At 46.3% G+C, this 120,209-nt stretch overlaps 11 protein-coding genes, 1 long non-coding RNA gene and 1 pseudogene across 17 annotated transcripts; 6 read left to right on the top strand and 7 right to left on the bottom strand.

Moving 5' to 3' along the window:
* Window positions 1-15,140: 15,140 nt before the first annotated feature.
* LOC112877505 (ice-structuring protein 4-like) lies at window positions 15,141-15,608 on the bottom strand. Its single transcript, XM_025941823.1, has one exon. It carries the CDS (start codon window positions 15,606-15,608, stop codon window positions 15,141-15,143), a length of 468 nt encoding a protein of 155 aa, XP_025797608.1.
* A 5,148-nt stretch (window positions 15,609-20,756) lies between these two features.
* Window positions 20,757-24,361, top strand: LOC112878080 (GPN-loop GTPase 3). Of its 2 annotated transcripts, XM_025942480.1 has the most exons (9): window positions 20,758-21,063; window positions 21,456-21,564; window positions 21,675-21,756; window positions 22,067-22,152; window positions 22,450-22,553; window positions 22,663-22,793; window positions 22,903-22,996; window positions 23,619-23,674; window positions 24,031-24,361. In XM_025942480.1, the coding sequence occupies exons 1-9, from the start codon at window positions 21,019-21,021 to the stop codon at window positions 24,128-24,130; spliced, it is 807 nt and encodes a 268-aa protein (XP_025798265.1). In that variant the 5' UTR covers window positions 20,758-21,018; the 3' UTR covers window positions 24,131-24,361. The 2 variants fall into 2 exon arrangements, with proteins under 2 accessions (XP_025798266.1, XP_025798265.1); XM_025942481.1 differs by lacking the exons at window positions 23,619-23,674; window positions 24,031-24,361 and adding an exon at window positions 23,698-23,989 and having other exon boundaries at window positions 20,757-21,063.
* Window positions 24,362-25,649: 1,288 nt separating this feature from the next.
* On the bottom strand, window positions 25,650-31,863 carry LOC112873807 (probable phosphoribosylformylglycinamidine synthase, chloroplastic/mitochondrial). The gene is made up of 4 exons (XM_025936867.1): window positions 31,647-31,863; window positions 30,560-30,666; window positions 26,291-30,486; window positions 25,650-25,973 (listed from the first exon to the last, which is right to left on the bottom strand). Exons 2-3 carry the CDS (start codon window positions 30,623-30,625, stop codon window positions 26,296-26,298), a joined length of 4,257 nt encoding a protein of 1,418 aa, XP_025792652.1. The 5' UTR covers window positions 30,626-30,666; window positions 31,647-31,863; the 3' UTR covers window positions 25,650-25,973; window positions 26,291-26,295.
* A 1,886-nt stretch (window positions 31,864-33,749) lies between these two features.
* On the top strand, window positions 33,750-39,921 carry LOC112877959 (protein POLLEN DEFECTIVE IN GUIDANCE 1). Its single transcript, XM_025942332.1, has 11 exons — window positions 33,750-34,511; window positions 34,922-35,073; window positions 35,875-35,978; window positions 36,910-36,998; window positions 37,086-37,159; window positions 37,241-37,391; window positions 37,621-37,788; window positions 38,251-38,348; window positions 38,444-38,566; window positions 39,174-39,242; window positions 39,332-39,921. The coding sequence occupies exons 1-11, from the start codon at window positions 33,938-33,940 to the stop codon at window positions 39,530-39,532; spliced, it is 1,803 nt and encodes a 600-aa protein (XP_025798117.1). The 5' UTR covers window positions 33,750-33,937; the 3' UTR covers window positions 39,533-39,921.
* Window positions 39,922-42,154: 2,233 nt separating this feature from the next.
* LOC112874635 lies at window positions 42,155-43,273 on the top strand (annotated as a pseudogene).
* Window positions 43,274-43,372: 99 nt separating this feature from the next.
* LOC112874634 (vacuolar sorting protein 39) lies at window positions 43,373-55,032 on the bottom strand. Of its 2 annotated transcripts, none has more exons than XM_025938073.1 (13): window positions 54,436-55,032; window positions 53,240-53,451; window positions 52,510-52,641; window positions 52,279-52,422; window positions 51,167-51,279; window positions 49,785-50,205; window positions 48,677-49,006; window positions 47,597-47,818; window positions 47,178-47,420; window positions 46,653-47,078; window positions 45,973-46,071; window positions 44,533-44,749; window positions 43,373-43,936 (listed from the first exon to the last, which is right to left on the bottom strand). In XM_025938073.1, exons 1-12 carry the CDS (start codon window positions 54,881-54,883, stop codon window positions 44,549-44,551), a joined length of 2,991 nt encoding a protein of 996 aa, XP_025793858.1. In that variant the 5' UTR covers window positions 54,884-55,032; the 3' UTR covers window positions 43,373-43,936; window positions 44,533-44,548. The 2 variants fall into 2 exon arrangements, with proteins under 2 accessions (XP_025793858.1, XP_025793859.1); XM_025938074.1 differs by having other exon boundaries at window positions 43,373-43,953; window positions 54,436-54,883.
* Window positions 55,033-55,778: 746 nt separating this feature from the next.
* Window positions 55,779-65,143, bottom strand: LOC112875748 (PHD finger protein MALE MEIOCYTE DEATH 1-like). Of its 4 annotated transcripts, none has more exons than XM_025939715.1 (8): window positions 64,719-65,140; window positions 63,942-64,033; window positions 63,186-63,264; window positions 62,467-62,553; window positions 61,645-61,707; window positions 58,675-61,556; window positions 57,847-58,093; window positions 55,779-57,642 (listed from the first exon to the last, which is right to left on the bottom strand). In XM_025939715.1, the coding sequence occupies exons 6-8, from the start codon at window positions 59,411-59,413 to the stop codon at window positions 56,214-56,216; spliced, it is 2,415 nt and encodes an 804-aa protein (XP_025795500.1). In that variant the 5' UTR covers window positions 59,414-61,556; window positions 61,645-61,707; window positions 62,467-62,553; window positions 63,186-63,264; window positions 63,942-64,033; window positions 64,719-65,140; the 3' UTR covers window positions 55,779-56,213. The 4 variants fall into 4 exon arrangements, with proteins under 4 accessions (XP_025795500.1, XP_025795501.1, XP_025795497.1 ...); XM_025939716.1 differs by having other exon boundaries at window positions 64,726-65,140; XM_025939712.1 differs by having other exon boundaries at window positions 64,629-65,139.
* Window positions 65,144-75,510: 10,367 nt separating this feature from the next.
* Window positions 75,511-77,208, bottom strand: LOC112875750 (dnaJ homolog subfamily B member 3-like). The gene is made up of 5 exons (XM_025939718.1): window positions 76,892-77,208; window positions 76,674-76,776; window positions 76,472-76,551; window positions 76,322-76,378; window positions 75,511-76,196 (listed from the first exon to the last, which is right to left on the bottom strand). Exons 1-5 carry the CDS (start codon window positions 77,012-77,014, stop codon window positions 75,981-75,983), a joined length of 579 nt encoding a protein of 192 aa, XP_025795503.1. The 5' UTR covers window positions 77,015-77,208; the 3' UTR covers window positions 75,511-75,980.
* Window positions 77,209-82,211: 5,003 nt separating this feature from the next.
* Window positions 82,212-83,523, top strand: LOC112875749. The gene has a single exon (XM_025939717.1). It carries the CDS (start codon window positions 82,251-82,253, stop codon window positions 83,235-83,237), a length of 987 nt encoding a protein of 328 aa, XP_025795502.1. The 5' UTR covers window positions 82,212-82,250; the 3' UTR covers window positions 83,238-83,523.
* A 1,142-nt stretch (window positions 83,524-84,665) lies between these two features.
* On the top strand, window positions 84,666-85,722 carry LOC112875753. The gene is made up of 2 exons (XR_003225213.1): window positions 84,666-84,878; window positions 85,267-85,722. It is a non-coding gene; the product is annotated as an uncharacterized LOC112875753 (long non-coding RNA).
* Window positions 85,723-86,889: 1,167 nt separating this feature from the next.
* LOC112875752 lies at window positions 86,890-87,612 on the top strand. Its single transcript, XM_025939720.1, has one exon. It carries the CDS (start codon window positions 87,008-87,010, stop codon window positions 87,380-87,382), a length of 375 nt encoding a protein of 124 aa, XP_025795505.1. The 5' UTR covers window positions 86,890-87,007; the 3' UTR covers window positions 87,383-87,612.
* Window positions 87,613-87,792: 180 nt separating this feature from the next.
* LOC112875751 lies at window positions 87,793-89,156 on the bottom strand. Its single transcript, XM_025939719.1, has 5 exons — window positions 89,102-89,156; window positions 88,625-88,760; window positions 88,437-88,518; window positions 88,171-88,287; window positions 87,793-88,058 (listed from the first exon to the last, which is right to left on the bottom strand). Exons 1-5 carry the CDS (start codon window positions 89,139-89,141, stop codon window positions 88,008-88,010), a joined length of 426 nt encoding a protein of 141 aa, XP_025795504.1. The 5' UTR covers window positions 89,142-89,156; the 3' UTR covers window positions 87,793-88,007.
* Window positions 89,157-115,931: 26,775 nt separating this feature from the next.
* On the bottom strand, window positions 115,932-119,962 carry LOC112874661 (receptor protein kinase TMK1-like). The gene is made up of 2 exons (XM_025938117.1): window positions 117,555-119,962; window positions 115,932-116,767 (listed from the first exon to the last, which is right to left on the bottom strand). The coding sequence occupies exons 1-2, from the start codon at window positions 119,923-119,925 to the stop codon at window positions 116,238-116,240; spliced, it is 2,901 nt and encodes a 966-aa protein (XP_025793902.1). The 5' UTR covers window positions 119,926-119,962; the 3' UTR covers window positions 115,932-116,237.
* Between the last annotated feature and the right edge of the window lie 247 nt (window positions 119,963-120,209).

Here is a 120,209-nt window from a genome sequence, read left to right as displayed (position 1 = left end):
TGTGGAGCGGCGACAACGGTTTTGTGTGGGGGATGTGGAGACCCCCTTCCTTCATGGAGAAGCTCCTTAGTGGAGACGGCATCGAGGTGACAGTGAACTTGGCGAGAGTCTTGGTGGCTAAGCTTTGATGGCGAGTCAAGAAGAGTTTCGGAAGAGAATCAGTGACCGGGAAAAAATACTTTTAGTGAGTGCTTCAACAACGTGGACTATGGGTGGCCTTGTACCTACCGATACCACGGGATAAATCTTTACGTCGAGAGTTCGCTTCCCCTCGTCCCTTTCCTTTAAGCTTCCACATTTATTATTGCAATCTTGTGTGCTTTTACATTTATAAAGTAGTATCTTGATAGGATTGGTTATAGGTTGCAAAACTCTTTCGGATGAGATTTTGACACTAAAAGAACCCTAGTTGTACATCTAGATAGCATGTTCTAGTTTATATTTTGTGCAAACTAGTTGAGCCATAGGTTAAGGATTTAAGAAAGGTCTAATTTACCCTCTTCCTCTCTTATGCTACGAACACCGATTCTTTAAGAGGTATTGTTAACGTACTGAAAAAATAGAGAAATAATTAAAGAATACAATCATTATCTACTTTTCTTTCTTTTTGCTTCATATATTAAAAAGGAATTTAGAAAGGAAAATTTTCTTCATGTCACGAAGAATCCTATCTCTCGCATAGAAATAACTAGAATAAAAAAAAAAGGAATGATAAAACATATGAAAATACACTATTGATTTCTATCGATAAGCCTGCTAAAGCTCTAAACCATAGAGTATTAATTAATAAAGAAGTGTTAAAATAAGTCACCATATTTATTGAGAGAGTCTAAAAATTCTAGAAAAGAGAAGGATTTGCACCGTTGGATTTTATGAAGATACCGTCTAAACTAACTCAATAATCTATAATATAAAAGTTGAAACAATTGAAATTCTTTTTCACCAAGATTAGACCTACCATACACCTCACAAAGATCCCACTTGCCAGCCTAAAGGTTTGACGAAAGGAGGTGGAGTCCCACGAAATTGATAGAAGGAAAATATTTCCACCGAAATCCTAAATCTTTTTAGACCAAGCACTTTGTCTACCCACCTCTGTACCCGCATATTACTTTCCTTCCGCAACATCAGTATGCGCATGGAACACTGTGCGGTATTGATTAGCATGGAACACTTTCCGCATATGTTTCCTTCGATATCCCTCTCCTTCCATATGCTTCTCCTTCCAGCCAAGAGACCATATGCTTTCCATTCCATTTGTGACCCTGCTAATTCCCTCTCTGTCAGCGTTTCCTTCCATATGCATTGCCATGAGAGATCCTCCACCTCTAGTGCCAAGCACAACAGGGTGAAAATGAAATCATCCATGACACCCGCCCTGGGCTCAAATGCTAGCTTCTTAAGCTTATGGGCTATGATGACGACTCCCTGGAGCCACGCCGTGGCCGACAGAACTAGCTCCTCGAGCAAGGGCAGGTTGATCGTGATGGAGTCAAGGTGCAGATCGGAGATGGAAAGGCTGTGCAGGGCGGAGCAGCGGTGGAGCAGGCCGGCTAGGACGGCGTCGTAGCAACGAAGCGACAGCCTCTCAAGGTCCGGCATGTCCCCTACCTGGGGGCTGATCAGATAGACGCCTTGCACATCATGCGTCATCGACCTGGTGCCGTCAAGGCGGAGCAGCATCACAGGACGGGCGTGATAACTTTGAAGGCGACAGGGTGGTGAGGTTCTCCGGCTGCAGCCTCGCGGCAACGTCGAACATCGAAGGGATCTGGGCGAGCGAGAACCTGCGGTATCTGGGGGCGTGGACGTCGAGGAGCCACCACCAGGCTCGAGGGTCGAGCTCGAACGCAGTGATGAGCTGCGCGAGTGTGGCGTGGAGCGATCCGGTGGTTACCTCGCGGAGGATGAGCTCGGGGAGGAGGGTCCAGAGACCGAGCCCCCGGTGCGACAGCAGGCTCGTCCCGGCGGTGGTGATTTCCATATGCAATATTTTTTATGGGTATAAATTAAATAGTATAAATTCTTTCTATACTAAATAATATCCCTCAATCAATCAAGATATCCTTATGCACTTATTGTTGACTGGATCAAATAAAATAAAATATTTATTATTATGAAACCATAAAATATTTATTATTATGAAACCAGAAGATCTCTTTCCCATCTTACTAACACGCAAATCTCTCCCTATGTAAAATTGCTTGGTGCAATGGAATTTTGTTATTTAGTTATGATAGTTTTTAAGTAGCTGTTCGATGTAATCCAATTATTTTTAAGTAACTTGATTTTAAACATGTGTCCGTGGCACGTGCATCTCTACTAGTCCATAGCAAATACGGTTACTAAATAGTGAATTTCATAATGAAAAAAATAAAAAATAGGACATGACTAAAAAGTCCATGCCGAATACGATTAGTAAATAGATAAATTTGAAACTAAAAAATAAGAAAATTAAGCACATACAAGCTACAATCAACATGATCAAGGTAGCATGCAAGAGTCGATGATGGATAAGAAAATGATCAAAACTAAAGATTAAGTCTGCATTTTTCTATCTGATGAGGTCGTCTACCACTAGGAAAGCGCAACAACAAAAATGCAAATATATAGGAGTCTATGATTTTCGTTTTGAGCTTTTCAATAACCTTATATTGGATAAGGAAGAGTAGGCTATCGGTATAAGAAGCATATTCATGGAGTGTGGATATCGAAGACCCATGACATGGCAATGTAACTGAGATGATCACAATCATGGAACTGTGAAAATTCTAGGTTGAGCGAAGCAACACGTTATAAGACGATCGGTGGTGGAAGTAATATCCAATATTTGTGCGCAAGGCATTAGGGAGATCTTATGATCATCGGTTGCGACACAAGTGCATCCGTGCACACATTAATAAATATGGCAGAGACGAAGCAGATAGGTTTGTACCGGCCATCTGTGTTGCGTGATTTGAAGTAGCAACGGTGATGACATATGGAGATATCAGCGGCTCTAAGAAGAATCTTGATTTAGAAACAACATGAGCTATTATGATAACCAAGAAGAGAACATCAGATGCAATTTCAAAATAATAGATGATGAGATAATGCGTAATTTAGAGAGCGTGACGAGGACCATAGAATTCAGGAACAACTACGATCAAAAGAAAGAAAAATAAAAAGAAAAAAAGAACTTTAGATAAGATAAGAACTAAATGGGATGGATCCGCAACTCATTTATGTTTTGATTACAACTAAAAATTAAATTATAATTATTAGTTCTGGTGGCATACATTGAACTACTCACCTAGATATTTCTACTAAAAATATAAGAATAATTTATAATGTTAAAAAGGACTCGCATACAAAAATGTACAGTGCCAACCAAAAATCTGAAAACAATTACATTCCTGTTAATAATGTACAAATCTTTATATTGCTTCTAAATACTAAAAAAGATGTTTCTATAAATCTTTTCTCCTTAACTCTTTATAGTCCAAAAAGATATACTTAGAATATGACGATGAAAAATTATACAAGATAGCTTGGTCTGTTACAATGATATGACTAATAAACAACTATTTGCATCCATTTATTTTAAAATAAACCATCAAAATATTAGAAAAAAGCTAGCTATCCGCGCTATAAGCGCAGGTCACCTCACTGGTATATCAAGGGGAGCGGACGACGCAACCGATCACATCAACGAGGGCATCGTACGGGCGATCACATCCACACCGAGGACCGATAGAGGCGAGCTCGTACATGTCCGGCGGTGAGGCGGCGGCAGCACCGTGTTGCGGCGTCATGGACGGCGAGGGCAAGGTGGACGCTAAGGCAGTGCGTAGAGCAGCTTTCAAGAAGTTGACGGAGACGGAACGGAGGGAGCTCCACGTCCGGAACATGGCTATCGCGCAGTTTCTGATAGACAGCAACGCGCGGAGGCGAGGAGGATGGTGGAGGAGGACCCAAACAGCATCCTCAGGCCGGAGGACGACCCTAGCAGGAAACCGGAGTGGAGGGCGGCGTTGGCCCGGATCCTCGACGCCCACCCTCTTCCGGAATCGATGCTGCGGGCTGGGGTTCAGGACACAATGCGCAAATACATTTTTCCTAATAAGCAGTTTGGATCCTCTTCGCCATCACCACAATCTTAGGTGGTGTTCTTTTTCTTTCTGACAAAAAAATACATATGGTTTCATTTGACCTCACGAGATTTTGGCAGGTTTTGTAAACTTATTTTTTATGAATTAAGTTTGGTTAGTATGATACGAGAATAAGTCATTATCAGTTACAATACTACTCGACTACCATTCGGCCTTTGCTATAAATAGTCCCAATCTCCACTTCTTAGTCCAAAGTCCAAATTATTCTGCACAATGCAATGGATTTGATCTTTTTTTTTTATTTACATGTACACGTAGTACATCGTCATAATCCTTCGAGCTCTTTGATCTATTTTCATATGCCCTGCCTTGTTGATCTCCTTCGGTGGTTAAGGGCGTCGCACATGTACTTTTTGCAGCCATTGCTGGCCGTTTTGAAGCAGGAATCCCCACGTGCGCAGTTCTGAGATAGCATGCCGCAACGTCGCCTTTTGGCTTTTCGTCTGAAAAAAGAGGGAGATGTCGCTTCTTTAAGCGCAGCCAGCCAAAACAAAAGCCTGGTGGTGGTTCAGGCCGTGATCCGGATCGATCTTCTTCTCTTCTATCTGAAGATGATAAACATTTGGCCGCTAGCTCCTCGTGCCGGATAAAATTACCATGCCGCAAGCGCGTTTCTCATGGAGTTCCCGTGAGCGGAAACCTTACCAACCGACCAATACGGCAAAATACCCCAAGCACGCGCATCCCTCGGCCGAACTAAAAGCGCCGGTCGGACGCTACAGACGAACCTCTGTACGTCGGTCTGTTCCTCTTCTGTGCAGAGAGGAGGACCTCAGGTTTGTTTCTGATCTGCTCTGAACAAAATTCATCGCTCGATCATGCCTCGTGCCGCACGCTGATCACACTGCGCGACGCGTTTCTTTTTTTTTTTTGCGATTTTTTGCATTGGCACACAAGGCACGTACGTCACGCGCCGCGTGCCTCGGCCACCGTCCGTACCGACATGTAGTAGACAGACGACACAGGGAAGAGGGAAGTACGTACTAGTACCAGAGAGTTGGAAACTGTCCAGTGCCTGTCCCGTGTGCCGACGTGCCGTTCTGATCCTGAACCTGGCCTGAAGCGTGAGTCCTTGGCCGATGAGCACGCACGCACGCACGGGGAAGTCGAAGTCTGAAGGGTGAGTCGCTATGCCTACTAGCACATCGATCGACTTGTTGTTCCGTACCAAGGCACCGCCCACGAGCTGCCCGTGTCCCGTCCAGTTGACTTCAGTTCGTCTGTACTCACAGCTATGCTGCGTCGAACTTTCCTTGGCGTTGCTCTCTTTTCACGACTTTGCATGCATGCATGCATGCAGCGCTGCCGGCTCCTCCCTGGGGCTATATAACGCCGGCCCATGCAGAGCCTTTGATCATTCGTGAGAGCTGCTAGCCCAGCTAGAGTTTGGCAGCCGATCGAGACTACACGCACGCACAACACACAGGTACGCACACCGCAAACGAAGAAGATGGCGGCACGACGCCTGTGCGCAGTGCTGCCGTTGATCCTCGCCATCTCCTTCCTCCTCTTCGGAGCTTCCGACTGCTCAAGACCATTATCCCCGGAGCAACGACAGCCGCGAGTTCCTCCCACGGCCACGGCTCCTCCTCCTGCTGCTGCTCACCGTGACGAGGAGCCGCCTTATTACCGCCCCGTCGCCGCCGAGACTGGGACGCAACCCGTGACCGTGGAGACGAAGCAAGACGGGGCACCGTCGGTGGCGACGGCATACCCGCGCGACAAGGAGGAGCATGGTGGCGGCGGCGTCGGGTCCGGGCACGGGATCAGGAGCGCGCTGCTGGGGCCGCTGCCGCCGGTGCTGCGGCGATCTAAGTTGGCGCGGCGGTTCCTGGCAGGGGTGGTGGAGGGCGCGGACTCGGCTGCCAGGGCGTCCTGCCGCTCCAGCGACGTACACATCAGCTGCACGCCGCCGTCGGAGCACTGATTATATTCTGCTTGGTGGACGATGTGGATGCATGCGTGTACTGCATGCCGCAACCTGTTTCCCTTGTCCAGTTTCATTCGTTCATTGATGATCCTCAAACCCTTCGCTATCAACATGTTGGGCAGTGATGCCGACCGATTCAAAAAAAAATTGATGATCCTCAAAGTTGACCCGATCTCGTTACTGGCTGTGCAATTATGCTGTTTAATTTATCTGTTCATATACCAGTAGATGTATGTAAGGCAGCAGTATCACATCAGAAACTAATATAATACAATAAGAAAGACGACGAAAATCAAATAGTGGATGGTTAAGTTCTGTGTGCAGCCTGAAAACTTCAGTGCTGAAGATCGTTTCAAAGGCATCACATGCATGCCACGAGTCGAACCGCACCGTCAAACACGCAGCAAGTAAAATGGCATGGCTTGCAAGTACCGAAGTAGTACGACACGTCCCAGATCTCAACCAACCAAACATCCCTGCAGGGTCAAACGTACCCCACAATCACCGGCGCACAAAAGTGCACAATGCAAGTGGATCGTGGACAATAGTTGGCGTTTACTCGGCGTGAGAGTCAAAGATTCTCTGATTCTGAACTTTTTTGCGTAATTATTTCCATGCCTGCACTGCGTGCTTGACCATGCATTTGGAAGGACGCAGATGTGCACGTGTGCAGATCTTAGATGTCGGATTGTCGGTGCCTTTTTTCCCCTTAAGAAAACAGTGACAATTAATTATTTTTTAGGACCCAAGAAAAAATCTACGATATTGCACAGTGATAATCGTATCTTTCATTTTTTTTCCCATTTCACTTGAAGTGAAATGATAAATTTTTAGAAGTGAGATATAGTACACAGATCGAGTTGGAAATGTTTGAGGCTAGCTGGCCATCTCGCAAGTAGCGCATTCTTCTTGCAGTTTCGCGCTTGAAAAAGCCTCACGAACCGAGCAGTACGGCCAGTTTGTTCCTGCATCTGTTCCGAACGAAAGTACGAAACCTCTCGCATCGCAAGTTAATTCCATCGCAGGCAGCGCTGCGCGCGCATCACAGACGGCATTTCGCCATCACCGCCGACTATAGCTAGAGTTCAGTGGCTAGACATGCGCAACCAGGAACTCCACGCACGCACTTTCCTAGAATCGCTCGCCGCATGATACCCGCGTACGGCGGCGTCGTCGATCGTATAGCACCTCGTGGTTCCTAACGACGACTTCGCGTCATGGAGCTTGCCCACCGACTACTACCGTCTAGTGTCTCGCGCGCCTGGCAAGAACACGCACGCGTACCCGCAGGTTTCGATGCAGGGTAGCTAGACTTCTTGGTCAAGTTTTACGGCCATGCGGTACAGCTAGCGCATCACCTTAGCTTGTATATAGATAGGCTCGCTCGTGGCTGCCGCCTTGCTTGGCGACGAAGGCTCCTGCTAGCCATATCGGTATCACCGTTCGTCCGCGCATCGCCGGCACAATCAACTCGATCGCGAGCTCCATCGCACGCACGCACGCACGGCGGCACGATGACGACGAGCCCCGCGGTGTGCGCCGTGCTCCCGCTGCTCCTCGCCGCCTGCTTCCTCTTCCCGGCGGCAGACGGCTCGAGGCCATCGATATCTTCTCCTCATCCGGAGGAGCTGCGGGAACCCGCAGTTGCTTATTACGCTGACCTGCGCGACGACGAGCCGCACCAGCACCAGGGCGTCGGCGAGACCGGGACCACCCGACCCGCCGGCGTGGAGGTGGAGGGCGCCGCCGAGGGGAGGGCGGCCGCCGGCGAAGATGATGATGGTGGCGCGGCGCCGTCGGCGACGGCATCCGCGCGCGGCGGGGACCAAGGTGGCGGCGCCGGGTCCAGGCACTGGAGCGCGTGGTCGCCGACGTCGCCGGTGCCGCTGCGTTTCAGGATTGGCTAGGCGGGTCCTGGCAGGGGCGCCGGGTGAGCGCGCGGCGGACTCGGTGGCCCGGCCGTCGTGCCGCTCCAGCAACGTGCACGTCGGCTGTCCCCCGGCGTTGCACAACTGATTATATTCTCCGGACTGGACGTGGAAGCATCGGAAACATCGGCTGCCACTAGCTCCATGATTCTGTTCCAAGATGTTTCTGTTCTAAGAGTTCAACTTAGGGGGGCTTATTTCTCCTTCTTCCTCCTCCCTCTTCTTTTCTTCTTCTTCCTCTTCTCCATCCATGGCTGAAAAATACTGTGATGGGGAGCCCCCTGCCCCCACCCTGGATCCGCCCGTGCTTCTGTAGCTGGTGTTCAATTTTTTTGTTGTAGCCAAATCTTTCTGTCCATGGGTAGGATAGCCATGCATGATCCATTACATATATATGTTGAGGTGCCATCGCACCACAAAACTGTAGTATACGCAGAAGATGGGGCGGACGTCAACTCATCATACCATCACATCACGCGCAGCAGCACGTGTCCGTTCGCCGGAAGCGAGCCGCTGGCCGCGCCGGCGCCGGGCCGCCATGGCGCCATATGCGTCTCGACCGGCCGCGACAGGCCGACAGCTTCGAATAAAATAATTGCTCAGCCCATGCCATGCGCACACGCAGACGGCAGAACCCTTTCTCCGGGTGGTATCTTCTCAGAACCAGCGTCGATTCTTTAGGGCAGTCAAACAGGCACTGTGCTTCGTGGTAATTTGGTGTCGCGGCACCTTTCTTTTCTGCGTGGAATTGGCAGGCGATGCACGGTACGCGTCCGTCCGTACATCGATCACCGGCCGACACAAGGCACGCGTGAAATTACCAGCGAGCGTAGAGCACTACACTAGCTAGAGCCTACAGACTAGAGAGACAGTCGCCAGCATGTCTGGTTTTATAAGAATGGCGATGTCTGATGAGAGTCTCAACTGAAATTATTGTTATGATATTCCATCGCGGTCGCCAGCGACCACTCGATCATGGCCTTCTTGTGTCAGCGTTAATTACCATTTCCGGCATCAGCCTTCAGCCAGTCTTGAGCCAGCCGCCACACCGATCGGTCGATTTCTTCCGTCCGCAGGCACCGTCTCGATCGATTTTGTGCTGGATTTTCAGCTCGAGCACATTTCCACGACGTCGTAGTTACTCCGAACTTGCCATCGAATTGCTCTCTCAACATCCCCCCATGAACGCAGCCACCTCTTCGTTCTATAAATTCTGCCCACATAGTGCCATCGGTTTCAGCATCATCCTCGCTCGACAGTTCGATCAGCTGATCAGCTCGAGTTGGCAGCTCGATCAAACTTCAGCACGCGCAGATAAAGAGCACACGACGCAAGGCAAGAATGGCGCGATCTTTGCACCGACGACTGCTTCCGCTGCTCCTCGCCGCCTGCTTCCTCCTCCGTCTCCAGGTGTTCGACTGCTCAGCAGCAGCAGCGGCATCATCTCCGGCGGACGAGCCGCGGGAACCAGCTGGTGGCGCTCACGGCGCCGCCCCGCACCACCAGGTGCCGGTCGATGCCGAGGCACGCGCCGTCCGGGCCAGCATGGAGCTGGCGGACTACGGGAGGACCGGCGATAGCGCGACAACGTCGGCGGCCATACCTGGGCTTGCCGAGGGCGTCGTCGCTCTCGCACCGCGGCCGCCGCGGGAGACGAGCGGCGGGCGAGCGCTGGTGCGAGCGGGTCTGAGGCCCGCGGTGCTGCTGCGCTCGAAGCTGGCGCGGCGGCTTCTGGTGGCAGCGGCAGGCGTGGACGCCGCCGCGGGCACGGACGGAGCCGGCCCGTCGTGCCACTCGAACAACGTGCACATTAACTGCCCCCCGGCGTCGAAGCCCTAATAACGACCCCGACCGGGCTTGGCTGTGAACATTTATTTTGTATGTTAATTACTTTTATTCTTGCACCCAAATAAGTAGCTGTTGACGGAAAAAAAGGTAATCGGCTTCCTGACCTCCACGAGGATCCGGAGATTTGCTTTCCTCCGGCGCATGCTTCAATTAGCTTCACGTAGGCGTGAGGCGTGCCGGTCAATTTGACATGAGATAAAGCAACGCCAAATTCTGAAACGTATCAGCTGGTGTTCCGAATCATTCGTGTATTGGCTAGAGATCCGATATGAATCCAAAAGCAATCGGCTAGGGTCAGCCGATTTAACTGTAGAAGCAATATTAATTTTACTTAATAATGCCTCGAAAACAACATCTAATCTGATTGACTATGCTTGGCGTAATAGATCGAAATAACAAAACTGCAGTAAAAGCCGAAGAAATAAACAAGTTATAAGAGCTGAATTAAAAGCCGAAGAAGTAAAAGCCGAAATGACCATTATAAGAGCTGAATTAAACAAGATTAAACAAATTAATCTCACGAAAAAAAGCTAATATCAATAACTGTCGAGAAAGAAGTGATGCGCCATCAACCAGGAACCTAATTTACTCAGTACAACGTGGAACTTACTAGCAAGCCGGAGATCGAAGCGATGCAGTCCTGCCCACCCGAAGAACTCGTTGAAAAAAAAGAAAAGGCTACGAAATTAGGGTTTGGTGAAGTCGCCGATACTACTATGAAAAAGATTTTTAGAGGCGCGTAAAAAATATTTCTAGGGACGGGTGCGGTACCCACTCCTACTTCTCGCAGCTAAAATTGTGATTTTTAGGAGCGGTAACGCACCCGCCCCTTAAAATGATTTCTAGACCGTGATCCGCCTTTGGAAATCTATTTGTAGGGGCGGGTCAGCATGACCCATCCCTGCAAATCGTTGATTTCCAGAAAAATAAAAAAAATAAAAAAAGAAAAAAAATATTGCAGCCAACCAGCTTCTGTACTATTGAGATATAATTTTTTGATGAAATATACATACTTGCATCACCCGGGGTTCGAACCACATACCTCAAGCCTTGCGCGTACCTTTCTCTCCACCACACTACACAGTCATTTGTGATTCTATGGGGTATGTTATTCTTTTATATTAATTCTAAAATTGATTTGTAGTGGTGGGTGACGCCATCACCCGCCCCTATAAATCGTTTCTAGGGGTGGGCGACACCACCACCCGCCTCTAAAAATATTTTTTAATTTTATTCCAAAAATTCATTTAAATCTTTACATATAGCAAAATAAATAAAAAAGTGAAACCTCTACACTTTATTATGAACTATAGATAAAAAATATGTCAAGTATGTTTCAGTGTATATAAAGGTTAAGATTATTGAGACCTCAAAATATGACTTGAGTTGTATGAGATACTATGTAGTCATAGTTATATGTAGGTTCATAATAATTTTTTGGATAATTAAATGAACTTAAATGAAAAGTTATCAACTATAAATATTCTCTGCAATTTTGATATAAAGTTTAACTTCATCCGAGATCATATGAAAAGTTATGAATTTTTTTGCGTGGAACCATTTTTAAAGGCGTGGAGCCATGACCCGACCCTAGAAATACCATTTTTAAGGACGGGTGATGTCATGACCCGCCTCTAAAAATGATGCTCATTTGCAGAGACGGGTGATTGCGTAACCCGCCCCTAAAAATAATTTTCTATAGGCAGATCGGATGCTACGGTACCATCGCTCCATTTATAGGAGCGGTTACCTTTTGACCCACCCCTAGAAAAAACGAGCATTGCTGTAAATTATTTCTGTAGTAGTGCGACAAAAAATAATTATTGTCTTGATTGGATGTGTTTGATTACGAGCCCATAGGCTAATATTTATAACCTAAGCCAACAAATTTTAATCGATCACGATATGACGTTACTTAACTTAAAAAACAATATTTCAAGATAAAACAATTCACGCATAACTCGGACTCTTTATAATATCTTACTGACGTAAAACATCGGGCCAAATTCATTTCAACATCAGCTGGCTTCCATCGGCTACCTCTCTTATCTCATTATAGGCCAAACTCGTGCTAAAAAACAGTGTCAACATTAGCCATTAGCCCTAGGCTATCAACCGGATGGACACGAGGTGTGTCCGTTAACCATTGGGGATTATTGCTTGGATAACATGTACGTACGCAAGATAACTTGATGATGACCGAACAATACATGCATAGATACATGTGTAAGTGTGTAACGACTGTGAAGAAGCTTAGAATTATTTCAATACTTTCCTGTGTTCAACTTCTTCAACAGCCCGCTCCCAGCACCAAGCAAACTCGTCAGCAAGAACACAAAGCGTCAGTTAGTCCGTTCTTCCATATTATTCCAATCTATAGGCGCCATGGTCAGAATATGCCAGCGGATTTAAGGATGCGTCCTGTTAAGAGCACGCTCTCTCGATCGCTCAGCGCGGTGTCTGATGCCGCTTTCCTTAAAATGAGGACAGCGTAGCCATCTCTTTGGACAAAGAAATCGAACTCGGCCAGGCTTTCTCACGAGGGTGACGATATCGCAATTTTTTAACTTGAAATTGTAGGAGATCGAGCTGCGTGTCTTTATATTAAACGTATTATACAAAGCGCAGTGCAGAAGTACATGCATGTCACCAACTTGCCTTATTTCTAAACACAGGGTGTGTTCGTTTCCTGGGGTCTAAAATTTAGAGGGGTCACATCAAAGAGAATCTTATCATTTAGAAGTATTAAATAAAGTCTAATTATAAAACTAATTGCAGAACCCTAGGGCTAATTCGCGAGACGAATCTAATAAGGTATATTAGTCCATGATTAGCGGATGATTACTGTAGCATCACTGTGGCAAATTATGGATTAATTAGGCTCATTAAATTTGTCTCGCGAATTATCATCCATCTGTGCAAAAAAAATTTATAATTAGACTTTATTTAATACTCCCTCTGGTGTACAAAAGATTGTCGTTTTGGATAGGATTTGGCATACCAAGGAGTGATTAATTACGAATCTAATTTCTAGTTGTGCCCTTATTAAATAAGGTCCGATGTGCTTTGTAACTAGATCTCTTTCCTATCCCAACCGGTTAATGGTGCTGCTCCCTATGCGTGCGTCCTAAGTTCGAATCCTGGTGGCCGCAGGCCTCAATTTTTTTTGCGGGCGCGCAATGTTTTCTCTGCGTGGCGTTCGGCGCTCTTTTTTTTGGCTGGGGCGTTTGCATGCGCGCGTATTTTTTTTACATGGCGCTCGTTTTTTGCTGGGGCGTTTGCATGAGCGCGTATGTTCTCTGCATGGCGCTCGTTTTGCTGGGGCGCGCGACCATAATGCTGCTTGACTGCTCGCATGCTCATCTATTTAAGCTGTGGTGCCAGTGAGTCCGACAACAAACAAAGGTTCCTTCACCTCCTAAACAAAGCAATGGATTTACAGGATGAAAATCACTTGTTCGACTTGAATATGGAGCCACCTGTTGAAGAGTGCTTAGGTATGTGATTTGTTGCTTCCTCTTCACTTTCTATTCCTTTTTTTTTAAGTTTGTTGCATGATGTGGTTATATAAGTGTAACGTTGTTGCTTCTTGTACACTTTCTAATGCTTTTTTATATACATGTTGCATGACGTGTCAATCTACAATAGGCTTTGACTTGAACCAAGAAGCAATGATTTTAGAAGAAGATGTCGTAATCGACTTGACTTTGGAAGAACCGGCTGCACGTAAGTATAATTTCTTGAATCGGCCACATATACTAGTACGTTCATTTTCTTGAACCGGCCACTGATACAACTAATATTTTCATGATTTTGTTGAAGGTGTGAAGCGGAAAGATTCTTCTGAAGAAGTTAAAAATCAAGTGTACCACCAATTGTTGGCAAGAAGTAGAAATGGAGTGCTACCAAAGAATGCTACAAGAGAAGTTGCTGCAAATTTTAATCTACATATTAGAACTGTCCAGCGTACGTTGCTGGGATCTAGGTAAAACCTCACTTGATCAAGGCACTCCGGTTAGTTTTTCTAGTAGAAAGAGAGGTAGATGTGGCTGTAAGCCAACTCCAATAAACTATCAACAGCTGCGCAATGTTCCTCTTAAGGATAGAACCACCCTAGAAGATACAAGTAAAGTACTTGGCATTTGCAAGAAAACACTTTTGAAGCACGTGAAAGAAGGAAACGTTAAGAGGCACACAAGTAGTATTAAACCACATCTAACTGATGAAAACAAGAAGGCTAGGCTACAATGGTGTGTGGACATGCTTGAACATGAGAGCTTGCATGATAATCCAAGATTTAAGAGTCTTTTAGACCATGTTTTCATTGATGAGAAGTGGTTCTTTATTACTCATAAATCTGAGAGGTATTATTTGCTTCCCGATGAAGATGAACCTTATCGTACTTGTAAGAGTAAGAATAACATCCCTAAGCTCATGTTCTTGTGTGCCACCTCTCGTCCAAGATTTGAGAATGGAGTTTGCACTTTTGATGGGAAGATTGGGTGTTTTCCTTTGGTTACATTTGAACGTGCTAAAAGGAGTAGTGTTAATCGACCAGCTGGAACAATGGAAGTAAAACCGATCACTTCAATTAAGAGAGATGTGATTAGAGAGTTCATGATTGAGAAAGTGTTGCCGGCTATTAGAGCTAAGTGGCCACATGATGATCTCAACAAACCAATCTACATCCAACAAGACAACGCACCTTCACATATTGAAGTTGATGATCCGCTATTTTGTGAAGCTGCACAACAAGATGGTTTTGACATTCGTCTCAAGTGTCAACCGGCCAATTCTCCGGATTTCAATATATTAGACTTGGTTTTTTTTGGTGCCATACAATCAATTCAGTACAAAAAAATAGCAAAAACATTGCAGGACCTCATTCCAGTTGTGCAAGAGGTTTGTAGTTTTATCTATCAATTCAATAATTTTGTCTATCAATTCGGTGTACTAACAATGTTCTAATATTGCAGGCATTCCATGAGTATTCTCCACGCATGGCAAATAGAATGTATCTCACACTTCAACAAGTTTGGAAAGAAACGATAAAGTTTATGGATCCAACAAGTACAAACTTCCTCACATGAAGAAGGGCACACTGGAAAGACAAGGGACACTACCATTACAAGTTCATTGTGAAGAATCATTGGTTCATGAAGCCATGGAAAAGCTTGCTGCATGGAACATTTAGGCATACCAGTAGTTGGTTCACTGAATGTACTCACCGAACATTTAGGCATGGAGTAAGATTTTGATTTAAGGAGTTCACCATCCAAATGATTAGTTCATTGCATCTTCGTTCTTGGTCTCCCCCTCCGGTTCTTCCTTCTTCGCAGCATCTCCGGTGTCCATCTTCTCCTCTTCCTTCACTCTTTCTTCAACCTTGGCCGGACCAACCACTTCGTCTTCATCGTCGGACGGCGTACGCAACCTCGCACCCCTTTGACGTGAAGGCCGGATGTAGGGGTGCTGCCGGACTTGCCGCACGCGCTGGGATGCTGATCCGCGAGCAGCCGCTGCACGGGCCGCAGCAGTTGCCACACGGGCCGCAGCAGCCTCCGCACGCGCCGCCGCAGCAGCCGCCGGTGCCTCACGCGATGCCGCAGCGGCTGCCGCATGCATCCCTGCAACAGCTGCACACGCCTCACTCGCCGCTGCACGCGACGCCGCAAGTGCAGCATGCCTCGCCGGATTACGCCTGCACCACGTCGGGTCGGACTCATTGCTGGAAGCTGGAGATTGATCCATGCGCGCGTCGATGGGAGGCGGTACGGTGTCTCGTGGAGTCGGGGAACGGGGGCAGCGACTCGGGGCCATGCAAACGCTTCGTCTCACGCGCGCATGCAATAGGCGCTGGCCAAGCAAACGCTTCGTCTCACACGCGCATGCGATAGGCGCTGGCCATGCAAATGCTTCGTCTCACGCACCGGATGCCGATAGCAGGGGCAAACACGGCAAAAAAAGAACGCCGACGCCAGGACGACATTCTTTGGTTCACTCGTGAAAAACGGCAGAACGATGTCCTTTTGTACACCGGAGGGAGTACTTCTAAATGACAAGATTCTCTTTAATGTGATGGGTCTAAAATTTAGAGAGCAGTAAACGAACAGGACCACGAGCTAAGAGATCGGAACTGGAATCAAGGTGATGTAGACTGATCTTCTTTTCGTCGTCACCTTCTCACGAGTGGAGACAAAGAAGTTCAGTAGATGGAAGACGAAACGACTGGAACAAAGAGAATGCATGGATCGTGACTGCTGCACGCCAATGCCCAACAACCTACCCGCTTTGTAAGAGCGTGTACGTATAACGGTAGGACAACAAATCGTCTATCAGTTTTTACTGTGTCTATAAACTATAAAGATGGCAGTTTAGACAATCCAAACAATCGTGTGTACGTTTACTAAATTATATTTCACGATGACTCTATACTAATTAATGATGAAATATAGACGGCACAGACAACTGTTTGTTGTTGCCTGTAAAACTAACAATGTAATTTGTGCCGGCATCTCTTGGATTTAATTGACACGGAAGTCATCGAGGAGGCACGATGCTGGGTAGTGGCAGGAATGGTCGATCTCCCGTTGCTCATCCCCAATGGCTAGTTTTTTGTTGACTCTAGTTGTAGGTCGTTTTTTTTCTCAGTTCTGTAATTTTTCCTTTTTGAGTTCTTGGTTTGAGGCCGGGTGCATATCTTGTAAAGCTTCTGCTTCTTCTTAATGAAATGCTTGCCTAGGCAAGTTCTTGAAAAAAAAAATCTTTCATTCTTTTCCTGACTCGGAAGTCAAAACCCTTCTCCAACTCTAATTGTTAAAGAGAACTCCGTACTTTCTGGTGGGCGGCGCACACTTTTGGTGGCCACGCGGTTGGCTGGTTTGACCGTCACATATGCAGCGTATCACGAGACACTAACGAAGTATCGCTTCCTTTAAGAGCAGTGTAATAAACATGCCATGCGGGCTACTGTGGCCGAGGCATAGTTTCTGCGGATGTAGGGTGCCTTCGTTGGTCACACTCACACAGCTTGTTGTGGCAAGTGCGCATCTTCCGATCCAGTTCTTACAAACGAAAGGTTCACCGACCCGCACCGACTACGCTACGCGTAGCGTAGTATCAGGTGTCACACCCCTCCCCTGGTGGCTCCGTCAAACCGCGCGCGCGGCTGCGGAAATGCCTCTGCAAATTCGCTCGCCGCAGCTCGTTTTGGGGCAGCTCTGATCTCAATGCGCCGTGCGTGCTCCGCCAGTCCGCCGTGCTCGCTCGCACTGGGCATGCCTGCTGCCTCTTTCCCCACTGGCAACTTGCAAAGGTGGCAACTGGCAAGCGATCGAAGATGTGCTGCCATCAGCCGCGCTTGCAGTTACAAGGAAGCGGAGGAGGCTGCATCCCGGTTTTGTCCGGATCCTGAAAGCGTGTGCAGGAAGTCTGAACAAGCAATCGCACATGCTTGGACCATCCATTCACCTGCAGCTGCAGGTTTTCATCCTTAGCATTTCCGACATTATTTTCGAACTCTCATCCATGCCTAGCTATGTCTTCCATTCTTCCTCTGCACGAAGCACCGTGTGTGATTATATATGTAGCTCTGGAACTTACCCCGACGTTGCGCTCTTAGCCTTCGACGCACGGCTCTCCCGGGCCGCGCCCAAGTATAAAATCCACTCCCATGCAGGTCCATCGAGACCATCGTTCTCATGCGCGGGCATTAAGATCGATCGAGCTCAGTGAACTCGAGTTTGTGGGCAAGCACAAACACACACGCACGTCCACAACATGAAGCCAGCATGCCCCGTGGTCGTGGCGTCGCCGTTGCTCTTCCTCCTGGCCGCCTGCTGCTGCGGCCTTCTTTTCCAGGCCGCCGAGTGCGGAAGACCGCCATCCTCTCCGAGGGAGCCGTGGAAATCTCCCGCCGCCGTTCGCCGCGACGGCGCCGAGGAGGCGCCGCCGCACCAGCGCGCCGCCGGGACCCGAGGAACAACGACCCGCCGGGCCGTGGAGGTGGTCGGCGCCGACGTCGGGGTCGGGAGGCAGACCGGCGGTGGCGCGGCCCGCGCGACGCCGTCATCGTCGGGAGCCACGCCTGCGCGGGGCAAGCCGGGGCCGCGGCGGAGGATGAGCGGAGAGCTGAGGCCGCCGGCGCTCAAGTTGGCGCGGCGGATTCTGGCTGCAGCGGCGGTGGAGGCGGGGCCCGGCGCCGGCACGGACGGAGCCGCGGCGTCGTGCCACTCGTACAGCGAGCACACACGCCCCTGCCCGCCATCGAAGCGCTAGTACAGGAACCAGGGCACCAGGCTAGGTGGGAACTGGGAACAGTTCCAGCTCGAGTCGTTCCATCTCTATGGACACTCACACTGGTGACCCTTTAGTGCAAATATTTTCATGTACCAAAGTAACCGTACAGCTATTAGGCCGGACATTTTCGGGTGTCCAGCACCATTGGCGGCACGTGTTAGCTTATCCATTGCAACTGTAAAAGTACATTTTTACACAAGATACACAAAAGGCAATCACTTCATACGCGTTCAGTACTGTACTGTCTACAAAAAGATGGCAAAAATTCATCCATGCTGCTGGTGCGGGTTGCACGGCCCGAAAATTGGGTTAGATTAAGGGGCTTGAAAACCCCAATCCCGAAACCCTTGAAAACACTCGAATACTAGAGCGTGACGTGGCTTTTTTCTGTGGAAAAAAAAATACTAGCATGTGCATGCACCATGTCTCTTCATTCTTCAGGAACGAGACGCGCCGCGCAGATTGGGCCGGCACACGAGCACAGCGGAGCCAGCGCCCAGCGACACGTCCCGACCAGAAGTCCACAACCGACGAATTTTTTTTAAAAAAGGGATAAAAAAAAACTAAAATTCGAAAAAGGGGTGGCCGTTGGGAAAATTTAGAGAAATGGGTGCCTCCCGCCCGCTGAACGGGCGGGACGCGTGGGGCCCGGGACATCCCGCCCGCCCAGAGGGCGGGATGTCACCCGAGGGCCTCTTCGCAAATAATTTCTTCGCGAAGAGGTCCCTAGGAGGGCATCCCGCCCAACCAAAGGGCGGGATGTTGTGCTGATGGGCATCCCGCCCTTTGGTCGGGCGGGAGGTCCCAGCGAGTGCTCAGTCACAAGTCACAAGAGCACGACGACGCATGCTCTGCGTGCATGCATGCAGGGACTGGCTGGGTGGCCGGCTCTCGCTTCTTGCCCTCCACATCCCGAGCACGAAAGCATTCTGGATGAGCCCCTCGTGTCCTTCTCTTTCTCTCTCTCCTTTTTAAGACTTTTTTCTACAAGCCACTACAAAAGTTAGGCAATCTGTTATGCATCAACAGAAAAATTGCTATGCTTTAAGAGCTATCGGTTCATTTTTTTCGTTTCCCCTAGCCCCAACCTGCCCCAAAAATACCATTTTATCCAGCAAAAATCAGAAAAAAGAGAAAGAGAGGAGAGGAAGAGAGAAGAGGAAGCGGCGAAGCCCTGTCCACACGTCGATTTTGAGGTATATTCTCGTTCTAGCCATATAAGTACTTGAAAATAACTATAATTTAGGAAATATTTGTTAAAGTAGTTATGTTTTGAATAGTTTTAGTATTTTCATTTGTTTTTAGTATAATTTATAATCTGAATAGTTTAGAATCTGTAAAATATAATCTGAGAGTCGCTGAAATTTAGGATCGTCGTTCGTCGTTCGTTGCATCAAGAAGTGGGAGACGTCGCCGATCGAGTGCTAGTACGTCATCAGGCATCATTTAGTTGTAATTTTATTTAAACGTTGTTTGCTCATATGTAATATTTGCTGCGTTGAGATTCTATCAGACCTAGATACGTATTTGTAATATTTGCCGTATTGACTGAAGACACAATATTTGGATTCATGTATTTGTAATATTTGTAATGTTCATTATCATATTATTTTATTTTAAATGGCTTCATGTATTGTACTATCGTAATATTTAGATTCTACGTTGCAAACGTTATCGTTTAACTATCTTCGTACGAGTTTTAGATACCGTAATCTTCTTTGGAAAATTGAATTAAAATTTTATGTGCATACATAAGAGTATGGCGAATGAATCTTATATTTGAAAAAATTCTGAATTTCAAATAGTTTCTGAAACAAATAATCTAAGAAAAAATATAACAAAAATGGACTAGGAGCATAAGATTATAGGTTTTAGAACTTTATAGGTTTTAGAACTTTGACTATATATTAGATATTAAATAATATCACATTAGAGAATAACAATAGATTTTAATTAGAAAAGGGTTATAATTAGGTTTAGTTAACATTTCAAATTTGAAAAATTCAAGACAAAAGAAGTTAAATTTACATCAAATTTGAGTTTGAAACTTTGCACAAAGGTACCTAGAGTTTATAGAATAGTCATACCAAACTTCATAAACAACAAAGCATGAAATCCTAAAGTTATGCATAAACTTTCCTTAATCTTAGTTTTAAAATAGGAGTAAAAGTATTTTGTTTCAAACTAAACTCCATTAACAAAAGTTATAGAGTTTGAAATCTACTTTCTAACAAAACTAGTTTTGCTATTTTTGGATTTTTCTGTGAATTGTTACGAATTTTGGAAGCCAGAAAACACATACACATGAAATAACAATGCACCAGGAGGCATCCCGCCCAGTGGCCGGGCGGGAGGCCTCCTTCAGGGACCACTTCGCGAATGAAAAAAGTTTTGTTATTCGCGAAGAGGTCCCTGGAAATTTTTTTTGAGCATCCCGCCCTATGGTTGGGCGGGATGCTCCTTTCCGCCCTCCCAGCGGGCGGGAGGCACCCATTTCCCTAAATTTCTCCAACTGGCACCCCTTTTTCGAATTTTGTTTTTTTTTATCCCCTTTTTTAAAAAAAACTCAACCGACGCAGCGAGCCAACCAAAAGGCCCGCAGAGAGCGGCCGCGGGAGCGCACCAGGCCAGTTGAGTGAGCGAGCGAGCCGCGAGAGCCCGAGACATCGATGGCCCTGTCCACCCTAATCAGCGCCCTCCTCGCCGTCGCCGTCTGGTGCGCCGCCTACCTCGCCGCCGCCATCTCCTCCGCCTTCTAACCCGCCGCCCCTCGCCCCGCTCCCCGCTACTATTCCGCACCCTCGCCTCCTGCTCCCTAAACCCTACTTTAAACCCCCCTCCGCTCCGCCGCACTCGCGCCGCCATGGGGTACGCGCAGCTCGTCATCGGCCCAGCCGGGAGCGGCAAGGTGAGGGTCCCCCGACTCCCCGCCCGCTTCCTTTTCGCGATTAGTTCTCTTGAGGGGTTGCCGTGGTCGCGAGATGGCTTGTTTAATCGCCCGCGCTGGTTGGGGTTCGGTGCGAATCAGTTCGTCGCTCCGGTCGATTAGGGCTCTGATGATGGTGCTGCGTTTTTAGCTCCGTTTAGCTTTGACCCGGTATAGTTAGGTCCGCTCTAGTGGGGTTCCGTTTCTTAAATGAGGCGATTTCCTCTGCTCTATTTCGATGGTTGGTTCGTTTTAGTGATTCGAGGGATGAGGTAGCATTTTATTTTGCCAGCTGCATGCGTGTTGCGCTATGGTTGCGGTTGGTACACAGACGCTGAAATGGCTTGTTCTAATCAGCTGTTGATACTGTGCAGTCAACTTATTGCTCCAGTTTGTACGACCATTGCCAGACCGTGGGCAGGTCAATTCATATAGTCAATCTGGATCCAGCTGCAGAGCATTTCAACTATCCGGTAGATATGGGTAAAGTTTCTGTTTCTGGTGATAAAGTACAACTCCTGTGCATCTTATTTGCCTTTATTAGTGATTGCTCTTAATTGCCTTTATTTCCCCCCTCTCTTGCATTTTTGCAGATATCAGAGAGCTGATTTCGTTGGATGATGTTATGGAGGATTTTGGAATGGGACCAAATGGTGGCCTTATCTACTGCATGGAGTATCCTATTGTTTAACTAATTTTAGCGTGTCCCATACTCCCATGACTATCTTGAAACTGCTGGTTCAGTACATGTTGGTTTCAAAGTCATTCCCTTGCTTAGCTGTCCAAACAGAAGAACAACAAATTTTGGTTATGCAATCACTGGATGCTCCTTGCCATGAGTGCTGTGGGGTGGAATCACTCAAGAATTAAATTACCTAAGTTTTGATAGTGTAATTCTTGAAGGATATTGGATGTTCCTTATGTGCATGGTTTGTTTGAATAGGATGTTATGCTGTCAGTTGCTGTTTCCTTAACAACGATTCAGGCATCTTGAAGACAGTTTGGATGATTGGTTGGATGAACAGCTAGAGAACTATTTGGATGATGACTATCTTGTGTTTGATTGCCCTGGTATGTTCTCAGTTCATCTTTGTATGCTGTAACTATTTCCTAATAGTTGCACACTTTCTTCTCATGTACTATTCTTACCACTTGCATGAGTAACAAAAACAAGCAATTATCTATCTCTTCATAGCTATTATACTTGACTACTTGTGCATTAAGCGTGTGTGCAAAATACCATATTGAGTGACCTCTAGTGTGTTTAGCAATGCGAATGTGTACTTTACATTTTTCTTGAAATGAGATAATTATACAGTTAACATCACACAATATCAGTTAACAAGTTTCCACCTCTCATTTTCCCAGGCCAGATCGAACTATTCACTCATGTTCCAGTTCTGCGCAACTTTGTCGAACATCTGAAACGGAAAAATTTCAATGTTTGCGCTGTGTACCTTCTTGATTCACAGGTTCAGATCACTAATATAATTTTATTTGTGACATGAATAGAAATTTTATTGGCAGAGAAGATACCGAACTAAAATCCAAGCCTGACTTTGATTGTTTTTCTTGGTCTAGTTTGTCAGTGATGTAACAAAATACATCAGTGGTTGCATGGCTTCTCTTTCTGCTATGATTCAGCTTGAACTTCCTCATATCAACATCCTTTCAAAGATGGATCTGGTCTCCAACAAAAAAGATGTTGAAGAGTATGTTTCATTCTTTTCCTCGTTTACATAGTTGCAAATTCTTTTCCTCGTTTACATAGTTGCAAAGATTTGAACTGCCTTTTCTGAATTAGTATTTCAATATTTCTAGGTATCTAGACCCGAACGCACAGGTTCTTTTGTCACAGTTGAATCGACAGATGGCACCCCGGTTTGGCAAGTTGAACAAGTCTTTGGCTGAACTGGTATGCCTGCCATGAGCATCATACTTTATGAAAACATTTATTTTTGAAATATTATTATTCAACACCAATATTTGGCTGTGGTGACTGGAGGTCTGCTGGGGATGTATCAGAAAAATCAGATTCTGGGGGATTTCCACATATGTGGTCTCTTTCAATATTATTTTTTACTGGTGTTGATTTTTTCATCTCTAGCCTACCCCAACTTACTTGGACTAAAAAAGGTTTTGTTCTTGTTGCTTGTTTAATCTAGTGATTGTACCGTTTTCAAGGGGTTTATCTTTCATTAAGTCCATCTTCTCTACAGTGGAAACTTCGTTTTTATCTTAGAAGTTGCATTGCTTTAGCCAGGAAGTAGTTCAGTTTCTTGGTAGCCAAAGTCTCAGAAACATTGATATAAAGTTGTAGAGGCAGACATATTTTTTCATCTTAGCAAGCACTTTTAATCATTTTGTATGCTATTGACCTGTGGTTCTTTATTTTTGTGTATATGTCATGTGAACTAATCTGAGTTGCCGCTTGTCTCACTCATCAGTTTCATGTTTAATCTTTTATTGTTTGATTTTTCTAGTGCCCTCTTTCAGTGTTCTCAGCCTGCACTATTAATCTCAGTTCCATCATGTAGGTTGATGATTATAGCATGGTTAATTTCATACCACTTGACTTGAGAAAGGAGAGCAGGTAACACTGTTTCTTTCCCTTAGGTTGATGATTACAGCATAGCTAATTTCATACTACATTTATTTGGAAGACAATATTTTCATCTTTGCATCCTCAAAATTTCTGGTGCTGAAAGCACACACACATGACACCACTTCTGTGAAAGCCATGTTGAAATCCAAATCCAAATCATACCATGGGAATAAAATACTCCAAAACTGTCTGTTTGGAATGAAACTTATTGCTGTTTCATTTTCTTGTTGCCGACTCTGAGATTTCTTGTGCATTTCATGGCATGGGTGAACATACAAAACACCATTCTTTTTTTTACTATTTTATTGTATTTCCATACCCCCTAACTGCTCTTGTTTTTGCAGCATACAATATGTGCTATCATCCATCGACTCTTGCATCCAGTACGGGGAGGATGCTGACGTGAAGGTTAGGGACTTCGATCTTCCCGAGGACGACGACTAGGTATTTGATGCTTTAGGAACTGCAAACTACTAGTTGGTGGTGTCTTCTGTCTTGTGGTGAACCCTTGCATTGGGTTATTGAGTAGGCGTTCAAGTGGTGTCTACTTGATCTCTGTAGATGAAACAATGCAAACTCCTGTACGTTATGTATACCTGCTTGTGTGGCAGACAACTAGTTGCTGCTTGCAAGAAAATCCTATTCCAGAGTTGTTGGAACACCAGAAGTGAACTACCTTTGTGCCATTGATGGCGGTTTTCTTGACGATGTGCCTTCCTTGCAATGCTGAAGCGCAGGGCACTTTCATGCTACCGTCTCATGTAGGAAGCTACTGAAACCAGGCAGAAATCGTACAACCTTGGAACGTGTTAGGTACTAATTAACTTCATACGTGATCGTCAGTTATAAAGTGCGCTACATAAGACCTTGCACTGCATAAGCATAAATAAATCCACATAGCATGATGTACATTTTATGTTTTATCCAATGAGCGGTAGAAAGCTCGTGATCAAGTCTCAAAGATGAGACGAACAACTGGTCTCAACCTTGGCGGCCCGATCCCAGCAGGGAATCCATTCACTCTCAACCTGGTGGATCAGTTTCAGCCCCCAGGCAGGCTGGCTGGTCTAAGGCCATTGCCTGTAGGGTAGGAGTTTCAGGTGTTTCATTCTAATTAAATAAGCTATCACCTCAGCTAACATGACGAATGGTGAAGTATTCATGATGAGAGAGACGGATCAGTTTCATTAAAATGAAGCTCGTGCTCACTCTCCCATTGAGAGGCCTCATGTAGAGCTCCTCAACTCTCATTTATCACTTAATACAAATTTAAATGATATGCTAGCTACTCCTGGGATTGGATTGGCACCCAAATCCAATTCCACGGTATCCAATTGAAGTCCAACTAAAGGTACGGTCCTATCCAATCCGATCCCAGTAATTAGTCTGACATCCAGATCCAGTCCAATCCAACTCCCTGTAAATCCAAATCCATCGAATACAATCCAATTTTCAAGCAGACGTAGTCCACCCCTTCAACGGCGGCAAGCTCCATGCATCTCCCGCCGTCTCGTGCATCCTGCTCTCTAGCTAGCCTCGCTCTACGGCTACCATCCTAGCACCACGACCGCACGGCCATGACACGGTGCTCATGGCGCGAGGCCACGAACGTTCGAGATGGTCAGCGCCGAGGTGGAGGTGGGCGGGGACACGCCTGCTGTGCCTGCGGCCGATGTCCATGGCCGCTGCACAAAATTCCACCGCTAGGCAGTCAAGCAAGCACTAATACCGCCGTGGTGGTTGCTTGCATGTCTACAGTAAGTCCAATAGGAATTGGATTATCCTACTTTCTTTGTCCAACAAAATCCAACAATATTGGATCTAAAGTATATGGATGTCCATATCCAACTATATCCAAATCCAGTTGAATCCATGTGTAAAATCCAATTGGATCTTGGACTTTTCCAAATCCAATCCCAGGAGTAGGCAGGACGAGAAAACAAGTATGCTTGATAATCCAAAGTGCAAAAAAGACGGATGGCATGATGCCTAAATCCACTTATTACAATTATTGTAATCATTAGCGACCGCCAGCAATACATGGTTAAGTTGGCCCTGACCGACCAGGAAGTCATATACATTCTTCAACATTTCAAATTTGAGCTTTTCAACATTTGATTATTGGTCAGTCAAATACATTATTTCGCCAAACGAGGTCCTCAGATGGCATGAGACAGCCATACCATCCACACAGCCAGTAACCCAGAACCCACGCCAAATCCCTGCAGCCGGGCCTGCTCGTCTGCGCTCCAAAATCCAGCCCAACTTGTAAGCGTAATCTGGCAAGCTGCACCAAAAAGCAAAAAATCAGAGGATCAATACAAGGAAGCGAGCTTATAGTCCAACAGCTGGAACAAAATAGTAGATTATAAACAAGAACTGAAGTGCGATAGATTTTATTCAATAGTGCACAAAGTTAGCAGGGATAAGTTAAAATTAAAACTAATATTTCGACTAAGACTCTGGGAGCTAACATGAATGAATTGCCCTAATAGAAGAGTTGGCACCATAAGGCTTCTGCAAAAATTCTCGTTTACCAACAGTTGAAAATGTATTCACAGTACGACAAATAGAAGTAAGAAGCAGCAGATTAGATTGACCCACCTGCACTACGAACACCATTCCCGAGCATTCTGGAACATCCGCAGCCAAGGGCTGGGGCCACTCTTCTGAACCTGCCATTCTTTTGGATACCATGGATATTGCCACATCATGAAGCAACGCTCTGGGTGCGGCATCATGGCGAGGTGCCTTCCATCAGGGGAGCAAAGGGCTGCAATGCCTAGTGGAGAACCATTGGGATTGAAGGGATAGGTCTCAGTTATATTGTTAGCATCATCGCAGTATCGCACAGGAGCCAGATTAGACTTCACAACAGTAGCTAGAACATTTTCATCTGGGAAGAAAGCTCTTCCCTCGCCATGAGCACTCCAAACACCCAAGGCAGAACCTTCCATCCCTTTGAACATGATTGCAGGAGAATTCCCAATGGACACACTGGTAAACCGACATTCAAAACGACCAGACTCGTTGTGAATAAACCTTGGCTGGGACATATCTCCACCTAAGCCAAGAGGACCTCCAATATCTGATCCCGGCACCCAGCCAAGAAGAGCCATAAGCTGGCAACCATTGCATACTCCAAGGCTGAAAGTGTCTGGCCTATGGTAGAAATCCTGGAATTGCTGAACGAGGGGTTGGTTAAACCTGATTGATGCAGCCCAGCCTTTTGCTGAGTCCAGTACATCTGCATAGCTGAATCCACCAACAAATGCAATTCCACGGAACTCCGTTAGAGAGGATTTCCCAGCCAAGAGGTCTGACATTGTGATATCCCATGGTTCAAATCCAGCAGCATGGAATGCAGCAGCCATTTCCCTGTCACCATTGCTCCCTTCTTCACGAATGATAGCGACCTTTGGTTTCGAGGATGCAATCAAAAGATTCTCATCTGTGAATCTGGGAGTGAAAGACAGAGACCATGATGGCGACGTTCTGCTTTTCAGTCCTTCTTTCTCAAGTTTGACACAAGAGTTCAGGCATTGTAACTCCTCAAGCTGGAAGCTCGTTTCCTCCCAGAGATCCCTGAGATCTGAAGTTTTTTCCTTGAGATGCAGATTGCCATCAACAAAAACTTCTATTTCCGGTGAGCTAGTAACTTCTCCAATTACATTAGCGGAAATGCCTGCTGCTTCAAGCTTTTGCTTCACGACATTGAGATATTCTGAATGCACTTCAATAACGAGGCCAAGCTCCTCTGCAAAAAGTCCTTCAAGAAGGCTCCTATCTTCCAAGTCTATGTCCAGCTTTAAACCACAATTACCAGCAAATGCCATCTCAAGCACACTTACAATAAGGCCACCATCACTTATGTCATGGCCTGCTGAAATAAGACGTTGAGTGATCAGTTCCTGAATGGCCTCGAATACTTTCTTCAAGTACAGAACATCATCAATGTCTGGGCAGTCATTTCCGATTTGATCAAATGCTTGTGCAAGAGCAGAACCACCAAGACGGCGATTTCCTTTAGCGAGGTCAATATGCAGAAGAATTCCATCATTACCGAGCTTCAAATCAGGGGTTACTGTCAATGTTATATCAGGACATGTGACATAAGTACTAATAACCAGATTTCCAGGAGCTTTGACAACCTCACCATCACATTGAGCTGCCATGGAAAGACTATCCTTTCCCCCATCTATTGCAATACCAAGTTCAATCATGCAGTCAGCCAGTGCAACAGCTGCATCATACATATCTGCACCTTCACCGTCAAGCTTTGCAGCATACATCCAATTCCCGCTTGCTTTGACATCAGCAAGCGATGTAACCTTTGCCCAAACAAGATTAGTCAAGGCCTCCCCAACAGCAAGTCTAGCCATGGCCTTAGGATTAAGCAAACCCTTTATTGGTTGTTCTCCAATGCTGCAAGCACCACCTGTGAGGTCTGTGTATGTCTGTGCAATAACAGCCACATCAGCAAGCGGGATTTGAAGAGGCCCGACTGTCTGCTGTTGTGCAACAAGACCTGTCACACACCTATCAACTTTTGTGGTTAAGAAACGCTTCGAACAGACGGATGGGAGCCTTAATACTCGCTTCAGAGCATCCAGCAGTGTTACCTCTGGTGCAATGTCTAAAGGCTCTGTGACTTGAGAAACACGCTTGAACTCGAAGGTCTTCTGAGGCATATCTCCTAGAACTTTTTCAAGCTCAAGTTCTTCAACAGGGGTTGGAGGAGGGAGGCCATTCAACTTGGCATGCTTCACAGCAGCACTATCAATCAACACAATTTTTCCGCAGCCATCAATTTTCCCAATGACAGCCATTGAAACCCTTTCCCTCTGACAAAGCGACTCTAGAAGGCTTCTGCTCTCAGGTTTCACAAGTAGTGCATCCTGCTCCTGGTACTCAGCACCCCATATCTCCAAGACCGACAATGTGTGATCACCAACAACGATTGAGCGGATATCAATTTCAGCACCCTTAGGATATATTATTTCCTTCACAACATTACAATTTCCTCCTGCGCCCTGATCATGAATGCTGATGATGGGATTGTTCTCTCCCATTTCTGCACATGCCCTGACCACACGATACAATTTCTGTGCCATCTCAGCATCTCCACGCTGAACTGCATTGAAATCAAGCTCGGCATCGTTCTGGCCACTAACCATACTTGAGGCAGCACCACCACCCATACCAATTCTGTATGCTGGACCACCAATCTTTACAACTAGCATGCCAATTTCTGGATCACCCTTTGATATGTGTGCATGGTCAATTTGCCCAATAGCTCCACTGAACATTATCGGCTTCAACCACTCACGCCGCTCGCCATTTAGCAACCTCATCCCAAATGTTCTGGTATATCCCTGAATTAAAGGCTCACCAAACTTGTTCCCGTAGTCAGACGCCCCATCACTAGCATCAACAAGAATTTGCAATGGAGGGGCTAGGCTCACAGGGTAAGAAAATGAAGGGTCCTCCCAGGGTGCATATGAACTTTCAATTCGAAGATTGCCAACACAGTAACCAGCAGTGGAAGCAACAACAAATGAACCCTTTCCAGTGGCATGTGTGTCCCTTATACGGCCACCTGCACCTGTCTCGGCTCCAGGGTATGGTGCAACAGCACATGGAAAATTATGGGTTTCTGCTGTGAATAAAATATCAAGGTCCCGCATTATGATGGATAATGGTGAGGTGGAACCCGGAATTGTTGGGCGCAGCTGATTTACTGGGAATCCTTTTATTGCACTTGAATTATCCTTGAACCCAATGACAGAGTTATTGGGGTTGGCCTTCAGGGGTCTCTTCACTAACTGGAACAAAGTGTTTGGCATGGTTTCTCCATCTATTAAAAGCTTCCCATTAAAAAACCAATGCCTGCTGTGTTCACTATTGGATTGTGCAATATCAAATAGTTCCACAGTAGTTGGGTTGCGTTTGATATCATCTCTGAAGAGGTGTGTATAGTAGTCAATATCTTGTTTATCAAAAGCAAGCCCCATCCTCATATTTATTTCTTCCAATGCTTCTTTTCCCTTTTCAATGACTGGAACAACACGGACAGGTTCAGGAACTACATCTGATTGAAATGATGCGAGCTTGTTGGGATAAACGCACTCTGTCATTCTATCATGAACCAATGCAGAGAATTCTTTGAGCTGACTTTCATCAAGTGGGTCACTGCCAGGCTCAAGGCGCAAAAGATATCTTCTTGATCTCTCCAGTCGAGTCACCTCTACTAATGAGAGAGATTTACAGATTGACACAGCATTGGTTGAGAATGCAGTCGAAAATGTCATCCGGGGACCAACCTCAACAATGACAGCACAAGAACTTCTAGACACTTCCTCCTCCAGAAAGCTTCTAGTTTGCAACTTCTCCGGTTCATAAGTTTCTGCTAAGAGCCAGTGAAGCGTTGAAAGCTTCTCAGGAGTAAGTGGATTGTCCAATTGAATGTTGAAGCACTGTTCAGTCATTATATCAACAATATTAGCAGAAACCTTGGCCTTCACTTTCTTAAGCAGCTCCATGGTTTCACTTTCTTGAAGAAATGGTATACGGTACAAGTGAATTATTCCACCGTTCAATGACGAATCAGATTTCTCAACTAATGGACTGTCAAACCCCTTGGATACCACAGCGCCAGGAGATGAGGACATTCGGATATTACGAATCGTAAGTCTTTGTGCACATGGCCAACAAAGATGCTGTTGATGAAAGCAGTGTTGACTCATTCGCAGCCTTCTTGATCCAAGACTTCTAGCACCAATTATACCATATCGTTTTCCCTATGCAGAGAACGAGCATAAGAACAAGCTAATTGCAGCCAAAAAAAGTTGTGCTATTTCATAGATTGCATACCATATTTCCAGGAAAGCCTTCGGTGCGTAACAGATTGCTTGCCGTCATTTGGCCAGGTGATGCCATCTCCAACCCAAGGATTTTTAATTAAGAAATGAACAGGAGACCTGCACCATATTGGTTTGGAATCAGTGTTCTGTTGAGTCTACAGTAAAATTAAAGAATTCGTGCAAAGAAATAAATGCAGAGAGTTGAACATGGTGAAGCAAAGAAGATAAAATAATCATGATAGAAGAACATTTCTTTTTGACCCTCAGTCAATTTTATTTGTGATCTCAAGATTATGGTGCCATTATTTCAAATGTAAGGAAGGAAGTGCTACACTGCTACTAACAAACTTATGCAAAAGTGCAAAACAGTTCCCCAGTGAAGTAAGATGTAGAAACTTTATAAAAGAAAAAAAATCCTTCTATAAGTTCACTGTTTTAGTGCGCTTTACAGGTAAGTTCAAACTTTAAAGACTAGGGCGACGCCCTTCTCCTGAAAATGTAAACATCAAAACACACAGGAAGTGCTACAAAGTTGATTGCTCCTGTAAAATGGCAACAAAACTCTACCTACTAAAATCAAAAGAAACATTACTCATTTGATGCTACCGGACAGGGTTGCTGTTAGCAAACAGAGCTGCTAAGCCCGGAATAATAACATGCAAGCTGACAACCGATAGTTGTTCCTAGTTTTACTGCATATATTATTGGTAGTTCGCGGAACAATTGCACACAAGTGTCCCCGAGTGCTGGCCTCACGACAGCGACGCCGACGCATAGTTAAAAAATATCTCAGTTCCAACCATCAGGGTGTCGGAACCACTGGACACTAACCTCGATACAAATTCTCACCCTCCAAGCTATTTTGATCAACAGCTGAACCTCGAAAAGAAAACTGCGAAACAGACTCGCCGCCAGTCTGCTAGCTAGCAGTACTCACTCAACCCGTCAACCGCGCAGCAGAGAGCAGACAAACCGGAAACAATGCAACGAACTTGACGGATGGGAGAAGGGAGCATGGGGTTTGGATTCCGTGGCTCTCGGTGCAAAACGAACTCCCAGCAACAGCAGCCCATCGAGGCAAAGATAGGTTTCCTTACCAACGAACGGCGCAGGAACCAAACCGCCAGTCCAGCCGGGCGGAGGACGACGATGGCGGCCACGAGGAGAGAACTCCTTGGAGGCGGGCGGCGCGCTCCGCGCCCTGCAACGGGCGGAGGCCGGGATCGTTCGCCGGCGGCGCCGAGGCGTCCGGGACAAACTCGCGGGGAAGACGGCACGAGCAGCCGCGGCAGCCGCCGCGAGCGCGAGCGAGAGAGAAAGGGTGGAGGAGAGGGGGGGTGTGGCAGGGCAGAAGATGCTCACATTGTTGGGCCAACCCGCGCGCGCCACTGAGCCCACGACAACAAATTCGGCCTCGGCGCCGGGGGTTCGGCGGCCTGGTTTGGCCCAGTTTGGTGACGGTACGGATGGTTCGCCGGCGCCGCCGGCGGAGGATTTTCCTGGGACGTACCGTGATCCGTGAATAAATATTCTCGCCAAGTATCCCCCAGACAGACACGCATGCAACAGGGTAAAACTTTTACCGGATCATTTTTTTTCTTTTTTTAGGATAGGATGAGAAGGGGATTCGCGTTCGCCGGTCCACAGCGAAGGCAAGAAGCTAGGCCGTCTGGCCGTGTTCCGCCAGAGCTGCCCACCGAGCTCGCTTCGGCTAGGCACACGAAAAGACTCGGCAAGTGCCGGCGGCGCGTACGGTCTCACTCGGGTAAGCAACCGTGGAAACGCCCCTGGGATCACCACCACCAGCTCCACCCCTGGCAAACATCGTGCAGACTTCGCGCGGACATCGGGGAAAATTGCCGCACATTTCCAAGCACATGCGGCCACGTTCGCCGCCTATAAACGCACGCAGCACCGCGCGTACGTGCCAGGGAGGCCTGTTCATCAAGCGGCAAAGAGAACGGCAGCCGTGCTGCGTCTCGGCGATCTCGACCAATCGAGAGCAACAAGTCGCAGCTTCCTGGCCATGGGCGCCGGCGCGAGGACGTCGAGCTGGACGCTCGCGCGCGCGCTGCTGCTGCTGCTGGTGCTGACCTCGGCCACCGCGGGCGCGCACGGGGCGAGGACGGGGCCGCGGGGCGGTTGGGCGCGCGGGCACCGCGTTCGCGGTGGCCTGGCGGCGGCGAGGAGGTCGCTGCTGTCCAAGCCGGGGCCTTCGTGCTGCACCCACGACCCCAACACGCGGGGCAGCTCGTGCTGCCCGCAGCCGTTCCCGTAGCACTCAGGCCTAATGCCAAGCCGTTTCAATTTGCCTCCCGTGCTGCGTTGCAAATTGTCCGCCTCTCTGATGCCTGATCGATCCATGTGTAGACAGTGGACCTACAGCATGTATTGCATTCGGTTCTCGTTGTTTCATTCCCTCATTCAGTACGTGTCCCTGGCAGGAATAGCCATAGGCTTGCAGAAAGTATACACACGCAGAAAGCATACAGTTGTCGTGCAATCTACCTTTAAGATTTTTTTTTGAGAAAAAAAGATGAGTTCATGTTCATCTTTGTTCCTTATACATCACATCACATTTTACGGTCACCATATAAATCTGAACTGCGTACACGTCACAGTCGCATACGCATGGAGTGAAATGGCACGGGAACATGGCATTGCCAAATGTTCAGTTCTCGAAAGTGCCCCATGAACCAGTAAAGAAGTTCATCCCTTTTCCCAGAATGTGCCACGACCCCAGGAGCTGACCCCAGCTTCACTATCCCAGCGATGTGTCATCGACATCTCACAGAAGGTGCCAACAGTGTCATCTTCGCCCATCTCACTTTATTATTCTGCGCCGTAGGGAAAATCAAAGGTGGCCGGCGAGGAGCCCTCGCGCGTGCAAGTGCAGCGCAAGCGCGGAACGGCCGGCGTTGGATCACTACTAGATACCCGAGAGAAGCCTCAGGCGAACTTCGCCGAGGATCCCCGGAAAATGGCGCCCTATTTCCCGACGTCGCGCGCTCGGGTATGTACGCGTGTCCTTGGGCTTGTCCATCACGAAGCCGAGGAACTTCGCTTTCCAAATATGCTACAATCCCACGTTCATTCTCGTGCCAACTGCCAACGTGCCATCACCATCTCACAGTCAGTCACAAACAATGCCAAAGAAATCCAGAAATTAAGCCATTATTATTACAAAATAAAACAGGAATACTAAGAAGCACATAATAAACGCGACCGGGAAAAGGAAGAGAATTCTCCTCTGCGCCCGTTACTCCTCTCCCCCGCCTCCGCTCCTCGCCGCCGCGCGGCGCGGCGACGTCCTCGGCTAGGGTTCGCGGGGGCCCTCGCACCGCCTCCTCGTCGCGCGCGGCCCACGCCACCACCGCCGCAGCCTCCTATGTCGCTCCGATCCAGCGGCCGCCAGCTCTCCTTCGAGCTCCTCGCGGGCGACCTCACCGCCGACGACGCGGACGACACCTCCCCGCGCTCCCTGCCCGACACCACGTCCGACGGCCAGCGACGCCGCAGGCGCCGGTCCAAGCGCAAGCGCGGGTTCCGGAGCCCCCCGATCGAGGAGGCGGCCTCGGAGGGGGAGCAGCCGCGCGGGGAGGGCAAAGGCGACGCGGCCGCGCCGTTCAGGGTCCCGGATCTGAGGTCGTCGGCGGAGACGGTGTGCGAGAGCTCGGAGGCCGAGAGGTCCGCAGCGAGCTGCGTCACGTATGTGGGCGTGGAGCTGAGGCAGAGGAGCATATCTGGGAGCGCGAGGGTGGTTGCGGCGTCCGCGGAGGATGGGACCAGCAGCTGCGGCAGCAGCACGCGGGAGAGCGCCGCCGCGGCTGCTGTGGCCGTGGCGGATGTGGCGGCCGCGGCGTGGCGGCCTGAGGCGAATGGGGGCGTGAAGAAGAAGCTGGAGAAGGAGGAGTCGCTGGACTGGGAGAAGTACATGAAGGAGAACAGCACCATCCTCGGAGGTACAGATCCTGCTTCTCACTTAAAGTGATGTTCCTTTCACCAGTCCTGATTTTAGAGAACACATTGTAAGGAAATTCTCGATATGATTTTGCTCCATTTTCTGTCATATGAACAATGTAGGATGGTCTGTTTATGAATTTTGTATTGGGCTGTAAAGATGGCACAGCCTGGGATACTAGTTGTTTTGTTTTGTTTTGCTTTGCTCAAGGTCTGTTCTTGATGGGTTTTGTATATCTGACTAAATTTTGGAGATCTTGACCATAGAACAGAATAACGGATTTCGTGGAGCAATTTTCATTGCTGCGCTGTTCTTTATTTAGTTATAGTGGGTTATTGCATATTGATTAACAAATCCTAGATATGCATATTTAGGCCTGCTTTTAACCATTCCACTATTGGCCTATTGCAGAAGTCGAGCGCCTTGACAATTCACCATTGAGATACTTCCTTGGGGAACTGTATGGTGGCAATTCACTTAGAAGCACAATTGCAGTGGGTAATGAGAAAAAGCGACAGCGGGTGTACAACACTATGTTTCATGTCCCATGGAGATGTGAGCGGGTATGTATCTACACTTCTAACGGCGAATGTTGGAGTTTTCTAGATTATTTACCTTGCTTGGCTAGGCATTGCTGAAAATGAATTTGATATGCAAGAGTTATTGGCATTTCTGAAACCATTAACTCACCGTGTGTTTTTGACTGAACGATTATGAATGAATTCCTGTCCTGGTTATGGTATTCATAGGCAGAAATGGATATTGTTTCTGCCTTTCTGGGTAGTCACATGGACAAATGATAATCACATACGATCAATCAAACTCAAGATGTTTTCATGGATAATTATATTTCAAAGATCATGCAATATTTAGTTCTCAAGGAAGTTCGGAATGTATTATATCAAACATATAGTTGGTGTCAAGTTGCCAAAGTTAATAAAAGTACATGTTAATTGAAGAAATTTGGTAATGAGGCATTGACTTTGGACATAGATAGAAGTACAAGACTTTGGGCAATATAAGTAAATACTATATTTTTTACAAGGGTTGTTATATTCGTGTGAATCATGACGTTGATGGATAATTTAAGTCTGTAATTAGGTTGTTTAATTCTAAACAGAAATATATATTTGACAAAAGTTACAAAAAAAACTAGCTGGCATAAAATCTAGACAATCCCTTTTTTTTCATTTTATGTAAAGATAACTTATCAGAAGTGTCATGTCTCAATCCTCACATATTCAGCTGTTGGGTTGACATTGCTGTATCATCTATATCTAGATGTGTACTTAATATGTTTCAGGAGTTATTGCGCATTTGTTTGTGTGATCAGAGAGATGTTTGATTATGATAAAATGCTGCAGCTAATTGTCGCAGGATTCTTCGTCTGCTTGGATTCATTTTTGTCGTTGCTCACAATTATGCCTGCACGAATTGTTGTTACCATCTGGCGGTTGCTGAAAACCAGGTGGGTTTGCAGTTCTACTGTAAATTAGATGAAGTAATTGTAGTATTCTGATTATTTATTTCCTGAAAGAAATTTGGACTAAACTGACATTTAGAATGATATTGGCATTAGGATAGCATTCTGTGTTATATGATTGAAGATGCTGATTGTGCGTTACGTTGTCTTATATAATGTTCGCATAAAGTTACTATTAAGAATTTTAGCTACAATTTTTGTTGTCAATAATTGCACCTACTGGTATTAGGCATCGGTTCTGTGTCTGGTTGGAAAGCTTCTGCTTAAGCTAGCTATCAAAGTTCAAATCCACAATCTCACTCGTAGCTTTTCTTAGAAACTTATTTCTGTTGGATGTTTAACTCAACAAGGGGGGCCTTACTATATCTTGGATTTACAAGGATGATTTATTTTTGTACTATATTAATTTTTTAGAGAAGTTACATGTATTTTCGAGTTGACATAATCTCAGTTGAAAGGCAAAAGTATTTGTCTGAAAGAAATTGAGCTCCTTGTAAAGGACATGATTTAATTTGAGAGGAATATGCATGTTGTAATTACATAAATAGCCACCTGTTTCAAAGCAATACTCTGGCATATAATTTGTTTGCCTCTTTTCCAGTCAAGAGGCTAGTTCATGCTTTGTATAACCCATTGCCAATGTTAGCTTACTGGGTAGATTGCCTTTGATATGGATATTCTGAGCATTTATTATAGCTATCTTCACCAGTGCAAGGAACCACTCAAATTATGTACTATTTTTCGTCATCCTGTTCTGAACTTCTGAAGTTCTGATACTCTACACGTCTCTAGCCTTAGGTAGCTTCTCTACCATTGACTTGTGTTTACCAGTTTTTTCTTTAGAGCTTTTATACAAGCCACACTTTCCTGCAACATGTTGGATCATGTAATTATTTATCCAGTGTATTTTTGACAGGAAGTTTCTGCGGCCAAATGCTGCTGATTTATCAGATTATGGATGTTTTATAGTTCTAGCCCTAGGAGTTGCATCTTTGCAAATGATAGGTTGGTTTCTTATATTTGTTTTTTTTTCCTTGAACGTTTGGATAACCTACAAATAATCCACCCACAAATGATTCTTGTTTCTGTCAGATATTAGCTTAATTTACCATGTCATTCGTGGTCAGGGCACGATCAAGCTTTATGTGGTGTACAATGTACTAGAGGTGAGTAAATTGTTTATCCAAAGTATACATCTGTCATTGTTCATTAATAGTTGGTGTAGTTGACATGTGTTTTTGTTTTAGATCTTTGACAAACTGTGTCAATCATTCGGTGAGGATGTCCTGCAAGTTCTGTTCAACTCAGCTCAGGGGTTGTCAACATGCTCTACAGATAATGTGACATTTGAATTGATGCAGTTCCTTTTGGATGAGGCAATAGCCGTTGTTGCATTTGATATCCTTTTCTGCAAATTGCATCAGTTAATTTCTTGGTACTCACCATAGGTTAAGTTATTTGAATTCTAGCTTGTCAGTAGCTAATTTCCCTTCAATTTCACTCGAATAATTACAGTAATATGATTTTAAATGATATCAATATGCTCTAATTACATTGTAGATTTACTCTACTGCTGCGGTTTGATGTTAGGGAACATCTAGTTTTGAATTCCTTAACAAGTTAATACTTGTTCATTCATTTGTCTTGTTAGCTCAGGCTATCACCCTTTCAGCCTGTATTATTGCCCACAACAATGCATTATTGGCTCTACTGGTATCAAACAATTTTGCCGAGATCAAAAGCAATGTATTTAAGCGCGTTAGCAAAGAGAATCTTCATAATTTGGTATATTATGGTGAGTGTGCTTATGATTTTATCTACTCTATCATTCCAAACAATTTGCATTTGTACTCATTATGCTTCAGTCTTTGACTGCCCATCTACTTGCTGTTTTCACGACTTCGACCCCTTAGCCATGTCAAACGATGCTGAGTTGAACTTCATAATTAGTTTATCTGCATAGGCTTCTTTAGACATAACTGAACCACCTACAAATAACTTTGTGTCATTTATACCAATGTAAGGGTCAAAACAATTTATGCTACACAGAATCTAAAACAATTTATGCTACATAGAATCTAAGGACTAAGCTTCAAGCAGTAGTTTGAATTAAAATATTTTTCTCTACATTCAATTATCGTGCTGCTCTAATTTAGCAAGCTTCGTTTTCAATTTTCCGATCTTTACAAGCTTTTATTCTTGATAATTAATTCTCATGAAAATGATTCTTATTTTCTTGTAACATTGTAAATTGCAGACATCATCGAGAGATTTCACATCACAGCCTTTCTGCTATTCGTACTTGCTCAAAATATCTTGGAAGCAGAGGGTCCATGGTTTGATAGCTTCCTTATTGTAAGTTCGGTATTCTTCCATGATTATTATCTCTAATCCTACGTTTTTTTCAAAAGCGAACATTCTTTCAAGAATTTTGTTTGTTGTCACTGCAGAATGCGTCTTTGGTATTTTTGTGTGAAGTACTTATCGATGCTATCAAACATTCTTTCCTTGCAAAATTTAATGAGATAAAGCCGGTTGCTTATTCAGAGTTTTTGGAAGATCTTTGCAAGCAGGTGAGGTGCTAAAACTGGTTGCTAACTCCATATTATATTATGCTATTTTGATTCTATCTGAATTTCAGGCATAAGGGCTTGTGCCATTTGATACTTAAGATAGATGCTAAGCAACACTTAGGTACTTGATCGTCTAACAAAACTAGGTACTTGATTATCATGAAGTTGAAAGAACGTATATACACACGCAAAATTACAAAACGTTCAAATTTATTTGGTTACTTTATTACGGGTGTACTATTGTGGTGTTGCCTCCTTGATTTTTGTAATTCTCTGTTAGTGATTCTATAATGATACTCAGTGTTACTGCATTCTGTTAGGTACATTCCTCCAAACAGCAGTGTTTGCAAAATGTAATATATATTAGGATGCATTTACTTAAAAAGTTGACTTGTCGTTTGGACTGATGATTGACATGCATTGAACATTAATTTTCAGTATGTTCTGGTTCCTTCTTTCTTTTGGTTATCCCCGGACCCTGGGCATAGTTTAGCATACCAAAGTTTGTGGCATTGAAGTTTAATTGCCTAGAATTTCAATTTTCAACACATTAGAATATTATTCATTAAACCACTATTAATGTCCATATGCTGAAAATTCTCTACAGATTTTGAATGACAAACCTGATGACCGTCAGAAGGACTTAACATTCATCCCCCTTGCCCCAGCTTGTGTGGTAAGTACATACCCAAATATTCATGCCCTTATTCTGTCATATTATATTTTACAGATTACTTACATGAAAAAAATGCATTGTTTCTTTAGGTAATCCGTGTATTGACTCCAGTATATGCTACCCTCCTTCCTGCTGGCCCCTTTATTTGGAGAATATTCTGGATTTTACTTTGGTCAGTTCTGACCTATTTTATGCTAGCGATATTCAAAATACTGGTGGGATTGATACTGCGGTGCCTTGCAAATTGGTATGTAAATCTACGGCTCAAAAGGAAACAACATGTGGATTGACAAAATGGCACCACAATTCTGGTGCTATGGTTACAGCTCTGAGATCATCATTTTCTGTGGTGCATAAAGTACAGCAAGCACTGCAGCTGCTACTGAGTTATATATGACAGAAGTCTTGATAGTATAGTAAAGCACAGATGAATATTACAGTATATTCTTCTTCCAAGGTTTTGTCTATTCAAGGAACTACTTATAGTCCAATTTTGTGGTGTTTACAGTTTCTTTCTGACCTCTGTTTGTGCATAGCCTAGCTTCATCCTAAATTATTTGCCGCCACCTAGCAAAGATGTTCTGATCTGTCATGTAAGATGTTTGTACATTTCCTTTGGCAAAAAAAAGAAACATATAGTACTATCTCATACTAACACCAGCTCGATAAGATAATTCAATACAGCGTGTCTCTATGTGTGCTGGTACGTGTATTTGCGATTCTTTTCTCACATATTATATTTGTTCAAGATCCTTTTTTTCAATTTACTATCTAAATCTACTACTAGAATATTGTTATACTATAAAGGTGTACTTAAGTACTTGAATGTAGTTATAGTAACTAAACTTCCGTTATGATACTTAATTTTTTTTTGTATAATAATATACGGTTACAATATCTAGTACATATTTGAAATTGCGAAGGTACTTTCCATAACAAGTCTACACTAATATTTTTTATATTCATTTTGGGAACTGATGGTTGAAAAGTTTGATTGGATCTTAGCCAAAGAAAGAAGTGATTGTGAATGGTCCCCTCTTTTCTTTTAGACTAACTTTTTTTTACATCGATACGGTTTTCAGTATAAGCCTTTAATCATTGTTTCTTCTATGGTTTTTCAAAAAAAAATATTTTTTTCTATGCACTTGCCACCGAAAATCATCATATGGAAGTATCATTTACATGACAAATCTTAAACGCTTTCATACATCAATGATCAAAGCATCGAAAGTTTAACTGCACATACAACATCCCTAAACATTATACTGCGCTGCCCCTGTTGACTGCGAGCTTTATGGGACGAAGAGTGTTAGTACAGGAAGTCAGGAACGGAACTGGTTCGGAGGGATACGCGCGTCCTCTTGTACTGCTGCAGGGTCAATGAGATCTGCATGGCTTGAGGATGAGGCCAGCTGTTGTGTTGTTCTGTGTTGTTTTGACCTCGAAATTAGACACACTACTACGTCGAGTAGAATTGAGCGTGCGAACTGTGAACGTGTACACAAGGCAGCCGGGCATCTTCTACCTTCACTAGGAGTAGGAGCACCGAGACCGCCTCGGGAGAAACGTCCATCCTCGGCGTAACCCGCCGCAACCGCAAACCGGGGATGCCAAGTCGCCGGCGACGACCCGCCCCTCTCCTCCCGTTGCTTCCTTCTCCAGCAAACCGAGCGCGGATCGCGAGCAAAACACGCCGTTTTTACTCAGGGTCCGCCTGTTCGGGTCAGCATTCGCGCGGTGACCCCGTCCATGCTCACACATCACCTCGTGCGCGCCTCCTCCGGCTCCGACCAAGCGCGCTCAGCGAGAAGACGCTCGCTCGATCGGCTTCCTCCACGTCCGTCACGAGGATCCGCGTACGTGGACGCGTCCACCCGGTCGGGCGTCCCCCTCCGCCGCGCGCTCCTCTACGTCGTCCTCCTCGGCTCCAACCTCGCCACATTCCTCTTCTCCTACACTCCTGTGCGCCGCCCGTCACCTCCACGCCGGCGGCGACGAGGAACGTCCCCGTCCTGGAGCATCCGGAGTTCCACGCGTTCGCGGGGCCGCAAGCGCTGCCGTACGGGCGCGACCTCATCAGCCGCCCTGTCGGCGCCGGCGGCCAGCAACCCCTTACCCCACCCGAAACAAAATCTAATGGCGATCCGATATATAAAACACCCTAATCTTAATCAAAATATTACACAAATACTCCTATTTCGGATCGCGATTAATAGTCGCGATCCCATATTTTACACAAAACCCTCTATTCCGGATCGCGTAATCGCGATCCAAACCAGGGGTCTTTTTGTAAACTATTACATGAAAATGTTTTCTAAAAGACCCTCGTTACCTGGAAATTTTCACAAATAAGCTCCCCTCTCTAGACTCCCCTGCTCTCGGCGATCCGCCGAAGCCGTCGATGCCGCCCTCCTCCTCCCCGGCGGCGCCACGTGAGGACGCCGTCACCCCTCCCTCTCCTCCTCCACCTCCCGTTGCTTCCTTCTCCAGCAACCAAGCGCGGGTCGCGAGCAAAAACACTACCTTTTTATTCAGGGTGACCTGCTCCTGCTCCTTCCACCGGTTCGGGCCATCCATCCTCTTTGCTTCGCGCGCCTCCTCTTGCTCTTGCTCCTCCGGCTGCTCCGACCAAGAGCGCGCTCAACGAGGAGACGCTCGCTCGATCGGCTTCTTCAATGTCCGCCACGAGGGTGGCAGCGTACGTGGACCCGCCCCACGGCGTCCCCCTCCGCCGCTCGCTCCTCTACGCCGTCCTCCTCCTCGGCTCCAACCTCGCCACGTTCCTCTCCTCCTCCTCCTGCGCGCCGCCCGTCGCCGCCGCGCCGGCGACGACGACGGCTCCGAGGACCGTCCTCGTCCCGGAGAAGCAGCCGGAGCTCCCGCCGGAGTTCCACGCGTTCGCGGGGCTGCACATGTTGCCTTACGGGCGCAACCCAAACTGGGGCACCGCCGAGATGCGGCCGCCGGCGGGCCATCCGTGCCTGGCCTTCCCGGACCTGCTCGCCACCTTCATGTCGTACCCCATCAACGGCTCCTGCCCGACGACGAGCTCCCCGCGCAGCGGCTCCTCCTCCGCGGCTGCGAGCCCCTGCCGCCCCGCCGCGCCGCCCGACCCGGCGCCGCCGCTGCCGCTCCCGGACGCGCTCTGGTCCACGCCGCCCGACCGCTCCGTCCACTGGTCCGCCTACACGTGCAAGTCCTTCCGCTGCCTCGTCGACCGCGCGCGCTCCCCGCGGTTCGACGACTGCAAGGACTGCTTCGACCTCGACGGCCGGGAGTGCCGCCGCTGGCTCAACGCCACCGCCAGCGGCAAGAAGACGAAGAACAGCCCGCTCGACTTCTCCATCGACGAGGTTCTCGCGTCGGCATCCCCGCCGGGCTCTATACGGATCGGGCTCGACATCGGCGGCGGGTCCGGCACCTTCGCCGTGCGCATGAGCGAGCGCGGCGTGACCGTGGTGGCCACCACCGTGAACCTCAACGGGCCCTTCAGCACCGTCGTGGCCGCGCGCGGGGTCGTGCCGCTCTACGTGAGCGTCGCGGCGCGGCTGCCCTTCTTCGACAACACGCTGGACGTCGTGCACTCCATGCACGTGCTCAGAGGCTGGATGCCGCCCGCGGCGATGCAGTTCGCGCTGTTCGACGTGTACCGGGTGCTCCGGCCCGGCGGGCTGTTCTGGCTCGACCACTTCTTCTGCCGGGAGGAGGAGATGGCGGCGTACGTGGAGGTGGTGGAGAGCGTCGGGTTCGGCAAGCTGAGGTGGGTGACGAGGAGGAAGCTCGACAGGGGGGCGGAGAGGAAGGAGATGTACCTCTCGGCGTTGCTAGAGAAGCCGCTCAAGAACTCATGGCGACATCCATCGGACAACTCTTGACCAAAGGACGATGTGCGATAAAAATGTCACTGTGGAAGTTGTGAATCTGCTATGAGCTATGAGCTGAAGAGGTTTCACTTGATTTTTGTTTGTGTTTTTGGTTTGTGTCCTAGGTTAACTATTTTAGTTAAGTTTATCGCTGTCCAAGTGTTCTAATTATAACTGTTTTGTTGATGCCATGTTGGAAAAATCTTGAAGCAAGCTCATATGAAAATGCAGGAATTAATGAATCAGCAACAGTGTACACCAATTACATATATTGATAACTCATTAGTTTCTAATCCGAATATGGAATGTTCTATAGCACAAATATTGCAATCATTGCAAAAGGAAAAGGGAAGTAGTATACAAACAAAAAGATAATGCCGGACACTATTTACATAGCATTCGGAATACCCGTTGAAACACTATAATTACGGCTATCTGCTGACTGAAACTTTACAGTGTCATTTACACGCAAAAAATAGAAACCAGTTTTCCAGTACGCTCTCTCGACTGAAAACATAGGAGAGCGAGCCGGCACATGTACGATACATACACTCAGGCAGTCAGGCTCTGAACTTCTGAAGCCGTCCACTAAAATCCAGTGGAGACCAATAGAAGGAATTCCATAAGCTGGCACCAACAAAATCTGACGTGGCAAGAGAGGACAATAGATTTGACCAAAGACACCATGCTAAATTATCACTGCATCTTAAGCAAAGCATATTGCATAGCTTTCAGAACAGCTTTCTCCAAGCATAATCAAATTCTGCAGAGCTTGTCGGGTTGCTCTTGCCCGGGTGCGTAACTAGAATTCCTCATGACTGATGCTCTGACCTGTGCAAATATTTGAACTGTAAAGGTTTACAGTAGATAGACAAAAGGTGATGAATGGATTGATGGATTACAATTATCCTAGCTAGTTTAGGAATAGTTATTACATTACAGTAGCAACTTAATGACGCATTAGAATTTGCACACAAGAAAAGGAACCATTTGTATATATTGACTACCAGGGAAGCTCATTTGTGTAAGATTGCAGTGTTAAACTTCAAACACTAATAACAATGACGGCATTGTCAACTGGAAAGCTCACAGCACGATATTATGACAAGACCCTTAGGACAACCAGCCCAGAGTAGGATAATGGACAAGACCTTAGGAACTTTACTGTTCTCAGTGATGAGATAGTGAATAGTCAGGCTGTGGGATAATACCATACTCAAGCCGATCATAGTGACAATGCGCAACTTTCATGGCAGTATATGAGGAGCCATATGATGATCCAAACCTTACAACCGGAAGGCAAAACAACTATTGTGTTCAACTCATGGCAAAATAATCAGAAACAGTCAGGTGGCCAATCATCCATCAATATATATACTAATGCACAATTAAGTATTGATCTGTCAATGTGCAGTTCGAGTGTATACCTGGATCATGGCCATATTATCGACGTTTCACTGAGTTTGCTCCTCTAACAGCCTTAATTTGCTGCGATTCTCTAAAGCAGACAAAATGCACCAATGTCTGTCCATTTGGATAAATTGCGAAAGCACTATTTGCAATGCGTTTATGACAAAGAGAACACATGCTATTTCCATCAATCTTGACAACAGCTTGACGCCGTTTGTACAGATCCTCCTTTACCTGACGCATTAAGAATATAGTGAGGAAAGAACATTAATTGTGCACGCAACAAATCTAATTGGTAAATGATAACAGTTGCCCAAGAACTATTATCATAAAAAATAAGTATGTAGACGTAATACTCTGCTATGGCATATATGACGAGAGACATGATGAGACAAATGGTATACATGATGGTAGGGAGGGAGGGAGGAACACGTGATGAGGTACATCTGTAAATATCGCGCTTCTAACTTAACTGGCATTTTTATGTTTACATGTGCACAAAATGACTAATGTTATCATTATGTCACTAAATTTTGGAGATGCATACTAGATAGGGAAATTGTCATGGATCTGACCGGTCCAGCAGCAGCAGGGCGCACCAGGGCTGAGGCTGCCCTACCTGCATCGACCGATCCAATCTATAAAAGGATTCCATCCCTAACCATATTAGGGGTCAAATCAAGAGGTGAGATAAAACCAGAGGGATCTAATCAATTGGGATCAAGCAAGCAACAACAACAACAACAACTTAGCCTTTTGTCCCAAGCAAGTTGGGGTAGGCTAGAGATGAAACCCACAGAAAACAAGAATAAGAAACACAAAAAGGGCACAAGCCAAAGGAAGAGTTAGGGGTTAAACAAAAAGTAACAAAGGTCACGGTTCAGGTACGTTAATTGCTAGTCTCCAAGCGCTCCTATCCATAGCTAATTCCTTAGCGATATTCCACTCCTTAAGGTCTCTCTTAACCGTCTCGTCCCAAGTTAGTCTAGGTCTACCTCTACCTCTCTTTACATTATCGCCCCGCTTTAAAACTCCACTACGCACCGGCGCCTCGGGAGGCCTCCGTTGTACATGTCCAAACCATCTCAACCGATGTGGAATTGGGATCAAGCAAGGAATAGAGGAATTTCCTCACCGCTGCCCCCCAATGCCTACCACTCCCCTGCATCTCCTCTTCCTACGCCGCACACCCCCTCATCCTCCATCGTCAGCAACCCATTCCCAATCCCTCGCCCTACGACCACTTTCAGTTACAAGTTACAACCTCCGCAACCCCACTCTCTACCAACCAGCCCCCTGACAGAGGTTTGCATAAAGGGGCAAATCCGCACAGCAAGCTAACTTGAAAATGAAGCATCATTTTTATAGGAGAATCTCACAGGCCAGCATCTTTTATAGCATATAGTTAGAAACCTTGACAACAAGAGTGAAAAGGCTACAACAGAATGCCAAGCTACCTGCAGGTTTGCACGGAAAATCAAGTTTTTGATAACCAAATAATTGCGTAGATGTTCACTAGAGTTCCGCAATAGTGGCTCAAGAAATGATACAAGATCCTGCAAATGTTCACATTAGATAATTAGAATCTTGATGGGAAATTAAACAGCTGAAGCAATCAATACTGGAACATAAGCATCAGAAGCTGCAATTGTGTTCTTTTCTAAAAAGGCATAACTATGCCTCTTGCATGAGTCTGGATGACACCAGAGTTATCCCGTCTATGCAAAAATTAGAACAATATCACATCAAAACATCTTCCTTATTAAAAACTTCAAAACAGAAATAATGCATATAATAGCTTGTCCATTCCTACACACAGAAAGTACAAAGATATCCTAGTTTATTAACCCTACCCGCACAATATTTTGACATATTCTGGGTAGGAGCAATTTCCTTGCTACTCTCTCTCAATTCACATAAGTGCATTACATCATGCTACATAGTAAGTGACATTAACACAGGACACGCAGGGAAGAAACTCAAATCTGGATGGCTTGGAGTGAAGCAATTCAAAATTTGGGCGGCATGGTGTAAAAGTGGACTTATTCGATGGCAAATAGTTAATTATGAACTTCCATTTATTCCAGAAGTGAGCAGGATCAAAAGATACCTTTCACAGTATACAAAAAAAAAATACCTGGAGTTTAGTGTCTCTTGGTAACAGCCTAAGAGCCTGAGAGCCATTTATTCTGTCCCACCGTTGGCTTAACAGTTCCAGTGCTTCATTCAACATTATAGGGCCTCCATCACTTGCATCATCTCCATCGCCGTCGCTTCTGCCACTATCTGTCCCACTGGGGCTAAAGCGTATCTCATCAGCCCCTTCAATCTCAACAACCTTTTTACCTGTGCGGCCCCCTTTGAACTTAGCAGAGCTAGACTTGTGGATTCCAGGGTACTGTGATGCCACTGGAATAATTTTCTGTTCAAATTCCTTTTCAGCTTTTCTTGGATTCAGATAAATTTGTAGAAGATTAAAATAGATATTTGACTTGGATGGTTGTTGTGCTCCCTCCTCATAAACACGGTCACAATATGCAACTGCTCGCTCTGGCATTTGGAGCTGCAGTGGTAAACAAGATATTCTGGGTAACCTAAAAACTAATATTTAACCAGAACTCAATAATGCCAATGGATCAGGGCGCACAAAAAGCAATGGTACCTTGTGAACATACAGAGAGAGTGCACGGAGGTGTTGATTTATTTTCCCATACAATATGGCACGCTCCTCGAAAAGAGCATCCTGGGGAAGGCGCTTAAGGAGTAAGTCTGTATTGTAACCTGAATTATTCTCTAATGTAGATATTAACTTCTTCCTTGTTGCGGAATATGTTTTCTCTGTCCAGTTTCCCTCTTCCTTCAGAATATTATACCAATCAATAACTTCAGAAAGGTACAGTTGCACCTTCAGATCAGAAGATTCCAAGTCAGAACATCATTAAGTCCATGCACTAGAACTTTAATGTGGACTTCATATGGTCAGATTAAGGAAACAAAATCATTTAAGCAGCGTGAAATGAATTGATTATACATGAAATTTTCCATATACTAATGCAGTAACAATTAAAAATGTGTGCATACCAGCTCATTTTGCAGGTTAGGATTGATCCCAGTTTCACTCATTGAGAGCATTAATTCTAAGTATGTTGACTGCAAATTTGGAGCATGTTGCTTCAGATATGAATTTACCAAATCTGCCGGAACATTTTCAGACAAAAAGAGCTCAATAGTTTCTGATGGATTGCGTTCAAGGACGTACAAGGAAGATTCTAAAACCAGCATTGGATCAGATCTACAAAGGGGCTGCAAATGAAAAGGCAATATCAAATCAGCCGTATAAAAATGTTACATGGCATGAAACATGATGATTTCAACGTATCAAGGCAAAGATCCAAATGATAACACTGAAAAACATATCAAGCAATACAAATAGAAAAACATCAGTGTGCAACAAGTTTTGCCACAATGAGCAATTCTTGGATGACAGCAAAAGCATGAAACAGGACATGATAAAACATAAAATAGCAATAAGAAATAAGTGATTATATCTGATCTTACCACATATCAATTAAAATTTCAATCACATAAACTTCACAGCCTACTAATCTAAGAAGCGTCATCGTGCAGTAGAATATAACCACACAAAAGTATGTAGAGTTCAACTAGTGAATATGGATTGCACTTTGAATTAATGTTTTAACAGTGCCTTCGTGTCTAATATGCTACACCCTCTGCTTCGCTATGCTTGTCCACAGCCTTGGGAGGATATGTTTCTCCATTGAGGATATAAGGCCTTATTACAATTTTTACACTCCCTGCCCCTAATCAAGTGCTTTGAAAGAAGAATACCTGTATTTATTTCATAGGGGCATGTATGGCCATTTCACACTAATTTTTTTCTTGGAACTGATATTTCCATGGTTAGTGTGTATTGTGTGCATGGACAAACATAGCAAAACAGAGGGGGGCAATAACGTGTCAAAATAGCAACATATTTATGCATGAATCCATCTAGCTCACATATGCAGTTGTTATCAGGATAAATAGAACACCATGCAATAAGGCATATAAGATTTCGGCTGAAACTGGATATTTCTCATAGGTTTGTTTACGCGACAAGCAATATCAATTAAACACTAGCAAAGGAAAAATAAATGGTACCCTGAGATATTCAATGATCATGTGAGGGTTAAATTTTTTATTAAAATCTGTATTCTCCATCTCAGATTTTGATTTTTCAACTAACTGATTGAGCAGTTGGAGAGCTTCACGGTGCATTTCATTGCTTTTATAGAGCTCAAGTAACACCATATATTCACTCCTCTCCTTCAAAAACTCTTCGCATATCTTCAGATCACAGTAATTAAGTCCTTTCAGCAATTCTATTGCCCCTGATGACTGCCCAGTAAGAATAAGAGCTTGAAGCAGAGAAGTATCGAGTACAGTTGCCATTTCTCTAGCAATAGAGCTAGTATGTGTCTGAGCTCGTTTCTGAAAACAAAAAATAAAGTACAACAATTACAGACAACGTTGTAATTAACATATACTGTCTTAAATTTGCAATCTTCTGTACAATTGAAAAGGCACCATGCACACTGACAAGCATACAACCCAGAAGATTTCGGATGTAGTATCCTGATTCCTGACAAGAAACCTACAGCAATATTTTCCTTGGTACCAGAATGAAATTCATTACAAACCAAGCAAGTGTCCATGATATTTACAATCGGAAGTGACCCAGTTTAGCTCAGTTTATCATGTTTTCATGATAAATGTAAGTATCATCCCAATTTAGCTAATGGATAAACAGAAATATGCTTAATTTGTTCCATTCTTAATTTACACTGAACTAAGACACTCAATCACCCATAGAGTTTGATAAATCAATCTAGAGACCTGCCAAATGCCCAAGGAATGAAGCTCCCAGATCCTTTTTTTTCAAAAATAAATAAATAAATAAATACTTTACTCTGCCCAGGGTCCTAAAATGAATCCCGTTATAGAAAAAGAAAAGGTATAGTACCAAGAGCAATAAACAATAGTGTGAAATCAAACTTGGATTCAGACTAATTCTAATGTCAAAAATCATTCAGTCTCAAATAACATGCAAAAGGATATAAACTTTATACCTTCTTTAGAAAGACAAAAATCAGCTCCTAGTTTATTCTATTTTGTATATATTAGTTTCTAATTCATGCACTTTTCCACATCTGTCACTATTTGCTGCTAATTTTTGCAGAAAGACCAAAAAAAAATGAAAAGTGGCTACCTTGTTCGGCTTCTTTGGCTTATACGGCTCAGACAATATTAAGCTGTGGTGCACAGCTCCAGAGACCACCTCCTCTGTTACTTCAGCCGTTGCTCGCTCAATTATTCCACTTCTTTTCTTCTGCAAATACTTCACAAGGGCAACTAGAGCATTGTGACTCATTTTCTTTGCCTCCAATGGAGATTTATCATCTGATTCATGGAGCTGTAACGAGTATGATTCCATCTCATCTGTCACGTCAGAGGATTCTGTTGCTAATTCGGGCATGTCCAGCAGCTTGTCATGTTCACCTATAATATGTGTTTGAGGCAGAACAATAGATGGGTACAGAGATAACACATAAGTAATGTCCACATGTGAATCTGAAAACTGTTCCATTGCCTCCTCATACCTCCCACTATCAAACAAAAAGTGCCCATATCTAGTTCACAAAATCAAAAGGATAAGATGCCATTTAGTTATGTCAATAGAACAAAAGAATAACAAAACGAGAATGCTAAATTTGCTTCAAGCATCAATGTAGAAGGCTCCACACACATACTTCAATTCTAGACTCAATACTGAACCAATAAAAAATTGGTGAAAGGTTCACTGAGATTAACAAGAAAACCCTTTGAAACAGACCTCATTTTAATTTTCCAACATCATTCATAATTTTTTCACTTCGATGCGGTATAGTCTACAGAATATGTATCGCCATGAGTGAAAACCTTATCAGAGGGATCTTTGCCATGGGTGACAAATTAGAGAATTTATGTTAACCGAAGCTTCAGCCAAATTTTTCTTCGGAGGATGAGAACTTTCAATCTAAGGGCGTCAAGCGTAATATATTAGCAAATTTCTACAATTGTATAAGCTAAAGTGAATTTCTGATTACCTAGTATGATATACATGCTGATGCTGCATACCAGTCATACTAAAACAAAATAATAGGCAAATTTATTTACCTAGGTGTACATGATTACATCAACTCTATCAGAACAGTTTTTATTACACGAACATGTGCATCCCCAAAGAAAAATCATGCTATTCTATAGTACTCAGTCAGTGGGAGTGTGGGACACATAAAGTCCAGGGAGATAATAATGTTATAAGGAGCGTGTAGGCAAAGATATGGATTCATTTGCTGAGTTTCACATGTCGGCTGATTGCATGTTAATTGAAAATGCAGAGTATTATCCTCTGAAGTGCTTGGAATTGCTTGAATAAAGAGAAAAGGCATACATAACAACTCGTATTATGTAGTAACAAATATAGAAAAGCCAAATGACCTATAATTTGGAACGGAGGGAGTATTGGACAATTCAAACATACCTAATGTCACTAGATTCCGTACCAGTATTATTGTCACATTTCTTTTCAACTGGAAAATCTGAGCATACCTTATGTGTATTGAGCTTTCCTTTGCAGCTCGTAAATTTGAATCCTCTGGTGGAAGTAGCTTACACAATGCTAGTGCCTCCTCAAATTCTCCAGAAGCGGTCAATTGCACTATCTGTAGAGCAAATATGAAAGAGTGTACATTTAAGAACTAATGCTGAGAACAACCACAAACAATCGAGAAAGATAATTTAACAGTTACGTGAACTTTCCAGGCATTCCTTACAAATGTAAAAGGCCTCAACACACCATAATCTACTGGATAAAATTTGAGATGGCCTATGACCAGAAAACGGGTATAAACACAGGTACATGGTATGGTTTTATAGATGATGCAGTTGGTCTTTATTTTTACTCATATAAACAGTTAATTTTGAATAATATAAAAGATAAAATAATTAAAGCAATTCTTCTGACAATTTTTGCTGTAAATTATTTCTCTTGTATCTAAGCAAATACGATTTGTTGAGTAACAAAGTGAAAACAGGTTTCTTCAAATTCTGGATCTTTAGAACTTCATGAGTGCAACAGTGCACTTTCTGTATCAATGATGAGCATGGCTGCCAAGCTTTGCATGTAAGGTCTAGGGTATCAAAAGTCTAAAGGGCACCTTACCATCCATAGTTCTAGCATCATACTGATTAAAACTGGAATATGAAACTATTGAGCTACTCTCAAATATCACCCACTTAACTTTGGTCGTTTAATCGTTCATCTCTTATTTAACTAAAAATCACTATGTCAGGTACTCAGGTTTGATTATATAATACATTATTAGCTATTAATTGATCTAAACAATGGTTCTTAAAATACTTATTATTAGTGGCACGCCAAACTTGTTCTATAAATAGAATTGCAATTGCAACATGAACATTCTCAAAAGGAATAGGAGGAAAGGTAAATCCACAACCACAAAGCATGATACTACATCTGTCATACATACCAAGGTCTCTCATATTGCACCTGATCTTAATATCTTATAATGGTTAGCATCACTAACAGAGTAATAGCATTACTGTATTTAGCTTGAGATGGACAAAATTATAAATATGGCACGGGCCCAAATAATGCGCACCACCATACTCATCATAATGAATAAACTGAAGTAGAATACCTGAGCACCAATAGGAACAGGCAACAAACCACAAACAGAGTTAGATAGTGCAGCAAGTATACAGTTGCCAGTTTGTACAAGCCTTTGAACATCACGGAGCACAACTGTCTGAACCAATGCATTGGGTGCCCTAAGAGACCGTATCTGAAATAGTATCAAGTCAGGAAACTTATTAGTATGATATTATTCTTACCACTAAATATACTAGATAAATAGATAGAAATCACTTACCTCAACATGCCTTGGCAGGCGTGCCACAGCATATGGTCTATGTATAACGACAGAAGCTGGTGTGTCTGACCAAATTATTCTGCCGTCTTGAATAAGTTTTCCATTTTGATCAACAAATACCCCAATGTTATCCTATATAAACATAGAAAGTACTCAAGCACAATACTAAATAAGAAAGAACAAAGGAATTCTTCGAGAAGCTAATAAAGTGTTAGAATCTCGATGACTTCAAGAGATATTCATACAAAAAATATTTCATTCGAATATTTCATTCGGTATACTGTTGCACTGATCGCATTGGAAAAGATTCTAACTAGCGGCAATGTTATACTGGTGTATATAAAAGCTAAGGGTCTTCCCATCAATTTTGACAGAAACATTTCAGTACTTCACACGATAAGATTCTCCTGTCCTTGACTTAGAAAGTGGAAATAAGTCTGTTTTTTTCTCGAAGACACAGAGAGCTGCATTTCGTTTCATTAAGAGGACAGAAAAAAAATGCAATGGAAGGGTCATAAACCCTCCCGAAACACATCCACGCTCACACTAAAATTTACAGGACCAGATAAATAAGTCCATTTTTAGAACAGCTGCTTGATTCTTCGCTTAAAGCATAGAGAACGTTGTCACTTTTTTAACAAAAAAACATAATAAAAAGATTTGTCATCTGACAGTTTCATGAAATGATATAGATATCAGACACAGCATCACAAAAAATGAAGTATTATACCTTGCCAAGGAGCAGCTCCCCAGTAGGAAGAGGTACAACTAAAGGAGGAGCGATCCTCCCAGAAGAAAACACTTCTGTTAGTGCCCCAGTCATGCTGTTTATTATCATATACTCCCTCCTAATTCCTAGGCATATGTTGTCACCGCACCAGGCCATTGATTTTAAAATATCTGGTACTCCAAATTCCTTCACTTCAACAAATTCTCGCCCACCTGAAAAACAGAAATAGAGAACCATTCAGAGTGATATTATTGCAATAAACAATTCTCATGGTCTAGAAAAATTATTATCTTTGTCAACTTATCATTGTTATACAAGCTTACATAAATCCATCAACAGGTACCATACGGAACCAACATTTACAGGCATAAGGCAACCTCTATTCTTATTTTGATGCACCAAATTCTGGTAAGCAGACATATGTATTGTTCTCTACCTGCACTTGGGACAAGGCCAAGCAAAACTTTTTGTATAGACCATTTCCCCACTAGTAGTTTCAAGAAAATAATGTGTATAAACGTCAGAAGCTTTCTCAAATTTCAAATGCAGATACAATCAGAAGCACTGCCTGCCACACAAAAGTTTTAAAAGTAGATGGATTTCCATGAAACATATATTCTGTTGTCTCAAGATTACTATGTGCACATTAATAACGTGGAACAAGAATATTATACCTATTGGTTATTATATAAATATATCAGGATAGAAAAATAGAATCACAACAGCATTGTGCCAGGGTTGTAATGTAATTGGCATGGCAAGTGGGCATGTAAAAGGAGTTACTAACTACAATGTAATCCCTCCATTTTAGAATATATGGCTGAACTAATTAGGTTGTCCTAAACATCATGTATTTAAAAACAGACTGGAACACAGTTCGAAAGAGAAAATTTGACCGATCAGTGTGAAGTTCAAAACTATTCACTACAGGCTTCCAACTTAAACCGATTCACTAATTGAATTCCTTCAATGTTGCATCACTAGAACTGCATCTACTCAGTTATATGCCAGTTTTACCTCTTAACCCAAACACAGTTGATTTGAAATTCGCACTTGACAACCCCAAAATATCCCCATTACCAATCTCCAATTGGAGTGCTATCAAACCCAAATCGATCGAATGGTCAACCCCGTGGCAAAAACGGAAAATCGCTATATTCATAACAAGCAAATAGCCAGTGCAACTGAATTCTCACTGTCGAGGCGGAAGACGGTGAGGCGCTTCTGTCGACCGACGGCGAGGAGGCCCCGCCGGTCGTCCCAAGCGAAGACGTTGGCACCCTTTGTCTTGTTAGAGACGACGGCGACGGTCTCGAGCCCAGGGAGGCGGTGAAGCGCGACCCATTCGGAGAGCGAGAGCAGGAGGTCGCGGCTGGCGCTGACCTCCATGGCCAAGGGCGGGCGCCGCCAGAACCGCTGCTCGTGCCGCTCGAGCGCGTAGGGCCCGTCCCGCCGGATCTCGCCGCCGCCTTCGGGGGAGGAGTCCGGCGAGGAGTAGATGCGCAGGGAGCAATCGGAGCCCCGGAGGAAGCCTTCGGAGTCGGAGGCCGCGACGAGGAGCTTCCCGGCGTGGGAGGCGACGGCCTCGATGCGGCCCGGCACGCCGGCCACCAGCTCGACCGCATCGTACGCGCTGTGCACCATGGCCGGCGGGCGCGATCAGGGGGGGCGGGCCCCCAACGGTGGTGCTAGATGGCCGCCGCTGGCGTCCGTCCGGCGAGGGAAGAGGGGCGCGCTTCGAGTCGGAGGGTGGAGGTCGAGATCGTGTTATGAGTTGGCCAGAGCCCAGAGGACGGGCGTATACGGTTCGACGCACAGCTACGTATGGAATACGGGCACATACGTCCTCCACGGCTCCACATACGTACGTGTAAACAGGTTAATTGGATGTATGCTATTGTAATTTTCCCGGTTTTACAATATGCTTTTATTATTTACAATATTTGAATCGTGCAAATAAAATTTCACATATCCTCAAGATATGTTATTATTTTACCTTCTTCCATGCATTTCGAAAAAGTTATATGTTCATGTCTTCTTCCTTTCTCTTGCTCTCTCAACATGGCATTCGCCTTTGCACGTGCCCTGCCTGGCTGCCCCCCACCTAAACCGAGGGCGAGGTCGTCATCACTCATCACCATCACGGTAAAAATGAACAGATCGTACCACCCTCACGGTGGTCACTAGCAACCGGAGAATGTGACTGCTCTGCTCAACTACCATACCACAACCTGTAGGTTTTGAAATCGTGGAGAATCCAGACCCCAAATCCCCAACATCCAAAAGTTGTAACGCAACTCATGCTTGTCTCGACAAGGCACGAAACAATCAATTAGGTCTCTTATCAAAGCAAGCTTGAAGCAATTAGAGTCGTCCAATGCAAGGACTAACAACGAAAGAAGCGGATGTCCTGGACAGGTTGTGCAGCAGTCATCAGAACTCCTCAATGGCATAAGCCACATACAGTAGTAAAACACCATTGCACAGACAAACGACAGATCAAAGAGAAACACAGTGAACGACGGACATCTCTCAATTCTTGAAGAAACTGAACTTTTCTTTCGCCTTCCTGAGGACCATGCACCCCTGTTAGCCACCAACTAGGGCCATTATCAAAACACAGTGAACAAGATGTTTAACTTCGTAGCCAAGATTCAGAGACAGTAGAAAGGTGCAATCACAGAACAGCTATTTACAACACCATCGCCTCTAATGTATGAGGTACAAAATTTCCAGTCGGATTGCTAACTACATGGATAGGGCTTCCTTTCCACTGTCCCTCTTCTCCCCTACTAATTCTCTACAGATAGCATCTGCTATTACTGCATCAGTACTAAACTAACTACATACTTCTACACCAACACACTTTACAAAAAGGATCTCACAGTTTCAGAACTGGTTTACCTTGTCAGATCACCACAGTCAAACATATGAACCAAAGGATGTAAGAACTAAGAAAGGGGCGAAAGAATTGTCACTTTACTTTAGGTACCGTTAGTGCCTCATCCAGGATTGGTCCAGCAGCCATGAGCGCGCCACCGCAGGACATGCAGAGAAATAATGGTGGCACAGGCGCACCATCCGCAATGCCGACGCAGCGTGTGTGGTGCCAGACATTGCATGCATCACATGCCACCATGCGTTCCCCATCATCATCTTGTGCACCACAGACACACTGGACATCCCATGCATCCGTACCTCCCTGGCACCGCAGCCCAGTCTCCATGTCCACTCCATGGCCATGCACGCCGATCGTGTCACCAGACTCTGCTCCACCAAGCATCACCGGATCCCACTTCTCCCCAGCAATGCCATCCAGTGACTCAGCCTGGAATCCCTCAAAGAAGCAGTATGTCTCCCGCAGCGCATGCTCTGCCTCGATAAGCAGCTCACCTATGGACGCATGCAGTGGTACCACCACAATATCCCCTGGCGGCATTGGCCTTGTAAGTTCAGTAGCCTCCCACGGCTGCGGTCGCCACTCAACAAGGAACCTTAGCTGGTCATCAGACTCATCCCTGAGGCCCCACCATTTCACCCAGTGCTTGCAGTCCAGCACAGCCTGTGCTGCCTCACTGCGTGCCTCCACCATTGCCCGGTACACAGCACGCAGATCCCGCTCTGCCTCTGACGTGCTTGGCCATCGGATCGCATGAGGGGTGCGCTCTGAATCAAGTTTCACTGGCTCTGGCTCCAGGTCAGGCTCTAGCTGTGGCTCAGGCTCAGGCTCAGCATATTCCTCAAGACTGAAGTGAAGCACACGATTCTCAGGGTCAGGCACACGACGCACAATATGGTTACCAACAACAGTGTCATTAAGGGACTTGATGACAAAGTCAAGCAGACCAGTGTCACCGATGGCACCCCTGGCAGCATCTCGTACAGCCTGTCGTGAAATCTTTGTGCCATTGGCATGCTCCCGCAGCTTATCAACAACGACCTCTGCAGCATCGAGCAACCGTTTCTTTGACCACCGACACTCGAGCAGGTCAACAACATCCTCAAAGTGCTGGTATGGCTGCCTCAGCCTCTTCACGACACATGACTTTGGCAGCAAGAACGTCAGCCGTGGGGATGTCTTCACAGAAGGTGGCGAAAGTGGGGCCTCGCGGTGTTTCCAATCAAGGAGGCAGCGGAGGAACTCACGGACAGTGGCCAGAGGCTTGTCGGAGAGGCGGCGGTAGATGCTGACCACACGGCGGACATGACGGCTGCGGAGATAATCAACAGGCAGGGCAGCCAGGGCTTCAAGTGCAGCAGAATAAGTGGACACAGAAACACTGAAGCAGCCCTTGGCGAGGCAGTAACCCCAGCGACTGAACCATGTCTCACCGTTTGCCACTCCAAGCAGAAGGCGTAGGTCCACAGAGTGCTTCTGGGTTAAGTCCACCACAGACGCGGCCCTGCACAGAAAGCTCACAAAGCTCAGAGGATAGACAAGGGGGTTATCTTTCTTGTGTTTACAACCTTCATAAAGTTACCAAAGTTCAAAATTTGATAAAGTGTATTTAGACCACACATAGCTAACCTGTACTTCATTGATGCTACTTTAGAACAAGTGTCTGTGAAGAGTATTTCAGAACAGGGAAGAAAGAGTATATTGTTACCTAACACGGAGAGCAGCGCAAAGTTGATCCCATAGATCCATGATCTGGCAGCCAGATAGAAAAGTGGAGCCACCATCACAACCACGGAGAGTGACAAGGTGACCAAAGCCATTACTATGGATCAGACCATGTAGGAGGTGATCGCTGCGCCCAAGCAACGCATCAGCCCTGAATGGCTGGTCCCAGTCGACTGCTGCAGGAATGATGAAATGGTACTTCCGCTTTGACACCCAGTGGTGGCTCCAGCCTGAAATTGCGGTCCAGATCATGCACTGGTTTAGTCCATTGGTGGGTTGGCATTTACAGAAGTAGGAACTAAATCAATGCACGAAACTACATCTTTTCCAGAAGAAGAAAAAAACTTTAAGAGGCCAGGACGCCATCATTACAGCCACACGGCTTTTTTTAGGAAATGATTTCAAAACAATTTCAAACAAGCAACATGGAATGGATCAATTAATGCAAGAATGTGAACAGAAATGCAATTCCTACTACCCACCCAAAGTAATCAGAACTGGGAGGAGTTGAATGCTGAATTGGGGGGAGCATTTCTGAACTGTTAGCAGCGAGAATTGAAAGAAAATATTACCGATTAAATCCCCAAGAATCCCCCTGCGGTCCCGAAGCCCTCGAATCACACAGAAATTGAGCATTGTACCAACAGTTCTACCAATCCACCAACTCAATCAAATCAACTAAAATCGAGGAAGAACTCGCGACTAAAACCTAATCATGGCATCCATCGAGCATTCAAACTCCGAGGAACGAAAGAAAAGCTCGTGGCGCCCAAATCCGCGATGAAGGCAATGGGAAGCGAAGCCGACTCACCGGCGCAACGGCAGAGGTCGCAGAATGGCGCGGGCGACGCCGCGGCGAGCTCCTCCACGGCTACAATGGGGACTACGGCGCCCGTGCGCTCGTCCGAGAGCAGCGCACGCCACGCCGACCCGGAACCCGGCGCGGAGCCCCACTGCTTCAGCAGCCACCGCACGTTGTCCCGGAACGCGCCACAGAGCGCGGCCGCGTCCGTGCCCGGGAAGTCCCGCAGCGGGTACACGCGCACCGCCGATCCGCCCCTCGGCGCAGCAGCCGACAAGGCGGCGGGGTGCCTGGGGGGCGCCGAGGCCGAGGAAGAAGACGACGAGGCGGAGGACGAGGACGGCGGCCACGGGCTCGCCTCCTCCTTCTTCGCCGCCGCCGCCTGCGGGCTCGGCCGGACCGGCGGCGACCGCCGCAGGTCGAGCCGCCGGAGTGCGCGCGTGGACGGCATTGCCCTGCGCGGTCGTCTCCTCTTCCTCTCCTGCTCGGTCGTCTCCTCTTCCTCTCCTGCTCGGTGGTCGGGTGGGGGCTCTGGGGTTTTGGTCCGCGGCGGCAGGGGCCTTTCCGTAATTCGTGGGGTGCGAGTGATGGTGCGAGCGGTGCGCACGCCGAGCTCCGCGATCCAATTGCGCACGCCCGCTGGCGGGCGGGCCCTACGCCGGTCGCTTTCCACGCGTACGCCCGTGACGTCGCGGAGCGGGCCGCTACAACCCCTCGCGACCCCCCCGAGGCTGCACCTCCATGACATCCCGGGCCCGCGCAGCTGGGATGGGCGCCTGCGACCATGGGCCCCGGAGGTCAACGGCCGCAGAACAGTGGCGTGGAAGCCCAGGCAGGTGTGGAAAGGGGTTTCCGTGAGGGCAGGCAGGTGAGAGGGACAGGAAGGGGGCCGTTACGTCGGTCCCGCGATCGAGACGTGGCGCCGCTCGGCCTCCGGGGCCCATCGCTCAGGTGCGTTGTACACTGACCAGTTTGTCTGTCCCTGGCGGCAGGGACGGGATGCAGATTTCACCCCTGCGAATCGGACTGCCGTAGCACTGTACTCCTAGATAATCATGCAGCGGCGGAGCCAGAATTCAGGGCTCGGAGGCTCTATGTCGGGGGACAAGTGTTATGCATCCCCAAAGAGCGCTTCTTATAGAAAGGTTTATGTGGATTAGCTCCTTCAAAATATTCGGGTTAGGCTAGCTAAACAGTCAAATAACCGCGGAATGGAAGGGCATCGACAGCCCAACATGAAGTATTGGGGGAAGACACGACCGTCTCGTCTAACCCGAAGGATAAAGGATCGGACGAGTCAGCCTCGCCTGATCCTAACAATGAGGGGTCAGCCGCGTCCGCCTCGCCCAACCCTAAGAAAAAAGGATCGGACAAGTCCGTCGTAGACCGTGGGGGTCGTAGTGAATGAACAAACAAAACAGGTGTAAAAGGCTCCATTCAAATTGCCATGGTCTCTGCTTTGGCTATTTTCCTATTAGTACAAGTACACACGTGGCTGCCTGACAAGCTATCAATCCCGACCAAAACTTAAAGAGCTGTCCTTCTACATGGTACTACCATCTTTGATCCAGTGAAACGGAGAAACAAAGATAAGGGAACCCATGAGCTACCAACCCAAACAATCTATCGGAAAATCAAAAGGAGTATGTTGATCTGTATTTTTGCGTGACCTGAGGGGTATGTTGATACCGAGGGACTGACCTCGGGCAGCGATATTTTGCTGCTGATTGCGTGGAACCCAATTGTTTTGGGAGGGTTAAACATTGGACAAACCAGCAAGTTTACTAAACCCGCAAGCAAGAGATTCCTGGTCAACGGGGAGACGAACGCAAGTGCTGTAGCAACTAGCAAGCAAACTCATCGGCCGCATCGGAACACACAAGATCCGGCAAAGAAAAGAACTTAGTATGGCCGGCGGAGCAAATTCTTCTCGTAAAGAGTAGTGTAGGTAAAGGTAAAAAGAAACTGAGAAGGATCGATCGGTGGGCGGCCCGAGCAAGAGGCGACGCCGGAGCAGCAGGGAGCAGGCGGAAGAGACTACTCACGAGAGGTCGCGCTTGAGCTGCGGCTTGTAGCCGAGCAGCCTCAGCTTGACGTCGTCGCCATCGCTGGTGGCGCCGCGGATCGCCGCCTCGTCGGCGGCGGCGAGCGGGCTGTAACCGTGCCGCGCTTCTTCCATCCTCCCCCGCGCTTCTCTGCTCTGCTCCGCTTCGCTGCTCCTTGATCTGGAAGCTATCTCAGTGGCGCACCTAACTAGGGGAATGACAAACTGCAGCCACCATCCAAACAGGCCATCACACTGCTACCCTAGTTCCCGGGTTTCTTTCAGGCTTAGAAAAGAGATTTTACTTTTCTGAAATAAAGTAATCAGGATATGATTAAATAGAGTATTTCTAGGAACAAATCTCAATCGGATCCACATGCAGCAACTAGTCACCCCGATATTTCTTTTACAATATAACGGCATCATATTGTCCAGGAACTTTGCCAGTCTGCGCTATAAAAACTGCCACCTCCAACTAATATGACACCATAGCAAACCACTCGCATTCGAAAAAAGACGTGCAATATACTCATTCCTGGTTGTGGTTGGGTAAATGTTTAATTTACCGGAATGAAGGTCGATAGCTCAGCACGCATTTGGTATTGCTGTGCTAATCTAAAGGCCTGGACTATACCCTAACATGAGTACATGGCAGGCATTCCTCGAACTAGGAAAGAGACCAGTAAAGCCCCACGGTTCAACTCTGACAAGGAATGCCTCCATGTTAACTCCCTAGACCTTCTCTCATCACAGATTCCTAATGGCAGAATTAGTTTGTTTCAGAATACTTGAAACCATGCATCTTGAAATATTCCCGAAATCCATACACGCTCTGATCATAGTTGAACTGCAGGAGACATAATTCATCGTCACCTCACCAAAAATATTTGGATTCAACTATTAAACTGATTGGCACAAGCTCAAGAATTACTTACGGGTAGCACTTTTACAGAATACTTGGTGATGTTAGGATCCACGCTCTTTCCTTGGCTTGCAGCCTGGGAAAGTACAGAAAAGTTATTACCAGACAAAAAGAATGGAAAACATATGCCACCCAAATTATGGTGGCAGAAAAAAACTATTAGCTCTACAACCAATTAATACAGAATACCTGAGAATGTAACAACATTTTAGTGTTGTACACAGCTGAGCAAGTAATTATTTAGGCTTCCGATACCATTTAAAATCAACCAGCAAACAGTAAATGTAGGTGACATAGGGTTTTTTTTTTCTCAAAGTGAAAGCACTATAGCCCTGAATTAGGTTCCAAAGTTCTGAAAATTCATGAAGGGGTTTGAATCATAGAGGACATATATCTACAGGAACTTGCTTTATATTTACAATATCAAGCAAATTTTTTCTTGAACTTTTTATCAAACAAGAGCACAAGACCTCCAGCTTGTTGAACATCTCATGCACAAATAGTTTCTTCCTCTGGGATCATCCAACAAATATATTATTTATAGCTAGCAACTTATTATCGTCTAGCCATGAATACTAATGAAATTATAAAGAACATAACATCAAGACCTATGACAAAAATGCTCACAAAAGAGTGATAGTAACTTAGCAGGACTAAGGTCACAACCAAATTGCATCTTGATCCATTATGCTAGTATCCAAAATCCCAGTGGGCACAAATCAAATAAAAGAAGGTGTGAAATAGTAACCAGAGTAGTAATGGAAATTGCAATGAAGAACCAAAACAAAGAAACTGAAACATTTGAACCTTTATACATGAAGTAAACGAGTATAACCTGTTCCGGATTGTAAAATACTTCAACAAATGGATATTCATTCCTTTGCCTTGTGAGGCAAAACCCTGGATACTTTGGGCACTCGACCTGACAGCAGAGAAGAAGAATATTCACTGCCTACTTTGGAGGGAAGCACAATTTGTAATGTGGCCAAAAGTATCCAATATATATTTGGAGGAAACCAAAAGTTGATATATGGTAAGCAAAGCAACCTTATAAAAATATAACTACTCACTCATTTCTAGCTTAATCGAGCATGTTTTGTCAATCCTAATAATGAAGTACCAAAAAGAAATAAGCTATCTGCACACCCAAGCTTTTCATCAAGCTGCTTGTCTAAGTAAAGCAGAAGAGAACATATTAAGAGAAATATGCAAACATAGGCAATGTTGAATTTCCACAAATGAAGCTGAAAACTACAATTGAAAGCATTCACAAATGATAGAGGCATCAGATTAAGTTACACAGTAAAATTTGAATGAGACAATCAGGACGAAATTTGTGAATTTATCATCAGATAAACAATGGTTTTAATTCCAATAAATATATTGCAGTTTAGGCCTAATAAGCTATAACATTTACAGGGTTAATTTGGGCATTTAGTAGTTATTGATGCATTACAAGTCCACAGCCTTGTTCAGATAGTTCAGCAAATAGAAGTGATCTGACAAGACTGTAAATGGAAATTTTCGTGTAAATGTAAATCAATAGTAGCTTACTCTGACAAACTTGATATGTGGATAAAATGTGGCAGCTGCCTCTTCCAGTACTTTATCAAGATGATGTGTATAAGTGCACCTAAAAAGGTAATTTTCAGGATTAAAGTGAGTGAATGCTGTCATATATAAGTATTTGCTATTCTATTTAGTGTTTCTGAACAAAATACAGCAGAGTTAGTATATTTAATAGTAAAGGCAACAACTACAGGCCTTCCTTCGTGCAATAGCTGTACAAACTGACGCTCAAATGTGAATGGTATGATTCTTGATGGCCCTAGGTCCTTAGGATATCCAGTGTAGTACATGTATTTTTCAAGTTTAGGATAACATTAAGACATAGCATGACATGATAAAACTAAAATATGTTAGTGCGTTTAGTTCCAAGAACACTATATATACAAGCTGTTAATGCATTGGGCGTGTCTAGATATTTTATTACAGATTTAGATCTAGCAATGACTTCTAGCGCTGGGAAACTGTTTTGCATACTTGTTTGGTATGTAGGCTATGAATGAGTTCAGAATCTATCTTCTTATCTAAATGAAAAATGAGCCACAGTACCAAACTATCATCAAATAGGGCATGCTCAGAGTTCTCTCTAATAATTAAAAAATATAGCAGAGAACATTAACTAGAAGATCAACTATAAAGAGTGTATTCTTCTACACTCCATATATGGTCTGTTATACCTAATCAATTGACATAATAGCAGTATGATAAATCAATAAACCAGGGTGAGCTGCATGGTACTCTTACTTGCATGTTGACCGAAGCTGGGAAACCATCCTATCAAGAAAAGACTCTTCATCATCTCCGAGGATCAAATGCAGCTCCAATGCAAATTTACCCTATGACAATGAATGAATTACATCAATAATTAGCAAAATAAGAACGAACTGACAGAATCTTGCATGGAAATTTAGTCGCCTACCCTATTGCACAAATAAGAGGAAATGGAGTCCATCACTGACATACCAGAGAGAGAGAACAGAGACATGAAAAGAACACTGGTCACAGGCTTATCTAACATAGTAAAATGGCCTTTCTCACACACAAACATAAGCCCATAAGTAACTGATCATTTACTTCACTCCCACTCCCACACAGTGCTGTATGTATGATATGATTAACAACAAGGAGCTGCTAACGAATAGGAGATCGTAGGGCTTGTGAGCGCCACCCAATAACTTGCCTCACTGAACCAAGCAATCAACTGGCCTAACATGATAAGAACTAAAAATATCACAATCATAGTAGTAATTCCAACCTAAATGCTCCATTGACATCAACAAGCTAGCAGGTTAAGTGGAAGTGTGAAACAGTGTTTTCTGCAGCATAGCCAGCAGTTCCTAAGGCACTTTTAGTCAATAACAGACACAAATTCATAAGATGATCTCAGAATTTACAAATATCACACAAAGCAATCAATATATCAAGTTATACCTTTACACATATTGCCCATCGTAATACACTTTATATCTGTAAATTCCACATGAGAACCAACAAGAAACAGCAATTAAGAAATTCTTTTACCACAGACCAATAGCGCTGCTCTGATTGGTGGAGGGTTTGGATTTGGAGGGGCACGTGTTGGTGCTGGTGGATTAGAGGCGGCTGGAGCTGCTTGTATTTTAGGAAATTCGTAGGGAGAGAAGTGGCTTGTGGGAGATGAGGCCCTGCCTGTTGCTTTTGCCGATGGGGACAAGGTAGGCGCTGGATTAATTGGAAGTGCTGCAAGCGGGTTTGCTCTAGGGGAGAGATTGAGAGGGAGGGGTGAGGAGTGAGCTGGTGCCTCCGATTGGAGAAGAACATAGACAAGCCTCAGGTGGTGACGTGAAGGAGAATGGTGGGAGAGAGGGTGCGGGGGTGGGGGGCGGGGGGGAATAAGGCGCGGGCGAGTCGAACTGGCGGCGGCGCAAACGTGCAGGGCACTAGGGCAGCGCGGCGCGGGTCGCTGGATGAATGGCCGCTCGAGGCGCATGGGGCGGGCACTCGCGCGCCCAGGCGAGAGAGAGGACTCGCGCTAGAAGCCATTGCTAGATCTAAATTTATAATAAAAATATCTAGACATGTCCAATGCATTAGCGGCTTATATATATATATAGTGTTTTTGGAACTAAACACACTAACATATTTTAGTTTTATCATATCATGCTATGTCTTAATGTTATCCAAAACTTGAAAAATACAGGTACTGCTTTGTTCAGAAACACTAAATAGAATAGCAAATACTCATATATGACAGCATTCACTTACTTTGGGCGGGGCTGGGGGTGCGGGGCGACGGGGCGGGGCCGCCGGTGCTGGGGGCGCGGGGCGACGGGGTGTGGCTGCCGGGGCCGGGGGTGCGGCTACGCCGCTGCGGGCTGGGGGGGGCGGGGTGAGGGGGGTGCGGGCTGCCGGGCGTGCGGCTGCGCCGCTGCGGGCTAGGGGGGGCGAGCGGGATTAGGGTTCGGGTTCCGGGGGGGGGGGGCGGGGGCTTGCTGGTTTATTGGACCGTGCCTTTATGCGCAGTGCTTTTTAATGGGCCGTGCCGCCCATCGTGCTGTGGCCTCCTCCGCCTGGCATCCTCATGTTCCTCTCTTCGAAGGGATCAGCTAGCAGAGATGGAGGATGGACGTGATCGCTGCGCCGTGAAGTCCATGGCCGTATATAGCCGGGAAGCCGGAGTGCTGGTGCATCTGCACCACCTAGTTTTTTTCGTTGCTGGTGGAGCGACCGCTGGTTTCTTGAGGGTTTGCCCGTGGCGTGCTGTGCTTCCGCGACCCAACCAAATAAACACCCAATATGTTTCACTTTGAGATGGTGCTTAGTTTCAGTTGACTCACCTTTGCCTCTCGATGGGTTACTGTCCAACTGACAGAGATAAAGAGATCTATACTTCTATTAAAGCAAAGCGTAAAGTCGTTGATAGCGAAGATGGGTTCAAAAATAGTAATAGCATGTTAGTGATTGATAGTGGTTTATAAAAACAAATGTCGAAAATACCTTTTTTAAATGAAAAACATTAAAAAGTACTAGCTAGCTTCAAATGTTTGACGGGCCGGTAAGATTACACGGAGTCGAAGTGAACTACAGTAAGAGCAATATTGGTAATCATAATATCATCCAAACGTACCACGCCAGTCATTGATCTAGAGTTCCAATACACGCGCATCTTCACGCCTCTCAAATGTACAAGTTGCCTCACCAAGCACACGCACAAGCTATGCAAATAAGGCACCATCAGTTCTTGGTCTTTCGCCACATGTTGATCCTTATGAGAGGCAACGCCTACCTCAACAGACAGGAAACGCAAACAAAAATCCTTTTATTAGTTGCTCATGAGTGGCACTAGATTATATATTCTACCCCTTTTGTCCTAAAATCTTTCCACCCTCATCCCTGAATATGTACGTAGCATGTAGCAGCCGGATCGATGGGAGGTTTAACTCTGAAGCCATCACCAAGAGAAAGCCATATTCTTCTTGTTCTCCACCCTGTCCTCCTGAATCTTCTTTTTCCTCGCTCCTTCCTCTTCTTCTCCTTGCGGATCCGTCCCAACTCATTCCTTTGGTCACGCGCTGGTGAAGACCGGAGTTAAGAAAAAGAAACGATGGATCAAAGATCTTTCAAATCGTTAGCATCAGGGCATTATTTGGATTAGTACTAACTGGTTTACCATGGGCGGCCTCTTATTTCCATGAGGCTGAGTCATTAGTAAGGCTTTCTTTGCCAACCGGAGGGATGGCTAGCTGTGGTGGGTACTTTTTTTTTCTCAAATACGTAGGAGAGCTACGCATCATAGTATTAAGAAGAAGGAAAAATGGAAGCTTTGGTTTACAGCCGCGGAGCAGTGCCCACGCTGACACAGTAGGGCACACAACGCCCATAGAGCAAGAAACATATATACATGGCCACCATGGCCGCCTATCTAGTGACTAGCCATGTTTGCGACGACCACATGAAACAACCTCCTGCAGCCCCATCAGGACTCCATGCCCAGGATGGGGCTGGTGCTCCGTAGTGCAGGGAGTAGCTCTCGCACAGCCTCTAAGCGTTGTGAGTCAGCCAGCTCAGCGGTGTAAAGCTGCGTATAAGCTTGCTTGGCGTCGATAGTGATCGGCGCAGCCTCCTGCACCACGTCGAAGCGACGCATGAGGATTACCTCAGCCCGCTTAGAAGACGCTACGTTGGCCAGTGGGTGGTTAGCTGGATGTTCACTTCGCTTTGGCAAGGCCATCCGCCTGCTGCAGAACAGGCACTGGACTCCTGCCTCGTTGCGTTGCGTAACATATAGTAGTGCTTCCGGTTTTTGATTCAAGCAACAGTAGCAGATGCAGATCACCCCGTGACAGAACCTCGAGCTGCAAAACACTAGAGTGATCTTATCATCAAGAAGATAACAATAGCCATTACAGACACCCGCTTGTTGCAGTACCTCCCTGTCATTTTGGAGTTTGGACTCCTTTGGATCGCTGCAGCGACTAATATGTATGAGGCTGTAGAGTAGGATAAATTGACCTCAAACGATTGGCTTGTATTGGTAATAAAATTGACCTGGGCCACTGGCCGACGAGCGTTCGCTGCGGTGCGCTGGCGACGCACGCGCGCCGGCAGTACCAAGTAATCTAGTAACAGCAGCGCGCGAGCGCAGCAATTAGCTACCGACGCACGGGAAGGGAGCGCCTGGCAGCGTGGCCCCAGCAGCAACGCACAATAATTAACCGGCAACATATGTTTCCTTTTCTCCTTTTCTTGTGCTTCCCTTCCCATGTCAACCTTCAGTTTTTCAGCACGCTCTTTTTCCATCGGTGTTTATAGATTCTCTTGTCTAGCTTCTTTTAAATTTACCTCCAGTGAATTTTGGCACACAATTCTTTAAAACTTTCATGTGATGCATTGTAAAATCTTTGTACCTAGAATTAAAAAACTGTGAAACCACATATTCAAAACCTCCTACGTTTCTATTTTTAAGTACGTATCAAAACTTTAGTATCCAAAATAAATATGTTTCAAGTCAAACATTCAAAACTTTGTACATATCTAGCTCTGAAGTCGTGTGCTAAAATCTTTGTGCTTGTAATTGAAAAACTTCCTACCTCACTTTCTCTTAAGCCATATATTTAAATGTTTGTACTCATAATTCAAAATCTTTTAGAATTGCATAGAAAAACTTTCTACATCCAAAACTTTTAGATTATTGCACATTACAATATATCTACCTGAATATTGAAAACTCTTAAGCCATGCATCAAATAGTTTGTATCGATCTAGAGTAGAAGAAATTTGAAAATCGCATACTAAAGAAGCCATACATTCCTAGTTTTCAAATAATATACATAAAATTTTATACTGGAAATAAAAAGACTATAAAATTATGTAAAGAAAACTAGTGAGTCGTTCACACCTCGAGGACAGTAGTGATAGAAGATGCAGCACTGCTTCTGCCGAAGTTATGATGTCAACGCCTACCCTGAGGCACCTAGCTTGTGAGTGCTGCTACTAGCAAGAGTTGCTAAGCAGTTTCAACACTTTGTAGCACATAAATAGATTAATGAGCTAAACTAAGGGACACTGCATTCACCCCCTCACAAGCTTATAATGAAAAATAAACAAATCTAACATACCCCCTAAAAAAACTCCATGCAAAGATTAAGTAAGTTAAACCATATCTGGAAAATCCATCACAACATTTTTTTTAGGCCTTATAGTGTTAAATTTCAGTGATATTAAGAAAGCTTTTTTTTCAGAATACACAAAACTTGAAGATCATATATAAAAAACTTTGGAAATAGTAAATTTTGAAATGTATATTAAAAACTTATACACCTTTGACATCGGAGCAATAAATGGAAAACTTTGAAATGAGTATGGAAAAACTTTACAATAACACATTCAAAACTTTTATATACCTTTGACTTCTGAGTAATAAACAAAAAACTTTATAGTGAGTGAGAAAAAAAACTTTGGTATCATATATTCAGAACTTTATACATCTCTAGCCTTCATATTGGATAGATCTGCTAGTTTTGTTGAAAGAAAATAAAAATGCTGAGCGTTCTCACTGAAGGGACGATTGGATGTAATTTGAGCTAACAAATCGAGTGGGAGAACATGAGAGTAGAGGGAGAAAGGGGGTGGGAACCTGGTGCTCTCCCCGTTGCCAGCGTTGTGCTCTCCCCATTGCCAGCGTTCCATTTTTGAGGGGAAGAGAAGACCGACGACATTGAGAAGAAATGGGGACACGGAGAAACGTAGTGGAGAGAGAGGCAGACGGTAAAAAAAAGGAGAATATTCGAGATAGATAACTACATGTGTTAGACCCGGGGCCACCGGGCTGGGCATGTTACGGGGTTTAAGAGATTAAGCCCGTCTTATCTCTTATTCATTTTGTTTATCTCTTGTTTATCCCGTTTAAATAGGAGATAGAGCTAACCAACACGGAGAGGATCTATTCGAGACCAGTTCTGGTGTGATCCCTCGGAGGGGGTTGGTTAGCATTTTTGTAACTCTGACCCCTCGGATATATAAGGGAGGTCAGGGACCCCCCTCAAAACAGAAGATCATTAGGTCAATCTACATCAAAGAGAATACAAATCACCACACAGGACGTAGAGTGTTACGCTCCGTGCGGCCCGAACCTGTCTAAAGTCTTGTGTTCTTCACACCTTCGAGTTCCTGATCTCGACGTTCCCTCACCCAAAACTTACCACCTTGACTCAAGCTCCCTAAGCCACGCGTCCATTCGCTGCAATGCGTTGCAGCGAACGCGCGCTCTATAAGATTTTTGTCAAACAATTGACTTGTATTTTTTTAGCTTCATAGACTAAGAGTTAGACATATACAACGGAAAAAAAGAATATCAACAGTGTTAGTTCTTACTAACACGTGCACTATAATTTAGATTTCTTTAGCTGTAATTGTGGAGATACACACATATAGACATATGTCAGAGTATCTCTTCCTTGATTTCCATAAATTTCATATCATTTGAGATCCCGTAATAAAATCTGCAATATAATTGTTCTTGTTGTTATATAACAGACCACGAAAGGATCCGTAGCCTAGTAGTTATAAGAACCTCAGTAGCATCTTAGATTCCGGGTTCGACTATCTGTGGGAGCGAATTTTCTAGAATTTAACAGCATTGTGCCTTTAGTGGTAGACGATATTTCCGTTGACAGTGAAACGTTTACAGTAACTCCATCAATCTCAAGAATTTGTTGGTTCAGTCATGTGTGGTGTGTGTGTCTGAGTTGTACGATATAATCTAAAGAAAATATATAATAGACCCTACGTCCTGTGAAGATACTTATCCATAAATACCCATAATAGGTGCAAACCAAGAATGAACTAGCAGCTAGAATATTACCGTGTTAATTGTTATGGTTTTGAATGTAGCTACCGTGCACGTGGGGGCCAGTGGGCCACGACATACTTTCACCTTCTCTTTTTCTATAACTTTCATAATTCTAATTTTTGTCTTCAATTTTTTTTATTTCTTTCATTTTTTATGATTTAAAATTTTGTGTCAAAATATTTATCTCTAATTTCTCTATCTCAGAATCCTCCCGGCTTCGCTTTCACCTTCTCCTTTTGTATAACTTTTATGTGTTCTAATTTTTGTCTTCAACTTTTTTGTTTCTTTAATTTTTTCTATCTTAAAATTTTGTGTCAAAACATTTATCTCCGATTTCTCTATCTCAGAATCTTTTGCTTGGATTTTTTTGGCTCCCAAATTTTTTCTTGTGCAAAAATTTTGCACCACGAATTTTCTTTCCAAAATTTATCGATCTCAAAATATTTCCAGTCCAAACTTTTATGGAAACTTTCTGTTCGGAGTTTTTTTTTCAATTTTTTATCTCAAAGCTTTGTTCAGAAATGTTTGTATAAATTTGGTTAATTTTTTATTCATATAAGTTAGGCTTATTTTTCATAATATATAAATATGTCACGGTAGATTGTTTTACTGGAGCACCGAGCTAGACGAGGTGACGTGAGGATCTCGGACTCTGGAGACTCTGGGGACTCGGCACATGGTCTGAAGATGGAAGCGGTTAGCCGGACGGAGGGGTTAATCACGTGTGGTCTGAAATCGACCGTTAGCGGGTCTCAGCGGAAAAAAATTGGGTGCAGACCGGCTGCAAACCCACGCCGCTGCAGCCCCAGACAGATCAATACCCTCTGGCCCATCTGTAAGCAGAGGTTTGGTGCCCCCGCGTAACTCTTCTGCAGCTGGATTAATTAGCTTCGGCTCCGGCTTGATTAGATGGCTCCCGTAGGCATCACGGGGTACAGTTTTCCGGCTCGAGCTTGGAAACAAATCAGGGCTTGCCTTCTAATTGTGCGACTCGATTAACTACAGAAAATCTACCATACGTACAGACCTAATACTAGGGCATCACGCCGCCTCCGATCACCAGAATCGCGCCGCCGCACGCTGATCAGCAGAACACGGCTGCAGGATCACGCCGCTGCCACACGCCGATCTTCACGAGGACATGGCAGGACATGAGGAGACGGCAAGGCAGGAACAGGTGGCAGGGCAGCCCATACCTCCTGTTGTGCGTGAGAACTCTCCAATCATTGAGGATTATGGTGTCAACAACCAACAAATAATGCCGGTATACTCTATTATTTGTTTAACTTATATTTGTTTATCTATGATTGATTATTTATGTTCGCAGTGCTCATGACCATACGTTATACATGGCAGATGACACAAAGCACAAATTCGATCACCATAGAGCCAGTGGCAGGTGAAGCACCAAGAGAGCAAACATTGCATGAAGCAGCGTTGCCTAATGTTGCAATTACTCAAGGGGATGATAACACAATCTCTGAAGCAACAACACATGAAGTAACAAGTTGACATTTAATATTTACTTTAAGAAAAACAAAATAATGTTGTAGTAATATGATTTTATTCGGACACATCCTACAATAGGTTGTTGATAAAAATAGGCCAACAGTGGTAATTCCTGAAATTGGAATGGCATTTGAGTCTGAGGAAGACGCTTATGATATGTATAACACCTATGCTGGGAAGGTTGGGTTCAGTATTAAAAAGTATGATACAAAGCGTCGAGCAGATAAAAGTATATATTCCAAGGTTTTCGCATGCAGCAATCAAGGATTTGCAGATAATAGTTCATTACAAACCACTACAAGAACAGGTTGTCGTGCCCGCATTCAATTTAGTATCAGCAGAGAGGGAGTTTGGACAGTGCAAAAGATTGAATCTGAACACAACCATTATCTAACTAATCCAAATAAGACATGCAAGCTTAGATCCCAAAGAAAAATTATAGAAGCCGATAGACTACTTATTGCTCAAATACGTGAAGCCGGTATGAAGCCAACTCAAGTATTTGAGTTTATGAAGCAATTCTATGGTGGTGCCGAAAATATCCCCTTCTCAAGATCAGATTGTAATAATGAGATTGGTCGTGAGCGGATAAAATACTTGGAATCTAATGATACACAAACACTGCTGGAATATTTGAAAAACAAGCAAATTGAGGATCCTGCATTTTTTTATGCCATTGAAATTGATAAGTCATCTGGTCGGATAATTAATTTCTTTTGGGCTGATGGACAGTCTATCATGGATTATGCTTGCTTTGGTGATGCTGTGTCATTTGACACCACATTTCAGACTAATAAGTTTGAAATGCCATTCGCTCCTCTCCTTGGAACCGATCACCACAAGCAGACAATAATTTTTGGGGCTACACTATTGTATAATGAAACTATCCCATCATTTATTTGGCTTTTTGAGACCTTTTTGACGGCAATGTCAGGCAAGCATCCAAGTACAATTTTCACTGATCAAGACGCAGCCATGGCAGGAGCAATTGCTTATGTATTCCCAAATACAAGGCATCGTCTTTGTTTGTGGCACATTTATCTTAATGCAGCTAAACATCTCGGTCATGTAATCAATAAGCATCCTCAGAAATTTTTACTTGCTTTTAAACAATGTGTATATGAAGATATATCAAAGGAGTGTTTCAAAAGGAAGTGGAATAAATTATTGGATGATTATAATCTGAAAGATAACTCGTGGCTGCTAAATCTGTATGAGTTGAGAAAAAAATGGGCAGCCGTTTATCGTGACTCTTTCACAGCTGACATGACAACAACTCAGAGGAGTGAAGGTATGAATAATGTCTTCAAGAAAAGATTTCGTAGGAAGCTTGGTCTTTCTGAACTCATTGTTGAATGTGAAAAGGTTTCTATTTCTCTTCGAGAAAATAAGTTGGATGAAGACTTTAGATCCCATATAAAGAACCCTGTTAACTACATCTCAGATTTACCTTTGTTGAAAACTGCTAGCGAGTTATATACAAGGAAGATGTATAAAGAGTTCGAGGCGGAATTTAAGAGTCAATTTTCATTATCCTGTAAATTGTTACAGTCTGAGGGGTCAATATCAAGTTTCCAGATCACACCATATGCATGCAAATGAAGGAGCAACGACTGAATTCAATAGTACAGATATGACCATTACATGTTCTTGCAAAAAGTTTGAATCGATAGGTATGTATATACATTTTGAATTACCATAATCTTTATTATAATAAAAATTGCTGACCACTTGCTTCCATATCTTATACGTATATTGTGCAATCATGCCTTCAAGGTGTTCAATATAAATGATGTTTTTATTTTGCCACAACAATATATATTGAATCGATGGACAAAATATGCAAAAAGAGGTTTTTATATTGATAAAAAAGTAAGTGGAAAAGGAAATTTGAAGGCACATGCAGCACGGTTATCTCGAATGGCAACATCCCTTGCATTGAAGTGTTCAACGTCAGAATCTCTTCTTGATGATTTAGAGAAAGCATTGCAGAAGTTAGATTTACAAGCAGATGATTCTCTAAGGAAGGTGCAGGAAAATAATGTTCCTATAGTTTCAACTGACGTTGCTGTAGGTACAGTGAACAGGACTATATCATTTAGAGTTTCTCAAGTAGTGAAAGGTGCCAAAAGTAAACGAGCAAAGAATGTACTTGAAAAGAAGACAACAAAGAGAAAGAAAAAATCGCAGGAGAAAGGTAACTTGTTGTTGCATGGACTGTATTTGTTTTACCATCTCATGTTTTATTAATATTTTGAAATATATTTCATATACAAATAATGCACTGCTTTCTTGTATATGTGAACTGTAGGAGAAGAACCAAGTAACATTGGAGAAAATAGTGGCGCTAATATGGCTATACCAAACTCTTCCACTGATATGTTGGTCAACTTTTCGACTAATGTGCCTAATTGGATGCAAGGAGGATATACAAGTCTCTTACTTGATCAAGACGCCTCAGCTGCACGAAAGTTACATTTTGATGAAGAAGCAAATGATGCAACATATAAGAAATAGAGCAGTTCAATTATCATTGTCTACTGTCGATTCTAGAATTTTTCTTATGTATTCATGTTTTTAGTTGGTTTTGTGGACCTTAGTTACATGTGGGCAGAATTTATATTTCTAGCACATTTGAAAAAAAAAACTCAGATGAATGCGTGTGTTTGTTAGTTGATCTAAGACTGAACTATTTTTCTATTTGTGAGTTGCCTAAGTATACAGGTGTAATCAATAGGCAAAACAAATACCTAGATGTTAACCACACGTCTCATGTGATCTGAGATGGTTACCGTGGCTGCCTGATCAGCATGCCAAGCTGCGAAGAACAACAAATCCCGAGAGTGGCCAGCGCGAACGTCGTGGAATACTGAAGTGCAGCAGTGCGTCGTGGAAAAAGTGCAGCAGTGCGTCGTGGAAAAAGTGCAGCTGTGCGGTGTGGAAAAAGAGATAGTAGCCGCGAGAGGGAGGCGAATTAAAACTAATCGAGCCGAAGGTAATTAATCCAGCTGCAGAAGAGTTACGCGGGGGCACCAAACCTCTGCTTACAGGTGGGCCAGGGGGTATTAATCTGTCTGGAGCTGCAGCGGCGTGGGTTTGCAGCCGGTCTGCACCCAATTTGCCCTGTCTAGTCTCCACCTCCCCATGAACCCATATAATGAGGGGAGGGTACGGTTGTGAAGACATAAGACTGGATCGGATCGAACCAGCCAGGATCGTCGGGTTGATTCTGATAGCTACGGAAGGGATTCCCAACTCCCAAGTAGTAATATCTGTTAGAAAAATATACATATATGATTCTGGTCTTATCTTCCGCATATGTTTTAGAAAATATTGGTAGTCTCAAATCTTTCAGCGAAAAATTTAGCATGGATGATGTTCCGGGGTCCAAGTACAAATAGAACATTTTGATCAGTACCGACATGCTCAACAAATTTTTCTGAATGCCCATGCAATTTCAACGCCAAACAACCATGATGAAGCCATTTTTTAGACAATCTGATTCGTTCTTAGGCTTTGAAAGTTTCACGGCTCAGATTCCGGCGAGTCGAGCGAAACAGATTGGGGGCAAACATGGCCTCAGAATATCATCCAAGTGTAGCATGCCAGTCATTGATCCAGAGTTCCAACACACACACGGGGCATCACGCCATATGTACAGCGTTGATGCTTTGCTAGGAAACACAAACAAAAATCTTTTTATTAGCTGCTTCTTTAGTGGCGCGAGATTCTACCCCTTCCTGTCCTGGAAGCTTTTCCACCTTCCCCAAAAAAGCAATTGCAAATGAGTTGGTCGAGCGGACGACGCACTGGCCTTCTGCACCGCCCATTTCAAGAGCTGCCCTGGACATTCCCCCATCGATCGATCCCCCTGGCTCTGGATGCGCACGGGTGCGGAAGCTGCTGCTCTTCTGCGATCTCTGAACCTGACTCCGGAGCGGCCGTCACCGGGAGAAAGCCGTCCGGCTGAAGCACGCCGAGTCGCCGAACCCCTGGGGATGCAGGCGCGCGGAAGCGCCGCTGGGCTCCGCGCCGCCCGGGTCGGCGAACGGCGACGGGCCGCCGGCGAAGAAGCCGCTGGGATCCGGCTGGGGGCCGGCGAAGTCCTGGATCATCCCGTCCAGCATGGATTGGAGCTCGCCCAGGCTGTACAAGGGCTCCTGCACGACCGGGAAGAAAAAGAAACGATCTGTCAGTTATCGATTCGATTGTTGTGTTGCTACACGAAATTGGGCACCTTGCCCGTGAATGTGAGGTGGCAATGGCATGAGAACGAGCTGGTTACCTCTCTGCCGACGGTGGCCATGAGCGACATTATCTCCTGGAGGAAGTCATGGAATCCCTGGAACACACAAAACACGTGGTTAGCAGGGGAGCCTGACAAATCGAGCAATTCGCGGCGAAGAGCCATGGGAATTGGGTGGGTGTTGCTCACCTCCACGTCCTCCTGGTCGTCGTCGAGCGGGTCGTACATCCCGGCGTCGTAGAGCGCCCTCCTCTTCTCGTCCGACAGCACTGCACGCGCGACACGGGCAAAGCGGTGTTCGTGTTAGCGACAGCGTCCAAATGCTCATCGGCACCGGAGGCAGAATGGCAGAGCCAGACAGGGGAGAGGGAGAAGGATTGGGATGGATCACCTTGGTAGGCCTCGTGTATCTGCTGGAACCTGGTCTTGGCCTCCTCCGCGCGCGCCGGGTCCGCCGCCGCGCGGCCGCTGGCGATCTTGTCCGGGTGCCACCTCTGCATCGCCGCCAGCCAGAAACCAAGCGCGTCATGCTCTGTTCCCGGACGAACCAAAACCAAAGCGACCCGGACGAAGGGCGGAACGATCGATCGGAAGAGCAGCTGCACTTACCATGGCGAGGCGGTGGTAGGCGGCGCGTATCTCGGCGGCGGAGGCGCCCGGGTGGACGCCGAGCACGGCGTAGTACGACGACCTCGCCGGCGGCTGCATCCTCCTCCCCTGCGCCGCGCTCATCGCTCGCTCGCTTTGGGCGCCGGCCGCAACTAGCTTATCCTTGCCAAATCACACTACTCTGGTCGGTTCGACCTCCTTCCTCTTCCCCCCCGTGTCCTCGCGGGTGGCTGGCTGGTGCTAGAGCATCCGCTGTATGGCGGTGCAGCTGATGGCGATGGCGACGAACGAGGGAAAGCGGCGGGGGCGGCCAGGCTGTATATATAACGGGGGCCGGTGGCACGGGAAAATATCTCGGGGCGAGGGTGATTGATGGGAGACAGGGGAGGGAGAAAGGAGGAGAGGATAGACGAAGCCTTGCGAAGCGCGGGAAGAGAAGGGAACGGGGAAGGCGCGCGCAGAGAGAGAGATGGAGGAAAAATATCTGGCGTCTTGAACGTTCTGGAGCGGCCGGAAAAGCCCGGCCTGCCGCGTTGTCCGTCCCTGTTACCTTTTCCGCGGGCGGGCCGAGATATTTTGGGCGGTCCACGGTTGGTTGTGTGGCTCCTGTGGCCTGTGGGCTCGCCCACCCGGCCTTGCAATCTTCATGCAGATAGTCCGTCCAGTCCACCACGCGAATCTATCCATTCTATCTAATTTTTTATTTTTGCTCAAAAAACTATTTTTTTATTTAGGATATTATTCTATCATGTGCATAATCTCCGCTGGCTTTTCACGGCACGCAAAGCCGATCCCCGTTGCGCAGTTCGAATTCGCATTCTTGACCAACGTTCGCGTCGTGGCTTACGCAGGAGAAGTTACACAGCGCTGCTCCAATCTTCCATGACACAGTTTCTTCTGGACGGAAAAACGCCGAAGCGGCCGCCACCTTCTCGCGCCATCCACCCATCCTCGCGTTCCAGGCCGCTCTGTCTGCTGGGCGGCGGCGGCCGGCGGGACGGCCTCCGATGCGCAATCATGCGCGGGAGTAGGCGCGCGCGGCGCGGCGGAGTGGCCAGCCGTTCGAACCGCGGCGACGCGTGTCGGGCGCGCGCGGCTGACACGACGCCACCCTTGCCGTTTCCGAGATGGGATTCGGGATCGACGGCGGCGCACCGGCCGGCAGGAGCAGTAGCTAACCACTTCTGCCGAATCGTCTGGGTGCTTCTCTGCGGCGACGGAGCACGTCCGGTGAGGTACACGCGGGCGCGTACGGGGCCGCCAGGTGAAAATATCAGGGAGGCCCGGGGCGGAATCTCTCGCGGGTCGGCACGTGTGGGGGCCGGGCGTTAAAAGTCAGCCAGGGGAGCACCTGTATCTGTTCCTTTTCAGGAATGTAGGGCAGCAGTTACTAGAAGTAGAAGGCGGCTAGTAGTACGGGTGTTGGGTTTGACGGGTCCAAATCGATACTGGCATGGCACGTGCATTCGACGCCTGAAGAAAACTACTGCGTGTTTTTTATATCTTTGTAGAATTATTCTCTACACATAGTTCTAGCTTGTGCACGGTTTATCGATGTCACGACTCACGAATGGTTGGTGGGTGAATGATTGGATTAAATTACGGAGGTATTACGTTCTTGTCCCTACTTTAAAATCTAATTGTGATTTTATCCTCGCTTTTGTTCCGTTTGTGGTTTTATCTTTACTTTTTTACTGCGAAATCTCCGCTTACCCCTACTCCGTGAGGAGCGTGTAATGGTATCAAATGATCTAGGAGAAGATAAGTTTTTCCTTACAAATATGCCTCTACTTTTATAATAAAATCATATGATTTGACCTACAAATCATATAAAAAAACACAATAAGCTAATTCATCCAAAGAAATGAAGCTAATTCATCCTAAAATTACACTTAAGATATTTAGAATGAAAAATAATTAGATTGCTCTTTTACCTAGCCTCCAAATCTACAACTGGATTCCTCCCGGCATCCATGGCCGGCACGTGCACCTATGGCTGGCCGGTGCAGCTGGTCCAGATAAGCACGAGCCTGTGCCTCCGCGGCTGGCCGGCACTCGCCTAGCCCGCGGGGCAGCACTGCAGCACCTAGCCGGCATGCGGGGCCTGCCGCCCGCGCCTAGCCACGGCGCCCGCCCTCAACACGTGTGGCCACAACGCCCTCGTCCAGCTTGTCGGCGTGCGGTACCCGCCCGCGAAAGCAGACACACGCGCGCGCGCGTGGCCGCCGCTCGCGACTGGGCTGCACGCGGGGCCACGCCCCCACCGCTCGCCGTCGTCATGGTGGGAATCGCCGCCGAGCTCGCTAGGGTTAGCCGGTGCATAGCAATGGAAGAGGAGCATGGGTCAGGTACCGCACGAAGAGGGGATTGAAGGGATAAGAGGTACTTTTGTCTATTCGTCATATTACAAAGGGTTTTCTCTTTTTTTAGGGGTTATTTATTGATTCAACTAACAGAGTCAATAGTCGGGGTAAACGGAGGCTTTACAGTGAAAAACAGAGGTAAAATCACAACCAAAGCAAAAGCGAGGGCAAAATTACAATTGGATTTTAAAGTAGAGACAAGAATGTAATAATCCCTGAAGTCCAAGCCCGATGAACATTAGTTAGTAAATCATTTCTGCATTTTATTGCTCCATGTCATATTTCACCGTGCGTTTCGAGCCTTGTTTGACTTCGTAACACAATATCATCACGCTGGGGAGGTCAAGCGTCCACGTTGACCACACTCGGATCCTACCCGTTCTTGTCCCCTTCATGTGGTGGTGTTGGACAGTGGCGAATCTAGCAGCAAAGTGAGAGAAAGCTTATCTCTCTTGTCTTCATCTTCCTCCCCTTTTCTTCTTCATTATTTGTTCCAAAAATAGAGAAATAATTTAGAGCGTATCCATTAATTTTTGGGAGGTAGGGGCTTGATCCCCCTAGCCCCCCTAGATCCCCTCCTGGTGCTGGACACACTCTTGCACCGTTTATACTTTGCTCTAATTTCTTAAGATAATTCTACACGCACATATAGTAGTTACTCGGTTTCTCTTGCATGTGTATCACATAAAATATATATTGTATATGATCCAACAACAAGTATGTACATGAACTGTAATGAACTGTATGATCATATTAGATTGGAATGTACGTTGGGTATGTGATCGTATATAAATATTTATAATGCTAAAACGAATGTATCCTAAAGCCATACTGCATTATTGATTTACAAAACTAATTTGATATTGTATATATTGGTATATTTTTTAAATAATTTAATTAAAGTTAGAAAAGTTTGATCTAAGATAAATTAAAATGACCATATATAGAAAAGGGGAAATTTGATTATTTGAATCGTGCTTTTATTTCTATCATACATATTAGACTCATGTAACATGTAAAGTGTTTAAGAGCAATTCTAACTTATAATGTTTATGCGTAGTGTCTATACTACCATATCATCAAGACACCATATTTAGAAAGTACACTCTTAATCCATGATATTTTCGTATGGATTCCTTTAAAGTCCCATTTGGAAGCCACTGGATTTTAAGAATCAGAACTGGACAGCTTCCAAACGGGGTAGGTTTTGATCTAGATTTTAGGAGCAAGATTTTGGGATTCTGAAAATCCCGGAATCTGGAGCCTGGCTGCTTCCACTCGTCCTCATCCCCCCGCTCCATCCGCCGCCGCCCCCGCGCCATCCGCCGCCAGCTCCTACTCCACCCCGCGACAGATCGACGTCGCCTACCTTCCCTGCCTGCAAATCTCACCCAGGCTGCGGCCGGCCGTCGGCGCCGAGCCGCGCCCGGGCGGGCGCCCACACACAGGCGCCGCCCGTCCCCGCGCGGGCGCCGGCCAGGGTCGCCGGCCGTCTCCGCACGCGCGGCCCTCCCCGGCTCCCCGTCGCCCGTTCCCGCCGGGCGGCGCTCCGCTCGTAGGCGCCGGCTCCTGGCCCGCCTGCTCCATCCACAACCGCCCCACCTCAATCCCCTCCTGCCTCCTCCCGCCCGTGAGGCCTTGCCCGCTCGTGAGGAGCTTCTGGCATCCTTCCGCCTCCTGTTGCCGAGCATGCCGCATACTCCCTCCGCTTCCCTCCCGCCAGTGGCTCCCCACGCCAAGAACAGCAGAGAAGCACGCTCAACCACTTGGCCAAGGAGGCCATCCTCAAGCTGATGCTTTTCGTTGGATCTATTTGGTGATTTCGTCTTTCAATATTATTTTTTTCCATTGCCATTTGTTGCTACCTTCCGGATCCAATTGAAACAGAGGGAGATGATTTTCTTACAGAAACGAGAGATAGTATTCGAATTTTCTGGATCGCTGAAGCGAATGCTGTCTTCCTGTTTCCTGTTCTTGCTAAATAGAGCCAATGTACCCCCTTTCTTCCAGCTTTTCATAATCCATACAAAAAATCTTGGTTCATGCATATATTTGTCACATTGAGCCGCTGTTTGGTGAATGTAAATATCTATGCAAAATTGACAGAAGAGTTCTACGTACGCATTTTGATCAGATTCAAGTTCATGTGTATTGGTAGAAGTAGTTCTGCATTTGGGGCCTGCTTGTTTTGCTACCAATTTTTACCATACCAAAATCAAGGCATGCTAATAAGATTTGGCCAATTGCCTAAAAATTGGTCACTTCGATCAAAATTATGGCAAGTTGAGAAGAAAGTATGGGTTGGCACTAAACCAAACGAGTGTTTAAATTTTTTGCCTACAATTTGGCATGAGCAAAATTTAGCACCCAGGCAAAAAGAAAATACCAAGGGCATATAAGAAATGTATGAACCAAAATCTATAAAATCTGATTCTAGAATCAAGGATCCAAACTGCTCTATTCTAATTTTAGTCATAATCCAGATTTTGCAAATTCATCTAAAATCCAAGATTCACAAAATCCAAGTAGGCTTCCAAACGGGGCGTTAAACTCAATTTTTTTTCTCCACCTATTATATTATTCTCCATTTATTACGAAAATATCACCTCACTTTTAATACTTCTAATACATAAGTACTGGTTTACATTGGGTTTATATGTTGATTTTATATGAGATTCAGTTTCTTTCTCTCTCCATTCTCTTTCCATTCTCTTATTATAGTATCATAGCGGTATAATTAATACAATAAAAATTTTATTATAGTATAGCGGTATAATTAATACAATAAAAACCATCCTAGTTCCAATGCCCTAACACGTAGGTACTGCTGCACAGGAAATTCTCCCTATGCCAAATGGGGCAATTGTGACGAATTGTGGCTCTCACCCTTCGCTTTCCCCTTTTGCCCTCCCATTGGTCAAAGACGTAGCCCCTAAATTGTCTTCTCCCAAATCTCCGGTTCCGGCCGATCGACCGAATCTTGCCACCATGGGTCCATGGCCGCCTCCCACCTACCCAAGCTGCTGCTCCTCCTCGTCCTCGCCGCCGTCGCGCCGTTACCCTCCAGCGCGCGCCACATCGTCACCTTCGCCCCGGCCCGCGGCGTCGGCCCCGCGTCCCTCGCTTGGGACCCCACGGCGCAGCACTTCGTCGTCGCCGGCGGCGGCGACGCCATCCTCTCCGTCTCCGACGCCGGGGTCACCGAGTCGATCATCTCCTCCGGCGCCTCAGTTGTCGCCGTTGACGACCGCCGGCGCCGCCTACTCGTGGCGTCCCCGGGGTCCGTCTCCGCCTTCGACCTCCGCTCCCCGCGCCCGCACCGCCTCATCCTCTCCACCCCGGTCCCGGACACCGCCCCGCCGGGTGGCGTCGCCGTGGACCCGCACACGGGTAACGCCTTCCTCACCGTGGGCGCCCGAATCTACAAGCTATCCCTCGAGGGCGACCTCGCCCCGCTCTCTTCAGCGCCGGCGCTCGGGTCCGAGCCCCTGGCCTCGCTCACTGCGCACGTGAGCCGCGGGTTCCTGCTCGTGGGCCAGCCCAGCACGGGCAGCCTCCTACGCGTCGACATGGAGGACGGCGCCACGAGGACGGTGTCGGGCGTCCTCACGCCCCCCACGCCGGTCGCTGTGGCGGTCCGGACCGACGGGGCGGTCGCGGTGGGCGGGGCCGCTGGGTTTCGCCTCATCGTGAGCAACGACGGGTGGGCGTCGTGCGGGGTGCGGGATGAGGCGGCGCCCGCGCCCGACGGCCCCGTGGCCGCGGTGGCCGTGCGTGAGCGGCGGCGGGTGTACGCGCTGGTGGAGGCTGCGACCACGGAGGAGGGGAAGGAGTGGCGGATCGAGGAGGCGGCGTGGAAATCGGAGTCGGAGGGGGAGATGGTGGTGGGGCTGGTCTTCGTTGGCGTCGCCCTAGCCATCTTCATGTTCTGGAGGTTCCAGATGCGCCAGCTCGCCGGCAACATGAACAAGAAGATCAGATAGTAACAATGCAAAGCCTCCTTCCTTGCTTTGTTTTCGAAGAATCTGTAATCATTTGCTTTTGTTATGCGGTAGTTGGTGAATTGGTGTAGGTAGCTACTTGTGAATTAGGCACTTCACTTATCTGTGAATCTGTGATCTTTCTTGTTAGTTCTTGGAGCACCAATGCTCTTGCTTGCGAATTGTACTTGCAGATTTACGCATTGTAATAGAAAAAAGTCGCACCATAGTTTTGTTATGATGGTGAAAGTAACTTAATGCTTTATATAAACTGATATTGGTTTGATAATTTGTGCGTTTGTTCCAATATATGCAGTTTCAGATTTGCAATTTTGCACGATAGCCAGCCTTAGAAGAATGTAGTCTATGTATCAGGTTAGAAATTCCGGATTTGTAAAAATCTGGCAGCTATTGACAAATGACATACCTGAAGCATTTTAAGCTCAGAATCTATCTGCAGCTATTTACCAGACCTATTTATGCTGGCTTATTGCTACTGTCTGCTTTCAAGATAGAGGGCTTCAGGCTTCTACACCTTATACCGAAACTACAATTGCTTAATCGATTCCGCTAGGGCATACATTCAGACATTCAGTCTCCCATGCACTAGCTAGATACTATGTTTTAAGGCAAATTGGCTCAAGGTCACGATGGTGCTGCAGCACATTTTACAACATTCCACTTCTGTACACTGAAAATACCTGAAGAGACTGATAATTGATAGGAATGGCCAGTAAGCTAATGGTAGCAAAGTTAAGTGATAATGTACTGGATTCCTTGAATGGTATCGACAGAAGCAGTGATCTCAGGTTTTACAACAAATAGGATTCTGAAGATTAATTAGTGCTCCACAGACTCTGATTATTTATTAAAAATGTACTTCCTTGGGTTAAAAAGAAGAAAACTAGTGTTATTTTGATGCGGATGCCTTCAGAATACAAATTTTGTTGTAATATGAGCCCTTTGAGACCAATGTTTGCAGGTAAATGGGGTAAAATGCGATTTTTTTTAATGTCGCATGAATTCCACCGGAGGGCATATGGATTCTGCAAAAAGAAAAGTTAGGATAGCCGAGGCGCACCTCATAACATCTTGAGCACGTAAGCTAAACGAAAAGGATATGCATGCATGCTCACATTTAACAAAAAGACGCCATTTGGTAAACGTTCTACCGAGAATAGAACAGGTACATTATTACAATGGCTAAGCGCGCGCCGGATGGATCTCATCGTCAGCGCAGGTGTCAGGAATTCAGGATGCTCCTCATAGCCGGAAGCCGTAAACGAATGACAGCGGTGAAATCAAGTTGATGCTAATATTTGGTCTCCCCGGCAAGTGTCTTGATCACCATAGTTGAGCAAACAGAAGGGTAGTTGCTTGCTCTCCATTTGACAATTTTCTGAGAAACCGAGCATGTGGGCCCCACGAAACCGGACCGCGTGCCAACCTCTTCCTCCGCCTCGTCGTCGTTTCGAACTGTGGGTGGCATCCGAATCGACCGAACCGAGACGCCAACGAGCCCGATTCGCCTGAGCCCAGCCCAAGCTAGGTTTTCCTCCGCCGCGCCGGCGCTAGGTCACCACCCCCAGCCGCCGCCATGTACAACGGCATCGGCCTGCAGACCCCGCGGGGGTCCTGCAAAGGGTATGACCGTGACAAGTTCCTTTCCTGTTCTGTTAATGTGTTCCCCTTTTGATTTTGGCAGTTATCCTGGCATCCTCAATGGTTCAATTGCATACGCAGAAGCGGATGGTACAACGTTGTGATTTGTAGCAATAATCTACCTTCATGTAGGATGTCGAATTATGCTGCTGCAGGAATGCAATTGTTGCTTAAATTTTGGTTTCGTCTGCGTTTTTTTTTTTTTACTTTATGCTCAATTGTTCATTGGATTGCTGTCTCATATGTGCTGTACAGTAATACTTTCTCAACAGGATGGCGCACCATTTTGCTTACATGTTTATACGTCCATTCCTTTATTGTTCTGTTTGTATATCAACTTTTTTCCTCACAAGATGGTAATTCTTCTCAGGTTCATGAACACGCATGGTCACCATGCCGCAGCGCGGAAGGAGAACCAGCTGCAGACTGTGAGGGGTGCTCTTGGGCTAGACGCCGAGGATGTGCAGAAGAAAGGGGGGCTGTAGTCCTGCAGAAAGTGATGTGGAGCCTGGAGAGCTTGTTCCAAGGAAGCAGGGGACGATGATGCGGCTTGCAGCAAGACCTGTAGGAAGGGTAGATCATGAATGTAATTTAGATGCAGACTATGATCTTGACCTCAGGAAGTCGGAGAAGTAGGAGAGTTTCGTGTTTGTGTACTTACGTGAGGCCTAGAACGCACCTAAATTAGAGTACCGCTACCTGAAACCAAAAATGGCAGAGTGGCAGTAGTATGCAAATCGTTCTGAATCAGTGAGAAGAGGTCACCTGGATGTATAAACTGAAACATCTTCCATCTTTTTAATTCTAGGGACTCGTGAGAAAGTAAGCCTGATCTCAAAATTCACATCATAGCAGCTGAGTAATCTTCGGTTATATACAGTATATATGGAAAGATTCCGCTATTAAAAGCTGATGTCCATAATGGTGCTAAGGTTGAAAAGAGCAGCGTTAAAAGCTGATGTCAAAGACGGCTCATGCTGAGTTGCCTCTGAAGATGGCAATTCAAATCAGAGCACCCAGGCCAGGAGCCATGCTGTGTTCCTTGCATTTGCATTGATTGAAGATGGCATGAACACATGCACAGATCCTCAGAGCTTAGCCAATTCCACCTATGGTGTGTTGTCTTGATTACAATGTTCAAATCCCTGGATACTTCGATTTGTATTTGGGTAACTTTGTTCGTTTCATCCCTGTTGACACTCAAAATTGGCACGTACCAATATAAGCGAGTTTCATAACTCTTTGCACCAAATGTGCCTGTTGTCAGGTAATAGGAAGATGTAGAGTTAAGCCTGTAGGTAGGAACTTTGGTATACCAATGAGTCGAGTGGTTTTTTTAACTAATATATGACCTGAAAAAAATCTGGATAACTTCTTTTCAATTTCTAGCCAGATACACATTCTCAAAATGACGCATACTCCTAACAGACGGGATCTAAAAACTTCAGATAATTTTTCGGGAGCAACTCAGGTTCATAAGCCACCAGTGATCACCTCCACTCTCATAATACTTCCTAGTTCCTACTGATAAATCTTTACAAAAACAAATTCAGGCTCCAATGCGACTTCGAATATTTCCCACAGCATCAATGCATCTCTATTCATCAGCTGCTCTTGAACTCTGAGATACCCAATTCATGTTGGAACCTGGACCTGCCCGCAGCACTAGCATTCGCGATCGTAATAGCAAAACCATGGGCAACTTCAACATTTTCGCCGGGCAATCCCATTGTACACGTGCCATCACTCGATGCTACAAGTGTGCCTAGCTAGTAGCTACGTTCGTTCTTCTTGTTCTAGTTGCTTGGTCGTTGGAGAACATCTGAAACCCTACACCTTAAACATTTCCTTGATGCCAATTCGTACCTTATGCCGTATCGTAATTCACATTCATATCCCACGACAGATTTTTTTTCCACGCAGAGATACCGAATCTTTTGCTATAATGTTCAATTCAACTTATCAAACAGAGATACCATCTGGATAGCGTGGAATTTGGATTTTGCGGGAAGAGTTCAAATCTGGCGCTCCATCAATAAATGAGAACCTCCCCCCGGGAGATTACTATATTTTCGTAGCACTTTCCATCGCACCACCGACCACGACGAGCCATGGCCAGCAGCCTCCTGAGCAAAGTGTCCATCGCCGTGGTGGCCTGCGCGCGCCGCTTCACGCGCCGGCTCCGGCGGGGCGGCAGCTCCTGCCTCGGTAGGCAGCTCGTGGCGGCTGACGGCGGTGGCGCTGCCGGCGATCGCGGGGACGGCGGCGGCGGCGGGCGAGAGCAGGGCGCCCTGTGGCGGCGGGCGATCCTGATGGGGCAGCGGTGCGAGCCGCTCGACTTCCCCGGCGCCATCCACTACGACAGCTCCGGCCGGCGGGTCGAGTCGCCCCGCTGCGGCAGCAGGAAGGCGGCGGCGGGCGCGCTGTTCTGCCGCTCGTCGGATGCCGTCGACGAGGCTGTCACGGCGGCCAAGAAAGCCAGCTAAGCCTAGCTGGCTACCCATCAATGCTCCCGATTTGCTGATGCCATGCATGTTGTAGCCGTTGTGCCATTCTTGATCGGCCGATCCTCGGCATGCATGGTTGTGGTTCTTGTGTAAATTCCTTTGGCATTTTTCGTAATGCCGTAGTTTGAACTGTACATAGTAAGCCAATTCTTCATCGAGGAAAAGAATTACACAAGACGTTATCATGCTAATTCATAGGTCATGATATTCCCTGTCTGTCGTTTGAGCAGGGCACAAGTTCGTTAGAGATCCATGGTACGGCCCCAAGAAGAGACTGTGCAGCACTGAATTATCTGTACGAGCACGGAAGGCAAATTTCTCCAAGCAACGGCGCACGAACCAATACATGCCTTGACATTCAGAGTTTTATTCAACAACAAAAGGGCAAGTTAAACTCCAACAGGACAGCGTCATGTTTTTCAGAAATCGTTGCGTGACACGTACACATTAGGTACTGATATTGTACCAGTTGATGGCCTAAATTTCAGCTCTGCAATTTGTTGGCCAACGCAATCTGAACTCAGTGTTATAGCAAGACAAGACTTTTGTACAAGGTCTAGTGAAATTCTTGTTGCACTGATGCTACCAACAATACATCCTGCATTTAATCGCTTCCTTCGAGTTGCCCATGGGAGAGGAGATGTGCCAGGTATTGCTGAAAAACACGGAGAATGTATATATCAAAATTGTATATCGGGCAACAAGATTTGTCGATGGTAAGCATGTATAGCAACCAGTGGATGAAAGACAAGTGGATAAATCCTTACTGCGTGGTACGCATAGGGTGGTTTCCCTTGCCTATCAAAATGCTTTGCCATGATGGAGAACTCAATCGGGCCCCAGTCATCTATCTCAAAACAATTACCTAATGCGGCCTTGTAAAGCTGCAACCACCAAATGAAATCAGAACATCTCCTTGTGCAAGTTGGCATGGGAAATAAACAAAATAGCAATTTCAACATCAGCATATCATTGACATTTACAAGCGCTCCTGGACATAATATTGATAACAAGAAGTATATTCAGACCACACCTTTGCAGTGTCAGTCAGTAGCTCAGTACCAGCAGGGTAGGAGGCATAATACTGGTCCGCTCTAGAGATCCCAGCCCTTGTCCTGAGAAAAGCTCAAGCAGAGGGTACTGGCAGGTGAGAACAATTGAACAAGTAATGTGGCTATGAAATTGTTAAAAAGAGAGGTAATCTGATTGCAAGTGACATACGTATTGCTTGTGTAAGCATAGGTAATGAGGGTGGTGAAGCAGTAGAATCCAGCATAGGACACCATACGCCGGAACTTCTGGATCTTTAAGACCTCCTTACATTGATAAAAGAGATCCATCTCACTTGAGCTCGATGCTGGTTCAGGGAGTAAAGGGACATCAGTCAGACAGAAACTTAGCTCTACAGAATAGCAAGATGGTAAGAAGCTGCATGTAGTATATCTGTATAATAATGAAAGTCACTCCGTGTAATGATTCAGTATCTTAAACTACTTATACTGAATCCCATGTTCCGAGTCCAATTACCATACAATCAAATTGACAAAGGCAAAGCATTTGCATCTCCAAAAAGCTTGGCAAGCAAAGAAACAATTTGAGCATGGTTTCTTCAGAAGGTCACGAATACCACAGGAACACACAACAAAAAGCAAAGGAACACTTTACAATTGTTATTCGTTACTTAGATCGGATGCTTACAGGGTGCGCAAATGGTGATGGCATTACAGATGATGCACATTCGGTGATGAGCTCCCAGAGCTCTGTCAAAATCAATCTGCAGAATCTTTGCAAGAATGACATTCTAATTTCAAACATTATCGTTCCCAAATCATCTAATAAACAACACAGTTTTTTTAATCAAATAACCAAAGTACCGAACCATACATCCCACATGACCACATCTAATGCAAATTGTGCTGTCTTAGCCATTGCTCTGAGAAATCACGTCTGGCCCCCAATCACCATTCACTATACTCACTGGACTCAGTGTCACATTGATTCAACACATCAGTTGATCCACATACAGCTCACGTGGATAAAGGATATCCATCTCTACAGCTGAATGCTGGTTTCAGAAGGGAAGGTGGAGACATCAGTTACACACTAACTTAGCTCTACAGAATAGCCAGGTGACAGGAAACTGCGCATATTATAATATTGATAGCCATGCCAAGTCAGCACAAGAATCAGTATTTTAAACTACCTATAGTGAATCCCAAGTTGCTAGTCCCAGCAACACGCATTCAGAGTGAAAAAGGGTGTTTTGCATCTCTAGAGCTTGGCAACTTAAGCAATAGTTTGGGTATTGTTTGTTGAGAAGGTCACGGAAGTCGGAATACTACATGGATATGGAATAAAAAGTAAAGGGCCAGCTAAACAAGGAATGATTATGATTGTTATTTTTGCTTAGACCGGATGCTTACAGGCTGAGCAAATGGCGACAACATTACCAAGGTTTTCATGTTGCTTTGAATTTTGGTTAAGTATTTTTGCTACAACACCAACAGCGGCAGGCGCATTCAACAGGTGATCAGCTCCCAGCGAAGTTATCACAAACTAAACCAATCTGCAGAACCTATGCAAGGATGAGATTTCAATTTCCAAAGTTATCCGTTCTACACTCCTATAAACAATTATGCAGTTTTTTTAATCAAATAACCAAAGTACCAAATGGCGCATCCCATATCAAATGTAAATCGTGCTGTCTTAGCCATTTGTTTGAGAAATCATGTCTAGTTCCCAATCCTCATTCAGTATATTTCATATATTCACTAGGGGGCGACCCAGGATTTGGGGTATGTGTATTCAAAATTTTCAAAGGCGTTTTTTTTACAGCCTAAAGTATATATTCATAGCACACAACTGAGTACTGACAACATAAAATTATTCATAACTTGAAATTGTTCAACATATAGATAATAGATGTACCAAATGATCAATATATCTAAAAATTTAGCACAAATTCACTATCAATTTATCTTAAACATTTTGCTCACTGTGTTACTGTTAATTCATCAGAAATCCAAAAGTATCCACCAATTGCAAGGAATTAATAATAAAAAAGATTTCCTCACCTTGTGCCCGCGGCCTGCCTGCTGCCGACCTGAAATGCTGCCGCCCGCCGCCCTAGGCTGGGCGACGTGCGTGGTCCTGGCGACCTGGCGCGTGGCGCCGTGCAGCGGTGCAGGTGGCGCCGACGCCCGACTGCCCTAGCCGCGGTCAGGGGTGCGGCTGGCAAGTGACCGCCACCGTCTGCGGCAGGCTGGCAAGGGTCCGCCGCCGGTGCCCGACGCGGACGGCGGTCTGGGGTTCCTGGGCGAGTGGGCGGCTCGGAATCGGGAGGAGGACTGGGGTCTGGGGCCGGCGGGGGGCGGTGCGGCAGCCGGGATTAGGAGGACTCGTAGATTTCGGCCCGTCAATTAGCTAACCTACTGCATGCAATTTAGGCTGTAGATTAGTTAATTTCAGATCCAGCGATTTGGACCCCATAAATTAGGAGATTAGGAGATTAGGAGGACTCCCAGTAATCTACTGCGATCAGGGTCAATAGATTAATTAATCTACCGTGAATTCACTAATCTACTTTGATTTCAGATTCTTGCAGCAGAAGATAAATACAAGGTATAGTAGGGTTTGTAATCTACTTTGATATATTGATTGCTTTGTGTGATATTTGTAAATTCTGAGATCATCTTATGAATTTGTGTCTGTTATTGACTAAAAGTGCCTTAGGAACTGCTGGCTATGCTGCAGAAAACACAGTTTCACACTTCCACTTAACCTACTAGCTTGTTGATGTCAATGGAGCATTTAGGTTGGAATTATTACTATGATTGTGATATTTTTAGTTCTTATCGTGTTAGGCCAGTTGATTGCTTGGTTCAGTTATTGGGTGGCGCTCACAAGCCCTACGATCTCCTATTCGTTAGCAGCTCCTTGTTGTTAATCATATCATACATACAGCACTGCGTGTGGGAGTGGGAGTGAAGTAAATGATCAGTTACTTATGGGCTTATGTTTGTGTGTGAGAAAGGCCATTTTACTATGTTAGATAAGCCTGTGACTAGTGTTCTTTTCATGTTTCTGTTCTCTCTCTCTGGTATGTCAGTGATGGACTACATTTCCTCTTATTTCTGCAATATGGTAGGCGATTAAATTTCCATGCAAGATTCTGTCAGTTTGTTCTTATTTTGCTAATTATTGATGTAATTCATTCGTTCATTATCATAGGGTAAAGTTGCATCGGAGCTGCATTTGATCCTCGGAGATGATGAACGAGTCTTTTCTTGATAGGATGGTTTCCCAGCTTCGGTCAACATGCAAGTAAGAGTACCATCCACTCACCTTGGTTTATTGATTTATCATACTACTATTATGTCAATTGATTAGATATAACAGACCATATATGGAGTGTAGAAGAATACACTCTTTATAGTTGATCTTCTAGTTAATGTTCTCTGCTATATTTTTTAATTATTAGAGAGAACTCTGAGCATGCCCTATTTGATGATGGTTTGGTACTGTGGCTCATTTTTCATTTAGATAAGAAGATACATTTTGAACTCATTCATAGCCTACATACCAAACAAGTATGCAAAACAGTTTCCCAGCACTAGAAGTCATTGCTAGATCTAAATCTATAATAAAATATCTAGACACGCCCAATGCATTAACGGCCTGTATATATAGTGTTCTTGGAACTAAACGCACTAACATATTTTAGTTTTATCATGTCATGCTATGTCTTAATGTTATCCTAAACTTGAAAAATACAGGTACTACAGTGGATATCCCAAGGACCTAGGGCCATCAAGAATCATACCATTCACATTTGAGCGTCAGTTTGTACAGCTATTGCATGAAGGAAAGCCTGTAGTTGTTGCCTTTACTATTAAGTATACTAACTCTGCTGTATTTTGTTCAGAAACACTAAATAGAATAGCAAATACTCATATATGACAGCATTCACTTACTTGCATGGGGCAGGGCCGGGGGGGGGGGGGGGGGGCGGGGCGGGGCGACGGGGCGGGGCCGCTGGTGCCGGGGGCGCGGGGCGGGGCCGCCGGTTACGACAACGTCGAGTTGGCAAAAGGGATACTCTCAGGAGATCAGCGCGACGGGGAGGGGCCGCCGGTTACGATGACGTCGAGTTGGCGAAAGGGATACTCTCAGGAGACGTCTCCTGAGAGTATCCCTTTCGCCAGCTCGATGTCGTCGTAACCAGCGGCCCCGCCCCGTCGCCCCCGGCGGCGCCCCGCCCCATGCAAGTAAGTGAATGCTGTCATATATGAGTATTTGCTATTTTATTTAGTGTTTCTGAACAAAATACAGCAGAGTTAGTATACTTAATAGTAAAGGCAACAACTACAGGCCTTCCTTCATGCCATAGCTGTACAAACTGACGCTCAGATGTGAATGGTATGATTCTTGATGGCCCTAGGTCCTTGGGATATCCAGTGTAGTACCTTTATTTTTCAAGTTTAGGATAACATTAAGACATAGCATGACATGATAAAACTAAAATATGTTAGTGCGTTTAATTCCAAGAACACTATATATACAAGCCGTTAATGCATTGGGCGTGTCTAGATATTTTATTATAGTTTAGATCTAGCAATGACTTCTAGTGCTGGGAAACTGTTTTGCATACTTGTTTGGTATGTAGGCTATGAATGAGTTCAGAATGTATCTTCTTATCTAAATGAAAAATGAGCCACAGTACCAAACCATCATCAAATAGGGCATGCTCAGAGTTCTCTCTAATAATTAAAAAATATATCAGAGAACATTAACTAGAAGATCAACTATAAAGAGTGTATTCTCCTACACTCCGTATATGGTCTGTTATACCTAATCAATTGACATAATAGTAGTATGATAAATCAATAAACCAGGGTGAGCTGCATGTTACTCTTACTTGCATGTTGACCGAAGCTGGGAAACCATCCTATCAAAAAAAGACTCGTTCATCATCTCCGAGGATCAAATGCAGCTCCGATGCAACTTTACCCTATGATAATGAACGAATTACATGAATAATTAGCAAAATAAGAACGAACTGACAGAATCTTGCATGGAAATTTAATCGCCTACCCTATTGCACAATAGCGCTGCTCTGATTGGTGGAGGGTTTGGATTTGGAGGGGCACGTGTTGGTGCTGGTGGATTGGAGGCGGCTGGAGCTGTTTGTATTTTAGGAAATTCGTAGGGAGAGAAGTGGCGTGTGGGAGATGAGGCCCTGCCTGTTGCTTTTGCCGATGGGGACAAGGTAGGAGCTGGATTAATTGGAAGTGCTGCAAGCTGGTTTGCTCATGGGGAGAGATTGAGAGGGAGGGGTGAGGAGTGAGCTGCTGCCTCCAATTGGAGAAGAACATAGACAAGCCTCAGGTGGTGACGTGAAGGAGAATGGTGGGAGAGAGGAGGGAGGGGGGGGGGATAAGGCGAGGGCGAGTCGAACTGGCAGCGGCGCAAACGTGCAGGGCACTAGGGCAGCGCGGCTCGGGTCGCTGGATTGATGGCAGCTCGAGGCGCATGGGGCGGGCACTCGCGCGCCCAGGCGAGAGAGAGGAGGGGGAAAGAGGCGCGAGGGAGAGGACTCAACTAGTCACCGGCGACGACAGATGCAGAGCGGCGGCGCGTCGGATCAGGGGCTTCGCTCAATCGCTCCAGGCACGTAGGTTAGTGATGACAGAGTGGGGCCCGGCTGTCATAAGGACAGGGAGGTTGTAGGGACTAGAGTGGGCTGTACTACACTGGATATCCCAAGGACCTAGGGCCATCAAGAGTCATACCATTCACATCTACATCTGAGCGTCAGTTTGTACAGCTATTGCACTAACATATTGCACTTACTTGCATGGGGCGGGGCCGCCGGGGCCGGGGGCGCGGGGCGACGGGGCGGAGCCGCCGGTGCAGGGGGCGCGGGGCGACGGGGCGGGGACGCCGGGGCCGGGGGCGCGGGGCGGGGACGCCGGGGCCGGGGGCGCGGGGCGGGGACGCCGGGGCCGGGGGCGCGGGGTGACGGGGCGGAGCCGCCGGTGCAGGGGGCGCGGGGCGACGGGGCGGGGCCGCCGGGGCCGGGGGCGCGGGGCGACGGGGCGGGGTCGCCGGGGCCGGGTGTGCGGGCGGCCGGGCGTGCGGCTGCGCCGCTGCGGGCTGGGGGGCGGGGTGAGGAGGGGCGGGACTAGGGTTAGGGTTCCGGCGGGCGCAGGGGCGGGGGCGACGCGGGTTTACTGGGCCGTGGCATTATGGGCCGTGCTTTTGAATGGACCGAGCCGCCCATCGTGCCGTGACGGACCGCAATTAACCGGACCGTGCCGTGACGGACCGCAATTAACCGGACCGTACCGTGCCGCCCATCGGACTGGCTTCTCGGCCCATGGCACGGCCCAGTCTTTTCTTGACCCTGGCCCGGCCCATCATCTATGGTGCCGTGCCTCTTTTGGGCCGGACCAAAATCACCGGGCTGTGTGCCGGCCCATTTAGCCCGGCCCAAATGTACAGCTATAAGCGGGGGTCTCACCACCAAGTCGTATGAATTGAGCAAAATATAAAAAAAATATTTCTCATGTGGCAAAAAATAGGTGTATTTTTAAAAGTGGTATTTAAATGTTGGCCATTCGAATCGATGAAAAATAAATAAATAAATATTGCCTATTATCTTTATTTATTTTTCTTCTTTATAGTTATTAAGTCATCATACTTTGCATTCTACTTTTATTTTAGTATAATAGTATTATTGGTTGATTTATATTTTGAATTTAAATTATTAAACTCATTCTCAATTCTAGTACTTTCTTCTTATTTTTATTTTGTTCGCTAATTCCTTTGAAAAGAAAAATCAGAATCAGATGCGGTATCATACAAGCATATACATAAAATATGTCATACTAATTAAATTGTGTGCTCCTCCAACTAACATTGTGTTGGGTCAACTCTAATTTTACGATAATTGCCCTGATCCAGATGTTATGCAATAAGCCATAACAACACTTTAGCAAATTAAGTCAAGTGCGCTCGCTGCTCCTCGGTCCGGTCTGCAAGTGTGCAGGGCTTGACTGGACCCGGTTGCCGTTTCCCTGCCGGGGCAGGTGGACAAGACCAAGGCCACAATCCCTCATGACACATTGACACTGTGCCAGCGTTGAGTTGACTCGATCGATAGCAACGGGACAGAACCAGATGCCCGGTTTTCAATCACGCGCCGCGGCAGAGTTGATTTCACCGTGGCCACAGCGCCCTGTTTCGAGACCGCCTCCTTCCTCCAGCTGTCCAGCCGGGAGCAAGAGTGAGGGAAAAAACCCTCATCGCTGCCGCCGCCAACCCCACCGCTCCGCGCGAGATTGCCGTGGGTTGGAGCATCCTGCGCGTCGCCCATGGCGGCACGGAGGGCTTGTTGCTGGTTGTAGCATCCCGCGCGTCGCCCATGGCGGCACGGAGGGCTTGTTGCTGGCGCTCGCCCCCTCGCATGTCGCTCTTGCTGCCGCCTCTCATCCTCGCTGCCGACGCCTCGGACCTGCTCGTCCTCTCCGGGAGCCCATCCAGCACCCGGCGCTCGTAGGCATCCTTGCCTGCCCGTGCTCCTACCCCTCATCAGCATCGACAAGGCCTGCCTTGCTGGTGGCTCGGCTTCTCGTGGGGCCTCATCACCGCCGTCTACATCGCCGACGACCCCGTGATCGACTTTGTCCCGCTCCCCCAACTGAGTCGAGGCGCTGCACGGAGGCACGGGGCATGCCCAACAAGTTCCGCTACGTTGGGGTCAGCGCCGGCAATCAATGATTCATCGGCGTGGAGGCGTCTCCATGACGGTAGGATCGTCGGCGGCGGAGGCGGCGAGGGTTTTTTTCCCTCGCTCTTGCTCCCGGCTGGACAGCTGGACAAAGGAGGCGACCACATCAACTAAATGGGGTGGCTTGGTGTTGCATCGCCCCTAGTGTGGTGTGTGGGTTCAGTCCCGCATGTCAGGGTACCTCTTGGAAAGTGGCCCCGCATGTTGGTGACCCAGACATAAGGCAAGCCGGAGGCTGGAAATAGGTGGTTCAGGTGCGGTTCAGGTCAGAGAGCACCATCTACCGAGTGAACCTGTTCGCGTTTGCTAGGACTTGCGTCTCGACCCATCAAGGAGCAAGCTGCTCCTATATTTACCGCACCTTGCATGGCAAATTGCAAGCCCTTCCTATAGTTCCCAACCTTCCAAATCAGAATTCCGTAGATCCGAGATCAAGGGTTAGGGACAAGGGTTCCCCGACTTGCAACTGCAACAATTGACACGCGTTAATCGGCATGATGGAGAGGCGGGTATCCAGCAGCTGCTACCTCTGGTACGTTATTACAAACCCTACGACACCTTACATTTACCTTCCGCTGCACGGATCTGAAATCGCAGTAGATTAGTGAATTTATGGGCCGAAATCACAGTAGATTAACTAATCCAAGGGCCCAGGTCACGGTAGATTACTAGGAGTCCTCCTAATCTCCTAATCCATGGGGCTCAAATCGCTGGATCTGAGATTAACTAATCTACAGCCTGAATCACACGCAGTAGATTAGCTAATTGATGGGTCGAAATCACAGTAGATTAATCCCGTTCAATTGACGGGTGTCGGTGGCGAGGACGAGATGCGGCAGTCAGGCGCGACATGCGAGGGGGAAAGCGCTAGTGACAAGCCCTCCATGTTGCCTTGGGCAACACGCGGGATGCTGCAAGCCATGGCAATCTCAGCGGGGCGGTGGGGTCGACGGCGGCGAGGGTTTTTCGCTCACTCTTGCTCTCGATTGGGCACCTAGAGGAAGGGGATGACCACATCCAATGAACAGGATGCCTTGGCGTTGCATCGCTTGTGGCGCAGTGTGTGGGTTTGGTCCCGCATGTCAGGGGTCCTCTTGGAAAGTGATCCCGTATGTCGGTGACCCACACATAATGCAAGCTGGAGGCTGGAAACAGGTGGTTTGGGTGCGGTTCGGGTCAGGTGGCACCATCTACCGAGGGAACCGGTTTATGTTTGCGTGCACTCACGTGTCGACCTAGCAGGGAGTAGGCTGCTCCTATATTCACCACGCCTCGCACAACAAATCGCAAGCCATTCCTATAGTTCCCAACCTTCCAAATCAAAATTCCCTAGATCCGAGATCGAGGGTTAGGGACAAGGGTCCCCGGACTCGCACCTGCAGCAACCGACACGCGTAAACCGGCAAGATTGAGGGGGCCGGTTTCCATCAAACGCTGCCTATGGTACATTATTACAAACCCTACTACGCCTTATATTAACTTGCGCTGCACGGATCTGAAATTATAGTAGATTAGTGAATTTATGGGCTGAAATCACAGTAGATTAACTAATTTATGGGCCCAAATCACAGTAGATTACCGGGAGTCCTGCTAACCTCCTAATCTATGCGGTCCAAATCACTGAATATGAGATTAACTAACCTATAACCTAAATCGCACTCAATAGATTAGCTAATTGACGGGCCGAAATCGCAGTAGATTAACCCTATTCGATTGATGGGCGTCGGCGGCGAGGACGAGACAGGACAGTCAGGTGTGACATGCGAGGGGGCGAGCACCAGCGACAAACCCTCCGTGCCTCCATGGGCGACGCCCGGGATGCTGCAACCCATGGCAATCTCGGCGGGGCGGTGGGGTCGGCGGCGAGGGTTTTTTCCTTCGCTCTTGCTCCCGGCTGGATAGCTGGAGGAAGGAGGCATCCACATCCACTGAATGAGATAGCTTGGCGTTGCATCGCCTGTGGCGTGGTGTGTGGGTACGGTCCCGCATGTAAGGGCCCTCCGGGAAAGCGGTCCTACATGTTGGTGATCCAGACATAAGGCAAGCCGGAGGATGGAAATAGCTGGTTCAGGTGCAGTTCGGGTCAGGTGGCACCATCTACCGAGTGAACCAGTTTGCGTTTGCGTGCTCACGCGTCTCGACCTAGCACGGAGCAGGCTGCTCCTATATTTACCGCGCCTCGCATAGCAAATCGCAAGCCCTTCCAGTAGTTCCCAACCTTCCAAATCAAAACTCCCTAGATCCTAGATCGAGGGTTAGGGTCAAGGATTTCCCCGACTTGCACCTGCAGCAACCGAGGGCCAGTTTCCAGCAGCCTCTGCCTCTAGTACGTTATTACAAACTGAAAGATATCTAGGCCCCTAAGTGGGTTTTGATGTTTAGATGACAAAACACATATACGTTTAATCTCGTTATCTAGTATGTGTGCAGGTGCTAAAGTTGAACAAGCAAAATATATGATGAAGTATGACCCCTCAAAAGGAAATGAATAAGCGGTGGTTGAAATTTACTCGAAGAGTAGACTTTTGTTTTATTTTTAAGTATAGTAACTTGTACTATCAAGAGGGATTTTGATCTGCAGGTTTTGACTTAAAACTAGTGCTCAAGAGAACCCATACAAATACTTGTGAGCCACAAAAACTACTTCAAAATGATATTTTTGAGAGTATCTCTGCCAAAACCGGAGTCTCTGAGTCTATGTCCGGAATGTCTGGGAACAATGTTCGGAGTATCCGGATATATACCTGGAGTATCCGGGTTCCCTTTCACCAACGGTAGATCTCCGGATCTCTGTCTGGAATGTCCGGAGACAATGTTCGAAGTATCCGGATACCCTTTCGCCAATGGCTAGTTTTTATGAGTGAGGGTATAAATACCCCCCGTACCCCTTCAGCCAACTCTCTCTTGCCCATTTTCGAGCTGAACAACCTCATAAGCTTTTCAAGAGCTCTCTCACTCCCTCTCTTCATGTCTTGAGAAATTTCTTTGAGGGATTCAAGTGAGAGTGTTGCAAGAGGAGTAATCCGTGATAGCGAGCTGTCATTCTATTCTCTTGAGCATTTAGTCTTTGTCAAGCCGGTGGATTCAAGTTTGTTACTGTTGGAGCTTTGAGCTCCTAGATGGCTAGACGTGCTCATGAATGCTCAGCTGAAGCTGTGAGCATCACGGGAAGTTTGTAATCATCTTTCCTCTTGGAGGAATTCATAGTAAGTGACTTTAGGTTTGAGCATTGGACTCGCCCTTCAGTGACAAGCATAGGAGTTCTTGAGCACCGTCTCTTAAACTCTTCCTCAACGGAGACGCAGCTCCTTTGGGAGTGAACTTCAAAAAATAAATTTCTGTCTCTCCGTGTGCTCTTTACTTAAGTTGTCATCTATTTGCTTGTGAGACTAACTTTCTAGAGTTTGAGCTTGATCTACTTATTTACAAGCTTCTAACTAGAACTAGTTGGTGAGAAACACTTAGAAGGAACCCCTTATACTTGCAAATTTACTCGATCTAAATTACCTGCACCTGTGTTGTAGTTTGTCACTGAAATTTCATACCCGGACATTTCGGATATAATATCCAGAAACTCCGGACCTCAAGTCTGGAGTATCCGGACATATATCTGGAGTATCCGGACATTTGAATTACTGACTATTTGAAAAGTGTTTTAAAGTTGCAGATTAGCCTATGCATCCCCTCTCTAGGCATCTTGAGGTCCTTTCACAAACCCTATTATGCCTTATATTTAACTTCTGCTGCACGTATATGAAATCGCAGTAGATTAGCGACTTTATGGGCCAAAATCATAGTAGATTAACTAATCTATGGGCCCAAATTGGGAGTCCTACTAACCTCCTAATCTATGGGGCCCAAATTGCTAGATCTGAGATTAACTAATCTACAGCCTAAATCGCACACAGTAGATTTGGTAATTGACAGGCCAAAATCACAGTAGATTAATCATGTTCAATTTACGGGCGTCGGCGGCGAGGATGAGACGGGATAGTCAGGCGCGACATGCGAGGGGGCGAGCGCCAGTGACGAACCCTCCGTGCCACCTTGGACAACAAGCGGGATGCTGCAACCCATGGCAATCTCGGCATGGCAGTGGGGTTGGCGGTGGCGGCGGCGAGGGTTTTTTCTCTCGCTCTTGCTCCCGGCTGAACATCTGGAGGAAGGAGGCGACCACATCTACTGAACGGAATGGCTTCGCGTTGCATCACCTGTGGCACGATTTGTGGGTTCGGTCCCGCATGTCGGTGACCCAGACATAAGGCAAGCCGGAGGCTGGGGTGCGGTTCGGGTCAGGTGGCACCATCTACCAAGTGAACCGGTTTACGTTTGCGTGCACTCGCATGTCAATCTAACAGGGAGTAGGCTGCTCCTATGTTTACCGTGCCTCGCAAGCCCTTCCTATAGTTCCCAACATTCCAAATCAGAATTCCCTAGATCTGAGATCGAGGGTTAGGGACAAGGTTCCCCGACTCGCACTTGCAGCAACCGACACGTGTTAATCGGCAAAATGGAGGGGGCCGGTTTCCAGCAGCCGCTGCCTCTGGTACGTTATTACAAACCCTATTATATCTTATATTTACCTTCCGTTGCACGGATCTGAAATCGCAGTAGATTAGTGAATTTATGAGCCAAAATCACAGTAGATTAAATAATCTATGGGCCCAAATCGCAGTAGATTACTGGGAGTCGTCCTAATCTCCTAATCTATGGGGCCCAAATTGCTGGATCTGAGAGTAACTAATCTACAGCCTAAATAGCACGCTGTAGATTAGCTAATTGACGGGCCAAAATTGTAGTAGATTAATCCCGTTCAATTGACGGGCGGCGGTGGCGAGGACGAGACGTGACAATCAGTCGCAACATGTGAGGGGGCGAGCGCCGGTGATAAGCCCTCCGTGCCAACATGGGCGACGCGGGGGATGCTGCATTCCACGGCAATCTCGGCGGGGTGGTGGGGTTGACGTCGGCGGCGATGGCGGCGAGGTTTTTTCCCCTCACTCTTGCTCCCAGCTAGACAGCTGGAGGAAGGAGGCGACCACATCCACTGAAACGGGATGGCTTGGCGTTGCATCACCCGTGGCGCGGTGTGTGGATTCGGTCCCTCATGTCAGGGGCTCTCTTGGAAAGCAGTCCCGCATGTCGATGACCTAGACATAAGGCAAGTCGGAGGCTGGAAACAGGTGGTTCAGGTGGGGTTTGGGTCAGGTGGCACCATCTACCGAGTGAACCGGTTTGCGTTTGCGTGCACTTTTGTCGCGACCCAGCAGGGAGCTGGTTGCTCCTATATTTACCGCGCCTCGCACGGCAAATTGCAAGCCCTTCATATAGTTCCCAACCTTCCAAATTAGAATTCCCTAGATCCGAGATCGAGGGTTAGGGACAACGGTTTCCCGACTCGCACCTGCAGCAATCGACACGCGATAATTGGCAAGATGGAGGGGGCCGGTTTCCAGCAGCCGCTACCTCTAGTATGTTATTAGAAACCCTACTATGCCTTATATTTACCTTCCGCTGCACGGATCTGAAATTGCAGTAGATTAGTGAATTTAGGGGCCGAAATCACCGTAGATTACTGGGAGTCCTAATCTTCTAATCTATGGGGCCCAAATCGCTAGCGATATAAGATTAACTAGTCTACAGCCTAAATCGCACGCAGTAGATTAGCTAATTGGTGGGCCTAGATCTCCCTCGGTTGCACGCACTAGATTAGCTAATTGACGGGCCCAAATCTCCTAATCTCCTAATCTACGCCAAACGGGCATCCAGCTTTGAAGTCCAAACTCGAGCGCTGGACGATGAGGCGAAGGAATAGGAGGATGGAAGTGGCGGTACACAGGACGAACCTTGGCCACCGGACGTCACCACCTCCCTTTAGCAGACAGGCTCGTGCTCCGAAGGCTCTGCCACCGGCCGCCGCTGGTTCCGCGGGCGCCAACGAGAACAGTGGGATGAAAACCTTCCCGTTTCCGGACCCGGAGACCGCAAATATTAAGGGTCACGTGCGTGCGATTCATCCTATCGCAGAAGCTGTTCACCTGGCGGCCCGCTGGCTTCTTTGTTTTCTCACAGGCCCAAGTTATCGACCCATATTCCTTTTCTTCCTTTTGTTTCTTCTCGCATCTTCTTCCTGCTTCATTTCTAGCTCAATTTCAGGCCAATCAAAGCCATCGTTTCCTCGCGTCCATCCAATCTTCCTGCTTCATTTCACCGGCCCAATGATGTGGTGGATGGGATGCATCTAAAGACAACCGTACTATTATCTAAAGTTCACAATCTTATTTTCCTATGTTGAATTTTCGTGAAGCTTTATGATCTCTTCCACCCGTTTACAACTTTTGTACCACAAATTCAGTAAAATTTTCCGTAGATCAAATATTTTTTGTTCCATGCAAAATGAGCATTTTTGTTCCCAGTGATTTCCATATATGTTCCATCAGTTCACAATTTTTGTTCCACAAGTTCAATAAAATTATTTTCCTAATCAAATCTTTTAGTTCCATATCGAGTTGAGAATATTTGTTCCAACAGCTCAGAACATTTGTTATTTTTTATCATAACTTTTGTTCCATTTATTAATTTCAGGCTTTTTCATCTATCATCTATGTTATTTATTTCTACATATGTTCCACTAGTTCAAAATATTTGTTCCACGTGTCTAGATCTTTTGTAATACGAGTTAATCACATTTTGTTTCCAGTGGGTTGCTATTTTGTTCCATGAGTTAACACATTTGTCTCATGAAATTCCATATACTATGCAGTCAGTCGTTTTCTTTTTGCATCTGTACCCGATAGCTTGAACCTTCATGTTTGTTACCATATTTGAATTCTTGCAAAGAATTTGGACTTCTAAACTCACGTTCGCAAGAATGCTTGACTACAATTTATGCCAAAATAAAGTAACCGAGTCTTCGTTAGCACGGAAACCATCACGGAGAATATAAAAAAATGAATGTATGCTCGGTACGTGCGCATGCGATGCCAAGAAAGCAAGCTGGGCCTTGGATGTCGGCTCAAGAAAGCGCTGGCTGCCGCGGCCCGCGAGCGCGTATGCAATGAATCCAATCGCAGCCACCCCGAGACACCACCCACGACGCTAGAAAGGGAACTGGGTCGTGGGTCCAGTATGTTAAGTTGCCTTGGGCTTTAATGGGCCCGGTGCAGGCCTGTCTAGAGGTGAGGTGGGTGAGTGACGTGGAAGGCAGTCGGCGGCGGTGGCACTTGCCTTCCTTCGTTGGGTCTGCGTGGGACAGCTTATGGACCAGTTTATGGACGTGAAAGCGGGCTGGCCAAACGCTTCGTTTCTGGACCGCTTCCCCTACCAGCGCTTGCGGACCTCCTTCAGGAAACGGGCAGCGGGAGCGGACCAGCTTCCGCAGCTTACGCGGTCTAACTCCCCTCACAGTTCATCAAAAATTACCTGCTTTTGCCATCATACAAATAGGGCTGCCTCCCTCTCCACCCGTCTCTCTTCCCTAATCCAATTTCTCCCGTGCCCGTGACCGAAGATGGCGACGAGCTAGGGTTGGGAGAACCCACGCGACCTGACCCTGCGCCGCCCCCCGCGCCGGCCAGCGCCGCCCCCCGCCGGCGCCCCCCGCGCCGCCCCCCGCGCCGGGCCTGCGCCGCCCCCTCCTTCGGCCTGCGCCGAGTCAGCGCCGCCCCCTGCTCCGGGCTGCGTCGAGCCACGCGCCGCCCCTGCGACGGTCTTCACCAAGCCACGTGCCGCCGCTGCGACGGCCTGCGCCGAGCCACGCGCCGCCCCTACGACGGTCTTCACCGAGCCACGCGCCGCCCCTACGACGGACTTCACCGAGCCACGCGCCGCCCCCTGCGACGATCTTCGACGCTGCAGCCTCCTGTGCTCCTCCCTCAACCGATCTGTGCAAAGGTATTGGCCCTGTTGAATGCATACACTATGGTTGTGTTCTGGATTCAGAAAATGATAACCAATGATGGTTCAGTTAAGCTAGAGTTTGTAAGTTGTGATGAACTGCCACGCACTGCCACTGACTCACTGGTCGCCTGCATCCATTTTCCGCCCATGGAAAGGTGATGGACGAGTCACCCAAGCCCAGCAGCGACCCAACACTTGCAGCACGTTCCTGGTTGCATGCATGCACGCACGCTGCCAGTGCCAGCGCCCCCATGGCCATGTCTTAAGATCCTGCCACACTTGCGACTTCAATATGCCAGGTAGGAGAGGAGGGCAAGTTTCTGGTTCAATCTCAGCATCTTGTACCCCAGCAAGTTCAGACCCCTAGAGGTTGCTTCTGATAGATTAACAAGGTCATCTAGGCATATCTAGAGCCCAGCATCTCTCCTGAACGACACCTTCCGCAGACTCTACTGGTGGTATTTCCCGAGGCGAGGGTAAATATGCGCTAGTTGCTCAATCCGTTGCTTGTTTGGTAAGATTACCGAAATTGGATTTCCTATGCTTGCTAGATTGATAAGCTAGAGAGGTAGTCGGGGAATTGGTAGTCAGGGTCGGAAAATCATCTGCTTATAAATTATTTTTGTAAAAAAAGTAGTACTCATCCCGGAATAGGCGTTATGACAAAGAACAAGAAGAAAAAGGGGAAGAAGGGGCATGTGGCAGCAGTTGAGAAGGAAGAGGTGATATAAGAGGATCCATGGGACAAACCAAGAGAAGGCAAAAAGGTAAACCATTAGACCCCCGAAGCCAAGCAGAAGGAAAAGAAAATGAGTGAGCCGACTGAAGAAGTGGAAAAGTGGGAAGGTCAAGCCCTGGCTCGACTGAAAACAGTGATGTTTTTCAGACCCACCCTCGCAAGAGGGCTAGGGGTGCCCGCCACCTCGGGACTCCATTGCCGAGTTTTATCCCTTTGTTAGAAGGTTAGGTTAACTTTCACAAAAGGGGTCCGAAGGGGAGCCAACCGAGTTGAAGTGAGCGGAGATGGTAGATTGAGAACTCGGCGCATCTTACCAAACATGTACTTAGTTTACCAAGGAGAATCGCAGGGTAGAGATCAGGTGGGTGTATTCATCATCTCGGGGCAAAACAATAGTGTTCGATACATTAACTGGAGAGAGAGAGGGTAAGGGGGAGATAGGAGAATGCAAGCACATTCCGGCTTGGCGGAGGATGATGCAGTAGCATCCATGGCGTCAGTTGCAGTGTCAACGGCGAGGTGGTCATTAGTCAAAAATGTTGCTTGATCATAGTTTAGGAATCATAGTTTGCTCGATTGCTTGATCATTAGTCAAAAATGTTGTTTCCTTATTTTAGAATCAACCGGTGACATTTATGTTTCTAGTGATTGACGCTTTCTGTTATTACCTCCTAGCGAACATAATTAAATGACAACCCATGGATACGCACCATGTAATCCTAATCTCAATTAATTATTCGTGCAATGAAAATGTTTACTGTCTACCACCACTATGTAGCACGCCCGACTTCAATTTGAGTGCTGCCGATATGCCTTGTCCTATCAAGAAACAAGATGGATTACATCATATCCATCACGGATGCATGACTGTTTTTTTGTTAGACCATTGAAATTTAGAGTTTGGCAAACTTGAGAGTGAATTTCTTTGTTGAATTTGTTGAATGCATAGATGCAGAACATGCCAATGCCAAAGACTAGGAAACCCAATGCACAATGGGATGCAAATGCCGCAAAAATTTTTAATGAGATATGTGTGGAACAAGTCTTGGCAAATAACAGACCACAAGGTTATTTGAACAACAAAGGTTACGCCAACCTTATTAGCCAATTCAATGAACGGACGGGTAGGAATTATACCCGTGTTCAAATGAAAAACCGATGGGATGCATTGAAAGCTGATTTTACCACATGGAAGACACTACTTCTTAGTGCGTCTGGATTGGGAAGAGACCCAAAGACCGGTACAATTGCGGCTAGTGATGATTGGTGGGAAGAAAAAATTGATGTAAGCAACCTTGTATTTGATTTTGTTGTATATCTCATTATGTTGTTGTATGATAATATAAACTCATAGAGTTTTTGTGTTTCAGGCCATGCCGTTGTGAAAAAAATTAGATTTGCCTCTTTGGATAACGAAGAAGATGTTGAAATCATGTTTAGTGGTGTGTCCTGCACCAATGCAAATGTTGTGGCTCCAAGTGCAAGAGAGGGGTCAGCTGGTAATGGTAATGGTAATGAAAATAGAAATTGTAATGATAAGGATAATGGTAGTGATGATGTCCAAGAGGTACATCCAAGTCCTGCTGAAAAACAACCTGCGAAAAGAGGTGCTGCTTATAAATCTCCAAAGAAGGGGAAGAAAAATTTTATAGATATGCAGTTCAAACGTTTTGTGGACTCATTTGTGGAGAAAGCTAGTTCAAGCTCTGCAACTTCTTCACCCACTGATCATGTTAGGCAAGAGATAGCAGAAATGTTGCAATCAGTCATTGAAGCTGGAGCATGTGAAGGAAGTGATGAATATTTTTATGCCACGCAACTCCTTATCAAAAAGGAATTTAGAGATGTGTTTATCACTCTTAAAACTCCTGAAGGGAAGCTTGCATGGCTTAAGAGGACTTGGGAGGAGAGAAAGAAACGCTAGAGATTACTAGTGTATTGTATTTTTAAATTATCATTTGTATTGTACCTTTAATTTAGTGTGTTGTATGCTGAACCAGTTATGAATTTAGAACTTTGACATATGGCTTTCAGTTATCTGTACAGATGGCTTTCACTTCAAGTGAGTTCTGAAATAGCAAGTAATTCAAGTGAATCAAGTGGTTGGATGTATGAAGCAGTAGCAATAGCAACTTATGCAATGCTTGATTGTGAGATATCTTCATCTGAAAAGAAGCCAAGAAAAGTGCCAGAAGAATCAGGTTATCAATTTGTTCAGAGGCAACTCAATAATGAAGAGAGCTGCTATAACATGTTTAGAATGGGAAGGTTAGTGTTCTATAGCTTGCATGATGAATTAGTTAACAATTATGGTTTGACATCCTCAGATGAGATGTGCTCGATAGAAGCACTTTGTATGTTCTTATGGATGTGTGGTGCACCTCAATCAGTTCGGCAAGCAAAGCATATTTTTTCACATTCTTTAGAAACTGTTAGTAGGAGGTTCAATGATGTCTTAGAAGCTTTGAATCTTTTGGCTGCCAAAAATATCAAACCCATAGATGAGACCTTTGCTGTGGTGCATCCAAAAATCCAAGAGCATAGATCCTGGCCTCATTTCAGAAATTGCATAGGTGCAATAGATGGAACACATATTGAAGTTATTGTTCCACCATCTGAGCAGGCAGTGCATATGAATCGACATGGATATTGCAGTCAGAATATTATGGCTGTTTGTGATTTTAATATGAGATTCACATTTGTGGTAGTAGGATGGCCTGAGTCCGCTCATGATACTCGCATATGGAGGGACACTGTGTTCAATAAATACAAAAATAATTTTCCACATCCTCCCGACGGGAAGTACTATCGTGTTGACTCAGGCTACCCAAATAGAAAGGGCTATCTAGCACCTTATAAAGGTCAAAGGTACCACATCACAGAATTTCAAAATGCTGGCCAACCAATTGGGTTGAAGGAGTTGTTCAACCATGCTCACTCATCGCTTAGAAATGTTATTGAGCGTTCATTTGGGGTGATGAAAATGAAATGGCGCATTCTTTTAAAAATGCCAAGCTACTCAATGGAGAAGCAATCAAAGATTATAATTACTTGCATGGCGTTGCACAACTTTATTAGAGATAGCAATTTGAGTGATAATGACTTTAATACACTTGCATCTGATGAGACATATGTTGATGGGGATGCGGGAACTACTACTAGTTATGTTGGTGATGAGGAAGATATGAGAGATGTACGAGATGCTATCGCGCAAGCATTGGCTAGAGGATATTGATAATGTAATTTGCGCAAAAAAAATGATCTAATGACACTCTATTATCTAATTTATAATGATGTTATCTAATTTATCATTAAGTTATCATTATCTTATTTAAGAGTAATTTATAATTAATTGTATGATATATTTGTGTTATTAATAATTCTATTATTTTTATGTTGTAAGAATAAATAAATATATATCTATACATAAGAAATACATGTATTCAGTAAACTAAGGGTATTTTAGTCATTTCTCACTTCTGACAGGATTTCATCCCATTCAATAAGCAGTCTGCCAAACATTTAACTTCTGTGACCAGCTGCTTATTTAACAAGCTGCATCTCTGGCCAGCTAGCCACCAGCTAGCTTCTGAACAAGTTTCAGCTGTGCCAAATAGGGCCGTTGCCTCCTGTAGTCTCGCACCGCCCAAGCACGCCTCCAGATGCGGCAACCAGGCAATTTTTTTCCCCAGACAGTAAACTGAGCAACAAGATCAGTATAACCATTTCAGTGCCATGGAAAACACATTCCAAAGCAACACAAACATGACTAACTTTTGATACATGATTGGTAGCAAACCAAATGATAATAACCAAATTTCGTCAGATAGTATATTAAGACAGCTGCAGGATATATGCATCACTCCGAGTGCCAATTTAACATCCCTTTTACCTCTGGCGTAAGGGTAGGTAAGGACGTACGACGACTTTACCCCCGGAGAAGACAGGCCACTACGGCACACCCCAGACGTCTGCCGGGCTGTGGGTCAAGCCGTAAAATGCGCCAGGTGATTGCGCCGCCCGTCTCGGCAAGGTGCACGTCGCCTGCCCTGCAGCCAGAAAAACCCGTGCCGCCCGTCCCGTTGGAACGGACAGCACACGTCGCACCAGGGCACGGTATGAAAGCGCCTCCATCGTCATCTACGGGGCCATTGGGGCCCACACGAAGGGGAGAAACTACACGATCCCAGCAACCTCCCTCTATAACGACTCCCTTCCCTTAGACTTATAAAAGGGGAAGACCCCGAAGATTCGGACTCACACTCGCACGCGCACACCCCATCAGAGACTTGGGAGCCATATCCCTCTCTCGCCTGTTTGTAACCCCTGCTGCAAATCTAGTGCAAGCGCACAAGTGGCTCGAACTAGATGTAGGGACATTATGTCCAAACCAGTATAAACCCTCGTGTCTTTTCTTGCTCACCATCCGGGCCAGACGTGCAATCACAAGATTTACCAGTCGGCGGTTCGAAATACCGACACTCACCATTCCTCCTTCCTCCTCCCTCCCCTTCTTTCTTCTTCCTCCTCAAAATTTTTTCTTCCCTTATTCTTCCTCCTCAAAATTTGTAGAGGGCTTGGGAACTTCTATAAAATCCAGGATGGTAGGTGTGCCGCACTTTTTGCATTTTAGCTCTTTTTTTGAAAAAAAAATTCATATTTGGACCTCTGGAGAACGTATTTCCGACTTTGGACTCTAGGGGTCGGCGTTGTGACTTACGGCGCCGAGGTAACACGTCTCGGCGCTGTGAGCCATGGCGCCGAGATCCCTAACGTAGCCGCTGACTTGGCGCTGATGTGCCAGAGGTCTCGGCGCCATGAACCATGACGCCGAGCCCTGATCTATACACAGCGCCCTTTTCCTCTCTCTCCCCGCGCCCTCTTCCTCTCTTGCTCTCTCTTGCCGGCCGTGCGGCCGCCGGCACCCTCCTCTGACCGCCCCTCCACCGGCCGTGCGGCCGCGGCCACACGCCGCGCGGCCTCCTCCACGGCCTCCTCCGGCCACCCTTTCGCGGCACCGGTCGCCCCTTTGCGGCTTGCCGCTCGCTCGTTCTGGCCGCCCCTGTGTGAGCACTGGCGGCGAGGCCGCAAACCAGTGCGGCCTCCTCCGCCCGGACCTCCTGTAAGTCTTTTTTTAATTTAGTTAGGTATTGTAGTAGTTAGCAGTTTAGGTAATTTTAAAATAATTTATTTAATTAGTTTTAGTAGTTTAGTTAAGTAATGTAGTTAGTAATTTCTTGTAGATAGTTAGAAACTATATTTAGAAAATGTAGTTAGACAGTAGATGTAGGTATTTAGTTAGATAACTTACTTAGATAAATTTAGGTATTTAGTTTGGTAATTTTGTTAGGTACTTTAGTTAGTTCAACTTGGTATTTTTAAGTAATTCTAGATATTTATTAGGTAATTTAGATAGTTAGAAAATATTATTAGTTAATTTTGTATATTATACCTGTCATAACCTTTGTGTTGTGCATAAGAACTAGATGGATAATTTAATCACATTGTATCATGGAGGCAGTATCGAGAAATATGTGTTTCGGAATATCACTTTTGATGGAATGCACGGAGTCTCCCTGATATTCAATGATCAGCCGTTGTGTTAGTGAGGTGTTTGGTAGAGCTCGTGATGAGTTTCAATGCATTTTAAATGCATTTCAAGTGAGGATGCCATCTCAGTTAAAGGGGCTGTCCACTTTGGTAAATCGGGCCAGATTTCCAGACGGCTGGTCGCTATTGCATGTGAGGTTGAATGGGAGAACTATGTGAAAACTGTCATGAAGAATGAGTATTAATATTTAGATTTGATTGTGCGGAAGTTCTCAAAGGCTCCCAGCCCTCATGTACATTCAGCCCCTAATATGCTACCTACTAACCCTCCGTTACCCAACCTTGAGGTGGATCAGGAAGATGCGGTTGTGGTCCCTGATGCTCAATCCGGTCCGAATGAGTTTGGCGTTTATCCTCATGATCGTGTACATTGTCGGATTGATGATATCGGTACGCCCCCTAGGAGATTCCTTTAACCTAGAACCATCCAAGTAAGTGTCGTAGTAACACCACCTTTTCTTTTGTTATTCGCCCTTAATTCCACTCATTTATCCCAATACCATCTTTAATTGTTGTTTAAATGCAGGAGATATTCCAGATAATATTAGTGTTCCCTCTGTGCCTCCGTCTTCCAATACAGATGGGCTTCTAATAGTGTGGGTGTTCAGATTGATGATGATGAGGAGCCTTATGGGAATGCAAGAGCCATTGATTCAGATGATGACCGCCCAGTTGCAGCATTGAGTAAAGAAGATATGGAGCGCATCAAACTTTTTTGTCCTGATCGTGATCCACTAGTTCATAAATTCAGCGATCTCAGTCGTTCTCATAGTGCTTATGCAGAAGGAAGAGATAGCGAGCTGCTAGAGGCTACTGCCTACTGAGGCTCGGGATAGCATCAAAATTGAGAAGGACCTTTTAGTTTTATTAAAGGACTTGCCTACATTGAGAATGTGGTTACATGAGTATTCTATGAAACGTAAAAGAGAATTCAAGGTTAGGTACTCCTATGTGGAGTGGCGCTACATAGTGGTGTGCGAGAAGGCTAATTGCAATTGGAGGGTCTGTGCTCGAAAAAAGAAGGCCACGGGAAAGTTTAAAATTGCAAAAAATTAGGTCCACACACTTGTGCCGACACAGAAAAAATAAATATTCTTACCAGCAACCCAATGTGAATCTGACGAGGTGCAAGGTCGAATGCATAATTTTCATACATCCAATACCTCTGGTTATATGATTCCTCTTTATCTGACTTGACTACCTTGTAAGGATCACCGTAGAAGCACATCGGCACAGGAACACCATTAGGCAGCGACAAACGGATGAACATTGTTCCAGTCATCACCTTTGGTTTACTAAATTTACCATGCCTAGTCATCTAAGGTTGCATATTACACATATTAATAACTAAACCCTAAACCTTAAGCAATTATACTGAATAATACACATAGTATAGATCAAATCAATACGTGAAAATTGAGGAGGGGAGAGAGGATACCTTGGTCTTGAAGATCTATGGATCAAATCAAAGTTTTCAGGGTCAAAGACATCGATTGATGAGGTTGGGCGGGTGGGGAAGAGATAGAAAAACCGAGACAGGGTAAGACATATGGGATGAAGGCTCGGACAGAGGAAGGTGGGCGTGCTGTATGGTAGCCAGCTTGGCGCCACGATCTACGGCACCGAGCTCGGCGCCATGAACTCTGGCGCCGAGCTGGCTGCCACGTCGGCGCTAGGTAGGTGGGCACGTGGCGTCTCGGCGTCATGAATTATAGCGCCGAGACATGTCACTTCGGCGCCATGAGTTATGGCGTCGACCCCAGGATCCAAAAGTGGGAATAAATCTGCTAGGGATCCAAACGTAAATTTTTTTCATGAAAAGAACTAAAATGTAAAAAAGGCAGGGTAGGGATGGGCTCGAGGCCCCCCCCCCCCCCCCCCCCGGGATCCGCCTCTCATCCTGTGATGATACTACGGACATGAATTGGAGCTTCGGTGGAAATTTCTCGTAGAAGCTTCACATGAAGCGACCGTAATGCGTTTCAAATGCTGTTTAAGGTAATAAATTGGTGGTTTCAACGTCAGCTCATGTATGTTGAATTTAAATGATATACAGGAGAGAAGGAGGTGAGAGGAAGAGATCATTAGAATGGCTCCAGGTTAGATGACCCAAGATGACCCAGGCAGAGTGCCTGCATTCCATGTCTGATAAGATCTAGGTGCTTTTGTGTGAGATCTTGGCTCTGGATATAGCGTGACTTTCCATGTAACTCACAATATTCATATGTTCCGCAAACAAAATAAGAGATTATGAGTTTCTATATGGGCCATCTACAAAGCAGCACCAGTCTACTTGCCCAAAAGAATGGCCGATGAAGGAATTATTTGACCGGTGAAAATGTTGGATAGCTCCATCGCACAGGTTACGTGCAAATCTAAGTTTTTTGGGTGCTTTTCTAGCAAAAGTGAAGTGTATACAAATTCCTAATGAAAGTTGCTTATGTATTCGCTTCTCAGAGACACTTCCTTTTGCATTCTCAACAGAAAAAAAAATCTCGGAAAAGGCTGACACAAACTTCTCCTCCGATCCGTCTGGGTTTATTTAGCACTCCCTCCACTCAAGTATACTTGTCTTTCAGGCAAAGGAACCAAAAAGTTGTTTTGTAGCTTGTTTTTGTTGCCTAAAACGTCAGCTAAACAAGACTCTAAGCACATTTTGGACAATGCTCTAAGCAGCATAGTCATGTACCTTATGGCGATTTCGTAGCATGTATGACATACAATCAGACATCTATATACATACAAGAAGTTGCACGTTCTTAGAAATAAGGCACTCCATTGGTCCCAACTTTTTTTTTTATTCAAGGCTATTTGCACTTGAGGGCACGACAGGAACTCAGAAGCTGTACCTCGGGCCGAATGAACCCAACAATTTCGGTACAAACTGGCCCAATAAGATTAATCACCACCCATCATACCAGGACGTAAAGCCCGGCTAGAAGAACACGGCCCGATCCCAATTTACCATGTGTTTGGTTTTCCCTTTTCTTGCGGGTCCCCGCGTCCCGGACAGACAGGTAAAATCTTGCCATCCCGTCCAAAAGAAAAAGGGGAATCTTCCCACGAAAGAAAAATAAACATAAATCCTTCTCAAAAGCAAAATGATTTATCGGAGTTAGAATCAAGATGATTTTTTTCTGTGCCCTAATTGTTCGGAAACTTATCGTGCAGATCAGATTCGGAGTGCTCATCTTCAGGCCCCGACTCCTGAACAGGTCTAGCTAGCACGGTAGTACCAATCCGAACTCAGCCTTATCCAACCGCAAAACGGAAGGGATAACAGCGTCCTCGATCCATCGTCGAATCGCCGCCTACCGCTGGTGTTCTACGCCACTCCAGCTAGCAGAGCTCCACCAAGCTCGAGAATCTGAGGCCTGAGCTAGGATAGGAAGGTCCCTCGGTGATGGCAGCCAGCTAGTCTGATGTAGATGTACTCCAGCGAGCTAGCGACCATGACTAGCTCCCGGCGTGGTCCCATTGGAGATAAGCGTATCGGAACAGCGCTAGAGTCCTCCTGCCAGCTCCCCGTGCTTGACGCGTGCTCGTGCAGGCCGCAGACTGGCAGGCGCGGTGGTCACGGCGCGCCGGGTCGACAGCGAGACGACGGGGCGGGCAACGGGGCAAGCAGACAGGTACCACGCCGGTTCGCCCCAGCCCTTTTGGGCGAGACGGGACGAGGCCCCAGAGCCCACTAGACACGGCCCGGGGCGCCTTTACTGGCGAGCGGCAAGCTGCTTTGTTGCCTTGACCGAGGAGTAAACGGTATCGGGAGGCAGAGGCCGGCGAGACGCCGTGGGGGCGTGGCGTGGCCGGCCGGCCGGCTCCTTTTTGGTTTCCAGTTTCGGCAAGCCTGGAAAGGGGGCGGAGGAGGGGCCGCGCCGCGACGTCCCTCGCGGTCACGGGCCACCCCGCCGCGGGCGCACGCGCGAGTCGACAGCACAGCACAGACCCCGCCGGCCGGTCGACCGGTGCACCGGGAGAAGGACACGCTTCCCGCGTCGCCAGCGCAGGCGGCGCTTGCATGGTCCCCCGGGCCGGACCGGCGGCGAGGCCAGCCTGACCCGGCGCGGCGCGTTCCGACGCGATAGGTTGCCGCTGTCGGACCGGCGACCCCGCGTCGGGTCGCGGACAAACCAGATGGACGCCAGTAGAGATCACAGAGCACCGTAAAATCGTCAAAAAGGAGGTCCAGAAAGAAACACACAGAATTACGTATCCGCCGTGTGACTGTGCGTTTACTCTGCTGCTCGCTTGCTGCTGCAGCTCAGCGCCACCCTGGGTTCGACACGGACACGATTTGGAGCCTACTACTACTCCAGAAGATAAGGCTCTTTACAAAAGTCCAACGCCAAGCACACCAACACTGGACACAGCCACACAGGTCAGTCGCCTCGCCTGTGTACAGACGAGTTGTGAATTGCGCGTAGAACATCAGATGCGAACAAACCTGACGGAACAGGGCCATGCACCGGAGTCGCGTCGCGGTCGGACAACTGGATCGCAAATTCCAGTCTCGTCCCCCGTTGTCCTGCCTTGAATTCAGGCAGGTAGGCGGGCAGCGGACGCCTCCCAGCAAATCAGCAGTGCATCGCTGTCCGTCCCGGGCTCCTTTCGCAGGTACCGGTGGACACAGGTTGTTAGCGCGGGGGGTCTCGGTTAGTGGTGTGGTTTTGGTTGCCGTCTGCAACGATCTGGGAGCAGGGGAGCGCAACTGAAGCTAGGGCGTGGGGTTGAGGCTTCAGCTAGTGATGAGGACTCTTTTGTTTAGTTGAGCTGCCTCACATGAATTAGGTACAGCAGCATGGCGGATGGACGGGACCTGTGTCGGATGCAGCTTTCTGCTCCAGATTGGAGCTGCATCTGGCGCCTTCCAGCTCCAGGTAGCGAGAGCCAGAAACGGGTGTTTTTTTTTCCGAAGAGCTAAACTTTAGTCGTATCATATTAAAAAAATTATTATTTAAAGATACTAAATAAAATCTAATTACAATACTAATTGCAGAATTCTAGGCTAATTCGCGAGACGAATCTAATAACATATATTAATTTATAATTAGCGAATCTAATAACATATATTAATTCATAATTAGCGGATGGTTACTATAATATCACTATAGCAAATTATTAATTAATTAAACTCATTAAATTTATCTCACGAATTAGCCTCCATCTGTAAAAAAATTTATAAATAATTATTTAATATTTCTAGACAGTAAGATTCTCTTTGACATGACAGGGCTAAATTTTAGTTCAGCGGATCCAAATGGGGCCTCTTCCAACCTGGTTACGGTCACATGGCAAGGTATCTATCTGGGATGATTACGTACAGATTAGAGACCTGATCAAGACCAATAATTGAGTTGCAACATGTAGTGTCATGTACTCATGAACCTCGATGGTAATCCCGGAGAAAAAAATAATAAAAGGACCAGTGAAATGATCATAGCTGAGGCGCTGCTGCACAAGAACATGTATCAACTTCAGGGTCATGATTTTCAACGAATAGGATCACCTTCATTTGCAAATCATCAATATTCGATACAACCAACAACAACCCTTGCATTCTTCTACTTAATCTTAGCAAACGACATATCCAGTTAGCGAAATTTGCAAACTTCCAGGCAATCAGTCAAGATCACTGCATACATGATCAAAGGGCAGCTAAATGGCAGTACAGGGCCGAATAAAGAGACATTAAGATCTGGGGTGAAGAGACCAAAAGAATGAACACAAGGATCACTTGAGCCTTCTATTTCAACAGAAGCATAAGGTTTAGGCACACCCTAGCAACTAGCTGTCTATCTTCCATCGGCAGAGGTGAACGACTCGGCAAATCCTGGAGGCCTTGTAGGGATGCTTGTCTGAGTGTTGTCCAAGCTTGCAACAAACGAAGAAGTCGCGCCATCAAAATGGCTGCTATCCTCGAAAGCTTGCCATTTCTTCAGCGCCTGAGGCAGCGTCATGTCAAGGTCGATACCATAGCTGTCGTCCGAGTCTGGATCGGTTGGTTTCCACACATCTGAAAGGGTAGAGAGCACATTGACAGCATGGCCCATGTCGGGCCTTTGGTGTGGTTCCCTAGCACAGCAGTGACCAGCAAGCTCTGAAACAGTGCTAACACTAGCAAATGTCTCCTCGTCAAGATCAATAACAGGGTCGATTGCTTTACGGAACGTGTCTTTGTTGAGCTGCATTCTCCGGAACCATGTAACTAAGTGCATGCTATCCTCAGGCTGAGTTTCATCAAGTGCCTTGCGTCCAGTAATCAGTTCCATCAAGATGACGCCAAAGCTGAAGACATCAGCTTTTGTCGTTACTCGTCCAGTAACTGCATATAAAATATTTTTTGCGTTAAACAGATGTTGCAAATAGCACATTTGAGTTCATCAAGGCACAGCTAACAAATTGCTGCCTGGTCCAAATTATCAGTTAGGACAAGGCAGTAAAAGATGATATGGTTATCAATTTAGGTTATCTTGTTTTCTAACAGGAAGATGGTGGGCAATGCTATATCGGTGGGCTCACTTATAAATCGCCCTGTTCTTATACTGTAATGTTAGAAACAGAATAAGTAATTCAACCATGGGTCAACATTTGGAGTAGAAGATCAATTACAACTTAAATGGACGTACCCAACAAGTAAACTATCCTATTTGATCTCTGAAAAGGTCAACCAAGACATAAAAAACAACTTTTCAGGTATCACATTTGAAATATTCAAATCTTCTTAATGAGCACCTAAAGTATCTCTTATGGAAAGAAACATTTATGAGTCACAAGTCACTAACAGGGGCGATGCTAGAGTATCCTAGGATGGTGCACATGCACCAGGGAAGAGAAATACAATAGCAACTTAGCTCAATTCCACTATACCCCAACTGGCTAATCATTTCGGAGGAAAGTTATATAATTCAATGATATTATTATGAACACACCGTAAGTTAAATGTATTATGCTTGTTAATTGAAATGAACACCATTTGAGAAGCAAGTTATTATTATGTGATTATTAATGATACTATTACGGATGCACCGTAATTTAATTGTATCATGCTTGTTAATTGACTGAACACAAAGCATCTATATACTTGAGCAGAAGAAAGATAGGATGATCACCTGCATACTCTGGGGCAAGGTACCCAAACGTGCCAGCAAGTCTTGTCTCTACTGAGACACACTTCCCATCAGCTGGTGCAAGCCTGACCAATCCAAAGTCCGCCACCTTTGCCTTCATGTCGTCGCCAAGAAGTATGTTTGATGGCTTCAAGTCTCTGTGGATGAAAGTCTGCTGAGCAAGGCTGTGCAGGTACTCAACACCCCTTGCAACATCAAGTGCGATGCTCAGTCGCTTTTTCCATTCCAATGGCCGCAGATTGTTCTCTGACCACTCAAACAGGTGTTGGCTCAGTGTCCCCTGTGGCATGTACTCGTACACAAGAATCCTCTCATTGCCATCAAGGCAATAGCCAAGCAGTGACACAAGGTTCCGGTGACGGACCTTGGTCAGCACAGCAATCTCTGATTTGAACTCATTTAGCCCTTTGTTACCCATCACACCAGCCTCCATCCGCTTCACAGCAATCTTTGTGCCATCGTGAAGCTCACCCTTGTAAACAGTGCCAAACCCACCTCGGCCTAAGATGTTATGCTCACTGAAGTTGTTGGTCACATTGCGGAGAACTTGGATTGAAATGACCATATTTCCACTTTCAACAACATGGATATCCCGTGGATTGCTGCTTGCTTGGCTATATGTCTCGCTTGCTCGAGCACCGCCATTGGCATTTCCCCCTGCAACTGTGATTTTGACCATGTCATCTGAACCGGAGTGGCGGGGATGGATGACCATGGCATGTGGACTCTGCACCCTTCCGAAAGGCTTCTGCTTTCTCTTGTAGCAATAGAATCCTAATGCAGCAACAAGGCCCAGTCCAGCAACTGCGCCAATCACTGAGCCTGCAATGACTCCAATAGAAGATGAAGAGGATCCCCCATTGTTTCCACTGCTTCCGCTACTGCCTCGCCCCGATGGACTGTCATTGCCCGTACCACCTGATCCAGCTGTTGGTGCGGGAGCATCCTTGCCTATGTTTGGGTTGCCAGCAGTTTTCAACGCTACATTCTTGGAAGCAAAGGTAGGGAGTTTCCCATAAAGATTGTTGTTTGTCAAATCAACTTCTCTCAGCGAAGGCAATGAGGCAACCTCCTCTGGTACAGTACCAGTGATGTTGTTATTAGCAAGAATCAGCAACTGAAGTGAGCCAATCTTTCCAATGGCTGGAGGGATACTCCCACTGAGACCCATGTTGGTTAAAGACAGCCTAGTAATGTTCCCTTCTCTATTGCATCCAACACCACCAAAAGTATTACATGGATCATTCCCTTTCCAATTTTCTGCAAGCGAGCTTGGGTACATGAACCCAGCAGCCACCTCAAGCAGCAGGCTCACACGGGGATCGCATGGCTTTCCAGGTTCCTGCAAGCAGAATCGCTCTGATGTTGCGACCAAGTCAGGTTTCAGATCACCAGAAAATTCAGGCATCGGCCCTTGCAGCAAATTATTCGTCAGGGTCAACTTCTTCAGAGATTTCAACTTGACAAGACTGTCTGGTACTGGCCCTGTGAGCTTGTTGTCGCGGAGTTCCAAATCCCATAGACTATCAAACCCTGTGAAGTCAGGCAAGGGCCCAGTGAAGGAGTTAGATTGCAGCCACAGCTGCTCCAGAGACGTCATGTTGCTGACAAAGCTAATCGACCCATTGAAACCGCCCCCGTTCTGGTTATTGAGCCAGAGCTGCACCAACGGCACGCCGGCCAGCGACGCCGGCACGGGCCCTGAGAGCTGGTTGTAGGACAGCGACAGCCGCTGTAGGCTCGGTATCGAGCCGAAGAAGTCTGGGAACGTGCCGGAGATGTTGGCGCCGTTGGCGGAGAAGTTGGTGAGGGCGTTGCAGGCGGCGAGGTCGTCGGGGAGCGTCCACGGAGCGAACGGGTTGTGGTCGATGTCGACGGTGCGGAGGTCGGTGAGGCCCTTGAAGAAGTCGGCGGGGATGGAGGTGAAGTTGCAGTCGCGGGCCAGAAGTTCCTGGAGCGAGGAGAGCCCCGCGAGCGAGGGCAGCGGGCCGTCGAGGAAGTTCCCGTAGACCTCGAGGCGGGTGAGCGCGGTGAGGTTGCGCACCTCCGGGGCCAGGGTCCCCTTCAGGCCGCGCCCCCCGACCTGGATCGCGATGACCCGGCCCGAGTCGCAGGCCACCCGGTCCCACGGCTTGGGGGAGCAGGGGTCGCCGGCGGTGTCCCATCCCAGCGTCTTGTCCGCGCCCATCGCCTTCGCCACCGCCCGCATCGCCTCCACGTCCGACGCCGAGGTCTCCGCCGCCGCGCCGACCGAGAGCGCCATCAGGGCCAGCAGCACGGGCGCGCAACACAGGCCGGCGGCGCGAAGGCGCCGCCGCCGCCGCCGCGCGGTGGAGGCGGTGGGAGACGGCATTGCGTCACAGAGAAGAGGGTTGGGAGGGAGAGGGGAGAAGAGAGAGAAACAGGAGTAAGTTTTGGGTGGTGAGATTTTAAGTGAGGAGAGAGAGTAGAGAGAGGGGGGGGGGTCGGGGTAGCACAGGGCACATGGGCAGAGGGAGAGAGCCGGTGGCACATGCGTGGGCCCCGGCCGCCGTGTGTGCGGGGAGCGCCGATTCAGCTAGGGTTGCGGTCACCCCGGTGTGAAAATGACGGGACTGCCCCCCTCGCGGCCGCGCCGGTTTTGAACCGGGTCTCGCG

The sequence above is a fragment of the Panicum hallii genome, chromosome 9 (genome assembly GCF_002211085.1).
Source record: "Panicum hallii strain FIL2 chromosome 9, PHallii_v3.1, whole genome shotgun sequence".
NCBI lineage: Eukaryota > Viridiplantae > Streptophyta > Magnoliopsida > Poales > Poaceae > Panicum > Panicum hallii.
The sequence above is the reverse complement of the archived record's forward strand: the minus strand, read 5'-3'. Positions and strand labels throughout refer to the sequence as shown.

Bases quoted from the DNA above. Each gene is read 5' to 3' on its own strand.
- LOC112874634 (XM_025938073.1), bottom strand. From the start codon at position 54,883: ATGGTGCACAGCGCGTACGATGCGGTCGAGCTGGTGGCCGGCGTGCCG. The intron at 51,280-52,278 runs GTATTCTACTTC...TTTGCTCTACAG, and splicing joins CTGTTCCTATTGGTGCTCAG to ATAGTGCAATTGACCGCTTC. The intron at 47,079-47,177 runs GTACCATTGCTT...TTACCACTGCAG, and splicing joins TCTCTCTGTATGTTCACAAG to CTCCAAATGCCAGAGCGAGC.
- LOC112874661 (XM_025938117.1), bottom strand. From the start codon at position 119,925: ATGCCGTCTCCCACCGCCTCCACCGCGCGGCGGCGGCGGCGGCGCCTT. The intron at 116,768-117,554 runs GTGATCATCCTA...TTTTATATGCAG, and splicing joins CCTTGCCCCAGAGTATGCAG to TTACTGGACGAGTAACGACA.
- LOC112877959 (XM_025942332.1), top strand. From the start codon at position 33,938: ATGTCGCTCCGATCCAGCGGCCGCCAGCTCTCCTTCGAGCTCCTCGCG. The intron at 35,074-35,874 runs GTATGTATCTAC...AAAATGCTGCAG, and splicing joins TCCCATGGAGATGTGAGCGG to CTAATTGTCGCAGGATTCTT. The intron at 37,789-38,250 runs GTGAGTGTGCTT...TGTAAATTGCAG, and splicing joins TCATAATTTGGTATATTATG to ACATCATCGAGAGATTTCAC.
- LOC112875749 (XM_025939717.1), top strand. From the start codon at position 82,251: ATGGCCGCCTCCCACCTACCCAAGCTGCTGCTCCTCCTCGTCCTCGCC.
- LOC112878080 (XM_025942480.1), top strand. From the start codon at position 21,019: ATGGGGTACGCGCAGCTCGTCATCGGCCCAGCCGGGAGCGGCAAG. The intron at 22,554-22,662 runs GTTCAGATCACT...TTCTTGGTCTAG, and splicing joins TGTACCTTCTTGATTCACAG to TTTGTCAGTGATGTAACAAA. The intron at 22,794-22,902 runs GTATGTTTCATT...CAATATTTCTAG, and splicing joins AACAAAAAAGATGTTGAAGA to GTATCTAGACCCGAACGCAC.
- LOC112875752 (XM_025939720.1), top strand. From the start codon at position 87,008: ATGGCCAGCAGCCTCCTGAGCAAAGTGTCCATCGCCGTGGTGGCCTGC.
- LOC112877505 (XM_025941823.1), bottom strand. From the start codon at position 15,608: ATGGATCAATCTCCAGCTTCCAGCAATGAGTCCGACCCGACGTGGTGC.
- LOC112875751 (XM_025939719.1), bottom strand. From the start codon at position 89,141: ATGTGCATCATCTGTAATGCCATCACCATTTGCGCACCCT. The intron at 88,288-88,436 runs GTGTGGTCTGAA...TGGTGGTTGCAG, and splicing joins TACTGACTGACACTGCAAAG to CTTTACAAGGCCGCATTAGG. The intron at 88,059-88,170 runs GTAAGGATTTAT...CGTGTTTTTCAG, and splicing joins CACCCTATGCGTACCACGCA to CAATACCTGGCACATCTCCT.
- LOC112875748 (XM_025939713.1), bottom strand. From the start codon at position 59,413: ATGTCATGGAGGTGCAGCCTCGGGGGGGTCGCGAGGGGTTGTAGCGGC. The intron at 58,094-58,674 runs GTGAGTCGGCTT...CCGCAATTTCAG, and splicing joins CGACCTCTGCCGTTGCGCCG to GCTGGAGCCACCACTGGGTG. The intron at 57,643-57,846 runs GTAACAATATAC...CTTTCTGTGCAG, and splicing joins TGCGCTGCTCTCCGTGTTAG to GGCCGCGTCTGTGGTGGACT.
- LOC112873807 (XM_025936867.1), bottom strand. From the start codon at position 30,625: ATGGCATCACCTGGCCAAATGACGGCAAGCAATCTGTTACGCACCGAA. The intron at 30,487-30,559 runs GTATGCAATCTA...TTCTCTGCATAG, and splicing joins AAGGCTTTCCTGGAAATATG to GGAAAACGATATGGTATAAT.
- LOC112875750 (XM_025939718.1), bottom strand. From the start codon at position 77,014: ATGAGCGCGGCGCAGGGGAGGAGGATGCAGCCGCCGGCGAGGTCGTCG. The intron at 76,777-76,891 runs GTAAGTGCAGCT...GCGGCGATGCAG, and splicing joins CCTACCACCGCCTCGCCATG to AGGTGGCACCCGGACAAGAT. The intron at 76,197-76,321 runs GTAACCAGCTCG...CCGGTCGTGCAG, and splicing joins TGGCCACCGTCGGCAGAGAG to GAGCCCTTGTACAGCCTGGG.